Raw genomic sequence first — 144,179 nt, forward strand, 5'->3', positions numbered from 1 at the left:
AAAAAGTGGGGGGGGGGGGGGGGTTGTTTACCCTTTTTTTAAGGGATTCCTTTTTTTTCAAAATTTTTCAAATTTCAAATTTTGAAAAGTTTCATGAAGAAATATTCAATTGCACAGTATTGTGCAATAGATTTGTAAGATCTTTGACCACATTATTTTGTGACAAAAACTCATATTATGTAAAAAAAATTTATCACAATCCAAATTCAGACAGTATCAAGCTTGAATATTATGATCATATTTGCCCCAGCTGTTCAGGATTCGACCACTGGGGTCGTATATAGCTGTGCCCTGCGGAGCACCTGGTTAGAAACTGTTGACATACATCTCCCTAATGATCAAATAAAAAATGGGTGCCTTTCGCCTCATTTTTTCGTAAAAACTAATCACAAAGTTCATGCGATAAAAAGTTTGAAAAAAATATTACAATAATTGCCGGACCAATGTATGGTACGGACATGCAAATACGGACTGTCATACAGAAAACAGCCTATATTACATACATTATATAATCTTGATGTTCATATAAACCCCATACGAAGGCTATTTTGATACTCAGCTATCCAAAAATGAATTTTATTGCACACTAGCTCTCATATTTGAAAAATCCACAGGGGCCAAAATGCGAAACTACACACCTAACTGTCGAGTGCTACCTTAAGGTGAAATTTTTCTCCTCCTGCCTCAATTTGTAGTATATTTTCTGTGTTCCCTTTGGGGTATCTAGTTTAAAAATGTGTCCGGTGACCCGGCCATCCAACCAAAATGGCTGCCACGGCTAATAATAGAACATAGGGGTAAAATGCAAGTTTTGGCTTATAACTCAAAAACCGAAGCATTAAGAGAAAATCTGACAGGGTTTAATTGTTTATCAGGTCAAGATCTATCTGCCCTGATATTTTCACATGGATCGGACAACCCGTTGTTAGGTTACTGTCCTGAATTGGTAATTTTAAGGAAATTTTGCCGTTTTTTGTTATTATCTTGAATATTATTATAGATAGAGATAAACTGTATACAGCAATAACGTTCAGCAAAATAAGATCTACAAATAAGTTTTTACATGACCAAAATAGTCAATTGACCCCTTTAGGAGTTATTGCCCTTTATAGTTAATTTTTTACATTTTTCATAAATTTTTGTAAATTTTTAGAAAATATTTTCCACTGTAATTACTGGGCCAAGTTTGATTGTTTGATTGTTTTAATAGTTTACGCTGGTTAAATGTGGAAAAACGCATTCAATACCAAAAGGCAATACTTGTATTTAAATCATTAAATGGTATGGTTCCTAACTATTTACAAGAAAATTTTCATTTTACTGATAATCAAAATTATAACGTACGTTCAGCTGATGAAAAAGTATTAAATCTTCCAAAACCAAAAACAAATTTTTTAAAGAAAACATTTACATATTCAGGTTCTCAAATATGGAACAGTTTACCAAATGAAATAAAAATGAGTAATACACTTGTATCTTTTAAAACAAAATGTTAGAAATTTTTCATCAATTGTGCAAATTAATATGCTTTTTCATTATTATTTAAATACAATTGTATATTGTGTATAATATAACTTTATAATACTCTATGTACTTATAAATATGTTATTATTTTGAGGACTCTCAGGAAGATTAGTTTTAACTAATGGGATCATCCTCTTGAAATAAAGATTATTTATTTATTTATTTATTTATTTGTTAGGCTTTAAATCTGACCATGACCTCATTTCATGGTTTAGTTTTCATGGTTTGGATGTTAAGAATGTTACATGTAAGTCTATATTTCACAGATGCTATAAATCACTAAATTTTGTGTATGGAATGTCAGTTTGTTGGGTGTTCATGATCTGTCTGGCTTGGTTAATTTGTCTGTGACTTCATTGTCAAAGGTTAAATTGAAAATGGAAAGTTTGTGTGATACTTGTACTTGTAGTAAAACCTTCATACATGTATATAGGCAAAGCAGACATGACATTTCAGCATATGTGCACAGTCACTCTTGTTTACATCTGACACCATTGAACATGTCTACCATATTGATTATACACATGTAGCTGCTTTTTGATAACAAAAGTCTGACAACTATTAACAATTGTTATAATTCATTTGATAATACTAGGTATTATAGTCTTGTATAACATGTATAATGTACGATAACCAGAATAAGGAGATGTGGTATGAATTTCAATAAGACGACCATCAACCGTAGACCAAGTGATGTAATTGTTAGTAACTGCACATCCTTCAACAATGAGCAAAATCAGTACATGTACCGCATAAGTGTGATAATGAAAAACCTATAACGGGCCTAGCCATATTGGATGATGTAACACAATGTAAACAAGTTCATATGAGAAACCCAAGTTTGATTTTTTATACAAAAGCAACATTGATACATAAGTGATGACAAATATATTGTGGTTAACCAAAGACTTATACCTGACCGTGTATCATCGTACAGCGGATATAGGTACTAACCAAGCGGGCATGATCGGTTTTGAACTGACACGGTATAGTAAATCTTTGTTTTGTTTTATCAACATTCAGTGTACATTTCTCAACATTTGAAATTCCTGCTCTAAAATAATTTTCGCATCGATTTTTTCCTATTTATAAGACAACTTTTATATTCTAATAAGAACAATTAACTTGTAAATGTGCAAATAGTTGTGAATGTCAACACCAACTCATCAATTTCGTTACAATTGTCGAGACATTTACATGTTTTACCGGAAGGAAAGCTAATACAGGGCAAAAGTAATAGTTACCAATCAAAAAACCTACCTGTGATTACTCATTCTTTGAAACTTTTTGATAATAAACGAGTATGAACATTTTGTTTTTGTGTACGGTGTACAGCAACTTAACTATACACCGTACAGAAGGATTTATGTGGTCAGCTAAATACCGTACACAACAATTCTTTTCGGAAGAAAATATCGAAAAAAACATATGCATGAAAGATTTCAATGCCAATTATTGATACAGCTATTATATACTTATTACCCACGCACAGTGGCCTTCTATCAGAAAAAGAGTTGCAATGAATATAGATTATATGATTAAATAATTTGAATTTGAAAAATTGAAATGGGAAGAATATTTTAGATAAACGTTAGTACGACATCTGATCAACTGAAACCACATAAGAGAATCCGATGTCAGTCTATAGAAATTAATAAGACCGGAGTCTCAAAACTACAACAAGTTCTAAACCGTGATGTGAATAAATTAAAGAAGATTTGATTTCCGTGTCTGAAACAATGCGAGTTTTCTTGTTTTGAACATTTGAAATTTCACTGGCGCTAGTTATTTTGTCGGGTCTTGTACAGTACGTCCATCTACATTTTGTACTAGTATCTACAAATACTTTTTTTACAAAATATGTATGATAGATTGGTTGAGAAAAATCCGGTGAAAATATGTTTTTTTTTCTCGCGAGTGATAATATTTTTTACCTCAATCATGAATGCTTAAGTGCTATTTACATGTATCATGTGTATCATCGGCAAGTACATTTGAACTTCAAATAGACCACTCGGTACAATATACAGTACAAAGTAGAGTTAATTTTGAACTATTAAAAAATAAAATATACGGTAAAATAAAATAAATTAAATTTAGATAGATTTAATATTTTTTTTCATAGCTGCAAAAGATGTATTAAATGTTCATCATAGCTTTGATATTTTTTTGTATGTATAGAAATCAAAATGGTTAATACGGCAATATTTATAATTTTACAAGAAAAAAAAATGTAGCCCTAAATATAAGCTCAGAATAAGTGTGTGAAATAAGCCCTCAAGAAAATATTAAGCAGTTTAATATGGGGATAAGTTTGACAAGTGTGTATATTAGGAGTTCCCCGCTAGGTTTAGAGTATATCATGTATGTTGACCGTTATTATGAAGTAATGTGCTTCGTAAAACTACGGGTATTGAAAACTACCTTGTATGCATGAATGATTTCACACCTAACTAATTTAAAAAAGAAAATAATTAAATTTGTTATTTAGATAATATTGAAAAATTGTAAACTGTTAATACAGTTAAGGATACATGTACATTTGGTTACGAATATATTGGGTAACCTTTTTCGATTTATATCTGTTAGTAGTTATCTATTATCTAGTGAAATGGCACGTATCTAGTGCTGGTTCCGATTTTATTTGTTCGAAGAGATTAGAGGCGAGGGAGTGTTAAACAATTATATAAATTCAGCACATTCACTAAATAACCGAGGAATACAAAAAATGTGTTCAGCGGCAAATATTTCAAAATACTATTTTTTTTTAAATCAATATCTATCTACAATTAATGTATTAAATGGGAGTGATAGTTGTTTCTCTTTGTCACAACCTTATATTTCACACGGTAAAATTGTTTTACAAATAATTTAACCTATATCGCTGACTGTCAGACATTTTGTATCCGTGACTTTTAAGTCGACATGACTGGCCATGGCGATCAATGTTTGGAAGTTGCTACGCTTATAAATTAGCTATGACTATACAATGGTTGTAACTATCATATTTTTACTGTTACAACCTTTTCAGCGTTTAAACAGTTTGTTTAAAACTGTTTCAACGTTTTCCGTGTTGGGACAGTTACTAAATAACTGTTACAACTTTCAAATGGTTGCATCACTTTTATTACGACTGTAACAACCCTTTAGGCGTTTAATCAGTTTATTCATGACTGTTGCAACGTTTTTCGAGTTGGGACAGTTGTAAATCAACTGTTACAAATTTGATATAGTTGTATCAGTCCTTTATTGACTGTGACAGTTATTCCTTGCGTTGTGGCAGTCGATTTATGTTATAGACAAACAATTTTAAAGTTGGGACAGTTACAAAATAACTGCAGCAGTGAAATTTAACAACTGTTACAACTTTAACAAACATTATTAGTCTTAGAACGACTGTTACTGGTATGTACAGTTGTTTTTTCGTCCAGTAGTGAAAGCATTCTCTAAATCATGGTGTTTACATCGCAAGAACCACAACTATTATACCTCCTTAGAGAGGACAATTATTTTTCGCGTTTATCTAAATGTAAACTACGATTATTCTACTTTAATATATAGAGACTTTCTGTATTCTGTCTACTGTTTTCTTTGAAATGTTTACTATTTAAAGGGTCAAACCAGTTGCATATATATTAAAATAAGTAAAACATGTTGAAACAAGAATGTGTCTATAGTACACGGATGCCACATCGGCATTATATTAATACTAAGTTTCGAGTTGATTGGACTTTAAATTTATCAAAATCTACCTCGACCAAAAACTTGAACCTGAAGCGGGACAGACGGACGGACGGACGAACGAAGGAACGAGTCGAACGTTGCAAAGATAAATAGGAGGGGCATAAACAATTATTGTTGAAAGTGGAAGTAGTGATTTGGCACAAAATGAAAGTAAGGTAAAGATTAGAGAGAGGCAGGACCTTTGTCGGAACGTCGGAATCGGGTGTTTAAAGCTCGGGATTTGGGGATTGATCCGGGAATATATTTTTCGATTTCGGGATTTCGGGTTATGAATTTCTTTAAATTCTGCATCTCGGGATTTCATGTTTTTAAGCCCGGGATTTCGGAATCTGAGGACCCCTCCGACCACCCCTCAAATTAGCCTAAGTTGGTCTTAGTCATTTATACAAGATTCATATCCTACCATTGGCATTTAATAAGAAAGCACTGATGGACTGTTCTAGAAGCATATTTTATTAGACTAATAATGGTCTATATATAAGTAATTACATTTTTTTCATATTTGAAGCGGCGTAAAATTTTAATTTAATTTGACTTTTACCAAAAGATGCATTGTAGCAAAGGAGAAGAATAATTGTAGCCTGAGGCCAGAAACACGAACATAATTGAATTAAACATAAAAGAAACAAATATCGGACTTTGGAAAAAGGGAGAGGGCTTTTGATAACTTTCAAGTAATGAAATTCTCCATACAAAATATCTTTTACAAAAAGTCATCCTAAAACAGTTCACAAGCTGTGAATTCTAGTCAAATCGGCACTTGGTTAAATCGACACCTGGTCAAATCTGCATCCAGTATAGTCAAATCGGCACCTAGACAAATTGGCACCTGGTTAAACATACTAAATCGGCACCTGATGTAGTAATTTTGGCACCCATGTTAAATATTTCTAATATATATTTTATATCAATTAATATATATTTTTTTGCAATATTCTTAAGCAAAACAATTAAAATAAAGAAGGGGTTGTGCCAAAATATTGACGAATTTACATTTTCGGGGGGTTTTTGTATGCCATTTTTTCGGTCTAATTAATGTGAGTGTATAAAAGGAGTAAAATATTTTTTATGCATGTTTCATCCAGTTGAGCATTCTGTATGATTGTTGGTTTAATGCTGTTTAAACTTTCCTGCAAAGCGACCTTAGAATTGCGTATAATTTTTCAATAATTAGTGATACTAATGAAAAGGGCTCATGGTTTTCCCTATCACTACTTCTAACTTTCTCATGATTAAACAACATCTTGCGTAATGGCTTCACATTGGCGGATCCAAAAGGGGGGGGGGGGTCCGGGGGTTGGAACCCCCCTTTTTTTGGCCGATCAATGCATTTGAATGGGAGAATATAGTTGGAACCCCCCCCCCCCTCCTTTTTACTCTGTGTTGGGACCCCCCTTTTTCAAATGGCTGGATCTGCCCTTGCTTCATTGTTTTTTATTTAGTTTTTCATTGAAGAAAAAGAACATCAATAACTACTTGTATATATATATATATATAGAGTTACAGCTCTTTTAATAATATAGCAAGACATTGGTTTGGTTGACTTTTCAATCAACAAAGATTTGTATAGCCTGACTAGTCTAGTGAATTCTTAAAATTTATTAATTGAAAAGAAAACTAATCAAAACAACAGTCTGAATTATCTATAGAATGTTTAGAAAACCCTAAGAATAATTAGAAATAGAAAGATCATTTATACATTTTTGAAGTTTATATAGTTTACATCAAGTATGATTCGGTGCCGAATTGACTCTAAATAGGTGCCGATTTGACTAGATGCCGATTTAACCAGATGCCGATTTGATTTTTTCTATGGGTGCCAAATTATATAATAACCCCAGAACCCCACCCCCCCCATCCAGACCCTCAAAAATCGTGATTAGCATGAGATTTTTTTTTCGATCAAAAGGGGAGAGATTGTACGCTCTAGACGTCTCCTCAGGCCTGGGTCCGCCACTGCAACTACAACCTCTTCTTCTTCCAGGTAAGGGAGAGATTGTACGCTCTAGACGTCTCCTCAGGCCTGGGTCCGCCACTGCAACGACAACCTCTTCTTCTTCCAGGTAAGGGAGAGATTGTACGCTCTAGAAGTCTCCTCAGGCCTGGGTCCGCCACTGCAACGACAACCTCTTCTTCTTCCAGGTAAGGGAGAGATTGTACGCTCTAGACGTCTCCTCAGGCCTGGGTCCGCCACTGCAACTACAACCTCTTCTTCTTCCAGGTAAGGGAGAGATTGTACGCTCTAGACGTCTCCTGAGGTCTGGGTCCGTCACTGCAACGGCAACCTCTTCTTCTTCCAGGTAAGGGAGAGATTGTACGCTCTAGACGTCTCCTCAGGCCTGGGTCCGCCAATGCAACGGCAACCTCTTCTACTTCCAGGTAAGGGAGAAATTGTACGCTCTAGACGTCTCCTCAGGCCTGGGTCCGCCGCTGCAACTACAACCTCTTTTTCTTCCAGGTAAGGGAGAGATTGTACGCTCTAGACGTCTCCTCAGGCCTGGGTCCGCCACTGCAACGGCAACCTCTTCTTTTTCCAGGTAAGGGAGAGATTGTACGCTCTAGACGTCTCCTCAGGCCTGGGTCCGCCACTGCAACGGCAACCTCTTCTTCTTCCAGGTAAGGGAGAGATTGTACGCTCTAGACGTCTCCTCAGGCCTGGGTCCGCCACTGCAACGGCAACCTCTTCTTCTTCCAGGTAAGGGAGAGATTGTACGCTCTAGACGTCTCCTCAGGCCTGGGTCCGCCACTGCAATGGCAACCTCTTCTTCTTCCAGGTAAGGGAGAGATTGTACGCTCTAGACGTCTCCTCAGGCCTGGGTCCGCCACTGCAACGACAACCTCTTCTTCTTCCAGGTAAGGAACCGGATTCAAAACTGAACGTGATTGGTTGGGGGGGGGGGGGGGTCATTGGTTCCGTGCGAAAAAAAACTCATCTGACTTCAGATTGTCCGGAGAAACAACACCTGAAACGAGTTGTATATTGTATTTATTTTATATCACATTATTTGTCATTAAATTGTCTTGAAGAATCAGTTTACAGATTTTGACCGGGTTATATGTTTTTTCGTGAATTTAAATTTTAGTGTTCAAAAATGTGTTGCCAGAGTCACGCTAAGAAAGACTTCCGGTCAACTTTTCGGTAAAAAAGCATATTTAAATATATAATGTTTTAATTTTATATGATAGTCTATTACATTAACTTTCAAAATTAGTTTTATTTATTAATTTAGCTTTAGCGGTTCCAGAGATATTAGTTATAATACACCCACTTTTCACTTCCGCGTTTTCCACTTCCGCGTTTTAGACCTTCCCGTATATTATACGCATCCATTTCGCGCCCCTGACAAAAATATGTTTCCTGTGAAAGAAAAAGTAAAACATACGATTTGGGTAAAAACCTAGTCAAAGATATATCAAGGTATTGTGAGAACACAGAGATTTTAATTAAGATAAAGGACGGACGTACATTATGATAAAGTTGACCCATGTTGTCTTGGTTCCAATCCGGGTCCGTTCGCCCAAATATTCACGTTCGCTCTCATTCGCACCCCACAAAAGGCCACATGTTCGCATCAAAGGTTTTGTATTGAATAAGTTCGGAAGCTTTATTTTAATCGTCCTTTTGATAGTGTATTTTTATGCTCCACCTCACCTACGATAGTAGAGGGGCATTATGCAGTGGCGGATCCAGCCATTTTAAAAAGGGGGGTTCCCTAACACAGAGTAAAAAAGGGGGGTTCAACTATATGCTCTCATTCAAATGCATTGATCGGCCAAAAAAAAAAGGGGGGGTTCCAACCCCCGGAACGCTGCTGGATCCGCCACTGTTATGTTTTCTTGTCTGTGGGTGCGTTCGTTCGTTCATTTGACGTCCCTTCATTTGCCTGCGTCCGTTCAGGTTAAAGTTTTTGGTCAAGGAAGTTTTTGATGAAGCTGAAGTCCAATCAACTTGAAACTTAGTACACTTGTTGCTTTAATCAATATGATATGATCTTTCTAATTTTAAAGCCAAATTAGACTTTTGACCCCAATTTCATGGTCCACTGAACATAGAAATGAAAGTGGGAGTTTCAGATTAAAGTTTTTGGTCAAGGTAGTTTTTGATGAAGCTGAAGTCCAATCAACTTGAAACTTAGTTCACTTGTTGCTTATGATATGAGCTTTCTTATTTTAAAGCCAAATTAGACTTTTGACCCCAATCTCACGGTCCACTGAACATAGAAAATGAAAGGGGGAGTATCAGGTTAAAGTTTTTGGTCAAGGTAGTTTTTGATGAAGCTGAAGTCCAATCAACTTTAAACTAAGTACTGCTTATGATATGATCTTTCTAATTTTAAAGCAAAATTAGACTTTTGATCCCAATTTCACGGTTACTAAACATAGAAAATGAAAGTGGGAGTTTCAGATTAAAGGGGCACTAGCTGTCAAATTCATGGTCACCGATTTGACTCAAATTCTCATATTTGATTTATAACATTGTAAAACATTTATCCAAACTATCAAAAGTCTAAAATTAACAGTTTACAGAGCATGGGGTAGTCAGATAATAAATAGATATGTTTCATGTGTATTTTAGTCCAAACGCCATCTAATTACCTATCGATTTGACCTCAGATGACCAAATAAGAGATGTAAACATTAATAAAGATATGATTAGATTAAACCAACACGTGCAATTGGATTTTTTATAGGTCTGTTTGGTTTTAGTTAATAGATTAAAAATAGATGTTTCTCATTGTTTTTAACCGTATAAGAATGATTTTATGTGCATCGAATTAGTTATCAAATTATTTACCGTAGTTTCACTTTCATTGTTGACATTCTTTTTCTTTAAATAACCCGTACACGTACAATGCATGCGTTGTCAGTCTCTAGCTGTGGTTAAATTGAAGTTCACATGAATACGGATTTAAAGAGGTCGACTCATTCACTTGCAAGTGAATTACTAATTATCCATGTTTCTTAGGCCAACATGGCCAAATAAAAATATATGTGTGGTTCCAGTAACCCTACTGTCCCTACTTTTTCGAGTTAAAAACAGCCTACCCTAAGGCCTAAATTAAAATATTGTTTGTTTGCCCTTTTCCGACCCTATGTTTTGAAACAGGGTAGGTAGGTAGGTAAAATATCTTATTTTTCTTTCCCCAAAAATAACTTAGCTCGGTACAATTTTTGTCATGGGTAGACAGGTAGGTATAATATTTTATTTTATAGATACAAAATCTGCATGATGTCATTTTTGTCTGTATTGCTTTTGTTTAAGTATGCTTTTGCTAATAAGTTTCTAGGACTATTAGTCCCAAGTTTTGAAAAGAAAATATCATGTAGAATGTGAAGTTAATTCATATGCACTACAATTTTTTTCAAATTTCAAAATATAGGGCTGTGCGGCATATTTTAAACCTTTACATACCTGGAATTTTTAAGAATTTTAACTTGCACTAATAGTACCATGTACCTTGAACGCTTACCTAGACCTAAAGTTTTTCTGTAAGCAGGTAAGAGATAACTTTGTTCTGGTAAAATATGTCCGGGCAGAAATACATTGTACATTACTAGTAGAAAAATTCTCTAGAGTGTTTAAATTTTTGTGTGTGCCTGTGTTTCCAATAAAAATGCTACAAGACTTGAAACTCAATTGTCACGTATTTTACACTGCATTTATAAATGATCTGTATGGAAAAACTTGGCGATTTTACTGCTAAATATTCTCCCCTTTTAAATAACAGACCTTTGGTTCATGTCAGATATAAATCAGAATATATCAATGCTGGTCGAAGGCATCATTAACATAATCATCCTAATCTACGGAACACCAAAGGCAAAGGCCATCCCTACATAGGATACAAAGTCTGTTTACAAAATATTTTGTACACAGGTTGATAATTTAGTATTGGACGAACTTTTTTTGAATGAACCCTGCTCTTCATGTATAAACATGATAAAGACACAGAGTAACGTTCGTTAAATCATGATTTCAAAGCCTTCAACATCGATTTCAAACAGATGCTTTGAAACTCCAAATGCAAGTGTTCATTCATGTCAAACGCTCATGTGATACCAAACGGACTAGACCTTATACAGGAAAGATAAAACCTGAGAATTCCGGTAGAAAAGTTTGAGCGGGAAATACAAATATAAGATTTTTGGTAGGAACAAAAAATAAAATAAAATAAAATCTTGCTGGTAAACACAAATAAAAGATTTTCAGGCGGAACGAATATATAGGGTCGGTCGGTAAAGGGCAAACAAACAATATTTTAGTTTAAGCCCAAAGATTTTATTGTCATTTTTCATTAAGCACTGTTAAAGTCAGAATGTTGCTCCCATAGACTCAATGTAAAAAAAAAAAAAAAAAAAAAAAAAAAAATCCCTACCTACCTACCCTAACTTTTTTCAGATATAATCTGACAGTGATCTGGAAGGGTTTTTTCCCTATGGGCCAAGGGCCCCTCAGGGTTGGCTAAAACCTGGGTTTTATGAGTATTGCCTAGCCCAGTGGGAAATACTGGGAAAACCCGGGTTTTATTGGGTTTTACTGGGTAATACTGGGCAATACTGGGTAATATAGAATACTGGCCTGAATTTTAAAGAGGATTCATTTATCAAACACAAATGCAATACATTTAAGATATATATAAACCTATTTTTATTTATAACTACATGTATGTTTACTTGTTTGAGAGTCCTATATATATATATATTTGAGAAAGAATTATTCTAACAACTCTGTGATTTTTTTTTCAACTATATAAAGAATTGACAAATGACATGTAATAAAAATTACTTTGAAATAATTTATATGTACAAATGTACATAACTAATTAATAAGACAAGTAATTATTCAGATTATAACATAGATATGTTTATATAACAATAATCAGCCTTTTCATTTCTATAAGAGTTAATGACAAGACCCTGTAGGGTGTTTATTTAGCAATCTAATTTACAATCCACATTAACAATGCAATAAAATGTTTTGATTATTGAAACAATGCTTGGAAATCAAATTAACAAAGAATCCTAAAATGTGTAAATCTTGTGTTTTGCCTACATGAAATTTAAGTAGAGAAGAGAATGAAATTGATTTTTTAAATGACTCTCAATGGTTATCTGTATAAAATGTATATATTTAGCTATAATACTATGAAACTACAACAAGTCTTTACTATTTATTGTTGAAATAAGCTTAAAAAATCATATTGCCCAGTAATGCCCAGCCCGGGTTTTCCTGCCCAGTAAAACCCGGGCGGGTTATACTTTGTCAACCCTGCCAGGGCCCCTCAAAATTAAATTCAATGGGCCATTTTAAAAACTAATGGGCCATGTTGTCAAATAAGTGGGCCATTTGAATTGACTTCTGTAAAAATAAAAATAAAAAGTATCAGTATATTTTGGCAAAGAGATGTTGGTACTTAGGCCAATTAAAATTAATTGCTAGATTTTCATCCCCGCCCACCCCTCTGAAAATGCTGAAATCGTCCCGCCCCGATTTTTTTTATTTAACAAAAATACGATTTCCGGATTTTATCATGTCCGTTACCGGGAACCATCGATAATTTCGCTTCATTCAACACTTCCTGATTCAAATTTCGTTTTTGTATTTCTCCGAGTAATCTAATGACGATATGATTGAGTCGTCATATTCTGCTGCTCTATGATAACAACATCTACCGAGAATAGAGATTGATAACGAGAAGGGCATGAAATATTCGAGTAACGAGTAAAACGCCTTGTCATTTAACGCAAATTGCGGTAGTCACAAGTGAATCGAAAACTGTGTTTTTTCTTTATTTATATGATGACTTTGTGTCAGGAAATTTGGACTGTAAATGATATCCAAAGCGCAAGAATCGTAGAACAAATTGGTACAAAAGACATGACTGGATTAACATGATTAAAGAAATTGACACAAGCACGAATTTGTTTGATTTATGACCGTATATTGAGAAAAAAAAGTCGACAAACACGCATTTTAATTCGGGAATTTCTTATATTAACCCATGGCTGTTGTTTTTGTTGACAAACAGCAAACACCCTCTGTAACTGTCCCAATACCCTCAATTTAGTCATTAAACAACAACTACTTTTTGGTTAAGTTCATGTTTTACATCACATAATTACTTTCCACACTGAGTTTACATTTTATTTTGTACTCATAATACTTGTGTTGCATACAATTGTACCAATACATTTTATTGATTTTATGTGGACTACAAACCATTGCTTAGAAAGTAAAATAAATTTGGTGTAGGTCTAGTCCAACTGAAGAGAGCATTTCTCTTCCATTTGATGCATACTATAAATAGGTTTCTAAAGCGGCAATTACATGTATAACAGTGGTTGCCAATCAGGGATTTTTATTTAAGAGTTTAAAAAATAGTGTCAGATTCCTTATACAACATGTATATACATTATACAAGCTTGTTCTCCACTAGCATATACCCCGCGGTATTATTATACCATACTTATTCTAGACGTTCCGTATCAGAGGACATTTCAGGCATTTCCTCTGCACTTCTTGTATTATTATAACTTCATCACGGTGACAAGAATAACAGTATATTAGAGTATCATTAATTCATAGAACAAAACAACAAATCCCTGAAGTCATACAAAATGTCAAAATGAGCCAAAGACCAAAAAATGACAAGGACAGTTAAGCGTCTTTTATGGAGACAAAAACTATATTCCTAAAAGTGTTTGGGGTTCTTCAATCGAAATAATAGCAAGCTAAACTAAATGAGATTATTTTTAGAGTTAAGGGCATTCGATACAGTTTCAAGGGAGTTAACTCTTGGTGCGACGTTAAGCGTTTGAATTCCCGCAAAACATCACTTTTTGCAGGACGTAATGCATGTCATTTTCCGTAATACGAAACGTAATGTGGAATTTCCATGCTCCAATTTCTGTTTCTCCCGCATGCTAATTTCTACGCCATTAATATTAGTCAGTGCATTTGATTATACCAGGATAACAGTCTAATAACATAAGGCCAACTAAAATTAATTAGTAGATTTTCATCCAAAGTTTTGAAAAAAATGGGGCGGGTGGGAGGATTTTATATTTTAAATTTTATTTAATATGAAACCTTCTTGTGACGTGAACTTCATATGTATGCAAGTGTTGTAATAAGCTTGTATTATGTACATGTGTAAACATGTAAAGAATTGTACATTATATTTCAAATTCTTAGATAAATATCTCTGATTGGCAACGACTGTTCTACATACAATTGCTACATTAGAAACCTATTTTCAGTAAACAGTAAAATCATGGAGAAATTCTCTATTCTGAGTTAGACTACCAACTGCAAATTGTTTTTGCTTTCTACGCGATGGTTTATAGTCCCCATAACATTATACAAATGCAATGGTATGCAACAGAAGTATAATGAATGAAATGAGAACTCTAACAGTGTTAAGAATAGTAGGGTTGGCACTTTTAAGATTCTCAAGTTATGCAAGACTGAAGCATATATAAACAAAACCAATAGCCATAGGTAAATCTAAGGGCTTTCTATAAGGTATAACACAATGTTTATGTTTGCTGACTTTTTTTATCTCAATATACAGTCATAGATATAACAAGTTCGTGCTTTTGTCAGTTTCTTTAATCCAGTTTATATTTTTTCTAACAATTTGTTCCACAATTCTTCCGCTTTGGAAATCATTCACAGCCCAAATTTGCTGACACAACGTCGATGTATTATTAAAAAAATCAACGGTTTTCTCAGACAGAAATTTCAAGTTTGTGAATTTGCGTTCTTGGACACAGCGTATCCCTCGTAACCCGAATATTTTATGCCCTTCTGGTAATCTATCTCTATTCTCCGTAGATGATATTGTAATCACTGAGTAGCTGAATTTATCAACATAATCATTTTAACGTACCCGAAACAAATAATATGAAAACCGAAATTTGAAACAGGAAGTTAGTATGAAACGAAATTATTGACGGTTACCGGTAACGGAAACGAACAAAATCCGGAAATCATAAATTTTTCAAAATAAAAAAAATCGGGGCGGTACGATTTCAGAGGGGCGGGCGGGGATGAAAATCTATCAATTAATTTTAATTGGCCTAATAAGAAATAAAACAAATTACTGTTTCTTTGAGATCTTCAACAAATATCGTATAGTGAGCAATCTCAAGACGACTGACCCTTTTGGTGTTACTAATATCATGCATGTCAATTAAAATTTTATTATCCACGATTTGGTCCGGATCCGATTTTTTATTACAGCACAGAAAACCAATGATATTTAAAAACTAATACCGAAAATGTATGTACACGAAGAAGTCAATTTCCTTTCTGAAAAATTTATTTAATTTATTTATGTAAACAAAAAATAATGGTATGCCGCTAATACAAACAATGATACAACTTTTATAAAAGAACAAAGTTTCTATTTCCTCCATGTTGCACGTAGTTTATCTAACAAAAGGCAATAGCAAAAAATATGTTTATGCACCCGTAATAAAATGGTATAGAAATGCCCGCGTCCGTCTGTCCGTCGTAAATATGGTACAGCATATTATCATTAAACTGAACATGGTTGTTTTTTCAGTCATGATGGTCAAACGGTCTGTATCATTTTTGGTGAACTTTATAAGTTACAGGACTTTGTAACTAGAACAGTTTTTTTACAGTTCGCACTGCATCTAGAAAACGTTTTATGACTATTGCTCTAAACTTTACGCACTTCTTAGTTATATAATTCTGAAGAACTTGTATATACTTTTGAGAATGATTCAGAATTTGATTTTAGAGTTATTGAGTTTATGACAAAAAGGGGCTGGGGGTTCACATGTCGCGCCGTATCTCAGAAACTATATATAATAATTGCATAGAACTTCACATACTTTTTAGTTAAATTATTCTTAAGATCTGTATACTTTTTCGTGATGATTTTTTAATTCATTTTTGAGTTCTTGACTTTTTATTTAGCTTCAATTTGGGGATCATATAAAACATGTTGTGATATATAAACTTATTATTGAGCAAGAATAATGAATGAGTCAGGATATACCTAGCATGACTTCCGTAGGACCCCCGTGTTATTTTAAAAACATATATTATGTTGGTTTTTTTTTCATGAGACGAAGGGCGTATCATGCGCTCGAAGCGCAGCTGTTTATTTTTTCTTTATTTTTTTTAAGGATATATTAGAGAAATGACGGAATGACAGAAAATACAATGCAATTTTAATATAATTAATATTTCCAAATGGCATAACTCTTTTAAAGAATAGTTGATATGCACTGATTTTCGAACGTGTCCATACGATATCAGTTTTATAGAAAGTTGGCAAGAATTGTACACTTGAAAAATCTAATTAACCAGAAGTCCGGAAGGACAGACAGGGGAATGGACATGCGGTATTTTATGTACGCGCTGTGGTGAAAAAATATATAGTTATTTACCAATAAAATTAGGCTATGAGAGAATGATTTTAATTGCAACTAATCGTAATATATCAAGTCCTCTCGCTATTAATTCAATCATTTTTTTGCCAAATCAAAAATTTCAAAATTATAGTTTCTCTGTCTGGACAAAAGCATCCATTAGCAAATTGAAGATTCTCCTTTGTAACATTTTGCTTCTGTTTTCTGACCACATAAAACAGAAGATGTGATATAATTGCCAATTAGACAACTCTCATCAAGAGACAAACATGACACAGAAATTAACAACTATAGGTCTTCAACAATGAGCAAAGCCCATACCGCATAGTCAGCTATAAAAGGTCCCGAAATGACAAGGTAAAACAACTCAAACGAGAAAAGTAACGGCAAATTTGATTACTGTCCAAAGGACGCTAACTTTTTTAAAATTCGTATCAACAAAAACGGATTTTCTCAGTGATAAAAAACGTGAATTAAAGGATATTAAGGAGTATGTGTAATGAAACAGCAGCCATTCCAACCAAACAAAACAAAACAAAGAACAACATCTAGAGGTCATCATCATACAGTATGAAATAATAAACGAGTGTGTACAGTAAATGTACCTGTATGTCATGTTCTAAATTGCTGAGTCTTAAATTTTTGAAAGCCGTAAAAATTATCAACAGTCCGTAATAACTTTTCTTGAGAAGTTTCTCACTTAGACCACAAACACAGAGAGGAATTTGTTATTCACATGATTTTACTTCCGAAAACAATGTTACCAATTTATAGATAGTACTTTACAAGTAATATTTATACATCTGAAAAATGTCGCCGGTAATTTGAAGCGATAACGTCGAAATTGTCTGCCAGCGACGTCGTGCACTTTAGCGCTAACGTTGAGGTTACAAAGGGGTGACGCAATTTTTTTAGGATAAATCGTGATTAACATTGAATCCAGCACGGTGACCTATATTTTTTATTTGAGATTTGGAGAAAGCATGACAAAATGCTGTTTATGCAGAAAAATGATAAAAATTACATTTTCAGAAACAGTTTTTTTCCATTTTTTTAGGTTTAGAAAAATACCACTTTGAGCATCTGGTCCGCAATGTCAAGCAAGACTTGAATAATTTTATAGTTATTCGTATAGTGATTTATTTTTTTCCTTATTGCCACTTATCACAGCTTCAGATTGAACCCGATCTTAATAATATACGACGAAGAATATCTGCTCCAAAAATTTTATAACATTGCCTAATTTTTTTACAAAATTGCACAAATCCCCAATTTTCAGCCTCAATTTTCTCGAAAACAAGCACGGTGACCTATGTTTTATTTTGTGTTTTATTTTATAACTCGCCAAGGCCTACAACATATTTCAAAATTATAAAAATGACATTATATCGAGAAACTGTATCGGATGCCCTTAAAATTAATCTCATCTGTACTAGCCAAATTTCACAAATTTAAAGGTGTTTATAAAAAAATTATATCATGAATGATGGTTATTTATGTTTTTCGGATTATCAGTTAGATCGCATGGTGCTATTATCATAGGGAAACACCTGAGACGTCCCAAAAATATACAGGTGCTCCTATTATTGGAGGAACATTACACATTTGTGTACACAAACATGGTTGCACGGAGCACGATCGGAAATCCATTTGACGATATCTAAGCGCAGGGATGATTCCAGGTGTTTTCAAATGGGTCCCTTGAACATCAAATTGGGAATTTTTATCCCAATTGGGAATTTTTTATGCATACAATCTAAAACGAAATAATATAATTTTCCTGACCTGTAAAAACGGAAAATGTATATTAAGTTTCACCTGAACACTGCTTGAAGAAGTTATTGGATTCAGACCAGGGAAGTTGTAATACATGAATACCATTGCACATGATGCACTATCATCTTAACTTTGGTAAACAAGGCATATGTACCAGCTAACATAAACCTATGGCACTTAAGCAGTTTAGCTATTTATTCGAATTTCAAATTTTCTCAAATTATCTCATAATATATAAGATATCTTATATAACATATTAGATTTTTATAAGATATCTCATTTAATGTATGAGATATCTTATATAATTTATTTTTTTAAAGCTATCTTATATATTATATGAGATATCTTATATTAGGCCAACTAAAATTAATTAGTAGATTTTCATCCAAATTTTTGAAAAAAATGGGGCGGGTGGGAGGATTTTATTTTTTAAATTTTATTTCATTAGAAACCCTCTAGTGACGAATTCTTTATACCGCAGGGGTATAAACAAGTGTAAAATAAGCTAATATATCATGTATATTGTATATACATGTATATATATATAAGGAATCGTTCATAAATTTTCAAACTCTTTAAAAATAAATATCTCTGATAGGCAACCACAATTGACTGTTTTACATGTAATTGCTACTTTAAAAACCTATCTATAGTAAACATCAAAAACATGGAGAAAATTAATGCTCTCTTCAGTTGGACTATTCCTACACCAAATTTATTTTGCTTTCTAAGCGATGGTTTGAAGTTCCCATAAAATTAAGTAAACTTGTACAAATATATGCAATACAAGTATTATGAGTACAGAATTAAATGAAAACTCCAACAATGTTGAAAGCAATAGGGTTGGTGCTAAAGCAAGATGCAAATACAATTATGATGTAAAACATGAACTGAACTAAAAAGAAGTTGTTGTTTAATGACTATATTGAGGGTATTGGGACAGAGGGTGTTTGCTGTTTGTCAACAAAAAACAACAGCCATGGGTATTAAAGTCTAAGGAATTGCTATAATATTAATGTTTGTCGACCCTTGTTTTAGCTCAATATACGGTCATCAATCTAACAAGTTCGTGCTGGTGTCAATTCCTTATAATTTCTATAATCCTGACATGTTTTTTGTACCAATGTGTTCAACGATTCTTGCGCTTTCGATATCGTTGAATTCATAGTCCAAATTTCCTGACACAAAGTCATTGTATAAATGATCATAAATAAAAACTAGAGGCTCTCAAGAGCCTGTGTCACTCACCTGTTAATGTGTTTACTGATGTCGGCCATCTTTGTTGGTAGGCGGGGTCATTAGACACTCTTTTTAAAAATAGATACCCTAGTATTATGATTGTGGCCAAGTTTGGTTAAATTTGGCCAAGTAGTTTTAGAAAAGATTTTTATACAAGTTACAAAAATGAGGAAAAGTTGTTTAATATTGACTCTAAAGGGCAATAACTCCTTAGGGGGTCCTCTAACAATTTTGATCATGCTGACTTATTTGTAGATCTTACTTTACTGAACATTATTGCTGTTTACAGTTTATCTCTATCTATAATTTTCTTAAAATAACCAATTTAAGGGCAGCAACCCAACAACAGGTTGTCCGATTCAACTGAAAATTTGTGAGGGGATATATCTTATTCTGATGGACATTAAAATCTTGAAAGATTTGCCCTAAATGTCTTGGTTTCAAAGATATAAAGCAAAAACTGCATTTTACCACTATGTTCTAATTTTAGCCATGTCGGCCATTTTGTTTGGTAGGCTGGGTCATCGGACACATTTTTCAAACTATAAACCACAATGATAATTGTCGCCAAGTTTGATTAAATTTGGCAAAGTAGTTTTAGAGAAGAAGATTTTTAGAAAAGTTACAAAAAATGATGAAAAGTTGTTAAAAATTGACTATAAAGGGCAATAACTCCTTAAGGGGTCGACTGGCAATTTTGGTCATGTTGACTTATTTGTAGGTCTTACTCTGCTGAACATTATTGCTGTTTACAGTTTATCTCTATCTATAATAGTATTCAAGATAATAACCAAAAACTGCAAAATTTCCTTAAAATAACCATTTCAGGGGCAGCAACCCAACAACAGGTTATCCGATTCGTCTGAAAATTTCAGGGCAGATAGATCTTCACCTGATAAACAATTTTACTCCTGTCAGATTTGCTCTAAATGCTTTGGTTTTTGAGTTATAAGCCAAAAACTGCATTTTACCCCTATGTTCTATTTTTAGCCATGGTGGCCATCTTGGTTGGTTTGACGGGTCACGCCACACATTTTTTAAACTAGATATCCCAAGGATGATTGTGGCCAAGTTTGGTAGAATTTGGCCCAGTAGTTTCAGAGGAGAAGATTTTTGTAAAAGTTTACGGACGACGGACGCCAAGTGATGAGAAAAGCTCACTTGACCTTTCAGGTCAGGTGAGCTAAAAAATGGTTTTCTAATGTGACATATCACGATTTGCGTTCTTGGACACAGCGTTCAACTCGTATAAACCTGAATATTTCATGCCCTTCTCGTAAACTATATCTATTCTCGGTACATGATGTTGACATCATAGAGCTGCAGAATATGTCGACTTAATCATTTTCGTTAGATAACTCGAAGGAATACAAAACCGAAATATGAAACAGGAAGTTTTGAATGAAACGAACATATCGATGTTTACCGGTAACAGACATGAACAAAATCCGTAAATCGTAATTTTTCCAAAATAAAAAAAATCGGGGCGGGACGATTTCAGAGGGGCGGGCGGGGATGAAAATCTATCAATTAATTTTAATTGGCCTTATATGAGATATCTTATAAAGTTTAAAAACTTTATAAGATATCTTATATACTTTATACTTAGTATATAAGATATCTTATATACTTTATAAGATATCTTCTAAAGTTTATAAGATATCTCATTAAGTATATGAAATATCTTATAAATATTTTTTATACAAGATATCTTATATAGTTTATTGGATATCATCTTAAGAAAATTATATAAGATATATTATATGAATTATCTTATAATTTCTATACCATGTCTCTAATAATATATCTTATATAATATATATAGATTCTACCACTTCATTGAGTGTAATATGATATTTATCCACTCGAGACAATTAAATTTTCAAATTTAAAACGCAAGGCTTGCCGGAGCATTTTAAATATTTAAAATTTAACTGTCGAGAGTGGATAAATATCGTATTACACGAGATTTGGTGGTGGAATCTGTTTCTCTAATGATTTTCTAACATTATGCAGGCACACTTATTCCTTCTTTTCAAATGATCTGCAAAAAGATGTGTTCTTTCTATGTGACGTCATCAGACATGGTCGCCTTTTTTCATGCCGTCACAATCGGAAATTCAGAGGAAAACAAGAACATTCGATGTCATAATCGGATTTTAACCAATGAAGTACTGAGATCAAACGAACCACCATGGATTTTTCTAGCATTCCACAGGGTACGGTATTCGGACCCATTCCCAACGGCAAAAACCCTACATTTTTCCCAATTTTGGCAGCAAAATTCCCAAATGATCACAAAATTCATTTTAATCTTTATTATTCATGACAGAGATGTTTATTTTATTCAACCGCTAGCTTTATGTAAAAAGATCGCCAACAAGTAATGTGTAAATCCAAGTTGAAACATATTGAAAGAAAACAACATTGACAAACAATGGCTGCCATATGCATAAATAAATAAACAGGAAGTGTGGGAATAAACTAAAACCAGGTCAAATCCGGAAACGGACAAGTATATAAATCCGGGTTTGTCAATCAAATACAGTAAATAAAAAATGAAAAGAACCAAACATGTGACAGCTATCATAGCAACACTAAAATTGAAAACTAAAAGATATATAAAAAAGAAAATAGAAACAGGATATATTTTATACAGAACTTAAAATATTTTATTTCACAAATTTTCATGTCAAAATCAAAAAAATGTAACAATCCTTTAAGGAGTTGGAACTCATTATTTTGATACTCAAATAAACTGAAATGCCATGTTGTTATATTCAACAAACAAAGAAGGTGTAGTCCTTACTTTATTTTCACCAACAAAAAATAATTTTATGAACTAATCACACTAAAACTAACATCTGGTATATTGGTTGTTTTTCCCAATTTCATTGAAAACCGCGTTAAAAAATTCCCTAAACTGGCCAGGGTCCTTTTTCCCAAAATACCCAGATAAACCCCTGGAACCACACATTGATTAAATTTTTTTTATACAATGGGTGCAGAAAGGGATAAATTGACGAAGAATTAGAGAAATAAGATATATCTTAAATAATCTTTTTTATAAGAAATCATATATAAATAGATATCTTATATAATAAAGAAGATATCTAATATTGATTATAAGATATCTTATATATAGTATATAAGATATCTTATAAATATACTTTATATATAAGATATCTTTTATATAGTTTATAAGATATCTTATACAATTTATAAGATATCTGATAAAGAAAACTATATGAGATATCTTATAAACTATAAAAGATATCTTATAAACTATAAAAGATATCTTATAAACTATAAAAGATATCTTATAAACTATAAAAGATATCTCATAAATTTTATAACATATGCATGTAAGATATCTTATAAACTTTATAAGATATCTAATGAACTATTATATAAGATATCTTATAAAGTTTATGAGATATCTTGAAGTTAGATTAAATAACAAAACGGCTTGCCATATTAACCACTGAAAAAAATCATCCATTCGGTATTTTTTCAACAGATCATCTTTATAAGCTTACCTTGATTCAAATGGATTTCAAATTGAACTGGCCAATTGTCGAATTCAGAAAAGCAATTACAAAAGGTTATATACTTATATTTAAAGCAATTGCACCCCCATACAGAAAAAATGATTACTTGGCCAACTGCCTTGCTCAACAGGGCTAGCTGGCCATCAGTTGAGCAAATAGTTGAGGGCCAGGTGAGGGCTAGCTGGTTTTTTGCCATGCAAATTAGGTAGCCCTCAACTATCAATGCTCAACTTTATGCAAATTAGTTGAGCAATGTTGAGAAATTATCATAGTTGAGGGCTAGGTGTCCAACAGTTGAGCAATTAGAGTTGAGGGCTAGGTCATTAAATGTTGAGGGCTAGGTGGCCAATAGATGAGGGCCAGGTAATTACAAGTTGAGGGCTAGGTCTTTAAAAGTTGAGCATTATGTGGTAATTGCAAACTGATGATTACACATTGTAGAAAAAATAAATTTAACTTGTGTATTTTTATAGCCAAAATACTGCTGAAAGATCTCATCTCACAACAGACTACATGAATGCTTTATCCTTGCTTTTTAGAAGTTATCTAGTAAATAAGAATAGATCTCTAGTTTTATACCAAATTCATTATATTAGAATATTCTTATTGTATTAGTAATACTTTCTTAAACAAATTGTCTTAATAATAAAAATAAATTGTCTTAATAATAAAATAAATATGTCTTCTGTCTTACACATTTTGACAATATATAAATTAATGCATAAATATATTGTCTCAATTTTTTCCTCACTCTTTAAAGTTTATAAAGAAAACACTTTAAATATCACTATTTTGAACTAAAAGAGCATAATTATACACTTATTCAAAATGGTGGAAATCAAATCTACTCCAATGTACTTACCAAAAGTGTTGTTATTTTGTAGCCGATCCATTATCTAAGATGGCCGCCAGCGGGGGACTTAGTTTAACATAGGACCCTATGGGAAATGCATACAAATGACTTCTTTTAGAGAACCACTAAATGGTATAAAACAAAACATAGCATGAATGTTTCTTATGAGGTGCTGACCAAGTGTTGTTACTTTGTCGCAATTGCAACATCCAAGATGGCTGCCAGTGGGGGGACTTAGTTTAACATAGGACCATATGGGAAATGCATACAAGTCTTCTTCTAAAGAACCACTGAATTGAATGAAATCAAACATAGCATGAATGTTCCTTTCCTTATAAGGTGCTGGCCAAGTGTTGTTACTTTTAGCCAAATTTTATATTTTTTTATATGATTTCAAAAACCCAAGTAGAATCAGGTGAGTGATACAGGCTCTTGAGAGCCCGTAGTTAATTTTGTGTTTTGTGTACTGTTGTTTGTCTTTTTCTTTTTTAGCCATATTTTTATTTTGAACATCTATTATTTGTATTTATTAGATCCGTGTCCAGTCAATGTGATCCTTGTACAGTCAAGTTGTTATTATGGTCAATGTGATCCTTGTACAGTCAAGTTACTATTATAGGTAAGTGTACATTATATGTGAACTATATAGGATCAATTACTATTGAAATTTGTTTCAAATGTAAAATGTTCAAACTCTATAGGGGGAGATAATGTAAAATATTCAAACTCTATAAGCATGGTAAGGGGAGATAATGTAAAATGTTCAAACTCTATAGGGGGAGATAATGTAAAATGTTCAAACTCTATAGGGGGAGATAATGTAAAATGTTTAGGTGGCAGAAACCAGTTATTTTACAATAAATCTTTAGAATTTCATGGATTTATGATTTTATTTTCTTGAAAATTCATTCAAGCTTATATACAAATAAAATGTATGGTTTCAAGGAACTAAGATGTGTGCGTGCTTATGTTAATATATAGAAAACCTATAAATTTGGGTGTCTGTCCAGCATGAAAATTTAAAAATTTATAAATGCATTGCAAATAAGGCAAAAAATGTGATGCTCTGATACCAATCTAATCCTCACCTGCAAAATCCTGCTAAAAGCCGACAAGAATTTTAGCCAAAATTCAAGAGAGAAAGGATATTCAGTGAATTAGAGCCTTGTCCGAACCTATCCTTACCATCAAAATCTCAAGATATTTTTGTTTACATAAAACTGAATTTTTCCCCCACTGTGATTGGATGCCGTCAAGTGAGGAGACCACAATTTTGACATCTGATTGGACCTATATGTGAAGGAAATCCCCAACCTGTGTATGCAACTACTTACTTGTGTAGTACAATAGCCTAGAATTTACATTCATTTATTTTTTCAGTCCACATGATGCAATTATATACCTCAATACTTAACTATAACAAAATTTCTGCGTGGGACACATGTTCTGGTACACCAAAACTGGTACCTGCCACCTTAAACTCTATAAGGGGAGATAATGTTAAATGTTCAAACTCTATAAGGGGAGATAATGTAAAATATTCAAACTCTATAAGCATGGTAAGGGGAGATAATGTAAAATGTTCAAAATCTATAAGCATGGTAAGGGGAGATAATGTAAAATGTTCAAACTCTATAGGGGGAGATAATGTAAAATATTCAAACTCTATAAGCATGGTAAGGGGAGATAATGTAAAATGTTCAAACTCTATAGGGGGAGATAATGTAAAATATTCAAACTCTATAAGGGGAGATAATGTTAAATGTTCAAACTCTATAAGGGGAGATCAGGTAACTGTAAAATGTTTAAACTCTATATGGGGAGATAATGTAAAATGTTCAAACTCTATAAGGGGAGATAATCAACATATAGTTTTTACATTCAAAATACCACCAATGTTTTAAAGTAAACAAGACACAAAGAATGTGATAACATCATTACAATGTTATTTGTCTTCAAATATAAGCATTGAACTTGTGCTGTAGAAAAATAAGTGAGATATATGTCAATGAGCAACCCAACAAAGCAAGAATGGAGATGTGTACAGGTTAGTATATAGTCAACGATTCAAAAATAACCTCATATGATAAGGTCTTCATTTTTATGAAGCGGGCCATTAAATTTAGGATTTAATTGCACATTATACCTTTTTTTTTTTGGTTTGGTTTGGTTTAACGCCGTTTCATGGTGACCCCCTATGGATTTGGTTAGTGAATTTCATATGGGTTCTTGACCTCTGTCTATTGTCAATAGTGACGTCATCTATTGATGTTGTTGTATTTCATTGCTTATTTTTGGAAATATAGCTATAGCTCAGCTGGCTATTGCTACTTCCCTTAGGCGTCGGCCTCAAACTTCCTGTTGACAGATTATCGCAATATATTCTGCTCCGAGATGGTGTAGTACTAGTGTTTGAGTTCTAATTCCTGGAAGATTCTTTTAAAATTTTGAGTAACTACTGTTTTGAATGAAAAGATTACAGCTTGAATAAAAAAGAAATGAATGTTCACAGACGATTCAGATGAATTTAACTTCATTTTAAAAAATGAGTATCACAAACACTACTTCTCGGATCTGCCATGCGCTGAAGAGAAAATCACAAGAAATCTACGCGAGATTACGTTTTCATTCATTCATGAATATTTCATGAATGAACATTTTCCTTCTCTACTTTTACCTGTTTACTATATGTACGTAGTCTACGTAAACGTGGTAAAATCCTGAGTGTATCGAAAGAATCGGGAATGACTGATTAAAATGCGAGAACAAGTTGACATTTTGACCAAGCTGTCGGATAATTGAAAAGTGATAACGGTTTGTTTAAACAGAGACATATATATGTATATATGTCTCTGGTTTAAACAAAACACAGGTGAAAGAATATAAAATACTCGATAATTATAAAAAAATTATATCATATGTCTAACGTCTCACGCCAAGGACGAGTAAAGGTAAATACTCGCTTTGATTAAAAAAATTTTTTAAAATGCATTGTTTTTGTCTAAACATCGATCGAAAAATTTTGATGCCAAAAATCATTTGAAAACTTAATTCCGTTATCTAATTACTAATTGTTTCACATTCCAATGTGGATATAAGGAACTTTACTCGTTCAGCATGCTCAAGTGGATCAAACTTACAGCAGAAAAACTTTGACCCAACGTCAGTTCTTCTTCAGTCTTCTTCCAATAATTTACATTATACCACTTCTGGTGTATTATTGTAAATTTGTATCATATAGCATCTGTATTAAAAGCAACCGAGTCAGCATCTACTTCTTCGAATATTATAGCTCAGGGTATCAAGACAAGTTCTGTAGAAATGATTAAGGTTCATGATGTGTACCCTTTGGCTAAAATGGCTGCATCAATTTCACCTCAAAATTTAGATAGATGACAGACAAACCTGTGCATCTTGAAAAGTTTGAAGGCATACCATGCCCTATATACATAGATTTCAATTGCATTGTCATCCAAACACAGAGGCAATGATTACCTTACTATATCAAATGAATGGCTTAAAACAGAAATTCTCAAATGTAATTTACTCATAAGACCATGCTTAATTTCACAACAGCAACTAAAATGTGTTCCAGGTTATAAGCACCTCTATGAATCTAGTGATTATAAACTTTTTATTCCTGTGGTCATACTGCTGTTGTTATGCTCCCACCGTATTGAGTTTTATCCTTGTTCTGCTGTAAGTATGTACCTCCTTCCCTTACTTGTATGTACATGTACCTCGGTACATCCCAAAATTCGTTTCTGTTTTCGTACTTTAGTTTGCCTGAACCAAATTGTATGAAACTTATACGTAATGATTATAAACACAATTCACAAGTCAAGTTTGAATTTTAGTTGCGTCACTTTTACCATTCTAGCGTTTTATGCTACTTTACAAATAGGAAATATGCTGGAAATTTTAGTTTCTGTTCTCTAACTTTAGTTTGTCTTAACCAAATGCTATGAATCTTATACACAATGCTCATTACCACAAACACTGATCAAGTTTGAATTTTGGTGGCGATAGTTATACCATTTTAGAGTTATGTCCCTTTACATATGTAATAAATTGCTGAATATTTTCGTTTCAGTTATCTAACTTTAGTTCGCTCAACCAAATGTTATGAAACTTATACATTGTAATACTTTTAACAATAAAACAAAGATAAAGTTTGAATTTTGGTGGAGTAATTTAACTGCTCTAGGGTTGTGCCTTGTTACAAATGGAACCAGATGCTCCGCTTGACACATCTTTATACGACCGCAGAGGTCGAGACCCTGAACAGTTGGGGCAAGTATGGACACAACATTCGAGCTTGATATACATGTAGCTCTGAATTTGGATTGCGATCAAATTTTTGACTTAATATATAGGTTTCTGACACAAATCAAATGTCAATATCTTACAAATCTATTGCGCAATACTGTGTAATTAGAATGTATACACAATGCTTATTACCCCATAACTCAGATCAAGTACACATTTTGGTAGCGTCACATTTACAGTTCTTGAGTTGTGACCCTTTATAACATTAATGCTAGCGGGGGCATCATTTGTGTCCCATGGACACGTTCCCTATTTTTGATAAAAGCCTTTAATATAAATTCGCTTTCATTACAGTTGTATTGATTTAAGTTACTGTTACTGTCTTATTTATAAAAAAGGATGCGGTATTTTTTGCAAAGAACCAATGCTATCCAAAAGAGTTCAAAGGAGGAAAATGTTTTGATAACTAAAGGCCACCATATGGTCGTCAATAATGAGAAATATTTGTACCATATACATGTAGAAAGCTATAAAAGGCCCCGATAGGAAATATGTGGAGCAATTCAAACAAAAAAACTTACGTGTTAATTTACCAAAAACAAATATGAAGGATCTAAACCAATAGAAAAATACTAATTCACAGGCCCTTGATGTTGACATGGCATGGGTACTTAAAAAAGAAATTAAGGCCAACTAAAATTAATTAGTAGATTTTCATCCAAATTTTTGAAAAAAATGGGGCGGGTGGGAGGATTTTATTTTTTAAATTTTATTTCATATGAAACCCTCGTCATGAGTTTTTCATACCGCGGGGTATATGCTAGTGGGAAACAAGCTTGTATAATGTATATACATGCTGTATAAGGAATCCTACACTATTTTTCAAACTCTTAAATAAAAATCCCTGATTGGCAACCACTGTTATACATGCAATTGCCGCTGTAGAAACCTATTTATAGTAGACATCAAAAAGAAGAGAAATGCTCTCTTCAGTCTTCAGTTAGACTACTAGTATACCTACACCACATGTATTTTGCTTGATAAGCAATGGTTTGTAGTCGTCATAAAATCGATTAAATGTTTTGGTACAATTGTATGCAACACAAGTATTACGAGTACAGCATAAAATGTAAACTCAGTGTTGAAAGAAATTATGATGTAAAACATGAAGTTAACCAAAAAATTAGTTGTGGCTTAATGACTAAATTGATGGTAGGGACAGTAACAAAGGGTGTTTGCTGTTTATCAACAAAAACAAAAGCCATGGGTGAATAAAAGGGCTTGTTTAATTAAAATGCGTGTTTGTTGACATTTTTTTCCCAATATACGGTCATAATTCAAACAAGTTCGTGCTTGTGTCAATTTCTTTAATCCAGTCATGAATTTGTTCTACGATTCTTGCGCTTTGGATACCATTCACAGTCCAAATTTCCTGACACAAAGTCATTGTATAAATAAAGAAAAAAACATGATTTTCGATTCACTTGTGACTACCGGTGACTACCGCAATTTGCGTTCAAGGACAAGGCGTTTTACTCGTAACTCGAATATTTCATGCCCTTCTCGTTATCAATCTCTATTCTCGGTAGATCATGTTGTCATCATAGAGCAGCAGAATATTTCGACTTAATCATTTTCGAGGGGATTACTCCGGCGAAGAAATACAAAAAAGAAATTTGAAACAGGAAGTTTCGAATGAAACGAAATTATCGATGGTTCCTGGTAACGGACATGACCAAAATCCGGAAATCGTATTTTTGTTAAATAAAAAAAATCGGGGCGGGACGATTTCAGAGGGGCGGGCGGGGATGAAAATCTAGCAATTAATTTTAATTGGCCTAACAGAGCTTTCTGTATATTTCAATATTTTAGATCTAGAGTTTTTAGGTTGCAATAGAAAATATCAAAACTTTTTATGACAAACATGAAAAAAGTTATTTTTGATAATTACTGACGAGACAATGGTTTAATTTAAAACATCCAGGTGTGATGAAATACATTTTTGAAATAATACATGTCTATAACCTTTTTGGAATAATACGCAGCTACAGTTGCAAACTTTCCAGAGGTGCTATCCAGCACTTTGATTATACAAAACGCAGCAGGAGAAGTCCCATGTGCGATAAATTTGTTATATCGTATATATGGTTCACTACTTACCCCCTTCGGCCTCAGCCCCTATGGATTTTACTAACCCTCTATGGATCCGTAGGGGGTCAATAGCGAACCATATAACTTATAACTGTAAGTTTATTTTATTGAAAAAGGGAGATAACACACACACATTGATATGTTTATAAGAAACATTCATAACAAGTACAAATGAAGTATTTTTTAGTCATACTTCAATGTTACTTATATATTGGGCTTAAACAAGTAAATATGATTTATAGTTATTTTTCACAGATGCTTTAGATGACGACACAACGTTACTTATAAATTAGGCTGACCTCAGAAGTACATTCATCAGTATTTATTTATTAGTATGTATTGTATAATATATGTTTTTTTAAGAGAACAAAACAAATCAATCCATAAAGACTGCCTCGATGATCTTCATGGTGTTGTGGTATTGTGTTAACTTTTAGTGGGAGGTGGTGGGTTTGAACCCTGGACAGTTCAACCAAAGATCTTCACGGTGTTGTGGTATTGTGTTAACTTTTAGTGTGGGAGGTGGTGGGTTTGAACCCTGGACAGTTCAACCAAAGATCTTCACGGTGTTGTGGTATTGTGTTAACTTTTAGTGTGGGAGGTGGTGGGTTGGAACCCTGGACAGTTCAATCAAAGATCTTCACGGTGTTGTGGTATTGTGTTAACCTTTAGTGTGGGAGTTGGTGGGTTTAAACCCTGGTCAGTTAAACCAAAGATCTTCATGGTGTTGTAGTATTGTGTTAACTTTTAGTGTGGGAGGTAATGGGTTTAAACCCTGGACAGTTAAACCAAAGATCTTCATTGTGTTGTGGTATTGTGTTAACATGGTTAACTTTTAGTGTGGAAGGTGGTGGGTTTAAACCGTGGACAGTTAAACCAAAGATCTTCATGGTGTTGTGGTATTGTGTTCACCTTTAGTGTGGGAGGTGGTCGGTTTGAACCCTGGACAGTTAAACCAAAGATCTTCACGGTGTTGTAGTATTGTGTTAATTTTTAGTGTGGGAGGTGGTGGGTTTAAACCCTGGACAGTTAAACCAAAGATCTTCATGGTGTTGTGGTATTGTGTTCACCTTTAGTGTGGGAGGTGGTCGGTTTGAACCCTGGACAGTTAAACCAAAGATCTTCATGGTGTTGTAGTATTGTGTTAACTTTTAGTGTGGGAGGTGGTGGGTTTGAACCCTGGACAGTTAAACCAAAGATCTTCACGGTGTTGTAGTATTGTGTTAACTTTTAGTGTGGGAGGTGGTGGGTTTAAACCCTGGACAGTTAAACCAAAGACTTGAAAATTAATATTTGCTGCTTCTCCAAAATGAGGTAAATCAATACAGAGTCAGAGTAGATAGTTTTCACATATGCCATACAGCCACTTCCTTTTTTTCACATCTGCCGTACAGTCACTTCCTGTTTTCACATCTGCCATACAGCCACTTCCTGTTTTCACATCTGTAATACATCCACTTCCTGGTTTCGCATCTGTCATACATCCGCTTCCTGTTTTCATATCTGTCATACATCCGCTTCCTGTTTTCATATCTGTCATACAGCCACTTCATGTTTTCACATCTGTCGTACATCCACTTCCTATTGGTTGATAGTTTGAAATTATACAACACTCATTGTACAATGAAAATTTCTCTTTCTTGGCTTCTATGGAAGGGAATGATTTTATATTTGATGAACAGCTTGAAAATGTTGATTTGTAGAATGTTAGCAATTTTTATGCTCCATTTATGGGCATTATGTTTTTTGATCTGTGGGTCCGTCTGTTCGTCTGATCTTCCGTCCGTTGGTCCGTCTGTCCTACTTCAGGTTAAAGTTTTTGATGAACTTGAAGTCCAATCAACTTGAAACTTAGTATACATGTTCCTTATGATATGATCTTTCTAAATTAAGATTACTCCCAGTTCACGGTCCACTGAACATAGAACATTATAATGCGGAATGGGCATCCGTGTACTTAGGACACATTCTTGTTGTTTATGCTGTGCAACTTCTTTCTGTTGCCCAATAGTTAAAAATTATTCAAATTCATTGTATAAAGAAAATGTTCATGAAAGTTCATGTGATGAATAACAATGATACACGTATCCCTAGACTAAAGAATAATGATATAAACAATTACAGTTTGTCCAACAGCCTTCAACAATGAGCAAAACCCATACCATATAATCATCTATAAATAGCCTTGGTATGATAAAATGTGAAACATTTCAAAAGAAAAAATCAACAGCCTACTACAACAATGAAGGAAAAACAAATATGGTACACAGCTTCTAACTACAGCCACTACGTTATATAGGTCCTGTCTGTGGAAAGAGTCACACCCTGTATGTAGAATACACAGCTTCTAACTACAGCCACTACGTTACATAGGTCCTGTCTGTGGAAAGAGTCACACCCTGGATGTAGAATACACAGCTTCTAAATACAGCCACTACGTTATAGGTCCTGTCTTTCAACAGGCACATACAGAATAAAAAATGATTGAATTTAATGTGACTGATCTAGTTGATTATAGACAGTGTTTCGAGAAGCTGCAATATGATATTTAATATTGTTCTTTATGTGTGTCTTTATGCTGGTAAATAAAACTTTTGACATTCTTAGACCTGGGAACTTAGACCTGGGAAAGTGCAATAGATGTTCTGGTGTTTGATGGAAAAAGTCACACCCTGCTTGCAGAATACATATTTACCTCATTCAGTCACACCCTGCTTGCAGAATACATTTGTACCTCATTCAGTCACACACTGCTTGTAGAATACATTTGTACCTCATTCAGTCACACCCTGCTTGTAGAATACATTTGTACCTCATTCAGTCACAACCTGCTTGTAGAATACATTTGTACCTCATTCAGTCACACCCTGCTTGTAGAATACATTTGTACCTCATTCAGGAATCCAGATCTTCAAGGTTTTGAGTTCAGTTCATTATTAAACTTTAAATAGTGCAGAAAAGTTGAGATAAATTACTGTTTCAATGCTATTATATATTATTTGAATGAAATAAGAAGATGAAAATATTAGGTCAGTATTTTACCATCCATAGTGATCATGTTTTTTTCAATTGGCAATAACACAAATACCTCAATTAAAACTCAACAGTATATATTAAATATAAATTTTCTTTTCTATTTTTAGGCTATAATGGAAAGTTGGAATGAGGTAAGATTTACTTAATAGTCTCCTTGTCATTTGTTATAGGTCCTGGCTGTAGACAGGCACATACAGAATAAACAAAAAAATGATTAAATTTAATGTGACTGGTCTAGTTTATTATTGATAATGTTTTAAGAAACTGTTACTTGATATTTTTTATGTGTTTCTTAAATGCCGACCTTTTTATAAAACCCAAATCTTGAAAAGATCTCAAAATAAGGAGTTGTGGTATGATTAACAATGAAGCAATTAATCCTAGACCATAGGACAAAGATTTAAACAATTACAGGTCGTTCAACAGCCTTCCACAATGAGCAAAACTCATACCATATAATAATTAGATGTGGTATGATTAACAATGATACAATTATTCCTAGACCATAGGACAAAGATATAAACAATTACAGGTCGTCTAAAAGCCTTCAACAATGAGCAAAACCCATACCATATAATAATTAGAAGATGTGGTATGATTAACAATGATACAATTATTCCTAGACCATAGGACAAAGATATAAACAATTACAGGTCGTCTAACAGCCTTCCACAATGAGCAAAACCCATACCATATAATAATTAGGAGATGTGGTATGATTAACAATGATACAATTATTCCTAGACCATAGGACAAAGATATAAACAATTACAGGTCGTCTAACAGCCTTCAACAATGATCAAAATCCATACCATATAATAATTAGGAGATGTGGTATGATTTACAATGATACAATTATTCCTAGACCATAGGACAAAGATATAAACAATTACAGGTCGTCTAATAGCCTTCAACAATGATCAAAATCCATACCATATAATAATTAGGAGATGTGGTATGATTTACAATGATACAATTATTCCTAGACCATAGGACAAAGATATAAACAATTACAGGTCGTCTAACAGCCTTCAACAGTGATCAAAATCCATACCATATAATAATTAGGAGATGTGGTATGATTTACAATGATACAATTATTCCTAGACCATAGGACAAAGATATAAACAATTACAGGTCGTCTAATAGCCTTCAACAATGATCAAAATCCATACCATATAATAATAATTAGGAGATGTGGTATGATTAACAATGATACAATTATTCCTAGACCATAGGACAAAGATATAAACAATTACAGGTCGTCTAACAGCCTTCAACAATGATCAAAATTCATACCATATAATAATTAGGAGATGTGGTATGATTTACAATGATACAATTATTCCTAGACCATAGGACAAAGATATAAACAATTACAGGTCGTCTAATAGCCTTCAACAATGATCAAAATCCATACCATATAATAATTAGGAGATGTGGTATGATTAACAATGATACAATTATTCCTAGACCATAGGACAAAGATATAAACAATGACAGGTCGTCTAACAGCCTTCAACAATGATCAAAATCCATACCATATAATAATTAGGAGATGTGGTATGATTTACAATGATACAATTATTCCTAGACCATAGGACAAAGATATAAACAATTACAGGTCGTCTAATAGCCTTCAACAATGATCAAAATCCATACCATATGATAATTAGGAGATGCGGTATGATTAACAATGATACAATTATTCCTAGACCATAGGACAAAGATATAAACAATTACAGGTCGTCTAATAGCCTTCAACAATGATCAAAACCCATACCACAGGGGTTAAAAAATGTTGTTACAGCTAACTAGCCCAGGACTTATTGGCAGCAGGATTTTACTAGCCCTGTTTGAAGAACTGCTAGCCCATCAAAACCAACCTGCTAGCCCATGTGTGCCTTACAAATCAGAGTTTGCTGCATAATACAGGGTGGGTGTCATGTTTTGAAGGGGACATTATACACTGTATTAAACTAGTTCATTTTTATACGCCCGGGACGGGACGTATTATGGTATACCGTTGTCTGTCCGTCCGTCCGTCCGTCCGTCCGTCGTCCACACTTCGGACAATAACTCAAAAACACCTACACCAATTTCCATGAAACTTTGGTGAATTGTTTATATCTATTGACGTAAGCTCCCTTTTGTTTTTTTTTAATTTCAGATTTTAAGTTTTGGATTTATGGGGCTTTATTCATAAAAAAGGGGGGATTTTCAACACTTCGGACAATAACTCAAAAAGGCTTTCACCAATGTCCATGAAACTTTGGTGAATTGTTTATATCTATTGATGTAAGCTCCCTTTCGTTTTTTTTTAATTTCAGATTTTAAGTTTTGGATTTATGGGGCTTTATTCATAAAAAAGGGGGGATTTTCAACACTTCGGACAATAACTCAAAAAGGCTTTCACCAATGTCCATGAAACTTTGGTGAATTGTTTATATCTATTGATGTAAGCTCCCTTTCAATTTTTATAAATTTCAGATTTTAAGTTTTGGATTTATGGGGCTTTATTCATAAAAAAAGGGTGATTTTTAACACTTCGGACAATAACTCAAAAAGGCTTTCACCAATGTCCATGAAACTTTGGTGAATTGTTTATATCTATTAATGTAAGCTCCCTTTCAATTTTTATAAATTTCAGATTTTAAGTTTTGGATTTATGGGGCTTTATTCATAAAAAAAGGGTGATTTTTAACACTTCGGACAATAACTCAAAAAGGCTTTCACCAATGTCCATGAAACTTTGGTGAATTGTTTATATCTATTGATATAAGCTCCCTTTCAATTTTTATAAATTTCAGATTTTACATTTCCGTGTTATGAATTTTTATGCTTAAAAAAGGGGGGATTTTTCCAGTTTTGGGACAATAACTAACACTTTCACAAAATTTTATGTATGGATGAAAAATTAAAGACAACAAACTTAGTTAAATTTGAGGTAGCCTTAATAGTGCCAATTTTTTTGTGCATTTTTATTTATTATTTGGAGGGGGGGGGGGGTTATTTGACAGGGCTCACACTATTTCTAGTTGATCATATAAATTCATTTAAAGTATAAAAGACAAGTTAAAAGAGCAACGGGCGTATCATGCGCTAAAGCGCAGCCCTTTATTATCCGTTGTAGTACTATGGGTCATTAAATATTTTCTGGCAGAGAAAACATGTTCATTGGTTTTATCGTGTGAAACAAGTGGTTTAATTATTATATTTGTTGTCCACACATACAAGGGAGACCTTTTATTGACGTGCTCGGGGAAACACTGGCAATATTCGCAGAACATGGTCTCGGATTTTCATCCCAGCGCCACAGCCGACCTTACCTAGAGGAAATTCTTTCTGTCCATGTCACTAGATGTGTTCTTTTCCGCTTTTCCCTATCGTTTTTACATTTTTTTTGGATGAATTTTCAGCCTCATTAGTATCCCCTCCATCTACCGATTTTTGCTTTGAAACTGACGAAGTAAATCAGGCGCCCGTTCTAAAATGTTTTGAAATATATATTTTGTTGTATTGTTTCGTGTTCAACAGTTGTCCGACAAGACCAATACATAATAACCAGTACCTTTAATTGAAATCTCGACAGAAGCAATGTACAATACCCCCTGTACTGAGAAAACGATATTGGAAGTATGAGATATTGCGATCAATAGATGATACCTGGCCACCCTGAGTTATTTGTTCTATTTTTAAAACATGTAACTGTACAACAGGGTTGCATTCAATATCGTAGCGGCTACGTAGTGCTACATAGATTTTTGTTTACTGAGCAAGTAGCTAGCCTAGCTGCTATCAATATCTATGTTGCAGCTAGGCTAGCTACACGTTCAATAGTCATAAATCTGCGTATCCCTAAGTAGCCACTACGATATTGAACGCAACCCTGGACCTGTACAAACCCAAATCCGGGATGACGTAATTGAATCTGATTTGCTAAGATAGAATAGGGATGAAGGGATTTTCCACTATCTATTTTGGAAACGCCAAGAATTTTTTGTTACTAGTCTGTCGGGCATATTGGGTTAAAAGTTTAGATTGCCTGAGGCGTAAATGCTCTAGTCCCGGGCGTCGAACTAGTGGATTTTTTAACCCCTGTACCATATAATAATTAGGAGATGTGGTATGATTAACAGTGATACAATTATTCCTAGACCATAGGACAAAGATATAATTAACAATTACAGGTCGTCTAATAGCCTTCACAGGGGTTAAAAAATCCCCTAGCCCGACGCCCGGGACTAGAGCATTTACGCCTCAGGCAATCTAAACTTTCAACCCAATATGCCCGACGGACTAGTAACAAAAAATTCTTGGCATTTCCAAAATAGATAGTGGAAAATCCCTTCATCCCTATTCTATCTTAGCAAATCAGATTCAATTACGTCATCCCGGATTTGGGTTTGTACAGGTCCAGGGTTGCGTTCAATATCGTAGTGGCTACTTAGGGATATGCAGATTTATGACTATTGAACGTGTAGCTAGCCTACAAAAATGTAGCTGCAACATAGATATTGATAGCAGCTAGGCTAGCTACTTGTTCAGTAGACAAAAATCTATGTAGCACTACGTAGCCGCTACGATATTGAATGTTGTACAGTGACATGTTTTAAAAATAGAACAAATAACTCAGGGTGGCCAGGTATCATCTATTGATCGCAATATCTCATACTTCCAATATCGTTTTCTCAGTACAGGGGGTATTGTACATAATTGCCTTTGTCGAGATTTCAATTAAAGGTACTGGTTATTATGTATTGGTCTTGTCAGACAACTGTTGAACACGAAACAATACAACAAAATATATATTTCAAAACATTTTAGAACGGGCGCCTGATTTACTTCGTCAGTTTCAAAGCAAAAATCGGTAGATGAAGGGGATACTTAATGAGGCTGAAAATTCATCCAAAAAAAATGTAAAAACGATAGGGAAAAGCGGAAAAGAACATATCTAGTGACATGGACAGAAAGATTCCTCTAGGTAAGGTCGGCTGTGGCGCTGGGATGAAAATCCGAGACCATGTTCTGCGAATATTGCCAGTGTTTCCCCGAGCACGTCAATAAAAGGTCTCCCTTGTATGTGTGGACTACAAATATAATAATTAAACCACTTGTTTCACACGATAAAACCAATGAACATGTTTTCTCTGCCAGAAAATATTTAATGACCCATAGCACTACAAGAGATAAAAATGAACTAGTTTAATACAGTGTATAATGTCCCCTTCAAAACATGACACCCATCCTGTATTATGCAGCAAACTCTGATTTGTAAGGCACACATGGGCTAGTAGGTCGGTTTTGATGGGCTAGCAGTTCTTCAAACAGGGCTAGTAAAATCCTGCTGCCAATAAGTCCTGGGCTAGTTAGCTGTAACAACATTTTTTAACCCCTGACTTCAACAATGAGCAAAACTCATACCATATAATAATTAGGAGATGTGGTATGATTAACAATGATACAATTATTCCTAGACCATAGGACAAAGATATAAATAATTACAGGTTGTCCAATAGCCTTCAACAATGAGCAAAACCCATACCATATAATAATTAGGAGATGTGGTATGATTAACAATGAAGCAATTAATCCTAGACCATTGGACAAAGAAATAAACAATTACAGGTCGTTCAACAGCCTTCCACAATGAGCAAAACCCATACCATATAATCATCTATAAAAAGCCTTGCTATGATAAAATGTGAAACATTTCAAAAGAAAAACGAACAGCCTACTACAACAATGAAGGAAACACAAATATGGTACACAGCTTCTAACTACAGCCACTACGTTATATAGATCCTGTCTGGAAAGAGTCACACCCTGTATGTAGAATACACAGCTTCTCACTACAGCCACTACGTTATAGGTCCTGTCTGTGGAAAGAGTCACACCCTGTATGCAGAATACACAGCTTCTAAATACAGCCACTACGTTATAGGTCCTGTCTTTCAACAGGCACATACAGAATAAAAAATGATTGAATTTAATGTGACTGATCTAGTTGATTATAGACAGTGTTTCGAGAAGCTGCAATATGATATTTAATATTGTTCTTTATGTGTGTCATAATGCTGGTAAATAAAACTTTTGACATTCTTAGACCTGGGAAAGTGCAATAGATGTTCTGGTGTTTGATGGAAAAAGTCACACCCTGCTTGTAGAATACATTTGTACCTCATTCAGTCACACCCTGCTTGTAAAAAACATTTGTACCTCATTCAGTCACACCCTGCTTGTAGAATACATTTGTACCTCATTCAGTCACACCCTGCTTGTAGAATACATTTGTACCTCATTCAGTCACACCCTGCTTGTAGAATACATTTGTACCTCATTCAGTCACACCCTGCTTGTAGAATACATTTGTATCTCATTCAGGTATGTGATTAGATCTTCAAGGTTTTGAGTTCAGTTCATTATTAAACTTTAAATAGTGCAGAAAAGTTGAGATACATGACTGTTTCAATGCTATTATATATTATTTGAATGAAATAAGAAGATGAAAATATTAGCATGATTAGGTCAGTATTTTACCACCCATAGTGATCATGTTTTTTCAATTGGCAATAACACAAATACCTCAATTAAAACTCAACAGTATACATTAAACATTTTTAAATATAACTTTTCTTTTCTATTTTAAGGCTATAATGGAAAGTTGGAATGAGGTAAGATTTACTTAATAGTCTCCTTGTCATTTGTAGTTTTGTTCCCCATTAGTGTACAATTAGATACAAGTATGTGATAACTTGAGATAAAAACTAGTAGAATTCTAAGTGAACTACCAAACTACTTATTCCAAAAACAAAAAAAATCAAAACTGGGACAAAGCAAGGTGCAAGGTGAATAAAAGATTCTAAAAGTAGGTGGTGGGAGATAGTGTATTATTTATGTAGTACCTTCAGAATCCTTGTTTATTTGTAACTCTAAGTAGGTCTGTACAGTTATTTGAAAAAAATATTGGGACAATTTTTCTACATAAAAAAAAAATACAGAAGTTATCTCCCCTTAATTGCCATTGTTAAGTTCATGTGAGTTGAATAAGACCAATCTATTTTATGGTATAAAGAGCCGACTGATACAACACACTTTTTTTCTTGTTAGGTTACATTCTCATTGCTTTATTAGGCCACGGTTTTTTTATTTGTTGGTTTACGGATCCGCCGACCTGATTTTGCCGATTTTCAGAATAAAAATAAAATTGACTTTTCATGCTTTTTTATTCCCGCCGACCCTTATCAATGCAGTATCCCTGAAAAATAATTAAAATTTTCTTTTTTTATAAAATAAAATGCATTAATCATTAACAAAGTTGATAACACTTTCTGTTGTGAAAAATAAAACTTCCAATTTACGTTTCTAAAAATAGACAAATGAATTATAACTGACCTTGACATGTCTTTTGCGCAAATAATTTTGCGGAACGAAACCTGTGTTGAAAACCTATTACAAAAATAAGTTCGTTTCCCTTATTTGTCATCAGTCCGTAAGATGCATCATCTCGGAGAAATAGACTTGTCCAAATGTTGACAGGTGGAATAACATCAATTAAAGTACTGAATATTAACAAATCATTTGAAATTTTCTTGTTTCATATTATCAATCATTGGGATAAAAACCAGATTGCATGACAACTAATTAACCTGATATTGTCGTTTTTCCAGTGGACGAGTCTATTACGTTTTTCGACACGTGTGTTGAAACTTATTTTTGTACGACGTTTTTACATTTTTTTTTCTTTATCAGTTTTTGTAACTGAAGATCATTATTTACCAAGTTTTCTGGAATTGATTGAGAGCTACGGGAATCTGTTTTTCTTGTTTGTGAAATGACGATTTAATTTCGTCTTTGTCTGTGCAACCCCTCTTTTTTACAGGAAGTTATTAAACGATGTCATGCGATGTTCATGATCACTGATCAATAATATTTCATCGAACGAAATGTTAAGAAATGATTACAAAACAGCAAATAAGACAAACATTTTGTTAAGTAAGGTGAAATATATATTTATTTTGCATATTTTTCTGTTTTGAAAGATATTTTTTTTTCTTTTTTTTTCCGACCGACCGACCCGACTTTTTTATGAGAAAAATCCGTAAACCAACAAATTAAAAAACCGTGGCCTTATATCCCACATCTACATTTATTCAGTCTACATACATTTATATATGTATCTCTTTAAGTTAGTCAATAGAGAGATTTATACTAGCTGATATGAAAAAGGATGAGAAAGTACATAGGGGCAATTAAAGGACTAAGTGAATGAAACACAACTACATGTCTTCAAAAGGCAATTAAAGGACTTAGTGAATGAAAAACACAACTACATGTCTTAAAAAGGACAAAAGTAGGGGCAACTAAAGGACTAAGTGTATAACATATCTTTAAAAGGACAAAGGTCAAAGTCCAGAAAATACTACAAGAAAGAAAATTCAATGATATGCCAAATCTAGTCCATGATTTTATAAAAAAAAAAAAAATTTTGAAGGTTAACAAGAGTAAAGAAAGCTCGACATAGGGGTAGTGATCCGATGGCGGCTAACGTCTTAAAAGCTTTATATTTTAGAAGGTTGAAGAACTGGATGCTTCATACTTTGTTACAGATGCCTCATGTTATGAAGTTTCCGTCAGTCACATGTCCAATGTCCTTGACCTCATTTCCATATGGTTCATTTGGTATGTGTGTACCTTGCAAGGTCTTCATGTCCGTTAGACAGTTTTCACTTGACCTCGACCTCATTTCATGAATCAGTGAACAAGGTTAAGTTTTGGTGGTCAGGTCCATATCTCAGATACTATAAGCAATAGATCTAGTATATTCAGTGTATCGAAGGACCGTCAAGTGTATATGTATAACTGGCAGGTGTCATCTGACCTTGAACTCATTTTCATGGTTCAGTGGTTACAGTAAGGTTTTTGTGTTTTGGTCTGTTTTTCTTATACTGTATGCAATAGGTCTACCATATTTGGTGTATGGAATGATTGTAAGGTGTACATGTCTAGCTGGCAGGTGTCATCTGACCATGACCTCATTTTCATGGTTCAGTGGTCAAAGTTCAGTTTTTGAGTTTTGGTCTTTTTATTTAATACTTTATGCAATATGTCATGTATGTCAACTATATTTGTTGTATGGAAATATTTTATGATGTATATGTCAATCGCACAGGTTTTATTTGACCTTGACCTCATTTTCACAGTTCATTGCTCAGTGTTAAGTTTTTGTGTTTTGGTCTGGTTTTCTTAAACTATAACCAATAGGTCAACTATATCTATTGTTTGGAAGAATTGTTAGCTGTACATGCCTTGACCTCATTTTCATGGTTCATTGGTCAATGTTTAGTTTTCTTGGTTAATGTAAGGCGAGACATTTCAGTGTGTGCACTCTTGGTGTTTTTCTTGATAATATAAAATGCATAAATCCCAACAATTTTATGCTATTAAAAGAATTCCTCTCTGTCTGTTATTTGAAGGAAGGATACTACTGATTTATGTAGTCATTGCTAAACAGAAGAAAACATAATTATTACCTAATTTAACAGTAAGGACATTCATTACAATATATTATACCCCCGCTTTAAAATAGGAGGGGGTATACTGTTTTACCTCTGTCTGTCCGTCCGTCCGTCCGTCGTGCCGTCCGTCCGTCAGTCCGTCCCATGAAACTTTCGTCACATTTTTCTCAGGAACTACACATCCACCCTTTCTGTAATTTGGTATCAACATTTATATATGTCAGCCATACCGTGTGATGCGTTTTCAGATTCATCACTTGACAACTTCCTGTTTACCGAACACTTTTATGATTTTACACATGATAGCCAAGTTGAAAATTTTCGTCACATTTTTCTCAGGAACTACAATACAAGGATTTCTGAAATTTGGTTTCAGGGTTTATCTAAGTCAGCTATACCGTGTGATGCGTTTTCAGATTGATCACTTGACAACTTCCTGTTTACCGAACACTTGTATGATTTTACACATGATAGCCAAGTTGAAAATTTTCGTCACATTTTTCTCAGGAACTACAATACAAGGATTTCTGAAATTTGGTTTCAGGGTTTATCTAAGTCAGCTATACCGTGTGATGCGTTTTCAGATTGATCACTTGACAACTTCCTGTTTACCGAACACTTGTATGATTTTACACATGATAGCCAAGTTGAAAATTTTCGTCACATTTTTCTCAGGAACTACACATCCACCCTTTCTGTAATTTGGTATCAACATTTATATATGTCAGCCATACCGTGTGATGCGTTTTCAGATTCATCACTAGACAACTTCCTGTTTACCGAACACTTGTATGATTTTACACATGACAGCCAAGTTGAAAATTTTCGTCACATTTTTCTCAGGAACTACAATACAAGGATTTCTGAAATTTGGTTTCAGGATTTATATAAGTCAGCTATACCGTGTGATGCGTTTTCAGATTCATCACTCGACAACTTCCTGTTTACCGAACACTTGCATATTTTTACACTATTAATATTATCCACTTGCGGCGGGGGTATCATCAGTGAGCAGTAGCTCGCAGTTTCACTTGTTTTTATTACGGTTTACTTACAGAAACTCACTACAGCTGCTGGGAATAGAGATATAGAAGCCTTAAAATTATGTCTACAGAATGGTGCAGACATTGATTATCAAGATTAATTGTAATTTCTATGTTATACTTACAGAAACGTACTACAGCTGCTTGGAAGGGAGATGTAGAAGCCTTAAAATTATGTCTACAGAATGGTGCAGACATTGATTATCAAGATTAAATGTAATTTCTATGTTATACTTACAGAAACTTACTACAGCTGCTAGGAAAGGAGAAATAGAAGCCTTAGAATTAAGCCTACAGAATGGTGCAGACATTGATTATCAAGATGTAAGTAAAATAGTCACATTCAAAACTACCTTATTTTAATAATTCATAGAAAAATCATTTGAAGATACAGCCTTTTAAGGTACATGAACAAAAAAAAGACACAAAACTACATGTTACTTAAAATTAGAGCACAGTGAAACAGTGAAAACTACAAGTAACTTCAAAATGTTGAATATTGTACATAAACACACGACAACAATTTACTTTAGAACTATAATAACAGAAGTATAAAAAATAAAAAACAAGTTGCTTCAGAACATAACAGATTGTACATAAGCAGTATAAAACAAAGTTCTACAAATTACTTCAGAACAAAACAAATTGTACACCAGCAGTATAAAACACACAACTACAAGTTACTTCAGAACATAACAGATTGTACATAAGCAGTAAAAAAACACACAACTACAAGTTACTTCAGAACAGAACAAATTGTACATCAGAAATATAAAACACACAACTACAAATTACTTCAGAACATAACAAATTGTACACCAACAGCATAAAACACACACCTACAATTTACTTCAGAACATAACAAATTGTACATAAGCAGTGAAAAAAACACAAAACTACAAGTTACTTCAGAACATAACAGATTGTACATTAGCAGTATAAAACACACAACCACAAGTTACTCAGAACATAACAGATTGTACATAAGCAGTATAAACATACAAATACAAGTTACCTCAGAACATAACAGATTGTACATTAGCAGTATAAAATATACAACTACAAATTACTTCTCAGCATAACAGATTGTACATAAGCTGTATAAAACACATAACTACAAGTTACCTCAGAACATAACAAATTGTACACAAGCAGTATAAAATATACAACTACAAGTTACCTCAGAACATAACAGATTGTACATAAGCAGTATAAAACACATAACTACAAGTTACCTCAGAACATAACAGATTGTACATAAGCAGTATAAAACACATAATTACAAGTTACTTCAGAACATAACATTGTACACAAGCAGTATAAACATACAAATAAAAGTAACCTCAGAACATAACAGATTCTACACAAGCAGTATAAAATATACAACAACAAGTTACCTCAGAACAAATCAGATTCTACACAAGCAGTATAAAATATACAACTACAAGTTACCTCAGAACATAATAGATTGTACATTAGCAGTATAAAATATGCAACTGCAAGTAACTTCAGAACATAACAGATTGTACATTAGCAGTATAAAACACACAACCACAAGTTACTTCAGAACATAACAGATTGTACATAAGCAGTATAAACATACAAATACAAGTTACTTCAGAACATAATAGATTGTAAACAAGCAGTATAAAATATACAACTACAAGTTACCTCAGAACATAACAGATTGTACATTAGCAGTATAAAACACATAGCTACATGTTACTTCAGAACATAACAAATTGTACATAAGCAGTATAAAACGCATAACTACAAGTTACCTCAGAACATAACAGATTGTACATAAGCAGTATAAAACACATAACTACAAGTTACCTCAGAACATAACAAATTGTACAAAAGCAGTATAAACATACAAATACAAGTTACTTCAGAACATAACAGATTGTACACCAGCAGTGTAAAACACACAACCACAAGTTACTTCAGAACATAACAGATTGTACATTAGCAGTATAAAACACACAACCACAAGTTACTTCAGAACATAACAGATTGTGCATTAGCAGTATAAAACACACAACCACAAGTTTCTTCAGAACATAACAGATTGTACATTGGCAGTATAAAACACACAACCACAAGTTACTTCAGAACATAACAGATTGTGCATTAGCAGTATAAAACACACAACCACAAGTTACTTCAGAACATAACAGATTGTACATTGGCAGTATAAAACACATAACTACAAGTTACCTCAGAACATAACAGATTGTACATAGCAGTATAAAACACATAATTACAAGTTACTTCAGAACATAACATTGTACAGAAACAGTATAAACATACAAATAAAAGTAACCTCAGTACATAACAGATTGTACACAAGCAGTATAAAATATACAACTACAAGTTACCTCAGAACATAACAGATTGTACACAAGCAGTATAAAATATACAACTACAAGTTACCTCAGAACATAACAGATTGTACACAAGCAGTATAAAATATACAACTACAAGTCACCTCAGAACATAACAGATTGTACACTAGCAGTATAAAACACACAACCACAAGTTACTTCAGAATATAACAGATTGTACATAAGCAGTATAAACATACAAATACAAGTTACTTCAGAACATAATAGATTGTACACCAGCAGTATAAAACACACAACTACAAATTACTCAGAACATAACAGATTGTACATTAGCAGTATAAAACACACAACTACAAATTACTTCAGAACATAACAAATTGTACATACGCAGTATAAAACACATAACTACAAGTTACCTCACAACATAACAGATTGTACATAAGCAGTATAAAACACACAACTACAAGTTACCTCAGAACATAACAAATTGTACACAAGCAGTATAAAATATACAACTACAAGTTACCTCAGAACATAACAGATTGTACATAAGTAGTATAAAACACAAACTACAAGTTACTTCAGAACATAACAGATTGTAAACAAGCAGTATAAAATATACAACTACAAGTTACCTCAGAACATAACAGATTGTATACAAGCAGTATAAAATATACAACTACAAGTTACCTCAGAACATAACAGATTGTACATTAGCAGTATAAAACACATAGCTACATGTTACTTCAGAACATAACAGATTGTACATTAGCAGTATAAAACACACAACCACAAGTTACTTCAGAACATTACAGATTGTACACTAGCAGTATAAAACACACAACTACAAGTTACTTCAAATCATAACAGATTGTACATAAGCAGTATCAATATACAAATACAAGTTACTTCAGAACATAACAGATTGTACACCAGCAGTGTAAAACACACAACCACAAGTTACTTCAGAACATAACAGATTGTACATTAGCAGTATAAAACACACAACCAAAAGTTACTTCAGAACATAACAGATTGTGCATTAGCAGTATAAAACACACAACCACAAGTTACTTCAGAACATAACAGATTGTACATTAGCAGTATAAAACAACCACAAGTTACTTCAGAACATAACAGATTGTGCATTATCAGTATAAAAGACACAACCACAAGTTACTTCAGAACATAACAGATTGTACATTAGCCGTATTAAACACACAACCACAAGTTACTTCAGAACATAACAGATTGTACATTAGCAGTATAAAACACACAACCACAAGTTACTTCAGAACATAACAGATTGTGCATTAGCAGTATAAAACACAACCACAAGTTACTTCAGAACATAACAGATTGTACATTAGCAGTATAAAACACACAACCACAAGTTACTTCTGAACATTACAGATTGTACACTAGCAGAATAAAACACACAACCACAAGTTACTTCAGAACATAACAGATTGTACATTAGCAGTATAAAACACACAACCACAAGTTACTTCAGAATATAACAGATTGTACATTAGCAGTATAAAACACACAACCACAAGTTACTTCTGAACATTACAGATTGTACACTAGCAGAATAAAACACACAACCACAAGTTACTTCAGAACATAACAGATTGTACATTAGCAGTATAAAACACACAACCACAAGTTACTTCAGAACATAACAGATTGTACACCAGCAGTGTAAAACACACAACCACAAATTACTTCAGAACATAACAGATTGTACATTAGCAGTATAAAACACACAACCAAAAGTTACTTCAGAACATAACAGATTGTGCATTAGCAGTATAAAACACACAACCACAAGTTTCTTCAGAATATAACAGATTGTACATTGGCAATATAAAACACACAACCACAAGTTACTTCAGAACATAACAGATTGTACATTAGCAGTATAAAACACAACCACAAGTTACTTCAGAACATAACAGATTGTGCATTAGCAGTATAAAAGACACAACCACAAGTTACTTCAGAACATAACAGATTGTACATTTGCCTTATAAAACACACAACCACAAGTTACTTCATAACATAACAGATTGTACATTAGCAGTATAAAACACACAACCACAAGTTACTTCAGAACATAACAGATTGTGCATTAGCAGTATAAAACACACAACCACAAGTTACTTCAGAACATAACAGATTGTACATTAGCAGTATAAAACACACAACCACAAGTTACTTCAGAACACAACAGATTGTACATTAGCAGTATAAAACACACAACCACAAGTTTCTTCAGAACATAACAGATTGTACATTAGCAGAATAAAACACACAACCACAAGTTACTTCAGAACATAACAGATTGTACACTAGCAGTATAAAACATAAAACTACAAGTTACTTCAGAACATAACAGATTGTACACCAGCAGTATAAACATACAAATACAAGTTACTTCAGAACGTAACAGATTGTACAACTGCGGTATAAAACACACAACTACAAATTACTTCAGAACCTAATATAATAATATATCTGTATGGAAACTGATATTTATATCATTATACTGAATTCGATATTAAATCAAAATCTGTTTTTAATTTAACAGTTTAAAAGAGAGAAAAAAAAGTATGTAAAGATATTTTTTTTCTCTCATTAATTGTTTTTGTTTGTTTTGAATTATAGTTGATAAAGTTCTTAATTTAAATATTTACAAGAACATTTTTTACACCAAGGTTTTACAGCGGGTGTAAAACAAATATCACACATGTATGTTATTGCTTCACTTCGACCACATTCCTTAATATATACAAAATTGTGTTGTTAATTAAACAGGTTGAATGGACAACAAATAATTGTAAGAATCATATAAAGTGGGGTCTCATTTTGTTTGTCTCCTAGTGCTAAATCAGGAAATGTAACTATTTTTCATATTTCTTTGAAAAAGTTACTTTTTAAAAAATTGATCATTATTCTGAATCATGTTAATCAGACAGATTTAATCATTATATTAACAAATACTTGTTAGAATTGTATAAAGTGAGATGTCATTTTACTCAGAGAATTGTAATGAATCCATTGATATAAATATTTTATTCATTTCTTAAAAAAAACCAAAAAAAAAATTAACATGACAGTTCTGATGGAAGTTTTGACATCTCACAAAAAAAAACCAGTTGTTTATTTGTTGTTTATGATCAATATAAATACAGGTGTGACTGGTCATTTTATTCAGTTTTGACCACTGATTCATATGATATATATTTTGTTTATATTTATTACACAACATTGTCCAGTTTATCAGACAAGTTTTGATGTCAGTTGTATTATTCCAGGTTAGAGGATGGACAGCATTAATGTTTGCTGCCTATGGAGGACAACTGGAGATCTGTAGACTCCTCATTGATAGAGGATGTAAGATCGACATCACAAGGGTATGTTATCTACTTAGTCTGATCACGTTACTATTAATCTACACTAAATCATGTTATTAATTAGACAAGTTTAATGAACAAATATTTGTAATAGTTATATCAAGTGGGGTCTCATTTTACTCGTATTATTGTTCTGAATCAGAAAATATTACTCCTTTTCATATTTCTTAAAAAAAATATTTTATTAAAATGAACAATTATACTGAATCTACACTAAATCATGTTGTTAATCAGACAGGTTTAATGAACAAATATTTGTAAGAATCATATAAAGTGGGGTCTCATTTTACTTGTTTTGTTCTACTGAATCCATTGATATAATTATTTTACACATTTCTTGAAAAAAATATTTTTTTAAGTTATCAGGTTTAATGGAAGTTTTGACATTTCACAACAAAACATGTTTATTGTTTGTTTATATACAATATAAATACAAGTGTGACTGGTCATTTTATTCAGTTTTGACCACTGATTCATATGATATATATTTTGTTTATATTTATTACACAACATTGTCCAGTTTATCAGACAAGTTTTGATGTCAGTTGTATTATTCCAGAGAGATGGATATACAGCATTAATGTTTGCTGCCAGTAGAGGACACCTGGAGATCTGTCGTCTCCTCATTGATACAGGATGTAAGATCGACATCACAACAGTATGTTATCTACTTAGTCTGATCACATTACTATTAATCTACACTAAATCATGTTGTTAATTAGACAGGTTTAATGAACAAATATTTGTAAGAATCATATAAAGTGGGGTCTAATTTTACTTGTTTTGTTCTACTGAATCCATTGATATAATTATTTTACACATTTCTTGAAAAAAATATTTTTTTAAGTTATCAGGTTTAATGGAAGTTTTGACATTTCACAACAAAACATGTTTAGTTATTGTTTATATAAAATATAAATACAAGTGTGACTGGTCATTTTATTCAGTTTTGACCACTGATTCATATGATATATATTTTGTTTATATTTATTACACAACATTGTCCAGTTTATCAGACAAGTTTTGATGTCAGTTGTATTATTCCAGGTAGGAGGATGGACAGCATTAGTGAGGGCTGCCAGCAGAGGACACCTGGAGATCTGTCGTCTTCTCATTGATAGAGGATGTAAGATCGACATCACAGATGTATGTTATCTACTTAGTCTGATCACATTACTATTAATCTACACAAAATCATGTTGTTAATTAGACAGGTTTAATGAACAAATATTTGTAATAATTATATAAAGTGGGGTCTCATTTTACTCGTATTATTGTTCTGAATCAGAAAATATTACTCCTTTTCATGTTTCTTAAAAAATTTTTTTTTTTATTAAAATGAATGATTATACTAAATCTACATGAAGCCTGTTGTTAATTAGACAGTTTTAACAAACAAATATGTGTAAGAATCATATAAAGTGGGGTCTCATTTTGCTTGTTTTGTTCTACTGAATCCATTGATATAATTATTTTACACATTTCTTGAAAAAAATATTTTTTTTAAAATATCAGGTTTAATGGAAGTTTTGACATTTCACAACAAAACATGTTCATTGTTTGTTTATATACAATATAAATACAAAGTGTGACTGGTCATTTTATTCAGTTTTGACCTCTGATTCATGTGATATATATTTTGTTTATATTTATTACACAACATTGTCCAGTTTATCAGACAAGTTTTGATGTCAGTTGTATTATTCCAGGAGTTAGGACAGACAGCATTAATGGAGGCTGCCATGAGAGGACACCTGGAGATCTGTCGTCTCCTCATTGATAGAGGATGTAAGATCGACATCACATCAGTATGTTATCTACTTAGTCTGATTACATTACTATTAATCTACACTAAATCATGTTGTTAATAAGACAGTTTTAATGAACAAATATTTGTAATAATTATATCAAGTGGGGTCTCATTTTACTCTATTATTGTTCTGAATTAGAAAATATTACTCTGTTTCATGTTTCTTAAAAAAAATATTTTATTAAAATAAATAATTATACTGAATCTACACTAATTCCTGTTGTTAATCAGACAGATTTAATAAACAAATATGTGTAAGAATCATATAAAGTGGGGTCTCATTTTGTTTGTTTTGTTCTACTGAATCCATTGATATAATTATTTTACTCATTTCTTGAAAAAAAAATTTTTTAAGATATCAGGTTTAATGGAAGTTTTGACATTTCACAACAAAACATGTTTATGTGTTGTTTATGTAGAATATAAATACAAGTGTGACTGGTCATTTTATTCAGTTTTGACCACTGATTCATGTGATATATATTTTGTTTATATTTATTACACAACATTGTCCAGTTTATCAGACAAGTTTTGATGTCAGTTGTATTATTCCAGGGTAATGGAGAGACAGCATTAATGAAGGCTGCCAGGAATGGACACCTGGAGATCTGTCGTCTTCTCATTGATAGAGGATGTAAGATCGACATCACAGAGGTATGTTATCTACTTAGTCTGATCACATTACTATTAATCTACACTAAATCATGTTGTTAATTAGACAGTTTTAATGAACAAATATTTGTAATAATTATATCAAGTGGGGTCTCATTTTACTCGTATTATTGTTCTGAATTAGAAAATATAACTCCTTTTCATGTTTCTTAAAAAAAAATATTTTATTAGAATGAATGATTATACTGAATCTACACTAATTCCTGATGTTAATTAGACAGTTTTAACGAAACAAATATGTGTAAGAATCATATAAAGTGGGGTCTCATTTTACTTGTTTTGTTCTACTGAATCCGTTGATATAATTATTTTACACATTTCTTGAAAAAAAATGTTTTTTTTAAGATATCAGGTTTAATGGAAGTTTTGACATTTCACAACAAAACTAGTTTATTTATTGTTTTTATACAATATAAATACAAAGTGTGACTGGTCATTTTATTTAGTTTTGACCATTGGTTCATGTGATATATATTTTGTTTATATTTATATTACAAAACATTGTCCAGTTTATCAGACAAGTTTTAATGTCAGTTGTAGGATATGTTGTATATTATTGATATTGACAACAAAGTATTGTACATAATATTTACATGTTATTTGGTTATATTATAGAGAGATGGATACACAGCTTTACATTGGGCTGCTAGGGAGGGATATCTACAGATCACAAGATGTCTGATAGAACAAGGAGGTGCAAGTCCCTTGGTTACAACACATAAGGTAATATTTTATAATATTAATAATTCGTATATTTTAACAAATTTGATTCGTTTAGGGATAGTCACATGTTAAACTATATTTTCGAAGGTAGAGAGAAAACGGCGGATAGCAAAAAGCATATTGACGGGCAAAAAGCATATTGCACGGTTATTTTTAGAATATCTAAAAACCGATATACAATGTACTTTGTGACGTCATGTAATGAATTTCAGGATATTGTTTAACGTTTTGAAACAAATGATATCTGTGATCGATTATTTGACGAAACAAAATCTTCAAATACATAAGATGTCCAAAAAATAAGTAAATGAAATAACAACTATATGTAAAAAAAAAAGTAAATGAAATAACAACTAATATGTTGTTATTGTCAAGGAGACAATGTAATATCTATAAAGTTCCAACAAACCTAAATGACGATTTTGATGCAAACATGGTCGGAAATTAATAATATAATAAATATAGCCTTTGTATGAGGTCAATACAGGATATATCGACCCAAAGAAGTATATCGATCCTCGGACTTCGTCCTCAGTCAATATGTAACACTCTCAAACGTGTCCTGTCCCCCAAACGTGTCCGATTCCCCCAAACGTGTCTATTCTCCCTAAACGTGTCCGTAATATCCAATATTCCCCAAACGTGTCTGATTTTATAACCCCTAAACGTGTCCGAAAATTGTTATTCGCCAAAACGTGTCCACTATTTAACGCCAGAACGTCTCAAGTCTTTTAGCGCTAATACATGAATAAAATCAATAACTTTTACGGCAATTCTTTAATGGGGGACACAGTTGATGAAGTGGTCATTTATTAGTATTAGTTGGTTCAATGCCGGTTGTTATTGCAAATTTAATCTGTAACATATAAATCGACTTTTGACTGAAATTGCTTATAGTCCAGTTGCAAGTATTATGCTCGTTTAGAGCGCACAAACATGTACAAACAATTCTAGTTCAGTTGAATTAAGCGTTTACCATAGGATAACACCCAATTAAATTCAAATACAATATATTCAGGTTAAACTATGCCTATATATATTGTTTAAAGATGTCAATCTTATTTACAAAGATTGTATTAACAATTACACAAACAAAGCAAGCAAGCCAAACAAAGTTTTACTTTGCAAGCATTAGGAAATCAGCTGTAATCCGCGAATACTGCACGGTAGGATTTTAAAAGAATTGACTTCCCTTTTTTTCAACAGTTCTGATATTTTAAAAGATATTCAAATCATAAACTGGTTATCAGGTATTTTAATAAATTTTAGATTTCCAGCATCACTACTAAAGTGAAGACATACAAACAAGAGTCATAAGTCCAGTGCCAAATATTTCATGAATTATTTGAAAGATATCATATTAACAATACATACTTTACATAAGTTTTATTATCATACCGGGGATTTAGGAACGGGCCTAAATTTGTTTACGATTATTCGTGATAAACATTCGTTAAACTTAAAAATAAAGACCGATTTTTTTTATAACTTCACTAAGAAACTATTTGATTCTCTCAAAAAATGGAAAAAAAAGCTCTAAAAATTATAAACTGTTAGTAAGGATTTATATTATGAACTTTTAGTTTCGAACATCACTTAAATACACGCAAACAAGAGAAACTACGTCCAGTGGCAAATATTTCATGCATGGACAGGACGACAACATACTTTGGATAAGTTATATAATGAGATGCGGAAGAATATTTGCCGGAACTCTTGGATTTTTTAGTACCTTAATTATTCCGGGAATTTGGGATTAGGCCTAAATGAATTGTGTACAGTTATTAAAAATTTACACTTTACGGTTATTAGGAATCTACACTAATCGTAACTCGAAATTAAAGTATATTTTTTTGGAGCGGAAAAGGACAGTTTTATTTTAACGGAATATCAGTATTTTATCTTTTAGTTCCCTTTATGTTATAGGACAAGTTTGGGGGATTGGGCACGTTTGGGTGTTTATTAAAAAATGGACACGTTAAACAATACAAATGACACGCCGCGTTTGACGCTCTTTGTACAACTAGACATGTTTTGCAGTTCAGTGACGTCGATGTGGACACGTTTAGGAGTATCGGACACGTTTGGGGGGAAGGACACGTTTTTGAGTGTTACATATACTTCTTTCAGGTCAATATATCCTTGTATAGACCTCATACAAAGGCTATATTTGTATAGTATATGACCAGTGTTCAACTATTAGGCCAGACTTTTTATTTTATCTGTTTAACGAGAAAATTTGTAAAAAATTAGGGTCGAGGGGGCGAAATAAAAAAAAAATAAAAGTGCAAAATTGGTCGAGTCGACACTAAAAATAAAAATAAAACCATTATAAGTGACTTTTTTTAGCTCGCCTGGCCCGAAGGTCCAAGTGAGCTTTTCCCATCACTTTGCGTCCGTTGTGCGTCGTCCGTTGTCGTTGTTAACTTTTACAAAAATCTTCTCCTCTAAAACTACTGGGCCAAATTAAACCAAACTTGGCCACAATCATCATTGGGGTATCTAGTTTAAAAAATGTGTCCGGTGACCCGGCCAACCAACCAAGATGGCCGCCATGGCTAAAAATAGAACATAGGGGTAAAATGCAGTTTTTGGCTTATAACTCAAAAACCAAAGCATTTAGAGCAAATCTGATATGGGGTAATATTGTTCAACAGGTCAAGATCTATCTGCCCTGAAATTTTCAGATGAATAGGACATTTCGTTGTTGGGTTGCTGCCCCTGAAATGGTAATTTTAAGGAAATTTTGCTGTTTTGGTTATTATCTTGAATATTATTATAGATAGAGATAAACTGTAAACAGCAATAATGTTCAGCAAAGTAAGATCTACAAATAAGTCAACATGACCAAAATGGTCAGTTGACCACTTTAGGAGTTATTGCCCTTAATAGTCAATTTTTAACCATTTTTCGTAAATCTTAGTAATCTTTTAGAAAAATCTTCTCCTCTGAAACTACTGGGCCAAATTTAACCAAACTTTGCCATAATCATCATTGGGGTATCTAGTTAAAAACATGTGTCCGGTAACTCAGCCAACAAACCATGATGGCCGCCATGGCTAAAAATAGAACATGGGGGTAAAATGCAGTTTTTGGCTTATAACTCAAAAACCAAAGCATTAAGAGCAAATCTGACAAGAAGTAAAATTGTTGATCAGGTCACGATCTATCTGCCCTGGAATTTTCAGATGAATCGGATAATCGGTTGTTAGGTTGCTGCCCCTGAATTGGTAATTTTGAGGAAATTTTGCTGTTTTTTTGTTATTATCTTGAATATTATTATAGATAGAGATAAACTGTAAACAGCAATAATGTACAGCAAAGTAAGAACTAAAAATAAGTCAGTATGACCAAAATAGTCAATTGACCCCCTAAGGAGTTATTGCCCTTCATAGTCAATTTTTAACAATTTTCTTAAAATTTGAAGATTTTCAATAACATTTTCCACAGAAAGTACTGTTATAGATAGAGATAATTGTAAGCAGCAAGAATGTTTAGTAGAGTAAGATCTACAAACACATCACCATCACCAAAACACAATTTTGTCATGAATCCATCTATGTCCATTGTTTAATATTCACATAGACCAAGGTGAGCGACACAGGCTCTTTAGAGCCTCTAGTTGGTTATTGTCTTGAATATTATTATAGATAGAGATATACTGTAAACAGCAATAATGTTCAGCAAAGTAAAATTTACAAATAAGTCAAGATGACCTAAATGGTCAATTGACCCCCTAAGTAGTTATTGTCCTTTATAGTCATTTTTCAACAATTTTTATAAAATTGTAAATTTTTACTAACATTTTCCACTAAAACTACTGGGCCAGGTTCATCATAGATAGAGATAATTGTAAGCAGCAAGGATATTCAGTAAAGTAAGATGTACAAACACATCACCATCACCAAAATACAATTTTGTCATGAATCCATCTGCTTCCTTTGTTTAATAGTCACATAGACCAAGGTGAGCGACACAGGCTCTTTAGAGCCTCTAGTTTTTTTTTATTTAGAATTTATCAAAATACAAGAACAATGAAATGAGAACAGACAAGCATATTAACCCAGAAGGGTTAACCAGAGACATATATAAACTATATGTTTATATATGTCTCTGGTTAACCCTTCTATTAATATAAACTTAAAAACTATGTTTTGATTCTGTATTTCCACTAATATAGATCCATGGCACCACTCAAATATATCAACCTCGCTGCATATACACTATATATGTATATACCAGTCACCCAGTCAGGAACCTCTTAGTGTATGCAGAGACATATATATACACATGGGTATATATGTCTATATACACATGTGTATATGTCTCTGGTGTAATAGTCCCAGAGTTAAGCAACTTTAACCTATAAATTGAAACAATGCTTATACATGGAAATATATATATACATTAATCAAGAAGATCTAACCAAAAGTATGTTAATGCGTGTGGAATGCATAATTTTCCCTTTTGGGATCAATTTTTGTCTGTCAGCAGTGGCATTCATGCGTCTGTAGTCATTATCGCAAGAATCCGGATTTCGGTCATAGCGGGTCCGTTTCCGATGAAATCCCGATTCCGATCCGTAGTTCTACAAATTTAAATGTCGGACGAAGAAAAATTTACAAAAATAAACGATGTTTGATACGCTATTTGGAAAGGAATATGACGTTTCTAATGCAATACATGGATGACAAGTTTACTTGAGGCTAATTTCATCAAGTTCTGATGAAGTAATAACTGATTTTGCCGAAAGTTAGAATGATTTGACGTACCGTCGCTCTCATGTAACTTGGCAAGTATGAAAAGCATGCCACCAGCTTAAAAATCTTTTAGAAGAAAATATATCGTTTATGCCTTGCATTTCTTTACTTTTAAATGAAAATTGCTGTTTCACTGACTTGGTAAAAATTAAATACTACCGATAACGAAATTGACTGAAAGCGAGTATCGTGAACAACACATTTTATTTTTTTCTGAGGATTTCGTAACAGTCGGTGGGAAAAATAATAATAAAAGTAAGAAGTGCTACTTTTATTTTTATTCTGAAATCGGGAAAGGTAGAGTCGGCGGATCTCGTTAAACAGATAATAAAAAAAGTCTGGCCTTAAGTAATGAATCACTAAAATGATGTATAAGATATGGTTGGATTCTATTTAAAGGCTATAGTTAAAAGTCATATGATTATTTAAATTGGACTTAAAATATGAAAAAGTTATATAGATTTGAATGTCTAAGTTTTACTATAAAACACAAGAACATAGACTATCATATGCATACTGGCTGTAATTAAAGTCAGTGTAAACAAATTGTCAAACAAAACTTTAGTTTTTAAAGTAAATAGAAATGTATGAAATTTAAACACAAGGTTTATGACCATGAAAGGAAGGTTGGGATTGATTTTGGAAGTTTTGGTCCCAACAGTTTAGGAATTAGGGGCCAAAAAGGGCCCAAATAAGTATTTTCTAGGTTTTCACACTATAACTTTAGTTTAAATAAATAGAAATCAGTGATGTTTTGACACAAAGTTTATGACCACAAAAGGAAGGTTGGGATTGATTTTTGGAGATGAGATCCCAACAGTTTAGGAATTAGGGACCAAAAAGGGGCCCAAATAAGTATATTTCTTGTTTTTTGCACCATAACTTCAGTATAAGTAAATAGAAATCTATCAAATTAAAACACAAGGTTTATGACCATAAAAGGAAAGTTGGGATTGATTTTGGGAGTTTTGGTCCCAACAGATTAGGAATAAGGGGCCCAAAGGGTCGAAAATTAAACTTTGTTCGATTTCATCGAAAATTAAATAATAGGGGTTCTTTGATATGCCAAATCTAACTGTGTATGTAGATTCTTAATTTTTGGTCCGGTTTTTAAATTGGTCTACATTAAGGTCCAAAGGGTCAAAAATTAAACTTAGTTTGATTTTAACAAGAATTGAATCCTTTGGGTTCTTTGATATGCTGAATCTAAAAATGTACTTACATTTTTAGCTCACCTGGCCCGAAGGGCCAAGTGAGCTTTTCCCATCACTTGGCGTCCGTCGTCCGTCGTCGTCGTCGTCCGTCGTCGTTAACTTTTACAAAAATCTTCTCCTCTGAAACTACTGGACCAAATTAAACCAAACTTGGCCCCAATCATCATTGGGGTATCTAGTTTAAAAAATGTGTGGCGTGACCCCGACAACCAACCAAGATGGCCGCCATGGCTAAAAATAGAACATAGGGGTAAAATGCAGTTTTTGGCTTATAACTCAAAAACCCAAAGCATTTAGAGCAAATCTGACATGGGGTAAAATTGTTTATCAGGTCTAGATCTATCTGCCCTCAAATTTTCAGATGAATCCGACAACCCGTTGTTGGGTTGCTTCCCCTGAATTGGTAATTTTAGGGAATTTTTGCTGTTTTTGGTTATTATCTTGAATATTATTATAGATAGAGATAAACTGTAAACAGCAATAATGTTCAGCAAAGTAAGATTTACAAATAAGTCAACATGACCGAAATGGTCAGTTGACCCCTTTAGGAGTTATTGCCCTTTATAGTCAATTTTTAACCATTTTTCGTAAATCTTAGTAATCTTTTACAAAAATCTTCTCCTCTGAAACTACTGGTCCAAATTAAACCAAACTTGGCCACAATCATCATTGGGATAGATAGTTTAAAAAATGTGTGGCGTGACCCTGCCAACCAACCAAGATGGCCGCCACAGCTAAAAATAGAACATAGGGGTAAAATTCAGTTTTTGGCTTATAACTCAAAAACCAAAGCATTTAGAGCAAATCTGACATGGGGTAAAATTGTTTATCAGGTCAACATCTATCTGCCCTGAAATTTTCAGATGAATCGAACAACCTGTTGTTGGGTTGCTGCCCCTGAATCGGTAATTTTAAGGAAATTTTGCTGTTTTTGGTTATTATATTGAAAATTATTATAGATAGAGATAAACTGTAAACAGCAATAATGTTCAGCAAAGTAAGATTTACAAATAAGTCAACATGACCGAAATGGTCAGTTGACCCCTTTAGGAGTTATTGCCCTTTATAGTCAATTTTTAACCATTTTTCGTAAATCTTAGTAATCTTTTACAAAAATCTTCTCCTCTGAAACTACTGGTCCAAATTAAACCAAACTTGGCCACAATCATCATTGGGATAGATAGTTTAAAAAATGTGTGGCGTGACCCTGCCAACCAACCAAGATGGCCGCCACAGCTAAAAATAGAACATAGGGGTAAAATTCAGTTTTTGGCTTATAACTCAAAAACCAAAGCATTTAGAGCAAATCTGACATGGGGTAAAATTGTTTATCAGGTCAACATCTATCTGCCCTGAAATTTTCAGATGAATCGAACAACCTGTTGTTGGGTTGCTGCCCCTGAATCGGTAATTTTAAGGAAATTTTGCTGTTTTTGGTTATTATCTTGAAAATTATTATAGATAGAGATAAACTGTAAACAGCAATAATGTTCAGCAAAGTAAGATTTACAAATAAGTTAACATGACCGAAATGGTCAGTTGACCCCTTTAGGAGTTATTGCCCTTTATAGTCAATTTTTAACCATTTTTCGTAAATCTTAGTAATCTTTTACAAAAATCTTCTCCTCTGAAACTACTGGGTCAAATTAAACCAAACTTGGCCACAATCATCATTGGGACAGATAGTTTAAAAAATGTGTGGCGTGACCCTGCCAACCAACCAAGATGGCCGCCACAGCTAAAAATAGAACATAGGGGTAAAATGCAGTTTCTGGCTTATAACTCAAAAACCAAAGCATTTAAAGCAAATCTGACATGGGGTAAAATTGTTTATCAGGTCAAGATCTATCTGCCCTGAAATTTTCAGATGAATCGAACAACCTGTTGTTAGGTTGCTGCCCCTGAATCGGTAATTTTAAGGAAATTTTGCTGTTTTTGGTTATTATCTTGAATATTAGTATAGATAGAGATAAACTGTAAACAGCAATAATGTTCAGCAAAGTAAGATTTACAAATAAGTTAACATGACTGAAATGGTCAGTTGACCCCTTTAGGAGTCATTGCCCTTTATAGTCAATTTTTAACCATTTTTCGTAAATCTTAGTAATCTTTTACAAAAATCTTCTCCTCTGAAACTACTGGGCCAAGTTCATTATAGATAGAGATAATTGTAAGCAGCAAGAATGTTCAGTAAAGTAAGATGTACAAACACATCACCATCACCAAAACACAATTTTGTCATGAATCCATCTGCTTCCTTTGTTTAATATTCACATAGACCAAGGTGAGCGACACAGGCTCTTTAGAGCCTCTAGTTTATTTTTGGCCCAGTTTTCAAGTTGGTCCAAAATTATTATATTAAGTATTGTGCAATAGCAAGAAATTTTCAATTGCACAGTATTCAGCAATAGCAAGAAATCTTCAATTGCACAGTATTGCGCAATAGCAAGAAATTTCTAATTGCACAATATTGTGCATAGCAAGAAATTTTCAATTGGAGTTATCTTTCTTTGTCCAGAATGTAGTAGTTTAATCAACTTAAATCATTGTTTAAACAATATAAAATGTATATTCACTTTTACTACCAACTGATAAATTAAAACAATCTTTACCATTCAGTTATAACAAGCACTTTTTTACATTTTAATATTTTATGATGTATTTAATTGAGTAGTTATTGTTGCAAACTCCATTAGAAATTTGAATTAAGATCAGTTTTTGAATAATGGAAAGGAGGATGTGAAAAAAAATGGGGGGGGGGGGGGGGGGTTCAATTTTTCTCATTTCAGATTTCATAAATAAAAAAAAAAATTCTTCAAACATTTTTTTGAGAGGATTAATATTCAACAGCATAGTGAATTGCTCAAAGGCAAAAAAAAATTTAAGTTCATTAGACCACATTCATTCTGTGTCAGAAACCTATGCTGCGTCAACTATTTAATCACAATCCAAATTTAGAGCTGAATCCAGCTTGAATGTTGTGTCCATACTTGCCCAAACTGTTCAGGGTTCAACCTCTGCAGTCGTATAAAGCTGCACCCTGTGGAGCATCTGGTTCATTTATGTCCATTTTTAAATCACAGCATCCACAATTGTATGCGGACTAATATTTTTTTTTTAATTATGTCATCTCAAGGTCCATTAGGGATCCTGACCCAGATATAGAAGGCTCAGGATTGGGTATACAGATATAGGAGGGTGTAAATCGGATATTCAAAGATAGGAGGGTGTGGTGGGGGTATACAGGTATAGGAGGGTGTGGATTTGGTATACAGATATAGGAGGTTGTAGAGGGGTATATAGATATAGGAGGGTCTGGATGGGATATGCAGATTAGAAAATCTTGAATGGAAGAAAAAAACATTGAAAATGGAGAGAAATTGGTGCAAAAATATAAAGATTAGAGAATAATATTTGTGTGTTGAAATATAAAGATTAGATAGAGAATAATATTTCTGTGTTCAAATATAAAGGACTTGAATAATATGTCTAAAAAATTAGAAAAGATAGTTAAAAATGAAGACCCCCTAAAGTCCCACATCCCTTATGTAGACATAAGGATGCATTTACCAATCTTTAAACTGCAGATCGAGCTTTTATTCAAATGCTTTATAAACAAAAGTAAAAAGCCTATTTAAAGTCTTCAAACAATTGTGAAAAATAATCTAAATGTCGTCTCATCAGTTATATTTAATGAAGGAATATAATCTTTGTTAGCATCTTTAAAAAAAACAACACCACTCAGTTGTTACTTATACTAATTGTAAGATTTGTGTTACATAAATCTTCTTTGTAGTTAGGCCACACCAATTTAATTCCTTGTTCGACGGACCCGCCCGCACCTATTTTTTTCAAAACAGATTTTTTTATTTTTATTATATTCCCGCTTCCTGCATCAGGAAATGTAATCATGTCCATTTCCCAAACCGTTTTTAACTGGATTTTTGTGACAAAAATGTCGGTTATTGATTTGGGGATGTACGGCAGTCAAATGTTGTCAGTGCATTAACTCATGAACCAAAGCTTTTAAAATTTTAATATGTTGTTACTGACAACTACATGAAGGTCAAGTTCAATAATGGCAATTTTGACTTTTACCGTTCAGGAGTTATGGTTCTTGAAAGATTGAAAAATGGAGTTTCCAGGCGTGTCCGTGCATTTCCGCATGAACTGTTCTACCAAAGCTTCCCAAATTTTGATATGTTGTTACCGATGACAAAATGGAGGTCAAGTTCGATAATGACGATTTTGACTTTTACCGTTCAGGAGTTATGGTTCTTGAAAGATTGAAAAATTGAGTTTCCAGTCGTGTCCGTGCATTTACGCATGAACTGTTCTACCAAAGCTTCCCAAATTTTAATATGTTGTTACCAATGACAAAATGGAGGTCAAGTTCAATAATGACGATTTTGACTTTTACCGTTCAGGAGTTATGGTTCTTGAAAGATTGAAAAATGGTGTTTCCAGTCGTGTCCGTGCATTTACACATGAACTGTTCTACCAAAGCTCCCCAAATTTTAATATATTGTTACTGATGACAAAATGGAGGTCAAGTTCAATAATGACGATTTTGACTTTTACTGTTCAGGAGTTATGGTTCTTGAAAGATTGAAAAATGGTGTTTCCAGGCGTGTCCGTGCATTTCCGCATGAACTGTTCTACCAAAGCTTTTCAAATTTTAATATGTTGTTACGGATGACAAAATGGAGGTCAAGTTCGATAATGACGATTTTGACTTTTACCGTTCAGCAGTCAGAGCTCAGACATAAATAAGTCTGAATCTGCTTTCGACTCATAGAGGTCTAAATTTGTAAGTTTTAGGATTTGTCTCCCTTTAAAGCAAGACAAAATACGACTTTATTAAGTCAAATATTGTTAAGCAAGAAATAATTGACCAGAATCAAAAAGTTACAAATGTCGACTCCTACAAGTTGATAAGTTACCAAAATTGGTTAACTTCAAGACCCACGCATATTTATAAAAAGGTCATGCATCTAAATCAAATAATGACTACATTGAAAGACAATGCTTTGTCTTCTAAAGAAAAATATGAATGAGAGTCTAAAAAATCGGAGATAATGTTAATTAACCTTACAATGCAACCACCTGGAACCACACTAATAATGAGGTAAAACATCTGTGTTTAGTAAGGATGTTCAATTAGATAATTAAACATAGATAGCTCTTGAAAGTCCTTGTGAACACTCAGACAGTTTTTTGCTGTCATAGGTGGTGTACTTTGGCCACCAATTAAAATTAAGTTTTTTGATCAACAGAAATAGACCTAAACAAGTCTGTCATTTTCTGACTTAGATAAGTCTAAAATTGAAAACAAATTTTTATAATAAATACATATTTTGACGTCTTTAAGTCAAATACAGAAATCGACCTGTTTATGTCTGAGCTCTGACTGTTCAGGAGTTATGGTTCTTGAAAGATTGAAAAATTGAGTTTCCAGTCGTGTTCGTGCATTTACACATGAACTGTTCTACCAAAGCTCCCCAAATTTTAATATATTGTTACTGATGACAAAATGGAGTTCAAGTTCAATAATGACGATTTTGACTTTTACCGTTCAGGAGTTATGGTTCTTGAAAGATTGAAAAATGGTGTTTCCAGTCGTGTCCGTGCATTTACTCATGAACCATTCGACCAAAGCTTTTGAAATTTGTATATGTTGTTACTGATGACAAAATAGAGGTCAAGTTCAATAATGACGATTTTGACTTTTACTGTTCAGGAGTTATGGACACAAATAAATGTTAATAAATCTGGTTTGCTGTCGTTTTGACAGCCTCTTGTTTGTAAATATTATAAAAAGATTTCAACATTTGTTTTTAAAATCACAGTATAACCTTTATATAACGATTTTAACCTATAAGCACCCCACAACACTGTAAATATCTGTGAGAATATTTGTTTCAGCATGAAATCAATTTATTCCAAGTAGGAGTGCTCCGTTATAAATATAACAGCGGAAATACCTGTACAGAACAAAACATTGGTTTCTTTTCCCCTGACTTATATTCCCTATCAAAAATTGTTCGTTGTTGAAATAAAGTATAAAGAACTTTTGAAGGATTTGCCTTCAACTGCAATTATAATGTATGCTGACGGTCATACCCGCTGCAGGTTTGTGCACCTGTCCTGATTGATTCAGGGACCTATCGTTCAGCAGTTATCGTTTGTTGTTGTGGTTCATTGGTATTTTCCCGTTTGGAAATATAAATTAGACCGTTGGGTTTCCTGTTCGAATTGTGTACAATACTAAGTTGTGGTTCCTTATAGCTTGCTGTTTGGTCTGGATCAAAGCTCTGTGTAAAAGGCCGTACTTTGACCTATGTTTGTTAAATTATCAGGTTATCCCTCAGACAAGGGCCTTGAAGGGGTCATTTTACCATGTTTACTGTTGTAGAAAAGAAAACAGAAATACTAAGGATTTGTATAGTGCTACTATACAAAACCTTTGAAAACTTAGAATTCTGTACTCAAAAAGAGGAGAAATACATTATATTTTAAACAACTTTTCTAAAAGAGGGGTCCACTTTTTTTGAATAATATTAAACTGTTAAAGTAAATGTGTTAACATGGTTAAAGTCCAGGAATATTACAAAATTCTTGAACATGTTTTGACCATTTAATACCATATAGATATTATAGTTCTTTGGGAAAATATTAGCTCTTTTGTACTTAAAGTGTTTTTCCAAAAAAAAAGTGTATTATAACTTATATTGACCCCTCATAAAAGGGATATTCATAACATTAAGGTGTTGTTCTGAACCTGATTATGACTTGGATGGAGAATTGTCTCATTGTCAGTCACACATACATAGACTAGATTTAATTATTCAGTTATTTCTTGTTGAACAGGGAAAAAATACTTCATAAATTAAAGAAATGTCAAGGTACAAGTGATAAATCAAGTTTTAATATATTCAAAACCTACTATTTTATGTTTTGTACCAAAAAAAAAATGTAATTGCTCGCCTTTACTTTTTACAGAGCTTCGCCTCAAAATTTTGCAAATTAAATATTTTTTTATTAAAATTTTCAAATCGCTTGCTCGCCCCAATTTTTTTAGTCCAAAAATCTGTAGAACAATAAATTAAATTGGTGTGGCCTTATCAGATGAAAACAATATAAAGATTTATCTGTATTTCAGGGTAATACTCCATATGATGTAGCAGCAGCAAGACGACAGAAAGAAGTGATGGAATACTTACAGGTATATATAGTGGTAGATATGGTGTTGAATTGCAAATGCTTTAACTAAAATATTTTTTGTTAAAAAATGAGCTGTAATGGTGGATACCGACTGTAGTGACAGAACAAATTAATGAATTCTTCAATGATGGCGATAGTTAAGACAATTTTGAGGAATTCGGTCCTGAATGTTTTTACAATATTAATCGTAACATACTTGCAAACCTGCCAATATTTAACTTTTCACCAGAGAATGACAGGGAATTCCCAGACGATCTCCAAAATGGATGGTCATGTCAGGACAGTGATGTAATTATTGCCCCGTTTACCGATGAATCTAAATTAAACAATGGTATGCAAAGTAATGAACCTTTGGATTTTTAAAAATTATTTATAAATGATGATGTAAATAAATGAACTTGTATTTCAAACCAATAAATTTGCCAAGGTAAAAACCAATGATGATGAAGGTCTGAAAGTAAAAAGCCGCATTAAAAAAATGGCAACCGGTCACTCTAGACGAAATGTATTACTGGATTTGACGGCAGATTTCTAAACAAGCTGAGCTTATTCTTAGTGAAAATAAATGCAATACAACCTGTACAAAAGTGGTTATTGGTTTGTTGAGCCAGTATGGACTTTTGGAAAATGGTCATCATGTGTACATGGACAATTATTACGTGTCGCCAGAACTATTTACAGAACTTGGAGTATTAAATACTTATTCCTGTGGCACATGAGAAAAAATTGTTTGGGGGTACCCGATGCCCAGAAAAAAAACCAATCTGAAGCTGAACTTATGTGTTATCAATGCTTTTATTTTGATCAAAAAGTATCCACCAGTAAATAAAACCAGAAAAGAACATTACATTTCAGGACATCTGTAGTAAATGCTCTCATTCAGAACATGCAGAAGGCTGTGAGTACTCCCAGACCGCAAAGTTGCATTGTGTGTACCAAAATGTTTTCAGGTGTACCATACACGCCAGAACTATTGAGTAATCCTCTTGCCTGCTGATAAAAATTCTGCAGGTTCTGGATAAACAGTTGTTATAGTTGCTTGATCAGCAATTTTGATTATTTAAAAAAATTTACCTTTGTATATCTTTATTTTCACCTGTACAGGTAAAAAATGACTGCAGACACCAGTGATCTGGAAGGATTTTTTTCTCAATGGGCCCAGGGCCCCCCAAAAATAAATTCAATGGGCCATTTAAAAAAATGATGGGCCATGTTGTCAAATGAGTGGGCCATTTGAATTGACTACAGTAAAAAAAAAGTGTATATTTCAGCTTTATGATTATAATTAATATTTTGGATATTGTTCCTGTGATTATATTGATTTCAATTTCAATGAATATACAATAACTTCTTCCAAACCGGACAACATTTAAGATAACCTTTGTTTACAATGTTAAAACTGGTACTGTTGCCTTGTCCATGTTCTTGGTTTTTTTTACATTAAATTTGGGTCTTCGTCGATACCATACTTATTCCAGACGCTTTGTATTTAGAGGACGTTTCTGGCATTTCCTCTGCACTTCTTGTATTATTATTACTTCATCACGATGACAAGAATAACAGTAGAGAGTATCATTAATTGATAGAACAAAACAATAATTCGCTGAAGGCATGTTTACAAAATGTCAAAACGAGCCAAAGACCAAAAAATGACAAGAACAGTTAAGCACCTTTTATGGAGACAAAAACTATATTCATGAAAAGGCTTTGGTTTTCAATCGAAATAATAGTAAGCTAAGCTAACTTAAAAGATTATGATTAGAGAAAAAATCTCGTCTTTACTATTCAAATTTCAAATTTAAAGTTGTTTATAAAAAAATATATCATGAATGATGGTTAATTACGTTTTTTGGGTAATCAGTTATACCGAATATTTCTATTATTACCCTAGAAAACACCCGAGACATCCCAAAAATATATAGGTGCTCCTATCATTGGAGGAACATTACACAGTTGTGTACACACACATGGCGGCACGGAACACAATATAGGACGATCGGAAATCCATTTGACGATATCTAAACGTTTCGAAATGAAGTGAAAAATATCGTGCGCCACGTTGGCCCTTACAATGGTCACTCTATGCGACATTTATGGTCGATATGCGCTATAGGCGCAGGGCGCACGTCCTTCCCGATCACTGAGACACAAACAAACACAAGAAATGAAAAATCTGAGTCAATTGCACAAATAATTCATATTTTGTTCAGCATTGCACAATGACACAATAAAATCAATGCAGCAGTCTCAGGGTTAAACACCAAGAAGCAATACATCCAATTTAGTTTTGGCAAAATTACCGAAGTTCATGAGTGATACGTTCTTGTTTGAGTCTCTTGTTTAATTTTCATTTCTGCTTTTCATCTTTAAAACTATAAAACTTGGTTGAGCCAAAATGATCAGCAAGACAGGTTTTGGCACACAGTTTCCATTAAACACAAATATTCTTGTTGCATTGCATAATTTTTTGAAATTTAATAGTTCTACAAGTGACATGAGTCAAGATATATTCACAGTGCATATTCCTCATTTTTCAGACTGTCATGTCAGAGAAATCGTCAGGTTTTAGTGCTAAACTAAGGATAGAAGGTATTTTTTTTTAACTTTATATCATTATTATATACATAGTCGCTGGGCTTCCAAAATGTTGTATATGGCTTTTGTTGTTGTTGCTAAAACCTACATTTTCACACATTCCGGCTTGATGGTAGGAAATCTCTGATGTTCCAAAATATCATACAGTGGAACCAATAAACACATTGGAAATAAGATTAATAACTATAATAGATAATAAACTATTGAGCTATACATTTAGCACCTTTCAAATATATGATATACACAACATAGTAAGTACCACCAAATATATGATATACACGACATAGTAAGTACCACCAAATATATGATATACACGACATAGTAAGTACCACCAAATATATGATATACACGACATAGTAAGTACCACCAAATATATGAACTTCTTTAGAATGCTATAGTCAGATAGTACAAGCAATATTCTACTTTGCTAGAATTATTTCACCAAGAATAAGGTAGCCATTGTGTAGATGACATGCTGACATAATAGCTGTTAGAAATCAATAATTTTGTTTCGCGTGCGACTAAAGTCTAAGAATGTGAGATATAAGGATCACACTCCAATCATGGCATGACTCGGTGATCAAGGTCAAGTGGTCGATGTCAAGTCAGTATCTTAGATGCTATAAACAGTAGGTCAACTATATTTGATGTATACAATGATTGTAAGGTGAACATGTCTGTCTGGCAGTTTTCATCTGACCTTGACCTCATTATCATTGTTTATTAGTCAATGTTGAGTTGTTGTGTTAAGTCTGTTTCTCGAATCATGTACCAAATAGGTCAACTATATATGATTTATAGAATAGTTGTAAAGTGAACATGTTTGTCAGGCAGTTTTCAACTGACCTTGACCTCATTTTCATGGTTCATTGGTCAATGTTAAGTTGTGTTTTGTCTGTTTATTTGATCCTGTAAACAAAAAGTCAACTATATTTTTTATATTGAATGATTGTTAGAGGTACAAGTCTGTCTGGCAGGATTTATCTGACCTTGACCTCATTTATATGGTTCTTTTATCGATGTTTTTTTCATTCTAAGGTATGTTTCCGGGTACTATAAGCATTAAGTCATCTATATTTGATACAATGCATTTAAAATAAGGTATGTTGAGCATGTCTGTCTGGCAGAGTTCATGTAAACTTTTCATGTCAGGGTGTTTTGTGCCCAATTATATATGGTGTGTGCTTTTCTCATCGTTGAATGCCTTGCAGTGACCAATCGTTTCTTTTCTCCCCTTATTTGAACTCTGGCGGATAGTTGTCTCATAGACAATCCTACCACATCTCCTTTATTTTATATTGACCTCAATTTTCATTGTTCATTGGTTCAAGTTTAGTTTTCTTGGTTAGGTCTATTTCACAGATACTTTTAGTAAAAGGTTAACTATATATTTTTATGGAATGATTGTAAGTCTTACATGGCAGATATTTACTACCTGCTTGCAGATACTTGATTTTTCAATATTTTGAATGAACTTAATAAACTCAAATATTTGTGTCACACATTTCTCTCAAATACTGCAAAACAGAATGACTCTTTATTTGGTCAGCTGCTTGTTATTTCTGAGTATTATTGCGAACCCTATCATAGTTTTCCATAGATTCACCTGCAAGTTACCTGTCCATTTAAACTTTTGTGAGTTCTATTGTCCCATTGAACAAATACAACAGGTATTGTTCTCTGTATAGTTTATTCAATGGGACCTTTAAATTTCTTCCAAGAGAAATCTATCACCCATTGATTAATTTACCTGAGTAAAAAAAAAAAATCTTCCAAATAAATGAAAATACACTTGTAATTGTTCAATATACCCTGGTTGTTGTTTTTTTATTCTTCATTCAAAACTGAGGTTTTGTTATGTTTTCATGAAAGGATGTCAATAGTGTATTTATTAGGACAGAAATCAATATAATAGATGCCCAAGGTGTATGAATGTGTGTTTTTTGTATATTTTTCAAATTATGTAAACCAACTTATTTTCACAAATAGTTATTCATCCCAACTAATTCCTTTTATGTTGATTTCTCAGCTATTGTATCTGAATAGATTAATAATTTTGTTCTTGTTGTTTTTATGTAAGGGAAGACCAAAAAGTAACATTTGTACAATGATTTATTTGTACTCTTATTTTATAAAATCACTGTTATTTTACTTTTGACCATACAAGAGCTGCAATATGTGATGCAGTTATACATGGAATAACGCGCTTTAATTTTGCATCTTGAATAATTTTGAAATCTTGAAAATGACTTTGAAATTTATGTTGCAAACTAACTTAACTAAATAATAGCAATGCACACTTGGCTGAGATTAATTTTACTATCATAAATACTGAAGTATGAACAAACTAATCCCCACTTAGACAAGCTTACCCACCTAAAGGTTATAAGGTTAATTATACAAAAGTTTGATCAGAAATCAACTTTTAATTTTTGAATCGGTGTTTATATTGAAACTATTAAAAATGTATTATTGATATTGAATAAATACAATGCCACATGCAGTTTTGCAGGAGTTCTTATTTATTATTTGTACATGTATTTTTATCATTGACAGTTCAATTTTTTGTTCAGGTAAATTAATCAATGAGTGATAGATTTCTCTTGGAAGAAATTTAAAGGTCCCATCAAATAAACTATACAGAGAACAGTATGGGTCATCGAAATGTTTTTCACGCTACAGCATGTACAGGTTGTGCAAAATTGACAGATTTTCTATATATTATGCATGGAAAATCCAATTTTGTGCGATAAAAAGAAAACAACACCATATAATTTTAAGATAAAATGTGAGAAGATAGATCTTATAACATGCTTTTAGATCAGAAGAAAAATGGGGTCGCCAGACTTGTTTTCTTGCTTCATATTAAAATATGTAAATTCACAACACTTTCTATTATAAAAATTACTTAAACGAGGTATTTCCCCTACTATCTGAGTTAAGTCTCTTATGAGGCAAAGTTGAATGAAAATGAATCAAACATTAATAATTTTCTATATCCACATGAAAATTCTAACACATGAATTAAATACTACTCTCAAAATTTGTACATTTCATTAAAGATCTAGACCAATTTTTATTTGCTACTTCAAAATCCAAGATGGAGGAAGACACCCACCATTCTGAAGTTGCCTTATACTGCGGGAAAATGAAATTGGCGGCAATTTAGAAATTTTCTGTTTCTGTTTCTGTTTCTTACTTCCCATTGGAGTCAGAAATTGATGTCTTGAGCATGTGTCTTGTTATAATAGAAAATATAATTAAAATTATGCAAATTGTCTGTTAGTTTTTCTACTATTTTCACCAATAAACTTGCATTAAATAAATTTTACAGAAATATAAAAAATAATACAGAAATTTTGTATCTGAAAGTAAAAAAAAACCTATTTAAAGTCTAAAGATCTGTCACCCCTTATGAAACCCCATTTGAACTAAATTCCAAAAGAAAGACATTTTTTTACATTGTAGTTTTTTTTTTGTCTGAAGCATGGATATCAACATGCATGTGAAACGAATGTACACAACATTTAGTGTGTTTCAATCAATTATTTAAATTATGTTCACTTGTAAATACACTACAAAAGTCAAAAAGTCTGAAAAGACCAGTTTTTGTCTGAATTTGCATGAATTTTTACTCGACATTCTTGATTTGTCTTAATAATTTTTTAAAAATCTTGACATTGTATGAATTTGTCTCATAAGGTTCTTGATTTTTCTTGACAAGTGTCTTGACAGTTTGAACATTGTCTTAAAATTTCTCGACACTTCCTGTATCATCTGATAAGATTCTGGATTAGTCTTGACCAATTCTTGACTGTCTTAAATTTGTCTCGATCTGTCTTGACATATTCTTGCCATTCTTAATAATGTCTCGATCTGTCTTGACACATTCTTGACATTCTTAATAATGTCTGAATATGTCTTGACATATTCTTGACATTCTAAATAATGTCTGAATATATCTCGACACATTATTGACCATGTTGACAGTCTTAAATATGTTTACACTATCTTAACAGTATAAATTTCGCCTAAAAATGTGAACAGACTTATTCTGCACTGTTTGTGACATTCTTTTGCTGTTATATACTTATTATGGCTAAACTAAACTTTGAAGAATCAAGGATTAATTTTGTGTAGTAAGATACCCTTTTGGTGCAACATAGTTGGAATACCCTGAATAATCCCCCATGTACTTTGATTTTGATTAATTTTTATTAAACGTTTGATTAATTGTTTTCACTTTGAATATAAGTTGAAGTTGCTGACAAACAGCATTTAGATTTTTGCCATTCGCAAAACTGCCAGTCAAATTTGTTTTACTAAAATAGGTGTCTATAAGGCAGTTTTAAAATGTGACCATGCGTCTCTTTTGGACCCCAAAATTCATCTTTTGGGTTTGTGTGGCTGAAATAAGAAAGGGGGGGGGGCTTTCGTGAAGGTCAAAGACTTAGTTCCCATCTTGATTCAAAAACCTAGTTCATTTTTTAGGACAACCAAAAAAGCATTTTTTATATTTCAATTTGAGTGTTGAATTTTATAAATTTTTAACCAAAATAAATATTTTTGATAACTGACCTTCCGAAAAAGAAAAAAATGTTAAGATCTATATTATGCATGTCTGTTTGGGATCCATTTCATAAGACCAATGATTTCTATAGAAAATGGTCCCATTATAAATACATTTTTTATTATATCTGGGGTAAATAATACTTTTCTTTTAATCTTTGGGAAATATTCAATTTTCAATTCATTTTTTTTCATCAAAATGATGATTTTTATTTTCGTCTATGAACAAACTTTTTTAAATTGTAGTGGCATGGTCGGTCAATTGATAATTTGTATGGCTTATTACAGGTAAAGCAGTAATTTCTATTTGACAGTTGCGTGTATTCCGGGGGTGTGGAATATCTTAATTTTATGGAGAACATCCTGTCCATGTGTAATACTTAAAATATATTCCAACAGATGACATTACACAATTTTTATTCTGTTAAATGAATGATTTGTATATCATCATAATTTGCTATTAATATATTAACCACATTTTGGTACAATAATTTTTTTACCATATAAACATTTAATATTATGAATGTAGAATGAAATATGTCTACAGTACGGTTTGTTTTAATCATTTAATTTATAAAATTTAGGAATCAAAATTTGTAATTATTTAAAAACTCAATTTTAAATTGTTTTATATCAACACATCCAAATTTAGATTATTTTAAACATTAGATTTAAACTCAGAACTGTCAAGTAAATTTAAGACACAATTTAAAATGTTCAGAATATGTCAAGACATACTGAGAAAAAATAAAAATGTCGAGAACATGTTGAGAAGTTTCAAGACAGTATTTAAATGTCAAGACTTTGTCAAGAAATTTTAAGACCATATTCAGAATGTCAAGAATATGTCAAGTAATTTTCCTACAAACTTTATATAAATGAGAATTTGTTAAGAAAAATTAAGACACAAGTCATACTTTTTGAGAATGTCGAGTAAAAGTTCATGCAAATCAAGACAAAAACTGGTCTTTTCAGACTTTTAGACTTTTGTAGTGATAACAGCATATAGATCTATAATGCAGCAAGAAACTCCCGCACCCGAAAGTGTCCTTCAGCTGACCCCTAAACAAATATCTATACTGGTTCAGTGACAATGATCGTCACACTAAACTCCGAATAATACTTGTAAATAACGGCATATGGTGCTAAGATAAAAAATATTCTTATTTGTTTGAAGTGTCAATAAAGGGATGTAACTCGTAAATTACTATTACAACCGCTTTGTCAGAAATTTTGACTGATTAAAGTGGCACATTTGCCTATTACAGCGTATTAAGTGGCACTTTGACACTGGCCAGTTCAGAAAAAGTCTCACAACATAATTTAAATTCAGCATAGCTCAGAAGTTAAGAAAGAAATTTCAACTTCTTTGTAGAAAAAAAATTGCCTCGACGGGTGACAAACTCGTGTTTAATGGCGTCGTATTCTAATCATTACATTTTATCAAAACAATTTTTATGTTAGAACTAATAAAAATACGCAGTTGTCATTTATAGCATAAATCATGTTTTGGTTTCATTTGATATGACTTTTTTAATGAAACCAACCGGGGTCAGCTTTCCTACTGTGCTTAGCACAACATTGTGTGCTTTCTTGTTGTTTTTTTTAAAACCACGTTTTCTCTTTTTTAAAGTACTCAAGTATTTGGTTTTGTAGAAATGTAAATTGTTATCAGATCAACATTTTTTATTATATCTTTAAATATAAAAACAATCTATTCTGAAGTGAGAAAAGATCATATTTACTTTTTGTTTAAGCCTTGGCAAAGTCAAGGCGTTGAGACTTGGGCCTGCTATTGGTGGTGTCAACAATTTAAAAAAAACGTGATTATTATAACAATACGAAGATGTGGTATTACCTTATAGTTCCAGCATTCCATTCATACTGTTGCTGTTGTATAATAGTTGATATATAGATGTGGTATAATTACCAATAAGACAACTCTCCATAAGAGAGTCATTCAAGTATTACCTTATAGTTCCAGCAGTCCATTCATACTGTTGCATAATAGTTGATATATAGATGTGGTATGATTACCAGAAAAAACAAATGACGTAAAAGTAAAAGAACTATAGCTAGGTCACCTTACAGCCTTCAAAAATAAGCAAAACCATACCACAAATTTTGCTATAAAATGTCCTGAAATGACAAATGTTAAACAATTCAAAGGAGAAACTAATGGCCTGATTTATGGACAGAAAAATCAACCAAAAAAAACCCAAATATGTTATACAGCAATAAAGGAAAACCACTGATATACATCAACAAAGGAAAATCACTGAACTATATGCTCCTGACTTGGTGACAGGCACATGCAGAAAGATTACAAGGACACGAGGGGCACTTTCTATATAAAGGTATACACAGACATAATGCTGGTATGGGTCACTTTTTTGGAATGTCAAATATATCAATGGTGTGTTGTTTAAAAATGTATATTAAATGAGTTGTGATTTTCTGATGATGCATGAATGGGTAGGGATTTTAGCATAAATCTATAAATGAATTGGGTGTGTTAATCAAACCCCAGCCGCACTTCTGTACCCAAATTTTTAGATTGTCGAAAACAGTTGTCCCTTTTAGGTGGTATAGAAAAAAAAATCAACAGGCGAGGAAAAGGATAAATCGTGTAAGAATTAGAGAAATGTGTAAACTTAATTTTAAAAATAGAGAAGTTTAATGTTCTCCTTTATGAAAAAAACTCTTTACGATAAAATATCTTTATAGATGAAATGGTTCCAACTGAAATAAAATTAATGGCTGACAAAAGATCTATTGATTTGTACCTCAAATTACTTGAGTCAGGCTCTGAGAAAAAGAGAGACATACGTTTAGTAGTAGTTGGGAAGAAAGGTGCTGGGAAGACATCATTGATTAGACGATTGTTTGGTGAAGACATTACAGATGTTACCAGTACAAATGGAATCGAAATTCACAAAATAAAATGCAAAGCAATGTCTGATGATGGCATATGGAATAAATTAGATGGTATGATGCATAAGCTTAAATATGTTTCTCTTTTCTTAAGAAAGTAATTTATAACAGTTTTAGTTTCTAGTTTACATAACATATTTTTGAGCAATAATTTGGGTTGGTTTGGGGATGTTCAGTTCTGGAGGCATAGGTCTAACAAGATCTGATTCAAAGTTCCATTTCGATGATTTCAGGTCTTGAATATTCACAATTAGTTCGACGTGTTGGAAAATAGATGAGAGGCATTAATTGGCCAAATGCAAATCTAGTGCATTAATTTGGCAACATTAATTATGTTAGCTTTTACGCAGTATAAGCAAAGGTGAACAACATCAAATAGTTAATTTTCCCCCCTTTTAAGCATAATTAGATGTTATTTGAATAAGATAAGAAAACTGTTATACATACAAAAATGTAGGGATGCAGATTGTCAAAGGACTTCCTATAACTCTTTATCTACCACTGATGGATATATACACGGTTTTCATCATCGTTCTGTCCGCAGTGACTGATAAATCTGCTTGCATAATCTAGCGTGTTTTCGCAGTGACTGATAGATCCGTTGTAACATACACTAGCGCAGTCCCGGTGACGGATATTTCCGGAAAATATACCACTATTAAAACCCTTTAGATTGGACAAAACTGTTGTGGAGTCCCGAAATGAACCAATGAAATTCGGTTTAACAAATGAATAATCTTTCAACTCGTACATTCCTTTTTAACAAATTATGATGAATTTTACACGTGTTCGAAATGCGATTAAAACAATGGTGGACAAATGGGCTATCAAATTGGATAGCGAAAGTGAAGAATTTGAAGGATTTATGCAATTAGAAAGCAAAATTAGAAGTATTGTAAGGGATAGTTTAGTTTGTCAGAACAATATTGGGAGTCTTCCGAGGCTGAAGAAGCCAAACATGGACAAATAATTTGAAAACTTTTTCGTTCTTTAACAGCACCTTTCATGTTTGATAAGGAAAAGAAAGAAATTGATTTGGTATTTGTTTCATTTTTCAATAAATATACAATAAATACTGATTAATTAAACATTTTATTAGAGTACTCATAACACAGCCTTAACAATTTGTGAAAAATTGTCTCACTGCAAATTTTCTCTGGTAGTTAACCTACAATTCAGCTGCAGTAGCTAACTAATCAGCAGTGTGTAGTAGTGAACTGTAAAGGAACCTGTGGTAGATAAGAAAATATTGTCCCTCGTAGAACATATATTGCCCTCGCAAGCTCGTGCAGTATAAAATTTTATTGTATAGCAATATAATATTTCCTACAGAAAGTAACCAAAAGTTAGCGTGCAATAAATCCCATTATTGCACTAGTGCAATAAATCTTCAAAATTCATGACGTCATCAACGACAAAATCTTAGTTTAGCACTTTCGCTCCTGAATTAATATTTTTTGCGGATTTTTCAAGCCGAAATAAATTATCACGAGACAATTGCCTGACCGGAATTAATTTGACAGATGCCCGGTAAAAATGACTATCGTATTTTTGATCGCTCATTTCTCTGGAACGGATTGAAATTTCGGTTAAAAATTTGAGATCTGTAGTCTTTGTCATGACTTATTAATATGAGAAAAATTGTAGCTCCGTACTTTTTGTTATTTTTCTGAAACTCAATGATTTCATCTGTCTCTCAACGAGAGTTTTGAAAGTGAAACTTGTCCATTCGATATCGATCTCGTTTTTGTGGTTATTTACCTATTCTAACTTATGGATGATTACTAGAGTGAAATACGTATCGTCTGATCATATTCGTTCCAAATTTAATTATTTTTCAATTGTTATTCCAACAATATGATTGAAAATTGTCCGACGGTCACGATGGTTAATGACCGCCATTTTGTACACAACAAGACATATTGAAGGGAGACAACACTATTTGTTTTTTTTTAAGACGTACATTTGCAATGCTGGAGTTGTCTTTCTTTTACCAATGTATGATCATACTAACATTCACTTTCAGTGATCAAAAATAATTTTCTAACTTTTCAGACTCGTTAAAAAGAGTTTAATTATAACATTAAACACAGACTTACATAATTTTCAGTTGTTTTTTTTAAAGTTCATTTGATATCTGGTCTGCCTGAGTGTCAGCAGGTACTGTCCTTCATCACAAAGTGCATTTATAGGAAAATTACAATGTATTTAATGTTTTTTCTCATCCATTTTTCTTTAAAAAAAAGTTTTTCAAACAAAACTGTCAACTATAGTCATTAACATGGAACAAACAAACGTCAAAACAGAACAACAAATAAACTGATCTCCATTTTCAATTCTAGCAATTCCTCTCAGTGTGGTATTTAGTGAAACACTCAGGCAGACACAGATGTTTCCCACAATCAAAACACCCAAACTTTGTCTGCTTGATAGGCACATCTCGACTATTTTGGCTTCTCATGTAACAAAGATGGCATCTAGACTTTTTGTCAAACGAGTAAGACATGTGTCGCTGAACTAGGCGGTTCTCCATAGGCATGAGTGATTGTCTGCCTCTACGTGTCTCGGATGTATAGCCATTTACCAAACCCTTGGCCACAGAAATTGAAAAGTCCAGAAATGTCATACTAGTTTGGTTGTTTGTACTCAAACTAAAGAGTTTAAAGGCATTAAATTTTGCCATTTCCATCAACACAAAGAATACCCTTTTGCTCCACTTATATGTTTTATGTTTGTAACAATAGTATTGGATATATTGATCTGCATGATCTACCCCACCCATGTTACATGTATAGTCGGCTACTGCCTTTGGACAATAAAAATTTTGTCTAGTGAATGTCCCATCAATATTGGTACGCCTTTTAACTTGTGAGATACTATGGTCATGGATGGTAGACAGGGTATACACATTTTTTTTATCACGCCAAACACTAGCAACTAGTGGACCCTTCTGTCTAAACTTCATATCTCCACGCTCATTGATACCAGTTGGTTTTTTACACATTATGTCTTTCGGAAGCCCCCTACGATTGCATCTCACTGTGCCACAAGCATATGTACCGAAATTGTCATATAGAGCAGAAAACAACTCAGGACTCGTAAAGAAATTATCAGTGTACAGATGGTACCCTTTGCCAACTAAATCAGATTGCTGCAAACATCTTTTTACCACACTACTACCAAGATGTGTCTGCGGGGGTTGCATTTTTGCCAGGATATATGTCAACGTATTGTATATAACTATTTTGTGAATCTGCCAAAACCCAAGCTTTTACACCCCATTTGTGAGGTTTTTGGGGCATGTATTGCTCAAACTGTACTCTCCCTTTAAAGGGAATCATTGTTTCATCTACCGTTATATTTCTGTTTGGAGTATATTCCTGCTTAAATGCTGTGTTAAAATGAGTTTGGAGAGGTTTTACTTTATACAATGGGTCAAAATTTGGATCTCCAGGCAGAGGTTGTTGTGTTGAATCAGAAAAATGGAGATATCTCATAATTTGAGTAAAACGATCCCGGCTCATGGTTTTTGAATGTAATGGTGACTGAAGAAAACTGTCAGTGGACCAATACATTCTTGTGGATGGTTTCCTGTCTATTCCCATTTCAAAACAAGGACCAAAGAAAGCATTCATCTCCTATATTGTCGGTCTAACCCATGCCATTTTGTTTTCATCGGGTTTGTTCTCTTTTTGCAATTTAGCATATGAATCAGTTTGCTGTATCAACATTTCCAACAAAACATGATCAAAAAACAGTGTGAAGAAGTCCAAAGGTGTTTTATCCTGAGACATGATTCTTGTAGGGCCAGTTCTCCCAATGGGGCTGAAAAGATGAGGCAACCCACGCTCAAAATAAAGAAAGTCATCATGCCAGCCATCAGTGTTTCCTGCATCACCAGCAGGTCCAGGTACATCTGTGTCAGATTCCTCATCACTTTCCAGACCATCGGAATCGTCACCAATTCCCTGAAGTAGCAGTTGTTGCTGAAATCTTGCTTCAGCTTCATCTAATTCTGCCCTGGAGAATCCTTCAAACTCGTCTGATTCAGAATCAGACGACATTTTTTTGGTGGGTGAAATACTACGAGGAGACGAGACTTATACCTTCTATCACTTTATTAAGTAAAAATTATTCCACAAAGACGACTAAAGATACAATATAGTGGAGTGACAAATCACGAAAAAGGTGCTTATTTTACGAGTTTAATGGACCGGCATACCTGCAGGCTGAAAATTATATTTTTGCAAAGCCAATACATTAATCTAACTTTTTTGCCCGGTCGTAGATATTTCGTACGGTGCAATTTTTTTTGAGAGTGAAAAGAAAATGAATTTTCGATTTTTACTTGAAATGCATTCCAAAAACATTTTTTAACATGATTTCATTTTTATAATCCACAAACTCTTAATTTTAGATTTTATTAAGAGAGTAACTACACATGTATATTATAAAATGAACATTTGTTCTATTGAACCTTATTTTTAACTTTTTTATCCCCTTTGAAAAATGCATACTCTTTTTTTTATTTGAACGGAGAGGTTACAAAACTTGTAATTCATAATTTATCGATATATTACAAAGTTTTTTATGTGTAAAGTAATAAAATTTCATTTTCTAAACTTATGAGACCAACTTCAGCTCATTCGGATGAGTATAACTATATTTTTAGCAATTTATAAACATTGCTATGAAATTCATTGAATTTCCGGATTTTTAATTCCTTACCGATACGCAGTATTATTACTTTTGATTGATTTACCTGGATAAATCACATCAACATTTTGTCATAGTATTTTTCGTAGTTGTTCCTTTTCAAAGTCGTTTTATTAATATTTTTGTATTATAGGGTTAGTAAACATTGTTAGTGTTTAATTGTTACTGATTAATTTTGAGTCAAATAGTTATTAAAATGTGTTTTTACTTTGACAAATTAATAGGTCTTTTATAATTTAAAAGTTGAATTGGTGCGGATAAGTTGTTTATCCGGAAAATGTCTACTTTTAGTAGCCCATTGAAGCTTACGGCTTCGCAAGCTAAAATTCGCCGTATGTCAAACCAGTGGAATCTTTGCATTATATGTCAAGTTTCAACAGTGGAAAAACTGTCCTCTTTATCTACGAAAGGACAGCAAACACTTTTAGATGCTGTGAATACAAGAAAAGATGACGTGTTTCGTCGACTTCATGATGAATATAGTTCACTTGTAGATGTAGACATTGAAAGATTGTGTTATCACAAATCTTGTTACAAATCCTACACTAGTAGAGTCAATTTAGAAAAGTTTGTAATGCCTGATGTTAACAATCTTAAAGACACTTCCAATGCGAATCAACCATGTTGTTCCCATCCTGTTCAGACCAGATCAATGTTCACGCCGTTTGATTGGACTACTTGCATTTTCTGTAAGCACAAGTCGTATAAGCGCGACAAAAACCTACGTCACTTAGAAAGTGATGAAAGACTACACAAAATAAGTGAATTAGCAGACCATAAACGTGATTTAGAGTTGAAGTCACTTCTTTTTTCGGAAGAATTTAAATCTAAAGCTCTTTACCACAGAGCTTGCATTGCTAATTATTTACTTAGCATTCCAAAGAAAGAACAATTTAATGATGAGGTGGACATTTCTGTACATGACAAGGCTTTTCAATCCTTCGTTGGTCACATAAATGAAGACTTGCTTATTCACAAAAAGGCATACCTAATGTCTTTTCTTTTAGAAACATACTGTTTCTTCTTACCTCCCGAATTAAAAACGAAATATACTTCAGCCAAACTTCAACGAAGGCTAGAAAAGCATTATGGAAATGCTATCGTCATTCAGAAACAGAAAGGGCAGGGAAGATCCAATATAGTATTCAGCAGTTCTATATCAATTGCCGAAGCCATTCAAGCAGCTAGCCATTTAAAATGTGAGTTAAAACTTTCGGAAATTGAAGCTGAAGTTGAAATAGGACCTATAAATGAAGACCAGACTTTACATGCAGCCGCTTCAATAATCCGTAGACAATTGCAGTCCTTAGATATATCAAATGAGACTTACCCAACACCATCTGAAATATCGTTGTCTTATTCTACACAGCACACTCCTTGCTTATTAACAAAGTTTTTGTTGTGGATTATTGATGATAAGTCATACAATGGAGAGGGTAATGTTTCTGACCTTCCTGCCGATGTGATGCGTAAAGTCCTTGCAATAGCCGAATGTATTGTTTCATTGAATAAAGGCATTTTTACATCATTTCATCTTGGTTTGGCATTACAACTCCACCATGAGTTTGGTTCCAAAAACCTGATTGAAAATCTAAATTCACATGGCTTTTGCTCATCATACTCAGAAGTACGAAGATATCTGACTAGTCTAGCAAATTTTGAAATAGGCAGAATCCAAGACACATCATATTTACCTAATGGGATTGCTTCTTTTGAAGAAGGTGGTCATATCATTCAGGAGGGGGCTGATAATATTGATATTAATGCTGAAACCATAGATGGTAAGAATACCTTTCACTCAATGGCTAGAGCTGTCTTTCAGTTTCAAAATGACACATCCAACGCAAGTATTAGTTCCATTAAGGTTAAACGTGGACCAGAAAGATCTCTGATGTTGGATGATTCTAATACCAAACTTATGGCATGCTTACCTTACAACAAGCCAAAAGAACGTTATGGTCCCCCATGATATGCAGATGCTTATGACAAGATTGTGTCGAGCTTTAATGATTCAAGACTAGATGTTGCTGATATGTCTTGGGTATTCCTTCGAATACTCTCGAGACGCAGCATTGATCCTATTCCTATTTCTGTAGAAAGTAATGAACAAATTGTCCCATTTTGGACCGGTTTCTACAAAAGATTATCTGAATCAAAATATGAATTTACGCTTGTAGCCTATGCTCCGGTCATTGACGCCAAACCTAGCGACATGGCAACAGTATATACCACCATGAAACAATGTTTAGATATGTCAAATCGTGCTGGTCAACAATACGCTGTACAAACTTTTGATCAGCAATTATATGCTGTCGCCCAACAGGTGAAATGGTCTATGCCGGATGTTTTTCACTCCCATATAATAAGACTCGGTGGGTTTCACGGGCTTTCCTGTTTTATAGCAACAGTTGGTAAGTTGTGGGCATCAGCTGGGCTCTCTGACTTACTTGTAGACTCTGGAATTTATGCTTCAAATACAGTTGATCAAATGCTAGTTGGTAAACAGTTTAATCGTGGTGTTCGAGGATTAACATTGGCCTATGAGGCTCTTATGGTTCTTTTGTTTAAGGCATTCTTTAATTGGTGTAGAGATGAAAACCGTATGAAAACGATTCAACCAAATGTGTGGAAGGTGTTCCTTGACTGTCATAGCTCATTTGCTGTCCCCAGCACATCACAAAGCACTGAAGATATTGAGGAGTTCTTCAATGTTTTTGAAGAACATATTGTACCTTTGTTTGAAGAATTCAGAACACATTATTGTAGTATATCACCAACCTTTGCATTTTGGGATATGTTTCTTCGTGCAGTTGAAATATTGTTACAGAAGAGCTGAACGGGATGGTTTGTGGCTTTTACATTTGAAATCAGTGTCTGCAATGTTGCCATACTTCTTCATAACTAACCGGACAAACTATGCTAGGTGGACTCCAGCCTACGTTTTGGATACATATATGTTAAATTTACCAGAAACGGTTAAGTCCGCCTTTTTGTCAGGTGAGTTTGCAGTCAGACAAAAGCCTGGAACCTTTAATGGTATCTGGAGTGACATGGCCACAGAAAAAACTATCATTAAAGATTCCAAAGGTTGTGGCGGCATTGTAGGATCTGAAGCTAAGAAGGTAAGAGCTGAACGGGATGGTTTGTGGCTTTTACATTTGAAATCAGTGTCTGCAATGTTGCCATACTTTGATTCCAAAGGTTGTGGCGGCATTGTAGGATCTGAAGCTAAGAAGGTAAGAGCTGAACGGGATGGTTTGTGGCTTTTACATTTGAAATCAGTGTCTGCAATGTTGCCATACTTCTTCATAACTAACCGGACAAACTATGCTAGGTGGACTCCAGCCTACGTTTTGGATATGTTAAATTTACCAGAAAATGTTAAGTCCTCCTTTTTGTCAGGTGAGTTTGCAGTCAGACAAAAGCCTGGAACCTTTAATGGTATCTGGAGTGACATGGCCACAGAAAAAACTATCATTAAAGATTCCAAAGGTTGTGGCGGCATTGTAGGATCTGAAGCTAAGAAGGTAAGAGCTGAACGGGATGGTTTGTGGCTTTTACATTTGAAATCAGTGTCTGCAATGTTGCCATACTTTGATTCCAAAGGTTGTGGCGGCATTGTAGAATCTGAAGCTAAGAAGGTAAGAGCTGAACGGGATGGTTTGTGGCTTTTACATTTGAAATCAGTGTCTGCAATGTTGCCATACTTTTCCATAACTAACCGGACAAACTAAGCTAGGTGGACTCCAGCCTACGTTTTGGATATGTTAAATTTACCAGAAACGGTTAAGTCCTCCTTTTTGTCAGGTGAGTTTGCAGTCAGACAAAAGCCTGGAACCTTTAATTGTATCTGGAGTGACATGGCCACAGAAAAAACTATCATTAAAGATTCCAAAGGTTGTGGCGGCATTGTAGGATTGACAAGAAAAAAACCAGCATTACTTCGATAGATGCTTACAAGGCATATTCTTGCGCATTTCAGTGCTGAAATGAGAGCAAGATCTGGATTATCGACCGACACAGAAGGTGAGCACGAAGAAAACAAACCAACAGCAATGAATCGCGACGAACAAAATGTGTCTGATTTGGTTAGTTATGTGCATTCAAACATGACTGATCCATTTAACATCACCGATCATCCAAAATACTTGATCAATATTTCTACAGGGATGCAAGCCTCAAAAGACGTTCAAGATTCTCTTCTAAAATCGCTTGAACGTGGCAACCAAATGGTCAAGTCTTTTGTCGAAGGTTGCTTTAATTAAGGTGAAAACCGTGTTTTCTACAGTCCTATTTCGAGGTCTCCACTAAAGACATTTGAGGATATGACTAAGACTTCAAAACTCAAATGTAAAACAGGTGACATTGTGAAAGCCCATATAAAACCAGAGATGATATTTCGTCGCGCTTTAGCCCTGGCTAATGTTCGAGAAGATGTTACAGTAGACAAGATCTTGGCATATCCTATTGGTTCAATACCTTCAGCACTTTTCCACGATGATGGTACCATGCGTAAGTGTTGCAAATCAGATATAATTCACCTACTTGAAGAGGAAATCTGCTCTTCCTTCAACCTTCCAAGTTATGACACAGCAAATACAGTTTTGATACGTGATGGTATGGGAATTATTCAATGTATGGATGTCAAGAAATGCAACACATTTGGTGATCTGCTACGAAACTATGTAACAATGCTTCTGACGTGTTTTTTTAAATGCTGGAACAGTGGTCGATGTTTTTGATCGCTACGATGTAAAACATTCAATCAAAGCAGCGGAAAGATTGCGTCGAACCTTGTCATTTGGAGCTCAAAAGGTTTATCAGGTTATTGAAGGAAGAGCAATTCCGGACTGGAAAAAGTTCCTTTGCAATCCAGAAAATAAACAGTCACTTATCAGATTACTTGGTGAGTATTGCGAACGGTATTTTGGACAGTCTTCTTTAGAGGGAGGTACCGAATTGTTTCTCGCGGGTGTTTTTGAAAACCCAGAAGTTGTCAAGAGATTTTCTTGTGATGGCCTGTCAAATTGTACTGACTTATACAGCACACAAGAAGAAGCAGATACACGAATGATTCTTCATTCGGTGTATGCAGATGCCAATATTTTTTCGAATGATAGAAAAGGTCGTATTATTATAAAGTCATCTGACACTGATGTGTTAGTGCTCTGTGTCCACTATTTTCCTAAACTTGAAAATACAGAGGAGATGTGGTTCCAAACTAGGTCAGTATCAAATTTGAAAGATGGAAGGCGTTTTCTACCTGTTCACGATATATGTCGCTCACTTGAACCCTCAATCTGTAATTTACTGCCAGCTACACATGCCCTCACAGGATGCGATACGACTTCTTCTTTTTTTGGTCTCGGAAAGAAGTCTATGTACAAACTTTTGCAGAAAAGTGCAGACAATTTCCAATCCCTTCAGATAGGTTTTTCAACGGGAGATCAGGAATCCGCCATTCATGATGGACGCAAATTTGTTGCTTTGTTATACGACCCGAAGAGGAAATTCAGTGATTTACATGAAGACCTAAACAAGTTAAGGGTGAAATTTGCCACAACAAAAGATATGAATCTTGTTAGATTACCCCCATGTGAGGCGTCCTTTTTACAACACATCCTCTGTGCAATGTTACAGACGCAAGTTTGGATGCATTCACACATTGCAAAACCAGCAACCAGACAGCCCAAAAAGTCTGGTTGGCAAGAGGGTAAAAATGGTTTACTACCGATTTTGTTTGAAAAACCTATGTCAGCAGATTTCCTTCAAGACCTTATTTGCACATGCAAGGGTAAAAAGGCTTGCGATAAAAATTGTGTCTGCAACCAGCAAAATCTAGGTTGTACAACTATTTGTTCGTGTGAAGGTTCTGAGAGTTGTAGAAACTATCTTACTCACATTCAAATTAGTGAAGAAGATGACGATGAAAATGGCGTCTGAGTGAATCATGACATTATTTTTAACAAAATGATTACAGTTGGTTTCTTTGTGGTTAATATCACTTCGACTATGCGATTATTTGAACCTGTGTATTTTGTTTGGTTCTTTGATTTTGTGTATGTTTTGTTTTGCATTTGCATCTGCACTTTATGACTGACCACTTTTTATTTGTTTTATGGGTTTTATGTATGCATACATGTAGCTGTCCTGCAATAAGGGAAAGTTTGTTTTTCTATCCGTACAATATGTATTTTTATTGGAGTACACATAACAATGACGCATTGGAATTAATTGTTTCGATCTCATTCACATACCTTTGGTGAAATATTTGCCACTGACAAATGGCATATACCATACCAGAAGCATAATTTACTCTCTTTTAATTTGAGAAAACGTATAAATCAGAAATACATCGTAAAATGTATATGTGAAGAAAAAAATGCCAATTTAAGGTCATAAACATGTTTATCTTGTGTGTAAATATTGTTGCTGATCTGAATTTTCTTTAAAATCGCCATTTTTTTATTTTTTTTATTATTTTTTTTTGGATAGTGAATTGTTACAGTTTATTGCTTCATTTAAGAATTAAATTTTGTTTATTAAAGCAAATGTGATATTATTTGTTTGATGGTTCATAACCCCGTGTGAAATAAATGTACTTCGGTGAAAAAATCGACCACTGCACTTTAACCCCAAATTAAAAAAAATGCACCATATTTCGATTCTACGACCAGGCAAACATTAAACTTTAATCATTTCTCTATCCAAAAATGTATAATTTAGCCTGCAGGTAGGGTGGTCCATTAAAGTTGAAAATTCATCGACTTTGTCACTCCACTAATAAATTAACACATTTGTTTATTAAGTATCTACGAAAAATAATTTTAATCTTTATTTAAATCGAAACAAGTGAAAAAATGAACTAATTCTGGATAGTATAAGTTATGTCGCCGAGGTTCCGCCAAGTTGTTATCATATTTTCCATAACAACATCAATTTCCGGCTTTCTATTTTTAGCGTTGGATTTATCACTCTTTAAATATAATTTGCAGATGACGACACCAACAAAAAAAATTAAAATGATCTTAAGAATCACAGGAATTTAATGACATATAACACGACACCGGAATCTTATTTATTCTTTAAATTGCAGTCGATCAAAAACGCTATATAAAATTGTTATTTTGCGAGGACTACGAACACCTGTCAGGACACCACGAGGCTTGATTCCGATTCTAAAACACTACATAAACGATTGGAAATTGACAATACTAACCTTCAATACTCATGATACTTTATGAAGTTCGTTGAGTAATGATTTTTGTTGTTTTTTTATGCTTTCTTAGGTTAATTTACTAAAAAGTTGACTTGATCATTCTCGTCCGCCATGTTTGTTGTGGTCATAATTTTTTCACCTTAGCTTCAAAACTTTACACTTATAATAAATTTTACATTTTAATTATTTTATTTCTTAAATTGGTCTCACGTCGTCATCCGAAGACAATGGGTTTCTGGACAATAACTTTAGTGTAAGTAAATAGAAATCTATGCAATTTAGACACAAGGTTTATAACCACAAAAGGAAGGTTGGGATTGATTTTGGGGGTTATGGTCTTAACAGTTTATGAATTAGGGGTAAAAAAAGGGGTTCATATAAGAATTTTTGTTGTTTTCAGACACTAACTTGTGTTTAAATGTATGAATCTCTCTGAAATTATACCACAAGATTCCATACCACAACGGGATGGTTAGGACTGACTCTTTGGGGGGTATGGAATTATGGAATTCGGGGCAAAACAGGGGAAAACAAGGGTTTCCTGATAAATGGACAATTGAGACAGTTTAAAAGCAGTGTAAGGGAGGTAATCCAATTACATTTAAAGAACAATGTTGAGTATGTTTGATTACCTCCCTTACACTGTTTGTAAATTATTTATGAATAAATGTTGTACTTTCTTTCTTTGTCTAAATAAAATTGAGAATGGATATGGGGTATGTGTCAAAGCAACAACAACCCGACCATAGAGCAGATAACAGCTGAAGTCCACCAATGGGTCATCAATGTAGCGAGAAACTCCCGCACCCAGAGGCGTCCTTCAGCTGGCTCCTAAACAAATATATATATACTAGCTCAGTGATAATGGATGTCATACTAAACTTTGAAATATACACACATGAAACTAAAATTAAAAATCATACAAGACTAACAAAGGCCAGAGGCTCCTGACTTGGGATGGGGTTAAACATAATTTATTGAGATCTCAACCCTCCCCCTATACCTCTAGCCAATGTAGAAAAACAAACGTACAACAATATGCAAAGTAACACCCAGTTTGAGAGACATCCGAGTCTGATTTCAGAATATGAAACAAAAAGAAAATAAACAAAATGACAATAATACATAAATAACAACAGACTACTAGCAGTTACTGACATGCCAGCTCCAGCTCTCAATTAAAACTGATTGAAAGATTTATGTCTTCATCATATGAATATCAGGCACAATCCCTCCTGTAATTAGAAATTAGAATTTGATATTATGACTATATTATCTTGACCGAAAGAATTTTTATTTTTGGAAAAAGGGAAAGGGGGAGGTGAAAAAAAATGTGTGTGTGGGGGGGGGGAGGGGGTAAATAAGAAATTGTGTGGGGGGACAATTTTTTTTTACAGATTTTAGATTTTAGAAATTAAAAAAACAAATTCTTCAAATTTTTATTTTTTTGCAAACAAAAGGGGGGTCAATATGCAACAGCATAGTGCAAAAGCAAACATATTGAATATAAATTCAAATCATATGACCAATTCTTAATTCTTTGACTACAGTTATTCTGAGTTTGAAACCTATTATGTGTCAAATATTTAATTACAATCCAAATTCAGACCTGTATCAAGCGCAAATATTGTGTCCATTTTTGCCCCAACTGTTCAGGGTTGGACCTCTGCGGTCGTATCCAGCTGCACTCAGGAAAGCAATTTATTATTAAAAAAAAAACACAAAAAAACCCAGAAACTTGAGTTTCAGAAGTCATGCTAAACAGATTTCCCCTGGATCTCCAGTGAAGAAACTTAAAAAAATAAATTTATTTTTGCACACTTTGTAGGAAACACCTACATCTTTGCTACCAAAAGTCAAACTGATTTGTTGGCAAATTAATAGATTTAAGGGAAACTTCATGATCTATTATTTAGTGTCCATTTCGTTAATGGTTTCAAAACTTAGTATATATACATTTTTACATGTACCTACTGCCTAGCATTTAAAACTATATATGTCTTTTATTAATCCCCTACCGTCTAAGGGGACTTTAGGTTTGCACTCTGTCTGTCTATCTGTCTGTCTGTCTTTCTGCCTGTCTGTTTTCCGCACTTTCTTCGTCATGCTTGAAGATATTGATTTGAAAGTTAGTATATAGTTTTATCATGACAAGTTAAAGATCAAATTTTAATTTTGTTTCGGTCTGATGATTTTGTGCAGAATTATAAATGGTCCTTGGACTTAGAAAATTCACTTAAATAATCACCCTCATGAAAATATTTTTCTGAATTTTTTCTGAACTTAATGCTGAAATTTTACTGAACACATTTAGTAAACCCTTTTCTTAAAAATGCCTGAATTTGGCACGTTCCAGCAAGTTTTCAGCACATTTTCAGTAAAAATTCAGCAGTACGTTTTCAGTAAATATTCAGCAATATTCAGAAATAATTCAGCATTAATTCTGAATTTTTCTGAACACCTTGCTGAATTTTACAGAATCTATTAAAAACCATTTGCTTAAAAATGTCTGAATTTGGCACATTCCAGCACATTTTCAGCAAATTTTCAGTAACAATTCAGCAAGTCATTTTCAGTAAATATTCAGCAATATTCAGAAATAATTCAGCATTAATTCTGAATTTTTCTGAACACCTTTCTGAAATATTCAGAACCTATAAAAAAACCTTTTGCTTAAAGATGGCTGAATTTGGCACATTCCAGCAAGTTTTCAGCAAACTTTCAGTTACAATTCAGCAAGACATTTTCAGTAAATATTCAGAAATAATTAGTATTATTTCTGAATCTTTCTGAACAACTTGCTGAAATATTCAGAACCTCTTAAACACCATTTTCTAAAAAAAAACCCAGCTATAATTTAACCCGTTCCAGTGGGTTTTCAGCAAATTTTCTGTTAAAGTTCATCTAAGACTCTAAAGGTAAACTTTTCAGCATTTCTTTCTAAAATGTTCAACAAACTAAACAAAATTTAAGCAAATATTCAGTAAAAATTTGAATTAATCTATACTCAGCCAATATTCAGTCTTCAGCTATTGTTCAGGATGGGGTTCAGACCATTTTCAGCTTTAGCTTACATTTTTCAGGAAAGGTTCAGATGATTTTCGGTTATAATTCAGGAATGTTTCCATTGGTATTTAGACAATATGAGCTTTTTAATATTCTGTCTGAAAGACACTATTTATCCAAAACAAATAAACATTATTTAAGAAATACAATGGTATCATATGTGAAGTAGAATAATTAGTTGTGTCTTTGTCTTTTTTATTATTGCTTTTTATTTTGTGTCTTATATAGTTGCAATCAGATCAGTCAAGCCTTTTACAACTGTGACATCAATGACCCAGCATTGTGACATAAGAAATTCATGAGAAAGTGGACACATTTTGAAGTCGGTTATACATAATTCAGTATAGATTTTGCCCATTTTAATCTTTAACTGACCAGTAATGACCGTTTGTTATATCTCTGGGTTTTTTGTTTTTTTTATCTATGAATTGTTTGCTCAGCATCAATCATGCCACATCTAATTATTGTTATATTTTGTATAATAAACTTATAATTGTCCCAAGTGAAAGCTTCCATGCTGCTGTTGATACTTGGGCCAAGTATTGTACACCGTTAGGTTACCACACGAAAGGAGCACTACAGTAAATCTACATGTAATCTCACGTCTTTCACTTGAAACATTTCGTATCTATAACAGTAACATTAACAATATGCGTCTTGTTCTATTTTTCCAATTCTATTTTTCCAACTAAAAAAAAGAAGTCTTTTGGACTCTTTCCTGTCCTTCAACCCTTTGAAATTTTCTTGTGTTAATAGGGAAAATCATCAATCCAATTTCAACGGCCTGATAATTATTTCAAATAATGTGAATCATGAATTATTCATGAAGTTTTAATTCTATTAATTCAGAAATTGAGAATCATTTGTATATTAAATAAAAATCAGATTATAATATATGTAAACTTCTTTTTCTTTCTGTATTAATCAAAATTGAAGTTTCAGAGCTTCAAACTTAGATCAGTTCAATTTCTGCTTGAATTTCAAAAAGTTTCTGTGGAAGATGCAGGACTTTCACCTGCAAGAAAATACAATCCACAAAGAATCCAATGTCTTACTTATTTTCTAATTCAATATAGATTATGATTTTTTCATAATGCCGTTTTTTTAATTGATTGATTTAATATCATGAAAATTTTTTTTTTAGAAGGGAAGCGAAAAAAAGTATAAACATTTCTTAGAGTTTTCTGTATTGAAAGGTGCAGATCCATGATTTTGTTAGAGGAAAGGGCGCCCCTTTTTTTTATGATCAATGCATTTGTCGATTTGAATTGGGACATATAGTTGCCGCACCCCCACTTTTTAAAATGTCTGGATCCGCTCCTGTTGGTGTGAATACTTGTAAAAAGTCTATGCAATTATCATATATATGAAGCTCCATATGTGGGACCCTGGCACCCTGTATCTGCCATTGATTGATACTTTCATAAAGAAAAGCAATGTGTCATATCTAAGTTCAGGTTAGGGGCACAATATGGTTCATTTCCGAAATCCTGCTTTTTTGTATTTTTTTCATTATTCCTCTCACATCTGACATCCTCCCCCTCACTCAATTCCATATCCCCACAATCCCCTATAATTCACATCCCAAAATTTGCAAAAAGCATGCCCCCCCCCTTTTTTGTCCCTCAAATAAAAAAAAACTGCTAGTTCCCAAAATATGGTTCATTTACCAAATCCGGTTATTTTGTAAAAAAAAAATCATGATTTCTCTCACATTCTCCCCCTCCCTTTGTTCCATATTCAACCCCTGTATCTCACATACCAAAACTTGCAAAAGCATGTCCCCCCTTTTTCTTTTTTCCCCATTAAAGTAAAAAAACAGCTGGTTCCTAAAAAAAACAAGGACATTCCCCTTCCTCCTCTGATTTTCTCTAAATACATGTAAGTTGAATGGTCAGTGCATAATGATGTGCACAAGTTCAATACATAATTTCAAGGATTTTCTTCATTTTTATTTATTTTCTGGTGTTGACTTTCTCAAAAATGGTATTTATAGATTGTCTCAATAAACTTTTATCTTTAAATATGATTTAAAATTAGCAATAAACATTTCAGTTCAAACTGTAATATACTTATCTGATAAATATAGCCATCTACGGGTGCGGGAATTCTCGCTACATTGAAGACCCATTGGTTGCCTTCGGCTGTTGTTTGCTCTATGGTCGGGTGGTTGTCGCTTTGACATATTCACCATTTCCTTTCTCAATTTTATCGTTTCACAAATCGTATTTAGGGCGCCTAAATAGTTTTTTGTTGACGTAATTTATAATGCGTTTCCTGTTCAGAAAGGTTTCACTTATTAAACTGGTATCTACTTTCTACGAACATAGTGTAGTAGCCAGCAGGGGACCAGCTTAGATCATGAAAACGTTTTAACTCCCCATATAACTGACTGTACTATCAGTGCTTGTAAATAACACTGTATTAGTTTACAACAACAGAATACAGAATACAATTGACTAATCTGATCTTATTCTTAGTTCTTTTTTATGCCGAAATACAATTAAGTAAGGCATATTTAAGAACTTGGAGAGAGATTCAGAAAACTTCTTCTACAGATAAAATTAACACTGGCAGTGCACCAGCAAAAACGGATAGGTTATCGAACAAATCGCAAATAATTTCAACGTAAGTTCCCTTTTCAAATTTTGAATTTTTATAAATACTTCGACACCGAGACACATTGACACCTGGCAAGACCTCCGGTGTCAATATTTTAATATAACATAGGTCCTTGCTGGTATTATTTTGGTATGCCTCTCAAGTCTTCATATAAATGAATTCTAGACATTCCGGCACCTTGTCAAATTGGCACTGTTATAGACAGTTCGGCACCAAGTCAAATCGGACCTGGTTAAATTGCCCCCAAAATTAACAGATTATGTTTTGCAAGTTGTGAAATCATGACTTTTAAAGAAAGGAAATTTATTATAGAAACAACAAACTTGTTATAAATTGTAATTGATATCAGATCTTCAGTTTTTAATGTGATTACCAATCATAACATTATTAATAGAGTACTAATGACTTTAAACAGAAAGCCAGCTTATTATTGTTTATTGTAGATTTCCTGTGGACATGATTACATTTGGGTGCCCCTGAGTGGGAAAATCTTAAATGACACCCTCCCTCTTTTTTTGGTACATGTAGTTAATGATTTTGAGATATTTTTATTTGTTTATATAAACTATTTTTACTTCGAATATATTTTGATTTTACTGATTGGCTAATATCTCAAAAAGATACTACCCAAATTCTTAAACTTTCCCTTTAAAATCATATATGTCACAATGCTTATGTTATATCAATTACTCTGCTCTAAAAATTAATTGTTTACATTGTTTACGCCAATTGACTTCAGATCAACCCAATAATTAAAAAAACAACTTCAGTTTGGTGGTCTTTGGTGTATGTGTATTCTGCTCTGGTCTGATATAAAAGTTTGAAAAATATTTTTTATGCCCCACCTACGATAGTAGAGGCCGGTGGCATTATGTTTTCTGGTCTGTACGTCTGTTTGTCCGTCCATTCATCTGTCCGTCTGTCTGTCCCACTTCAGGTTAAAGGTTTTGTTCAAGGTAGTTTTTTATGAAGACTTGAAGTCCAAGCAACTTGAAACTTAGTATACATGTCCTAATGATATGATCTATCTAATTCTAATGCCAAATTAGAGTTTAACCTCAATTTCAAGGTCCACTAAATATAGAATATGATAGTGTGAGTGGGGCATCTGTGTACTGTGACACATTCTTGTTTGTATTATTTTCAGAAGATTTTCAGTATTCTGTCTGAACAGTTCAGCATCTGGCAAATCTGTTCATATAAGCTCTTAGAGCTGTTCTGAACAGTTCAGCTTTCTATCATTTCAGAAAGGTTTTTTTTAGCTGTTTTGAACAATTCAACACTGTCTGAATAGTTCAACACATTTTCAGATGTCTCTCTGAAAAATTAAGCAAGTATTTATTCTGTTCAGAATGATTTCAGTATTGTTTCTGAACATTTCAGGATCTTGAAAATCTGTTCAGAAAGTTTTCAGGGCTGTTCTGAAAAATTCAGCACTGTTCAAAGATATCAAAAAATGTTCAGCATAGTTTCAGATGTTTGTCTGAGGAGTTCAGCAATAACTGAACAGTTCAGATTATTTTCAGCTTCAGTTCAGCGATGTCTGAATTTTTCAGCACAGTCTGAATTTTTCAGAAAATGTTACAGCACTTTTTCAGCAAATCTGAACATTCCAGTAATTTTTCAGTATTTGTTCAGAATTTGGAAAAAGTGCTTCAGCAAGTTTTCAGATCCCAAAATTTGGTTCAGCATGCATTCAGCTAGGGTCCAGAACCTATTCAGCAAAACTCAGCAAAAATTCAGACATTCTTTTTCATGAGGGCTGAGTTTTCAACATTTTATTTCGTCATGCTTGAAGATATTGACCTGATATTTGTTATATAGTTTACACCATGACAAGTTATAGATCAAGTTAGAATTTTGTTCCAATACATTCAATGTTTAACCAGTATGGAACTGTGTCATTCGTCAGTCCAACAAATCAGTTTTCCACACTTTTTTTCTTCATGCTTGATATTGGCGTTATGGTCCTTGGACTTAAAAAAAATCACTCAAATAATCAGTTTTTCCGCATTTTTTTCGTCATGCTTGAAGATATTGATTTGAAGGTTAGTATATAATGTTATCATGACAAGTTACATATCAAATTTGAATTTTGTTTCAGTCTGATGATTTTGTGCAGAATTATGGTCCTTGGACTTAGAATATTCACTCAAATAATCAGTTTTCCGTACTTTGTTTTGTCATGCTTGAAGATATTGATTTGAAAATTGGTATATAGTTTTATCATGACAAGTCACAGATCAAGTTTGAATTTTGTTCCGGTCTGGTATTTTGTGCAGAGTTATGATTCTTGGACTTAGAAAATTCACTAAAATAATCAGTTTTCAAGATTTTTATTCGTCATGGTTGAAGATATCGACTTGATATTTGTTATTTGTTATATAGTTTACACCATGACAAGTTATATTATAGATCAAGTTAGAATTTTGTTCCATTACATTGAATTTTTAACGGGTATGGAACTGTGTATTGCCATGCAATACTCACAGAATGCTTGTTTTTTTACTGTTGGATATCTGTCTCATTGATGTTAACACCATAACTTCTTTTATTCATACACATTGACAAACATCACTTACATTGTGATACAAAACAAATTTAAGAATCATACAAGCTTTACAGTAAAATACTTCAATATCTATTGGGAAATTCAGGGCAAGTAACCTTTTTCTGGACAAGTAAAATTTATAGTTTTACTTGCCCGGGGATAAATGCTCACAACAAATATTTCAACACCCCTGAATGACATTATAGCCCAAAACACAAAAGAGTATGTGCCTTTCAATAAATTGTGTTACCTAATTATGTACAGACATGACCAAACTCATTAATCTGCAACGGTAGATGAATTAGCTATGATTTTTGACATTATTATTAAGTTAAAATAAATAAAATGTTGGTTCTAAACATATATCATTGTTTAAAAATTGCATACTAGATAATAGTTTATTATTAGCTGCATTATTAGCTTGGTTAAAAATATGCCCCAAAACTTCGTTGTAATAGTATTGTCTAGATAATAATCTCACTTCATTTGCATCCTTATCAAGCGTTACATGGTTTGATTTTAGGCAAAGAATGTGCTCATCATGTTTAGTTTTTGGAATGAAAGTCAGCAGAAAAGTAGGGACGTCAGCATTAAGACTGGTTATGTTGACTGATTAGACCTCTTATACAAGTTAAAATTAAAAAGATGATGCACATTACTTTTTGTCTCGCCTGTGACGAAAGTCGCAGAATGCGAGACTTAGGGATTGCATTTCATGTGATGTTGACGATGACGACAGTGTCAACAACTGTTAAGTTTTCTGCTTAAGATAGTTTGATTTTAAGGCCCTGCCCCCTAGGTCATGGTCAAGTGAATTTGAATTAATTAGGAAATTTGAATATTTTAAAGTTGTCTGCTTAAGTTAGTTTGATAGAAACTACTTGCGATAGATCAATGATATTTTGTATGAAGTTGCATTATACTATCAGTAATTTATTATTACTTAATTATTAGTTAAAATTTGCAAAATATGGAGAAAACAACCTAAAATATTCAAAAATGACTGAAACCATGCGATGTCATTGCAAGTACTTTATCACCACTCACTCATATTGGAAACCAAAATTTCAAGAATTTTCAAATATTTTAGATCAATAAGAGCTTCCATCTAGAAAACAACTGTTTACTTAAAATTTGAAAACAATGCATTACATGCTGTTTTTATAAAGTTCTAAATTTCCACTTACGTGGAATAACATATTTGTGTTTAACTTTCTTTATTATTTTTTTGTAATTTTGTAGCATGTAATTGAGAGAAATCGAAAAGTAATCATGTACATTTGTGTACATACAAAAATCAGAGTAATCGATTATTTATCGAATACACAAAAATCCTTCAAGTAATCGATTATTAATCGATTACATTTGTCAGTAATCGTGCCCATCCCTGATTATGTACATTAGAGGGTCTGTCCCCCTAGGTCATGATCCAGTGCTCTTTGAATTAATTAGTATGTTAAGTTTTCTGCTTAAGTTAGATTGATAGAAACTACTTTCAATAGAAAATGATACTTGCTATTACGTTACATTACTGTCTGTACATCTCAGTTTGTCAACCATTTTCAGGTCCTGTCCACTAGATCATGGTCCAGCGACTGTATAAATAAGCAATGTTGCTGTCCATCAGATTGTTTTTTATCAGAATTTTATGCCTACGGAAGAGACATATCTCTATGCCAACAGTTTATTTATCTATGATATGATATCTCACAGAATTAAGGAATATTATCATTACACTATTTCGTTTGTTATTTATAATAATCTTTTTAAATTGACATTTTGTCACATGCCTTTCTTTGGATGTTATCTCGATTGCGAATTAGAGGTTTTCCAGCAGCAAAATGTAGATCAATGCTTCATCAAAATTTTGTCTTTTTCGAAATTTTCTATGAATCTTTGTAAAATTTCTGATATACGTTTTAGTATAAATCAAACTAAGAGTTCCGAGTCAAATCTGGTAGCTAATGCTGCTATATCATGTGAAGATATTGATATACAATGTTTAGTGATTTCCCACGAGACAGCTATCCACCACAGACCAAAAGACGAGGGTTTAATTAAACAATTACAACTCACTGTTTGCCTTCAAAATGATACAAAAACCACACTGTCGCATGGTGGTTCAAGTTTATTTTATACTGGGATCTCACATTTTTTTAATATTATTGTAATTTTCTATTGATAGGAACCAATGGAGAAACTGAAATTCATGCAAGACTCTTGAAACCATTCAAAGGAACAATTGAAGCATCAGCAGAAGGAGCCCATAAAGCTGTGAAGGAAAACACACCATCAACAAGTTTTGATGAATCACAGACAGTAACCCAGCAGCCTAAAATAATGTTACCTTCAGTTACCACTGAATCTCAAGTTGAACCTCCAGTAACCACGGAATCTCAAGTTGAACCTCCAGTAACCACTGAATCTCAAGTTGAACCTCCAGTAATCTTGCAGCAACGAAACCAAGCATTAGAACAAGCAAGAATGGAAATTGAAGCCATGCTTAAATCTAATGTTGATTTACATGACAAAGAGGAGTATGCCACATTATTGTTATGGGATTTTGCAGGAGATGAAGAATTTTACCACACACATCAAACTTTTTTATCACAAGATGCGATTTATCTTGTCGTAACAAAACTCAATGAGGCTGACGACAAAAAAGCAAAAGGTAATATATCATATACACTTATATGCGGCCAAGCTTAGCGAAAGGTAGTGCGTGCGAGGTAATCAGTCAAACAAACTTTATTAGATTAACTCGTAAAGGAGTGATCGTTTTCATTGGCCAATTCAAACCTTGGTCCTCACACCTGCGAAAATAGAACATGCGTACTATAAGTTGAATGGACTGATCAGTATTCACGTAGCCGGTCAATGTTGTTATAACCTCCATCGTCGTATGCACGTACATTATTGTGTTCTTGATTATCCCATAGCAATTCTAGCTTTTCAATGATACATGTATGTGCATGTAAAATTATATATTCACTCTGCGGACAAAGTTTTTAAAATTTTAATAACTTTCTTAAACTATCCTTGATTTCTACCAAACTATGACAGAAGCTTGTTAATGATCATAAGATAGTATTCAGAAATAAATTTTGTAAAAGACAAAATTCCTGTTTTTCAGTATTTTATATTATTGATAGATGGACTTGGTTTTTCTGCCAGTTAACATTACATTCACTCTGTGGTTAACGTTTTTGTCAAGTGAGCCTATGACTTTTGTCGCATTATTGTAGGGTGTACATGTCTAGCTGGCAGGTGTCATCTGACTTTGACCTCATTTTCATGGTTTAGTGGTCAAAGTTAAGTTTTTGAGTTTTGGTCTTTTTTTATAATACTATATGCAATATAGGTCAACTATATTTGGTGTTTGGAAATATTTTATGATCAGTCGTGCAGTTTTGTTTGACCTTGACCTAATTTTCACGGTACATTGCTCAGTGTTAAGTGTTTGTGTTTTGGTCTGTTTTTGTTAAACTCTAAGCAATAGGTTATATATAACTATATTTGTTGTATGGAAGAATTGTTAGCTGTACGTGCCTGCCTGGCATGGTTCATCAGACCTTGACCTCATTTTCATGGTTCATTGGTCAATGCTTAGTTTTCTTGGTTAATGTTGGGATATGTGACAGTTGTAATAAAGCTTTATATTTAGGACTATCAACAAAATATCAATGATTAGGAAAGAAGGCGAGACTTTTTAGTGTGTGCACACTTGTTAAAATTTTAATAACTTTTTTAAACTATCCTGGATTTCTACCAAACTTGGACAAAAGCTTGTTATTGATCATAAGATAGTATCCAGAAATAAATTTTGTAAAAAAACAATCCTGTTTTTCAGAATTTTATTTATAAATGGACTTAGTTTTTCTGCCAGTTAACATTACATATTCACTCTGTGGTTAAAGTTTTTAAAATTTTAATAACTTTTTTAAACTATCCTTGATTTCCACCAAACTTGGACAGAAGCTTGTTAATGATCATAAGATAGTATCCAGAAATCAATTTTGTAAAAAAACAATCCTGTTTTTCAGTATTTTATTTATAATTGGACTTAGTTTTTCTGCCAGTTAACATTACATATTCACTCTGTGATTAAAGTTTTTAAAATTTTAATAACTTTTTTAAACTATCCTTGATTTCCACCAAACTTGGACAGAAGCTTGTTAATGATCATAAGATAGTATCCAGAAATCAATTTTGTAAAAAAACAATCCTGTTTTTTTCAGTATTTTATTGATAAATGGACTTGGTTTTTCTGCCAGTTAACATTACATTCACTCTGTGGTTAAAGATTTTGTCGAGCGAGCCTGTGACTTTTGTCGCATGATTGTAGGGTGTACATGTCTAGCTAGCAGGTGTCATCTGACTTTGACCTCATTTTCATGGTTTAGTGGTCAAAGTTAAGTTTTTGAGTTTTGGTCTTTTTTTATAATACTATATGCAATATAGGTCAACTATATTTGGTGTATGAAAATATTTTATGATCTATATGTCAGTCAATGTTTAGTTTTCTTGGTTAATCTTAGGTTTATGTGACAGTTGTAATAAAGCTTTATATTTAGGACTATCAACATAATATCAATGATTAGTAAAGAAGGCGAGACATGTCAGCGTGTTAAGATTTTAATAACTTTCTTAAACTATCCTGGATTTCTACTAAATTTGGGCAGAAGCTTGTATATAATCAAAAGCTAGTCTCTAGAAGAAAATTTTGTAAAAATATATTTCCTGTTTTTTAGTATGTTACTTATATATGGGCTTAGTCTTTCTTCCAGTTAACATTACATACAGTCTGCAGTTAAAGTTCTTAAAACATTTATAAGATTCATAAGGTAGGCGAGACACTAGGTTCCGCGTAACTCTTACAAATTTTTGTTAAACCAATTATCCATTCATTTCTATGCTAGTAAGTAATTTTGTTTACTTCGAAACAGTGACAAATCTGCTGAATCAAATATTATGCTATATGAAAAATAAGGAAATCTGCTTACTGGTATTTTAACATTATATTCTGCATTAATTTAGACATGTTCAAAGCAGATATAATAAACGCATCCAATAAGTTCAATACTTTTGTGCACAAGATAATGCAATGTTCACTGCGCTATGACAGAGTTTCAAATGACGTAATGTTGCTTGTGATTTGCCATGAATTGACTCGATAAAGTAGTTAATTATTTTGTTGTCTCTATTATTTAAGTGATTTTCATATTTTTTAATAATTACAAAATACCTTTGGACTCAACTTATATTTAGACAACTGTCTGTTGTTATATACAACCTGTACGATTAAGAGTCTGACATATTGTATAGACAACTGTATGTTGTTATATACAACCTGTACGATTAAGAGTCTGACATATTGTATAGACAATTGTATGTTGTTATATACAACCTGTACGATTAAGAGTCTGACATATTGTATAGACAATTGTATGTTGTTATATACAACCTGTACGATTAAGAGTCTGACATATTGTATAGACAATTGTATGTTGTTATATACAACCTGTACGATTAAGAGTCTGACATATTGTATAGACAACTGTCTGTTGTTATATACAACCTGTACGATTAAGAGTATGACATATTGTATAGACAATTGTATGTTGTTATATACAACCTGTACGATTAAGAGTCTGACATATTGTATAGACAATTGTCTGTTGTTATATACAACCTGTACGATTAAGAGTCTGACATATTGTATAGACAATTGTATGTTGTTATATACAACCTGTACGATTATGAGTCTGACATATTGTATAGACAATTGTATGTTGTTATATACAACCTGTACGATTAAGAGTCTGACATATTGTATAGACAATTGTATGTTGTTATATACAACCTGTACGATTAAGAGTCTGACATATTGTATAGACAACTGTCTGTTGTTATATACAACCTGTACGATTAAGAGTCTGACATATTGTATAGACAATTGTATGTTGTTATATACAACCTGTACGATTAAGAGTCTGACATATTGTATAGACAATTGTATGTTGTTATATACAACCTGTACGATTAAGAGTCTGACATATTGTATAGACAATTGTATGTTGTTATATACAACCTGTACGATTAAGAGTCTGACATATTGTATAGACAACTGTCTGTTGTTATATACAACCTGTACGATTAAGAGTCTGACATATTGTATAGACAATTGTATGTTGTTATATACAACCTGTACGATTAAGAGTCTGACAAATTGTATAGACAATTGTATGTTGTTATATACAACCTGTACGATTAAGAGTCTGACATATTGTATAGACAATTGTATGTTGTTATATACAACCTGTACGATTAAGAGTCTGACATATTGTATAGACAACTGTCTGTTGTTATATACAACCTGTACGATTAAGAGTCTGACAAACCTGTACGATTAAGAGTCTGACATATTGTATAGACAACTGTATGTTGTTATATACAACCTGTACGATTAAAAGTCTGACATATTGTATAGACAACTGTCTGTTGTTATATACAACCTGTACGATTAAGAGTCTGACATATTGTATAGACAATTGTCTGTTGTTATATACAACCTGTACGATTAAGAGTCTGACATATTGTATAGACAATTGTATGTTGTTATATACAACCTGTACGATTAAGAGTCTGACATATTGTATAGACAACTGTCTGTTGTTATATACAACCTGTACGATTATGAGTCTGACATATTGTATAGACAATTGTATGTTGTTATATACAACCTGTACGATTAAGAGTCTGACATATTGTATAGACAATTGTATGTTGTTAAATACAACCTGTACGATTAAGAGTCTGACATATTGTATAGACAATTGTCTGTTGTTATATACAACCTGTACGATTAAGAGTCTGACATATTGTATAGACAATTGTATGTTGTTATATACAACCTGTACGATTAAGAGTCTGACATATTGTATAGACAATTGTATGTTATTATATACAACCTGTACGATTAAGAGTCTGACATATTGTATAGACAATTGTATGTTATATACAACCTGTACGATTAAGAGTCTGACATATTGTATAGACAATTGTATGTTGTTATATACAACCTGTACGATTAAGAGTCTGACATTTTTTATAGACAATTGCATGTTGTTATATACAACCTGTACGATTAAGAGTCTGACATATTGTATAGACAATTGTATGTTGTTATATACAACCTGTACGATTATGAGTCTGACATATTGTATAGACAATTGTGTGTTGTTATATACAACCTGTACGATTAAGAGTCTGACATATTGTATAGACAACTGTATGTTGTTATATACAACCTGTACGATTAAGAGTCTGACATATTGTATAAACAATTGTATGTTGTTATATACAACCTGTATGATTAAGAGTCTGACATATTGTATAGACAACTGTCTGTTGTTATATACAACCTGTACGATTAAGAGTCTGACATATTGTATAGACAATTGTATGTTGTTATATACAACCTGTCTGATTAAGAGTCGGACATATTTTATAGACAACTGTCTGTTGTTGAAGACTGTACATTGCCCTCTATCATGTCCTTTTATTATACCCCATGCAACCAAGTTGCGGAGGGTATAATGTTATTGACCCGTCCGTCCGTCAGTCCGTCCGTCCGTCAGTCCTGTTTCTTGTCATCGCAACTCCTCTCAAACCACACAACAGAATTTCACGAAACCTTTTCAGATAATAAGGACATACTATGTAGTTGTGCATATCGACGGGAAATTGCGATTCAATTTTTTTTCTAGGAGTTACGCCCCTTTGAACTTATTTACTTTAATGTACTACTGCAACAGTTTGTCATCGCAACTCCTCTTAAACCACACAACAGAATTTCACGAAACCTTTTCAGATAATAAGGACATACTATGTAGTTGTACATATCGATGGGAAATTGCGATTCAATGTTTTTTTTCTAGGAGTTAAGCCCCTTTGAACTTATTTACTTTAATGTACTACTGCAACAGTTTGTCATCGCAACTCCTCTCAAACCACACAACAGAATTTCACGAAACCTTTTCAGATAATAAGGACATACTATGTAGTTGTGCATATCGATGGGAAATTGCAATTCAATTTTTTTTCTAGGAGTTACGCCCCTTTGAACTTATTTACTTTAATGTACTACTGCAACAGTTTGTCATTGCAACTCCTCTCAAACCACACAACAGAATTTCATGAAACTTTTTAGATAATAAGGACATACTATGTAGATGTGCATATGAACAGGAAATTACGGTTCAATATTTTTTCTAGGAGTTATGCCCCTTTGAATTTATTTGCTTCAATGTACTTCTGCAACAGTTTGTCATCTCAACTCCTCTGAAAACACACAACAGAATTTCATGAAATTTTGTAGATAATAAGGACATACTATGTATATTGACAGGAAATTATTATTCAATATTTTTTCTTATACAATTTTTTTTTCTTATTCTTATTTAATTTCTCCAATGACAATGTGGGCACGTTGGGTATGTGAGCGTGCTCACTAAGGTTCTTTAATTATTTTTGGCTTTGAGTTGCTCTCTCATTGATGTGTATTCAAGGGAAACCTCCACAAAAAGTCCAATTTGTTTTTACTCTGACTAATAAGCAAATTGTCTCTACAATTGTACACTGATTGAAGAAATTATTGGATTCAGACCAGGGAAGTTGTAATACATGACTATCATTGCATATGATGCACTATCATCTTAACTTTGGCAAAAGAGGTCTATTACAAAAACATATATACCACAAGTACCAGCTAACATAAACCTATGGCAGGCCCTTTAGCTATTTATTCGAATTTCAAATTATCTCATAAGATATATGATATCTCATATAATATTTAAGATTTATTTAAGATATCTTAAAGTATATGAATTATCTTATAAATATGTTTTGTATAAGAGATATCTTATATAGTTCATTGGATATCATATTAAGAAAATTATATGAGATATCTTATAAACTACATGTATAAGACATCTCATAAATTATTTCAGATATCTCGTGAACTATATAAGATATCTTATAAACTTTATAAGATATCTTATAAACTTTATAAGATATCTTTCAAACTATATCAAATATCTAATGAACTATTATATAAGATATCTTATAAAGTTTATGAGATATCTTGAAGTTAGATTAAATAGCAAAACGGCTGGCCATATTAACCAGTGAAAAAAAATTAAAAATATTTCAAATAGAACTGGCCAATTGTTGAATTAAGAAAAGCAATTACAAAAGTATATATATATATGCTTAATTGATAAGTTATTTAAAGCAATTGAACCAGTGAACTTTAAAATTATTTGGATCATTTTCATATCTTTTGAAACAGTTCCATAATGATGACATCGTATTTCAGGGGGGGGGGGGGTCTCATTTCATGAATGGTCTATCATTAACATTATTTTCAAAAACGCTCAAACTTTTGTCTTTTGCGGAAAAAAGAGCAAAATATAAAATAATTTCTTTTACAAAACAAGTTTTAATCAACATAACCGGCTCTGCTTGGCGATCTGCTTTTACCATTCAAATTCATTCATCAATGTTATATAAAATTTGCTCTTTGCAGAGGTCTGTTTTGACACCCATTTTGACAAAAAGCATATTTTTGATCAACCTGCTGAGCGATCTACTTTTACGAGACCACATACTCTCTTAACATTTTAACTTCAATTGAATCCGGCCGCTAAAATTGTTAACCTCATGTTGACATAATTAAATCGTTGTTAATAAAATGCGATCATAGTCAGCATTTTTATCCGGATTTTACTATCTTTTGACGACAAACTTTGAAAAATTATAGTTGCCGTAATTGGTGACGGAAACTTTTCCGGAAATACCGATTTTTGTTTTATTTTCCTGAATTGGGAATTTATATTTACAAATTTTTTTTTGGGGCCAATGGCCGATTTAAGGGCCGTTAAGCGACCCTAAACTATATAGTGGAATCATCCCTGCAATTAGTGCAAAGAATCCAATAACCATGGCCAGTCCACTTCATAAAACAAAATAGGAATATATAAAGTAGGGAAAATATGGTAGATTTTTAATAATCACATCTTCCCTAGAAAAAAAAAGAAAAAAAGACAGACATCAGTCAAACTTTAACAATTTTATTTTCAAACCTATTTGTTTTTAAGGGCAATGTTTTCTGATCTTTCCATTGGTATGATTAAGGCAACAGAAATTATGGGCTTCATGGTCGATAAAAGTATTGAATCCATTCAGAAAACAATTTGATGAAATAAAAATCTGCATAATATCAAAGAAAAATTGGTTCTTAAAACATTAATAAAACTTCAACCTGACAACCTCAGTAGCAATGTCATAAGGTCTTTTCAAATGAACTTTGGTAAAACAAACATCTAAATTACCCACAAAATATATATAAGTCACAATAATGAATGTGACCAGTCCATTATAAAGGACCATGAAACTGTCCACAAATAAGTCTTGGTTTCTTGTCATTCTATCGTCCACCGCCACTATGGTAGAACAAGCATCTAAATTACTCACAAAATATTTTACTCACTATAATAAATGTGACCTGTCAATTAGAAGAAAAAATATCTCTCTTATTTACCTAGCAGTCTGCTGATTGTAAATTCAACTTTTCATCATACTATCAAATGAGGTGAATGTACCAAAGAGATCTGACAATTACATGGCAAAAAAAAACAAAAAAAACCAACAACATAGAGCTAAAGACAAAGCAACAAGATCCCCACTAAAACCGGGGGTGATATAGTTATCAAAAGTACCAGGATTATAATTTTATACGCGCGTTTCGTCTACATAAGACTCATCAGTGACGCTCAGATCAAAACAGATAAAAAGCCAAACAAATACAAAGTTGGAAGAGCATTGAGGACCCAAAATTCCAAAAAGTTGTGCCAAATACAGCTAAGGTAATCTACTCCTGGGGTAAGAAAATCCTTAGTTTTTCGAAAAATTCAAAGTGATATCTGGTGCCTTTGAAGGGTAGGTAGTTCCTGCTTCACATATTGCACCCGTCGTGTTGTTCACGGGAGTATACATTGTGTGTAAAATCTTATTAAGTGATGTCATAATCAGGGAAAAGAGGACAGGATTGTAGTTACGACTATTGGAACATATTTATCATCATTGGTAAAACAAACATTCCATAATAGTCGACCAACTTGTGATGGAGTCCATAAAATGTTCCATGGGATAACTTTAACCTGAACACTTGGACCCCATGTTTCAAAGGTTATCATGATGGGAAATGCAAGCTCTGGCAAATCTTCATGACTAAGATACATTTACCCCATATGGAGACCCTCTAGACACAATATAATTAATCAAAGTACTGAAGTACTGACATCGGATGACCACAAGTTCTTGTGGATGGTCACAAGCACTTGTCTCAGAAAAAAAAATCACATCTTTATACTTGAAAGTGAGATAAATGTACAGAGATATATTTTTTTCTGAGACAAGTTTGTGCGTGGATGATGCATAAATGACAGGGAATTCAACCTCACCGTAATCATATTGTAGTGATACAAATCAGTATACTCTGTTTGTTGTTATATATTATATAAATATTTGCACATAACAGTTACATATATATATAATTTTCATCCATTGTATATCTTTTTGTTCTACTAGTGCAGTGCAAGTGCATGATGGACACTCTTCTGTAATAATTCGATCTTATAGATAGGATTTGAGTAGGCATTCATATTTTCTTGCAAAACGTTCTTTTCTCGAGATATTCTTCCGCATGCGTTAACACAATTTTTATGTATGTCAGTGCATATATATTAATGATTTTTGTCGAGCCTGCAACTTTTGTTGCAGAAAGCTCGACATAGGGATAGTGATCCGGCGGCGGCGGCTACGGCGGCGGCTACGGCGACGGTGTTAGCTCACTTCTTAAAAGCTTTATATTTTAGAAGGTGGAAGACCTGGATGCTTCATACTTTGTATATAGATGCTTCATGTTACGAAGTTTCCGTTAGTCACATGTCCAATGTCCTTGACCTCATTTTCATGGTTCAGTGACCACTTGAAAAAAAAGTTCATTTTCATGGTTCAGTGGTCAAAAGTTAAGTTTTTGAGTTTTGGTCTTTTGATCTAATACTATATGCCATAGGTCAACTATATTTGGTGTATGGAAATATTTTATAATCTTTGTGTCAGTCGCGCAGGTTTTATTTGACCATGACCTCATTTTCACGGTTCATTGCATAGTGTTAAGTTTATGTGCTTTGGTCTATTTTTCTTAACCTATAAGTAATGTGTCAACTATATATGTTGTATAGAATCATTGTTAGCTGTACATGTCTGCCTGGCATGGTTCATCTGACCTTGACCTCATTTTCAAGGTTCATTGGTCTTTGTTTAGTTATCTTGGTTAATGTTAAGTTTATGTGACAGTTGTAATAAAGCTTAGCTTTATACTTAGGACTATCAACATAATATCAATGATTAGTATAGAAGGCGAGACATTTCAGTGTGTGCACTCTTGTTTACTTATATATATATTTAAAACGACTAAACATTTTCATATTATTAATTTGTGTTCTAAAAAATATTTTTATGAGTGTTCATTGAAGAAATGAATTTATAACAAGCGATAAGGAATGTTATTTTGCACTCGATAATGTTCTCGTATTTATACTATGGGTTACCAGTCAAAAACGAAAGTCAAATCTCTGTGGCAACAATACATCGGAATGCCCTTACCGCCATCGTGATGTAAAAACCGGTAAATATGACTTGAAGTGTAAGATAGATGTGCTGATAAAAAGTCTTTGCTTTGTAGAGATGTTTCAGTTGTGGATGAACTCAATACATTGCTACTGTAGTACCACTGAAGTGCTTGGAAGTATTGAAGAGAAGAATAAGTGTCTTTATCCACCAGTGGTTCTTGTTGGTACACATAAAGACAAAGTTGAGGCTTCTGAGGAAGTAAAGGTATATATTAGTATACATATTATGCACAGTTTGTCATCGCAACTCCTCTGAAACCACACAACAGAATTTCATAAAACTTTGTAGATAATAAGGATATATACTTTGTAGATGTGCATATCGACAGGAATTATGATTAAACTTTTTTTTCTAGTAGTTATGCTCCTTCGCTTTGAACTTAAACTTTTTGCCATACAGTACTAAACAGTCCGTCTGTCAGTCCTGTTCTTGTCATCTAACCTCCTTTGAATTTTTATACCCCAAGCAACAAAGTTGCGGAGGGTATAATGTTTTTAACCCGTCCGTCAGTCTGTTTGTCTGTCCGTTTGTCAGTCCTGTTCTTGTCATCGCAACTCCTCTGAAACCACACAACATAATTTCATGAAACTTTGTAGATAATAAGAACATACTATGTAGATGTGCATATCGACAGGAAATTATGGTTGAATTTTTTTTCTAGGAGTAATGCCCCTTTAACTTAAATATTTTACTGCAACAGTCTGTCATCGCAACTCCTTTGAAACCACACAACAGCATTTTATGAATCTTTGTAGATAATAAGGACATACTATGTAGATGTGCATATCGACAGGAAATTACCATTCAATTTTTTTTTCTAGGAGTTATGCTCCTTCGCTTTGATCTTAAACTTTTTGCCATAAAGTACTAAACAGTCCGTCTGTCAGTCCTGTTCTTGTCATCGCAACTCCTTTGAATTTGTATACCCTAAGTAACAAAGTTGAAAGGGTATACTGTTTTTGACCTGTCCGTCTGTCTGTCCGTTTGTCCATTTGTCTGTCTGTCTGTCCATTCGTCAGTCCTGTTCTTGTCATCGCAACTCATCTGAAACAACACAACAGAATTTCATGAAACTTTGTAGATAATTAGGACATACTATGTAGATGTGCATATCGACAGGAAATTACGATTGAATTTTTTTCTAGGAGTTATGCCCTTTAACTTAGAACTTTGGCCTAAATATTCTACTGCAACAGTTTGTCATCACAACTCCTCTGAAACCACACAACAGAATTTCATGAACCTTTGTAGTTAATGAGGACATAATGTGTAAATGTGCATATCCACAAGAAAATTTTTATCAGTTGACTTTTGTAGAGTTATGAGTCTTTGAACTTAGGAATCTAGTGAGATTTTGTTGGTCCAGTGACAATGTGGGGGCGTGGGGTATGTGAGCGTGCTCACAAAGGTTCTTTAATTTAATTCCTTGTTTGATTCACTTCAAACTTTATAGAATGACAAATCATGATATGCAAACATTGCCATTGAAGAAATTTCGTTTTGTTTAGATAATCAGAATCATGACCATGTCACCTTACAAATGTTAACTTTTTTTAAAACCATCCTTGTCGTCGCAACTCCTCCTACTTGATTTTTCTGGATCTACGTGAAAATTTGTGTATTAATTTGTTAGATCCTAATATATAGATGTGCAGGCAGGTATGGTTTTCTGATCCATTCAGGTGTTTTTTTTTAACTATACACCTTTCAACTTAAATTTTTTTTACAAAACCGAACTTGTCATTGCAACTCCTCCTACATGGTTTATTGCGTCCGCTTTAAACTTACAACAATGACAGGTTTTTTTATACGCCCGTCAAAATTTTGAAGGGACGTATTATGGTATACAAATGTCTGTCTGTCCGGCGTAAACATGTCGCACCCTAACTTGAGAACGACTTATCCAAATTTTATGAAACTTAACATAGTTGTTTCTTATGATGGTCAAATGATCTGTATACTTTTTGGTGAAAATAAGATTAAAGCATTTTGAGTTATGGCACTTTGTAACTAAAACAGGGGTGAGTTTTTTTCACATGTCGCACCGTATCTCAAAAACGATTCTTGATTATGGCGTAAAACTTTAAACACTTCTTAGTTATATTAATCTTAATATCTGTATACTTTTTGGTAATGATTCAAAATTTTATTTTTAAGTTATTGAGTATTTTGTAAAAAAGGGGGAGGGTTTTTTTTACATGTCGCACCATATCTCGAAAACGATTTATGATTATTGCTTAAAACTTTACACATGTCTTTGTTATATTAATCTAAAGCTCTGTATACTTTTTGGTGAAGATTCAAAATTTCATTTTTGAGTTATTGAGTATTTTGTAAAAAAGGGGGAGGTTTTTTTTACATGTTGTGCCGTATCTCAAAAACAATTTGATTATTGCTTAAAACTTTACACACTTTTTTGTTATATTAATATAAAGATCTGATTACTTTTTGGTGATGATTCAAAACTTTATTTTGGAGTTATTGAGTATTTTGTTAAACAGGGGAGGTTTTTTTTACATATCGCCCGGTATCTCAAAAATAATTTATGATTATTGCTTAAAACTTTACACACTTCTTTGTTATATTAATCTAAAGATCTGTATACTTTTTTGTTTTGATTCAAAATTTTATTTTAGTGATATTTAGTTTTTTGTAAAAAAAAAAACAGGGTTGGGGGTTTCACATGTCCGGCCGTGTCTCAAAAACAATATATGGTTATTGCTTAAAACTTTCTCAGAATCTAATTTATGATTATTGCATAAAACTTCCAGACAAGACGTCGGGCGTATCATGCGCTCATGGCATATGGTTATTGCTTAAAACTTTCTCAGAATCTAATTTATGATTATTGCATAATACTTCCACACAAGACGTCGGGCGTATCATGCGCTCATGGCACAGCTGTTTATTTCACTTCTTCCATTGGTTGATAACATTTGATTGTGTCAGGTTTTATGTACTTTCAATATGAAGCTTTCTTTCAGACTTATTTAGTTTATTCACAAAATATACTTTTTACGTAGTTACATCAAGAGTCCAAAATCCTCTTGTTTTATCATGTACGGTTTCACTGATAACCAAGGTTCATAAATAGTTGTTCATATATATATACATTTCTTGAAATACAAAAAAATTATGCATTATGTATTTATCTATTCAATTTTGGATACTTGTCACTGACTGCAGTAACGGATTTTATTTTATTATTTTGTTTTCGTTACATCTTTTGATACATTCTTGAACCAAAATTTGGAAGACATTAACATTTTTCAATTTCTGATTAGATATATAATACGAATTGTATATAGAAAAACCTAAAATTGTTTCTAAATAATTCCGACCAAAATATTTTTTTCAAAAATTTTACATTCGAACACTAATTTTTTTAACGATATGCTAAAATCTACATTTGCTTTCTCATTAACTCATAAATACTCTTCCAGAAATTTTCTAAACATTCACAAGTAATAAAACAAGTGGTTATAATCATCTTTTTTCATTACATACATCACATATAGACTGTCGTTTGTTTGTTTCCATTTATATAATAAGTGTTTCGTTTGAAATATGAAATTTAAATTCTCTTCTGAAAAATGAAAAATAAGGAAATACAATTTCAGTAATTTTTAAGATACATATACATTTGCTTACACCAATTGAGTGTTCAGTTTAAGCTTTACAAATAAATTAATATCATAGAATATTTACAATACTCCTAAATGAAATTTCGGACATTTTAAGATGGCTTTTATTTTATGTCAAAATATTAATGTCTGGTTACCAGAAGAATTATTCTTCTGTAAATATCGGCAATGCGATTTCCAAGAGGAACTCATTTTACTGCTAAAACTGTACCACTTTTACTATGAGGTTTGGTAAAGGAGGGGTGAAAGATACCAGAGGAGCATTCAAACTTGTATGTCGAAAATAAGTAAAAACTGATATCCTAGAATGGAAAGCTCATATGCACTACTATCTTTTTCAAAGGTCAAAATATAGGACTGTGCGGCATTTTTTCAATATGTATATGACCCAAACTTCTAAGAGTTTAAACTTATACTAAATATCTGTACTACCTGTCCCTTCACTTTGGGTCTTCCTCAGAATTCAATTTCACCACTATCCATGTGTATTCATACTGGTAAAATTCCCAAGTTCTGTTTCTACGAAATGAAACATATATAGATCATAGCCGTGAACCAGTAGGTAAACAAAACAAAATATCTATGAATATTATAAACTCCCCAAAAGAGCGTGGTTTGTGAAACAGCTGTAATTACAAAATGCAACCTATAAAAGCATTTATTCAAAAAATCTTGAAAACACTTTTTCTCACAACAAAAGTTTTTTTATTATGATCATAGCCTAAAATTAAACACTGGATATGCTATTACAGTATATTTTATACCCCCACCCCTGATTCAATTTTTAAACAATTCAAAAACAATTTAATACTTTAATTAATGTCAGCTTACCCTACATGTATGTGCATGTTTTCTGACATAAAATGTATAGAACCTGTATGAAACTATTCTGATAACAAATTAAAAGCATTTCAGAATTCAATAAATGGAAAGCTTAGTAGTTAATCATTACAACATTCAAAGTTACATAAAGTATCCAATCCACCTTTAGTCTCCAGTTCACATCTAACTGTATCTATAAAAGTTCATAATATCTGCCTCAAATGGTCTGTTTAGGAATATGACAGTTTTTGTCCATTCATTTGATGTGTTTTATCATTTGATTTTGCCATCTCATTAGGGACTTTCCGGTTTGAATTTTCCTCGGAGTTCAGTATTTTTGTGATTTATTTTGTAGGGCCCCTAATGCTTAAATTACCTGTTTTATGACCCAGGGGTTAGAGCTTTTCCCCTAAGGCCTCATATTTGTTTAATAATTCTGCCGTTTCTGTGATTATGGAATATTTATTAGAATCTAAGGATAGAGTACACTATTGTTAGTTTAATTGAGGTATTTTTTATCCTGAATATTTTAAACTCCTAAAAAGAGGCTTGGTTTGTGAAACAGCTGTATTTACAATGTCAACCTGTAGGCTAATTTCTACAAAAAAAGTATGCTGAAATAAAGCACTTGTGTCATCTTTAATATCATTGACAAAAAAAATATCAAGTTACTAGAACTCTTTCCAATTTTCAAAAATAATGGTTCTATTTTCAAAATTAATCCATTTGTTTTCCCCTAAATTATCTGTTTTCTTAAATCTGTCAAGGCGATAGTTTTTTTTTGTGGGTCTCACCACCTGATATTACCCAACGGATTTTTATGAAAGTTGATATTAACTGACGTATCCTTATATTGTTCCTTGTGTCCAAATTTTCGACAATTGATACGTTGTAGATGATTGAAATTCACACTGTCTAATCGATCAACCTCATGCATTGCAAATTATCCGACATACCTTGATGTAATTCTGAAAGTCTCAATTTTCCAGCGAGATCAATGGCAAATCCTTTAATAAGGTCAGAGCTAAACATTATAATTGAAACATTTTAGCCATGCTGCGTCTGAATTGTGATTAGAAGCAATAAGGACTTATTAATTTGCTCTGAAGTTTTGCAGGTGGAAAGGTATCGGAGTCACACGAGTCATTCCTGAGCAAAAGTGATCAGTATGTGTTGAGTATGTGCGATATAAAAAAAAACTTCTTATGCAAGAATAGGGCGTCATTAACAGTCGTTATTAAAAATTTAAAAGCAAGTTCATGGCCTGATCATCTGATTATTTGGTATTGCTTTATTTATTGCCTGATTGTGTTTACTTTAATTAATTCTTGGTCATGGATGCTAAATGGTAAACTGGTTTTCTGTTGAATCTAAATCTGTGCAATTATCTTTACCATTGATGCATCATTTCTTTCACGTACGCACCTCAATATTTGCAGTTTTTCTGTCTTTTTTTAATGTTTACTCCAATCCTCTGTGATTTTCGATAACACTTTTTTGTACTGACTGCTCGCATCCATTTTCCATTTATTTATTTTTCTGGTGACAAACATTGACGCAAAATACATTTTTCCTACACAATAACAATCTTTCTTATTCCCGTGTTCGTAGGAGTAGACTTTATACGACTTTCAAAAACTAGCCATTATCCGGAAATTTTTTTTTCCAAAGGATCTGTTTAACTATATAGTTAATTAAAACTCAAGCAACTCATATACAACGGGTTTACCATGTTTATTTCACCATTTTCTACATATAAGAAAATGCCTGTACCAAGTCAGGAAAATGAAAGTTGTTATCTATTCGTTTGATGTGTTTGAGCTTTTGATTTTGCCATTTGATTACGGACTTTCCGTTTTCAATTTTCCCCAGAGTTCGGTATTTTTTTTATTTTACTTTTTGCAGCACAAAACTATTCCAAGTTGAAGTTCAACATCCCTGCTTGTGGACTAGATATATTCGTGCTTACTGCAGGGGGCATCATCATTGTCTTGTGATGTATATCCAAACTCATTGTGAAACGGTACTCTAATTTATAATAACCATTGACATATCTTTTATGTTTTTTTCGTCATAGACTTATTGAAGAAAACAACTTTATTTTTTAGATTGAGGATGCATGTAGAGATTGCCTTGATAAATATGCTGAAGATGTTTCAGCTGTTGCACGAAGACACATTAGTGATAAGTACGAGTACTTTATTTCAAACACAGAAGATAATCCAAGTGTATTCCAGCTAATACGACAAAATCTCTTAAACTTAGCCACAACAATGAGAACATGGAATAAAGACTATCCTATTAAATTTATTCAGTTGGAAAAATGTCTACGAGAGAAAAAGAAGGAGTTACCAATTATTTCCTTTAATGAAATTAAGCAAATATCTACTGAAATACCAAAACCATTAAATCATGAAGAACTTATGTTATATTTAAAATTTCATCATGAACTCAGAGCTTTGGTTTATTTTGAGGATCTGTCAGATTATATCATTTTAGATACTCAATGGTTGTCTGATGCTTTTAAATGTATAATAACAGCAGAGAAATTTCAATCAGGTGCCAGACGGCATCTTTTAACGGATGAATGGAATGATTTAAATATTAGAGGAATATTACATAGTGTGGTTTTGGAACATATATTAGAAACAAATAAGAAAATCTTTAAATTTGAGGAAGAGCAAAACTTGTTTCAACATAAAGATCATATATTGAAAGTCATGGAGAAATTTGATATTATAATACGTCCACCTGTATCAGACAGAGATGCCGCTGATACAAAACCTTGCTATTACATACCGTGCATGGTTAAAGATGTACCTGACTGTCCTATACACGAACAATTTAATGTGACAGAAAAAAACTGTACAAAATCCACTTGGTTATGTTTCAAATTTAAATTTCTACCAGGACATTTAATGAATCATTTAATTGCTTCACTGAGCCGGAAGTACGAAATTGCAGAAGTACCTGTCCGTGGACAAACAAAACGGCCAATAGCTCTTTTCAGAGGAGCTGTCGTCTTTAAGTTTCAGAAGACTTCAAAATTAATTGTGATGACATATCCCAATGTGATTCAGATTCAGGTTTGGGATTTTGGGAAACATTGTAACATTGAAAGATGTCTTTTCAAGGACATTGATGATTTTGTTACAAGAGAAATAAACACTATAATATGTAAAAGATTCAAAATGACGACTGTAAAATTTGACAAAATGTTGGGATGTAGCCTTGCAGAACCAGAATGTGTGACAGGATTTTATGAGCAAGATGCAGATTATTTTTGTGAGATGTGTACAGAAACACATATCAATGAATGGTCTGATCATGCACCGATACAGGTAATATATTATTTTAATTGTTTGATAGGAAAGATTTCTTCTCATTCATATTATTGCATCATTTTTAATATATTAGTCTAGAAGTCATTCTTGCATTTATAAAACATGTTTTGACCACTTGTTCTCAAGCTTTTCCTTTGATTCATAAATATTATCCACAGGCACCCGTTTAGCAATTATAAAAAAAATCACTGTCATTTTATTTGGGTTTTTTTTGTATTATCTGTCTTTTTGTATTAAATTGGCACAAATATCTGAATGTCTACTATGTTTTTAAGAGTATATATATGGATATGTCCCCTCAGTCAGGCTTCGGTTGATTTTAGGTAATCCCGTACGAAATTATAAGGCGTATTACGCCTGGAAATAAGGCGTAAACCAGGCGTAAGTGGTAGTTACGTGTCTAGATCCAAGCGTAAGGGAGCAGGAAACGTAAATTTGTAGTCCTTACGGGCGTAGAAAAAAGCAGTTAACCTGGCGTAAATTGAAATAAGCAAGGCGTAAGTTTTCTTGCGGGCGTAAATTGAAATAGGCAAGACGTAAATTTTCTTACGGGCGTAAAACTGTTGGTATGGCGTAAATAGAAATACCCATAATGCTTTGTTTAAAGGATCATGGGATTTTTTTTTCAAAATTTGGCTCTTTGGTTTTAGTTTGTAAAGGTTGGACACATGGCAGCTTCATATATTCAGGGATAATTTGCTTGTTTTGTGCTTTTTGGAAGAATCTGAAATTGGAAATACTGAATCTAATAAATAAATGAAAATTGTGAAATAAAAGGAAAGTAGTTATACATGGTAAATAATAATAATGTGAGTATAACTAAGTTATTTAAAAGTATTATGTTCTATCAGAATTTTTGAAATCCCAAAACCTTTATCCTTGGATAATAACATTAAAATCTTTTACTTTAAGTTAAATTGCAGTATTATCATTTATAAATTAGTTCAAAAGACAATAATTTTCAAAAACAACTTAGTTAAAATGCTATTTCAAGAAAAAATAGTTGTTATAATTCTGATTTAAACTTAAACTTATTTGAGCCATTGTCTGCATAAAATGTATTTATTTCTATATTAGCTTCTTCAATGGTTAATATTTCAAGTTTTTTGTCAAACAATAAGAAATAAAAGCAACAGTACAGAAGTTTGTATCAATACACAAAAGTACACAGCTTAGGGTTAATACACTGAACTAAAATAAGTGTAGTATTATGTAAGGATATTACGCCTGGTTTATTTATTGACCAGGCGTACTCATTTGCATATTACGCCTATTTTTTTGTGAACCAGGCGTACTCATTTAAATATTACGCCTAATTTTACGCCTGGTTTACGCCTTAGTTACGCCTAATTTACGCCTGGTTTACGCCTGGTTGACGCCTGGACATGCATTCAGTAAACACTGCAATGCCGCCAGGATAAAGTATGATTTTTACGCCTGGTTTCCGTGTCATATACGGGCGTCACAGTTCGTACAGGTTTACTCTTATATTGATTTGGTATAATTTTGAAGACTAACATACACTAGATAATTGATATTTAGTTTAAGGATGTTATAAAGTTTTCTTCATTTCCAATTTAACCGCAATATTGGGATGTACCTTTAGTCATGCTTGAATGACTTTTAAATTTTGTTTGTTTACTTATTGAAGTCATTTGTGTGATAACAGTTCACACAGGATCGACATACATATAGTCTATGAAGTCAAAAAAGAAAAGTACAAAGGGATATTAAATTTCTTAAGGCATTTTTTACACAGGGAAATCACAATTTATCAAATTCCTGTAGTTATAGATTATTGCTGCAACTAGATAACATTGTACATTGTTATGTATGTTTCATTAATTATTTATAAATTTAAGTAAAGTAATGATCATTCAATAGTGGTAACTATTTTTTAAATTTTTTTAGCTGACCAAGATTTCTGAAAAAACTCAACATGCTCCAGGATCTCATCTTTCGGTTGAAAACACCAGTCCAATGCAAAGTACATCCACAAAGGTAACACTCTACTGTTGAAAACATACAACATGTATATAAACTAGTATTATGTAAATATATGTAGTTTTGTATAACTCCTAAGTCCAAACAAATAGAGTGAGCAGAAAGGATAAGTATCATCCACAATGCTTAGTTTTCTGTCAAAATTGAATAATTTCTCAAGGTTTACTAATTATTATATTATGTTTTGTATAATTGAACATGATTTATTAATTGCAGGTGCGTGTACGTGTCAAACGTGGTAAGAGAGATTATTCAAATATTTCTGAAGAGCCACCAAGTAAATGCAATTTGAGAGAGGTATATGATATCACAATAATGTATCCGAAACTATGTATAATAAACATTCTGACCGATATAACATTTAGAAGATTGGTATGATTGCCATTAAGGCAACTCTCGAAAACACACCAACGACACAGAAATTAACAACTATAGTTTACTGTACGGCATTCAGTAGTGAGGAAAACCCATACCACATAGTCAACTATAAAAGGCCCAGAAACGCCAAATGTAAAACAATTCAAACGAGAAAACTTACAGCCTGATTTATGTTCAAAATGATATTAAAACAAAAAACAAAATAATATAATATACAACAACAAACGACAGCAACTGGATTACAGGCTCCTGACTTGGGAGAGGCAAACACAGAATGTGGCGGGGATAAACTAGTTCAAGGCACCAATCCTTCCCTTACCTTATGGACAAAGGTTTAACATTACAACATAAGAACAAAATATAAAAATCAGTTGAAATGGGCTTAACTCATCAGATGGATACAAAGCAGAAAAAAACCATCTAGCTAAATCACAGAGTGGACGTGGCAGGGTGCTTTTACATCCCCAAAACAAAAAGAAACAAAGGACGGATATTGGAGTAGCCTTATTCACGATTACGCTGACCTTTTACATACTTTATATAACAATTATTTACTTTTATTATTTGTTTTCAGTTCACCGCAGAGCAGATCAATTTTACAAAGATGGGAATAATTGTGCTTAATATTCTTGCTGATGCTTCTTATGACCTGTTAAAACAAGATATACCAAATCTACGTCCAAGGAGCGATTGTGATATCACATACTTGTACCATGAGCATAGAAAATTAAAAAAGCATGTTCCATCTAAAGGATGGGGAGGGGAATGGCAAAAAATTCAGGTTACAAACATAGCTGTTGGAGATGATATTGAACGTATAAGACTTACAAGGAATGAACTACAACACTCACGGGCAGCTGAACTTGGGGATACACGTTTTAATGAGTTGTGTAACATATTAACTGGTCTCTTACAACGTTTTGATCAACTTAACAAACCAACAAGGCTTTATACTGATCACCTACATGAAATTTTGGCTAAAACTATTTCTGCTGAGGACGTTCAATCAATTGAATATGAAATATTAGGTAAGTTAGAAATCTTAGCCTTTTTAAAAACAGAATTTGTGCACAAAGTTCGTTATGATTGTATCCGTTTATTTTTTTACAACAGTATGAAGGTATGCGAACATAAAACATAAGTATTTAGAGAACATTTTCCATTGCATGATAATCAATATAGCTTCCTTTTCTCCTGGTATAAAAATTGGGTTTCTTTGAAAACTGTTAAAGTAGAACTTAAAACAGAAACTAAAGTTATCTGAGCAGTTGTGATTTATTTTGTTTTCATTTCAGATATTGAAGTTGAAATTGTTCCAACACAATAGAGAAATAAGCTCATGCGTATTTTTTTATTACAAATAGTAATTTCAAAACTTTTAAAGAAATTTACATACTACCTACCATACCAACTTAATGGCATTAGACTGATCATTTTTGACTAGATCCGTGTATTGAGAAAAAAATGCTACCAATTACAGTCTGTCTTAAACCGTCTCTACATAGAGTTATACAAATGAATGAACCAGATGAAAAAGTCAACCAAACTGATTATTCATAGAGTTATGGAATGTGATTGCCAAGATGGAATAGAGAAGAAAACTGTCTATTCATAGAGTTATGGAATGTGATTGCAAACATGGAATAGAGAAGAAAACTGTCTATTCATAGAGTTATGGAATGTGATTGCAAAAATGGAATAGAGAACAAAACTGTCTATTCATAGAGTTATGGAATGTGATTGCCAAGATGGAATAGAGAAGAAAACTGTCTATTCATAGAGTTATGGAATGTGATTGCAAACATGGAATAGAGAAGAAAACTGTCTATTCATAGAGTTATGGAATGTGATTGCAAAAATGGAATAGAGAACAAAACTGTCTATTCATAGAGTTATGGAATGTGATTGCCAAGATGGAATAGAGAACAAAACTGTCTATTCATAGAGTTATGGAATGTGATTGCCAAAATGGAATAGAGAACAAAACTGTCTATTCATAGAGTTATGGAATGTGATTGCCAAGATGGAATAGAGAACAAAGCTGTCTATTCATATAATTATGGAATGTGATTGCCAAGAAAGATTAGAGAAGAAAACTGTCTATTCATAGAGTTATGGAATGTGATTGCAAAAATGGAATAGAGAACAAAACTGTCTATTCATAGAGTTATGGAATGTAGACTTGTTTTTTTCACTATAACTTTAGTATAGGTCAATAGAAATCTAGGAAATTTAAACACAAGGTTTATGACCAGAAAAGGAAGATTGTGAGTGATTTTAAGAGTTTTGGTCCCAACAGTTTAGGGATTAGGGGCCAAAAAAGGGCCCAATCTTGCATTATTCTTGGTTTTCGCACAATAACTTTTGTATAAGCATTTTCTTGGTTTTTTTGCTCTATAACTTTTATAGTTTAATTTAATAGAAATCTATGAAATTTTGACACAAGGTTTATGACCACAAAAGCAAGGTTAGGATTGATTTTGGAAGTTTTGTTCCTAACAGTTTAGGAATAAGGGGCCAAAAAAGGGCCCAATCTTGCATTATTCTTGGTTTTCGCACAATAACTTTAGTATAAGTAGATAGAAATCAATGCAATTTTAACATAAGGTCTATGATCACAAAAGGAAGGTTGGGATTGATTTTTGGAGTTGAGGTCCCAACAGTTTAGGAGCCAAAAGGGGCCAAAATTAAACTTTGTTTGATTTCATCAAAAATTGAACTATTGGGGTTCTCTGATATACTGAATCTAATCGTGTATTTCGATTCTTAATTTTTGGTCTGGTTTTCAAATTGGTCTACATTTAGGTCCAAAGCGTCCAAAAATAAAGTTTGATTTTTAAAAACAAAAAAATGAATTCTTGGGGTTCTTTGATATGCTGAATCTAAACATGTACTTATTTTTTTTTATTATGGGCCCAGTTTTCAAGTTGGTCCAAATCAGGGTCCAAAATTAAACTTTGTTTGATTTCAACGAAAATTCAATATATAGGGTTCTTCAATATGCTGAATCTAACCATGCATTTAGATTTTTAATATTTAGGACCGGTTATCAAATTGGTTCACATTGAGGTCTAAAGGGTCCAAAATTGAACTTTATTTGATTTCATCAAAAATTGAATTCTTGGGGTTCTTTGATATGATGAATCTAACCATGTATTCAGATTTTGGATATTGGAATACCACAAAGGGATGGTTAGAATTATCTTTGGGAGTTATGGCTCAAACCGTTAAGGAATAAGGTGCAAAAAAGGGGGAAGGGGTTTCCAGGTTATTGGACAATTACTTAAGTACAAAACATAATTTAAAAGCAGTGTAAGGTTGGTAATTGAAACTCATTTTAATATCTCACCTAAACTGCTCTTAAATTATGTATATTGGAAATTTGCCAAAAACTTTATAATTAATAAATTTCATTGGAAATTTGTCAAAAACTTTAGTTTAATGAACTTCATTGGAAATTTGCCAATATAAAATGTTGCATTGGAGTTATCTTTCTTTGTCCAGAATAATAGTTTTAAAAAATCAACTTAAATCATGACTGTATGACATTTCATATTTTATGTAGTATTTAAATGAGTAGTTATTGTTGAAAACTCCATCAGAAATTTGAATTGAGATCATTTTTGGAATAAGGGAAAGGGGGAGGTTAAAACAATTAGTGGGGTTCAATTTTTCTTATTTCAGATTTCAAAAATTGAAAAAGAAAATTTCTTCAAATATCAAAGGATTAATATTCAACAGCATACTGAATTGCTCAAAAGCAAAAAAAAAGCAGTTTAAGTTCATAAGACCACATTCATTCTGTGTCAGAAACCTATGCTGTGTCAACTTTTTAATCACAATCCAAATTCAGAGCTGTATCCAGTTTGAATGTTTGTGTCCATACTAGCCCCAACCGTTCAGGGTTTGACCTCTGCGGTCGTATAAAGCTGCACCCTGCAGAGCATCTGGTTTAGTTTTGAAATATGTTGTAGGCCTTGTCGAGTTATGAAATAAAACATAAATAAAACATAGGTCACCGTGCTTGTTTTCGAGAAAATTGAGGCTGAAAATTGGGGATTTGTGCAATTTTGCAAAAGAGTTCGGCAATATTATAAAAATTTTGGGCAAATATTCTTCGTCCTAAATTATTAAAATCGGGTTCAATTTGAAGCTGGGATAAGTGACAATAAGGAAAAAAATAAATCCCTACACGAATAACTATACATTTTTTCAAGCTTTGCTTGAAATTGCAGACCAGATGCTCAAATTGGTATTTTTGTAATCCAAAAAATATGGAAATAAAGTGTTTCTGATAATGTAATTTTTATCATTTTTCTGCATAAACTGCATTTTGTCATGCTTTCTCCAAATATCAAATAAAAAATATATATGTCACCGTGCTGGATTTTATAATAAAATCGAATTATCCAAAAAATTGCGTTCCCCCTTTTGTAACATCAACGTTAACGCTAAAGTGCACGACGTCCCTGGCAGACTTTTCAACGTAATCGCTGCAAAATACCGGCGACATTTTTGAGATGTATGAAAATTGCTTGTAAAGAGCTAACTAAAAATTGGTAATATTGTTTTCGGAAATAACATCATGTGAATCATAAATACATATCTTTGTTTGTGGTCTAAGTTTGAAACATCTAAAAACAATTAGTGATTACGGACTGTTGATAATTTTCACGGCAATTAAAATTAAAGACTCAGCAAATCAGAACGTGACATACAGTTACATGTACTGTACACACTTGTGTATTAATTTATACCATATGTTTACCTCTAGATGTTGTTTTTTGTTTTGATTTGTTTTGTTTGATGGGCTGCTTTCCATTATAAAACTCCTTTAATTCCCTTTATTCACGGTAAAACACGTTTTAGAATTTCACATTTATTTATTTAATTAAACTTTTTTTTCGGGTGAATGATTACAATTGAAAAGAATTGGAAGGCTCCTAAACAGTTTCAATGTTCACAGTTTTTATAGTTGACAATGCGGTAAGGCCTTTGCTCATTGTTTAAGACCGTACAGTGACCTATAGTTGTTAAATTCTGTGTCATGTGTGTCTCTTGTGGAGAGTCGTCTCATTGGCAATTATACCACATCTTCTTTTTTATGTTGTTGGAAAAAAAAAAAACATCATGAAAAAACAACCATGTTAAGTTTAATGACTTCAGGATACTATATTGTACCACGTTTACGACGGACAGTGGGACGCCAGACATTTGTATACCATAATACGTACCGTCAAAATTTTTACAGGCTCATAAAAACATTGTTGGCTATTGTCTTTTGAATTTTCCGCAGAGTTCAGTATTTTTTTTGCGATTTTACATTTTGCAACCTGGAGGTAATAGGAATTTTGTTCTTTTATCAAAGTTGTTTTATTGTTGATTTTAGCGGAATACCATTATTTATCTAACATAAATAAATTGTTCAGTTAGGAATTTTCCTTCTCCGTGTACCTAAATTTTCGTAATTAGTTTTAAAATATCATTGTTGGATTTCTGTGCTGTAAAAAGATTACAGAAAATCAGACAAAATCATGGATGACGAATGACAATGTCCTCTGCTTGAACAGAATATTTTGTTTTCATCAATTTGGGAATCAGAATTTGTTTTTAAGACACATGTAAACTACTAGAAGTCCACATAATTATGACAGTGAGGAAGGGTATATTAATTTTTTGCTTTGTTGGCCCGCCTTCCTGGGACGTGTGAAAGAAAAGAAATATGATAGCCTTTCAAGACGTTTTGGACTATAAATTTATTATACTCCCTCCAGCCTTTTAAAGTAGAATGATCGTTCCATAAACATTTTTCATCTGAATTTATTTTATTTTAGACAAAAACTATATCATATGTAGGACATACGTCCTGAACATGCATGAAATATTTGCCACTGGACATTAACCACCAACAATCAATCAATATATTGGACATAGTAAAATTTAACGTGGTATTCACAAAAGTTTCCGTTAATATTGTGATAACGGGTGCGTTTGTATGCACATAAGACGTAATTGATATGTCGGGTGTTTTCATTGGTTTATAAATCGACTCGACACTACAATGGTCAAAGAGTTTGTTTACATTTTTACAATAATAGTGTTAACTTTTTCCAGCGGTTGTGCATTCTAGACAATATGATACAATACATCGAAAACCTCAGTCGAAAACAAACAATCCGATCAAGACTACATACATCTTGTTTAGGTTTAATTTGTTCATTTAACTATTTTTACATGTTTTATTTCATTTAATAGGCTTGTGATATAAGTAGTGTACACAGGTACGTACTGAAACCCGGACCGGACGCCGGACCCGGACTGAGTAAAAATTATGAATTTTCTTAGAATTATCTTTTCTTTTTTTATTCAGGAGAAGGAAGATAATTTTTGGAGAACTGTAACACAATACATTATTTTGAATCTGTTCAAAGTTTTGATTTTCCTACCCTGTATACCACATTGCCTAACATTCTCATTAAGAAAAAATTCACACACCTAATTAAATGGGCATTTAAAAAATCAGAATGTAAATACAGTACAGCCTGTGACTTTCTCTTAGTAATGTCCACCCTCTTGTATGGTCACCTTTAAATGGTCACCTTTTATTGGGGTATTCAATCTTGAGATGTTGGCCATTTATTGGGGTCATAAAACATAGGCTGATGTTTTATCTAATTATGTTACCTGTTGAAATCAATCAGGGTTGAAGTTTTCTGCTTGTGTGTCATTAAAATTTACCTGAGCATACATATGTGTAACTAATGACTCTATTGAAATTGACATTTTAACCTTTTCTTGAAATTATATAATAAAATTTTGTTTTAATTTTCGTTCATTTAAATTACTTGTTTATTTGTTTTGTATGTTTTGATTCTGCTTTTTTTTCTTTTGTTTGAATTTTTCTTTGTTTCATTCACTTTTGTATCTGTTTCTTTTAATTTGTTTTTTTCAAAGTTTTTATTTTGTTTCTTTTCTTTATTTAAGTATTTTTTATTTGTTTTTATTTTTTTAATTCAGGTTTGTATGTTTTGATTTTGTTTCTTTTTCTATTTAAGTATTTTTTATTTGTTTTTATTTTTTTAATTCAGGTTTGTATGTTTTGATTTTGTTTCTTTTTTTTCTATTTAAGTATTTTTTATTTGTTTTTATTTATTACATTCAGGTTTGTATGTTTGATTTTGCTTTTTTCTATTCAAGTATTTTTTATTTGTTTTTATTCACTTTTGTATCTGTCACTTTTTAATTTTTTTTTTCAATGTTTTGATTTTGTTTCTTTTTGTTCTTTTTTTTTTATTTTATTCAGGTTCAAGTATGTTTTTTCTTTTTAAAACTTTTTTCTTGTAAGAATTTCATATGTTGTTGCAGTGTTGGAGAAAGCTGAGTACACATATTTTGAAATAAATAATATTCTTTTTAAACCTTTTTTTTTGTCTCTTTCAGGATTGGATTATCCAGTCATGATAAAATTATTGATGTGTCATCAGATAATAAAGTTCTTATCACATTTATTACACTTGCCATCAAAGTTTTTTCTAAACATAGCATGAATAATAAATGTAATATTTAAAATTATTTTCTGAAGCAACAGCAATTTGTGAATCAGTTTCATAAGAAAAGAAAATGATATGTGTTATAATTTAATAATACTAGTAGATAATATTCATTAAACTACAAAAGTACAATGTATATAATTTTAATCTGATGGTAAATTAGATATTAATTATAACAGTTAAAACATTAATTCACTAATCATTGTCATAATTAACAATACAATTTTCTTTCAACATCAAGTGTTAGCACAAATATACAATTGTCAAATCAAGTCTATAACACACTTTTCTTTTGCTGTTTGACTGGACGTCTCAGGGCTTGGTTGATTTTAGTCACTACCATAAGTTTCCAAGCTTGTGGCTGCTTTACCTCAGGGTAGAAGTGGCAAACATACTGCATGAGGAACTGTATGCGAACCTGGTCTAATGGATTTTTGTTGTTTTTGAAGTCACCATGGTAGGAATAGTGGCGTCTCAGACAATCTTGCGTATACAGTTCTGGGAAAATAAATTCCAACAAATGTTTAGCAAAGTTACCAGGTCCTGAAGATGAATTAAATTCACGAACTAGATCACACGCTGCAATTTGGTACTGTGGTGGTATGTGCTGAAACTTACTGTCTATGACATTAAACATGTTACTGGATGGAACTAATCTAGTAGTGGAAGGTGGCATTCTTATGGTAGGTGATGGTACTGGAGTTACAGGTGTGTTGGTAGGTGAAGGCGAGAAAAGTGAAGTTGGCATAAGTTGTCTTGGCTCTCGTGTTGGGGTTGCTGTAGTGTTGCCCCATGGTCTGTGTGGAGTGAAGTTCTGAGCTGCTGCAGCTGGCTTATCAACTAAACTCTGAACAAGGTGAATAAGCCTTTCATTCTGTTGCTGGAGCTTGGCCATGGCCACATCTTGAGCTAGGGACCGCTCATTCAGGACTTGCACCTGGGACTTCAAGTCTGATATGGCTAACAGTACGCTATTGCCGGGTAGCTGTTTGTCTCCAGATGCTGCAATTGGTGACTGGGGAGTTGATGGTGTTGGTGAAGGTGGCGTAGGGGGTTGAAGTTCAATGGGTAGAACTGGTGATGGTGTTACTGATCTAAACTGATAAGGGTCTTCTACAGGGGCAGTATCTCTTATTCCCTCACACCAACGGATTACTTTGGCATCTGGCTTCAATTTTGGCAGTGTAACCCTTTTTCTTTTAGGAGGGGGTGGTACATCTGGTGATGAATCAGTAGATTTGGCTATTGAAGATGGTGAAGACTCTGGGGAAGCATCTGTTGGCAAAGCATCTTTGTACAACTTCAGTTGCTTCCTCATTTCTAGCCACTCACCAGTGGCAATCATTTCTGTTTCATCTGCTTCTGCTGATGAGTCACCCCAAATTGTGTTGTATGTTTCTCCAATTTTAATTCTGCCTTCTGCAAGGATCTTGGATCTTGGAACTACAAGTAGTTCAGTCTGGTCTTGGCTACCCCATTTGACTAAGTAATGGCTATATTCTTTGGTGATCGTTCTGGCAGTCATTTTTTGTAATAGTACTTAATTATGATATAAAAGTGAATTACAGTGATTTATATTAGGGTGTCGGCTTGGCAAGGTTGGCTTGTAGTTTTGCTGGATAGTTTTGATTGGGTCAAAATGGATACTTCTAAAATTGTATTTAAGAAATTAGCTAAGTCCTTCAAAATATGAACCCGTCTTAAGATTAATTGGTCCATTTAATGTTTGAGACAATTGGCTTCATTATGTGTGCATGCCCACCAAGCTTGATAATTGATCCGTGAAATAACATACTGGTTAAAACAACATCCTTGAGAAAATTCAACTTTATTTATAATGGCAATAAATTTATTTGAGAAAGTGTTTGAATACAATCATTAATTATAAATAAAGAATATTAAAGAAAATTCCTTTGAAGAAAGTTATTAAAATTAAGTTACTTCTTAATATATTAAATATTTTAGGTTATTTCCAATTGTTCTTTTTTCCTGATACATGTTAAAGGAGATTCCGATTTTGTATGCATTTAAACCAATGCAGAAACGATCTTGATAAAACGATCTATAATTTATTAAAATAAATCAACAAGATGCAGAAATAAATCCACCTTATGAAACCTCAATAATTCAATATAAAAAATGAGGGTCTGGATGGTTTTTTCAGATTATAGACGAATGGGCCAATACTTAGTGCAAAATTAAATAATTGAAGAATAGAAATAGAAAAAAGACAAGTGATTATGAGAGTGCTAATTCTTACTAAAAATAATGAGAATATTTGTCAAATTTAAAAAGAAAAATAAGATACGATTTAAAACTATATATACAGAATTGTAGAGTACCCCAATCAGACCCTCTGCATTTCATGAAACCAGAAAATTAAAAGTCGATTGTTATAAAAACAATGTATACTGAGAAAATGCACAACTAATGAGAAATATTATATGGCTATCTAAACACAGAACGTAATTTATGACTTTGATGTACAAATGGGTAACTGTTAACGAACTATCTATCAATTTACAAGCCTTTATTATCTTTTATATTCACTAAATTTATATACATGTATAGAAAGATTAAATGAGAATTAAAGATTAAAAGAATTTGAGAATATGAAGGAAAATGAAAAAAAATCATAATAAAAGATGTCCGCAATAATCATGATAATGTGTAAGAATATTTTAACTTGAATTTGAATTTTGACCAACTTCAGTTTTTTTTCTGTTCAATTATTTTGTTCGTGTATTCATTTGACAGTTTGAGATATGACATGTGAATCAGAATTATAACCCCTGGTTCTATAGAATATACATACTGGCGCCAAAAAACCAATGTGAAAAATCCCTCACGTCCAAGTTTATTGTATGTGGCACGTTTATTGCTATCCATTTCACATGTTTCAGAGATATAAAATAAGGAGTTGAAAAAGTAAAGTTATAGTTTAAAAAACTTCTTACGACTAGCGTGAATTTCTATCACAAAATGCCGAAAGTTAAATTAAGTCACTCGCATAGACTTGAAATAGCGTCCCTCTACCGCCAAAATTGGAAAATAAGCGCCATAGTCCGCTATTTGTCAAATCAACATGGAATAGATGTAAACTGGAGTACAGTACGCAATATCATCTTGAAGTACAAGTCAGGGGATCTTTTCGCTGATCCTAACTCCGATTTCATCAAGTTCCGTAAAGTTACTGACGGTGACATTTCAACAGTTAGATCAGCATTAGCCGAAAAATGTACAATGACTGCAACTGATGTTCGGCGTGAACTTGTTAGTAAAGGGTCAGATTTGTCAAAAACAACTGTTCAAAGAATAATTCACGAAGCCGGGTACACCGCCAGTGCACCGCGTTATTGTCAGATGATTCGTGAGGCAAATAAAGTAAAACGGCTCACTTTCTGTCAACAGTTGATAACAGACAATGACAATTTTGCAGACATCATATTTACTGATGAATGCACCGTCCAGCTACATGATAATAAAGTAGTAATTTATCGCCTGAGAGACCAAGTCGCACAACCAATTCCACAACCAAAGCATCCGTTTAAACTTCATGTTTGGGGAGGTATAAGTCGTAGAGGAACAACTCGTCTTTTAATTTTTGACGGCATACTACGATCAGATTTTTTTGTAGATAAAATTCTTCGACAAACACTTTTACCGTTTATTCAAGACGTGTACCCTGACAAACACCGTTTCCAACAAGACAATGATCCGAAACATCGTTCTATATTGTCAAAAAACTTTATGAAAAGCAACAACATAAATTGGTGGGAATGTTGGCCGTCAGAGTCTCCAGATTTAAACCCGATTGAAATGGTTTGGAACATGCTAAAACGAAGACTAGCCAAAAAAGACCTAAAGACAAAAGAAGACCTAGAAACTGCGCTAGAGGATTTTTGGACCACAGACCTAACCGTAGAATGCTGCAACCGTTTTATTGATCACCTTTATAAAGTTGTTCCAACAGTTATGATTGTCCAAGGACGAGCTACGGCAGACCTTCCACGAAAGATATTCCCAGAGAGATCACTTGGGAAATCCATTAACTACTTCAACTCTAAGCTGAAAGAACCACTACTTCGGCAAAAGATCGCCAACCTCCTACCGAATTAAGATGACAGATAACCAGACACTTATATCATATTCAACAGCCTTTTTAAAGGCTACACAAATTTCAAGAAAAGAGTTTTTAATTGTTGTTCATCATTCAAGTTTTAATTTATGCTTTGTCCATCTCCCACTATTTGAACCCATTTGAAACGCATTCTTACATAAATCATATTTACAACAAGCATAGCACACTGTAAATGCACAAGTACATTTGCAAAATATTGAATAAACCTCGAATTTTGATATTAATTACATGTGTAGCAATTTTTTTTAAATACTGTTTAAAAAAAAACAAATAATTACTTTATATATTTATTAATTAATGAAATGAACATTTATTTATAAGAAATAGTTAAAAATTGTAACTATCGTTTTAGCATAATTTAATTTTCTTTTTATTGTCCTTAATCAATAAAATGTTTGATCCAGTAGTCAACAGGTGTTTAATTGGTCTATCAGTCATTAGTTTTTTGTTTACTCGGCAATTAAGTTCTCAGCGACTTATAAATTTTAATTATAACAGGATATTGAAGCCATATTTAAAGCTTGCTAGCAGGCATGTAACGACTATATTTGATCATATTTATGCCCTTTGAGGCCCATTATTGGAATTAATATCTTCTTCTAGATATTGACAAGTAATTTGAAGTGAATTATAAAGAAAAAGAAAATAAAATACAAAATCGAAATATTACGCTATCGAAAATGTATCAATGGACAGACAGTAAATAAAAAGTATTTCATGCTTTAAATTATTTTTTAAATACTCGGGTTATTTTAAATGAACAGTACTCAATGTAATCATTTATCAAAAGGAATATAGCCTTTTACATGACATGCGTGATAAAAGTGAACAAGTTCTAAAAATAAATACTGCCCCTTCCGTACCTCATCACCACGCTTTATAATTTACATAAGTGAAAAATCTTTAGATAAAATGAAGAACAAGGCAAATATTAAAGAACAATTATTTGGGAGATATAGTTGTTGGAAATTATACACATAAGTAAGAGAAAAGATAAGAAATTGTTTATAAAAGTTTTGTTTTTCATATGCCGACCGCGGCTATTTAAGGTCTAGGTCATAACCGTTCAAACACATTCCTGCATAAGAAATGAGCTGCATCTAATAAAAACGAATAACGGCACTGTTTGCTGCTCAAAATGACATAATTTTATTTAATCATATATATTTATACCCATATTTAAAATTAATAGTTTTCTTTATCATTGCAATTATTTTTTTGTCTTTACATTGTTTTCATATATTTAGAGTATACCTTCCGAAAAACAACATTTTAACTTAAATATAAACTCATTAATCGTTTTTGCCAGTCAGACCTGAAAAGTAAAAAAAAGAAAAGAATTATAGTTTTAAACGGACGTCCTGATATAGAATTTTATTATTTAATATGATAACAGCTCATGCAAAATTCTATCAAAACACACTAACTGTGACACCTTGAACATACATTTAATTAAGATTTACCTGTGATGGCTCACCTATTATTACAACATGTATTTAAATAATCACCTACCTGGTACAATTGGCACGCTTCAGTACGCTTGACTGGGGACATTTAATCCGATAATTACCTAGTGTATTAATCAAACAGAAGGTGAACATATAAGTCGACCATGGCCACCATAAATTTTATGGTCGACATCCTTAAGACAAAGTCACGGGTAGTACTGTATATATGTTCAAACTCTTTAAGGTCAATTTTTAGTAGCAATAAACAAAAAAACTAAGTCAATTGGACATGCTTTGATACTATATATGCCCTTGAATTTTTACTAGATAACATTTTTGTTCGCTTTGGGGATTCTGTATATTGTCAGATTATCGGAATTCCAATGGGAACTAACTGTGCACCACTTATTGCGGACCTGTTTTTGTATTGCTATGAGTTACAATTTATGACAAAAATAAGCAAAGACCCATCGAAACAACATCTGATAAACAAATTTAATAATACTTTTAAATATTTGGATGATATTTTGGCTCTCAATAATGACGAATTCAGTATGTATAGTAAAGAAATTTATCCTGTTGAACTTACTTTAAATAAAGCTAATACTAACAATGACCACTGCCCTTTCCTCGATCTTGATATCTATATCACTAACGGAAAGCTGAATACTAAAATTTATGATAAAAGAGATGATTTTTCATTTCCTATCATTAATTATCAATTTTTAGATGGTGACGTTCCCTTGTCACCATCTTACGGTGTTTATATGTCTCAACTTGTACGATTCGCTCGTGTATGTAACAATGTTTTAGATTTTAACGAGAGAAATTTATGTATTACTGAAAAATTATTACACCAGGGTTTTCGATATCACAAACTAGTCAAAACATTTACTAAATTTTATCATCGGTATAAGGACATCATTCGTAAATATAGCTCAACATGCAGACTTCTTATACGTTCAGGTATTTCACATCCACTTTTTTATGGAAATATTCTTTATAAAGCACAAACTGAAAGGTGTCAGTATTCACCTCAAAAACTAAAACAACCTTTGAATAGACTTATTAAGAAGGGATATAGTTACGATACTGTTGTCAGGTCATTAAAGATTGCATATTTTGGCGTTAATATTGATTCACTTATAGGGTCTTTGCATCGGAACTAAACACATTTATTCAAAAACCAGTTGTTGGCATGACACGGGTTATGTTCTTCTCATATATATGTTATGATTGTATGATACTAAACCCCTAACGGGAAGGATTGTGCCTGATGTTCATATGATGAAATCATAATCTTTCCGTCAGTTTAATTGAAGTCGGAGCTGGCATGTCAGTTAGCTGCTAGTAGTCTGTTGTTATTTATGTATTATTGTCATTTTGTTTATTTTCTTTGGTTACATCTTCTGACATCAGACTCGGACTTCTCTTGAACTGAATTTTAATGTGCGTATTGTTATGCGTTTACTTTTCTACATTGGCTAGAGGTATGGTGGGAGGGTTGAGATCGTACAAACATGTTTAACCCCGCCGCATTTTTGCGCCTTTCCCAAGTCAGGAGCCTCTGGCCTTTGTTAGTCTTGTATTAATTTAATTTTAGTTTCTTGTGTACAATTTGGAAATTAGTATGGCGTTCATTATCACTGAACTAGTATATATTTGTTTAGGGGCCAGCTGATGGACGCCTCCGGGTGCAGGAATTATTCGCTACATTGAAGACCTGTTGGTGACCTTCTGCTGTTGTTTTTTTCTATGGTCAGGTTGTTGTCTCTTTGGCACATTCCCCATTTCCATTCTCAATTTTATTATAATACATGTAATAATGATGAGATAATCAAATTTTGCTCTTACTCTTGTATAGTCTAGAGGAGAAGACAAGCATGTTAGCCTTGCAGATAATTTGTAGGTCAACTTTCGCGGTAAACAATGTCAATGGGGATACATGAGATTGGGGAGAGAAACGACAGTTTTCATTGTTTCTGTAAAGTTCTGTTTTTAGAATCTTCCCCCAATTCAGGAGCACCTCCATTGATGAGTAATTATACACTAAAATCAAAGTAAATGTTTCTGAACACTTAGAATGTGACATTTAGTATATGATAAGTAGTCTTCTATATAAAAAAAAATTTGTGTACCAACATAATTATTGAAATGGTTAAAAAAAAAAAATAAAAAAAAATTTTGCTTTTTGTAGTTTATACCTATTGAGATTGGGGAGAGCAACTGTAGTTTTCATTCTTTTTGTAAAGTTATGTTTTTAGAATCTTTCTCCAATTAAGGAGCACCTCAATTGATGAGTAATTACCCACTAAAATGAAAGTTAATGTATATGAACACTAAAAATGTCACATTAAGTATATATATGATAAGTAGTCATCAATTTAAAAATAATTTTGCGTACCAACATAATTATTCTAGTGGTCATTTTTTTTTTTCATTTTTTTTTTTTAAATATTGCTTTTTGTAGTTTAAAGCTATTTATTCATGAATTTTACAGATATATCAAAATGTGGGATCTGGAAGCAAACTTCACACAGCTTATATCAATCATATTTGATTTTATAAGTACATGTATCCCTGTGATGAGAGTTGTAACTGGGAACTTTATCAATGGAAAATTAAAACTGAATAGATTTTTCAGTCCTCACTTTCTTGAGAATACTGTCACAAAAATTGAGAATGGTCTTAGCCTGCCGTTCAGTTGTACATAATTAAAATTCTAAAATATATTGTAGTAGTTGTTAAATTCAATTGAATTTTAGATAATTAACTCCCAACTTTAATCAAATGTTTTGATTTAGAAAGTGCAGATCTCATTGCTCCAAATTGTCTCTATGATGAATTATTAACTAAGGAAATGAAATAACAATAAACAACAATTAGTTTCATTATTGTTAGCCTTTCTATATGTTCTAGCTGTTCTTTTGCTCATTCTTTGTATGTAGACTATCAGAAGATACCCCCCTAAAAATTGAAACAATGGCCGTCTTTTCCCTCAGAGCTCTTCAGCTCTTTGATTTTTAGCTATGATCATAAAAACATGAATTTTATGATTGTTTTATTTAATTCACCTGTGCACTTTATTGTGGAACATCGTGTTATCATGAATGATAAGTTTTATTGAGTGATACAATTGCTGAAGGAATAACACATGATGTGCAGTTAGCCAATCAGAATAAAGTATTATAATGAAACATACATCTAATGTAATTATACTGATATATACCGTGACAGTAGTTTATATGGGCAGCAGTGACGCGATGCATGAACCTGCATTACGTAATTATATAATATATTAGTGTTTTTTAAAGTCCGACAGGAAATCGACAGAATACCTGGCCTTGTGATTGTCACCTTACAATAACTCTGGCAATAAACATGCTAAATGATATTTTGAAAACTGTTTTTACATGGATCACCGCTAGTTTGACTTTGAACTATCAAATGTTTTTTTAAGTTTAAAAAAGACTGACTATAGTTGGCAGGAGTCCTTTTGTGCTAGTTAATGTTTTTCATGGGTATCATTTGCGCCACTTTTTCTTTCAAATATATCAACTTTTTCCCGCCAGTTTACTTGTGACACAGTTGTATCATACATACGATTAACAAATATTTGATACCATCCATAAGTGCTGAAATCCCATTTACCACAATTAAGACGTACAACTAATGGAGCAGAGGCATTCTACAAATATTACAATGAACATTTTATGGATCCCTATCCTTCAATATTTTTGTTTTTTTGACAAAATAGGCAAGTGACAAGCTACTACATATATTAAATTGCGAAATACTCATGCAGCAGCAGTTAGAAGAAAACGGGAAAGAAAAGATCGGAACTGTGTGGTTTTCTAACATTTTTGTCATTCGGGAGATTGTCAAGCATGGCTCCGACATTTGAAAAATAACAAGTTGATTGATGGAAACTTTGATTAACTCTAATATTACTTTATGACATTTCTGCTTCCAATTTTGGTAGGTAAATCATTCTGTATGTAAATATGAACCAATTAAATAATAAAAAAACGATTTTCTTAGAATGGTAAAGCTCCGAGTCAAACAGAAAAAATTGAGTCCAGAAAAAAAATCAGGAAAAAATGGACTATTTTGTTTCCCTCCATGTTGTGACATGCACCGGAACCTGGAGTTGTAATACAAGACTGGTACCTTAAGGTCACGGACTTGTCTACTGGAGCATGGTCAACAGCTGATAAAAATTGGCAAGTGCTTTTTTTTTTTGCTCTTAGGGAGGTAACTCTTTCTCTTTCTTGCGATCAGCGATCGTCGATTCGAACCGAACCTAATTTGACGTTTGCGTATCCAATAACCGATATACTAGAAATTTTAACATAACATAGAGGAATTTAGACTCTTTTATAGATTTTAAATTGAACCCATCATTTTTAGATTCCAGAAAGTTGTTGTGGTTTTTTTTAAAATGAACTGTTTGGCAGAAAAAGTCAACACCCCAAGTTTCGCCTTGTATTTCAACACGTTTGTACATTTAGATAAGCTTTTTAATAAAATTTCAAATCTTAAATATACTCATAAAACTATTTAAATATGTTTTTGGTACTGACATGCAAGATTAAACCTACATGACGCGATATTCTGTCGTGATTTTTTTTGAAAAAATACACATTTTTTGGCAGGTCACGTGACTCCATTGTTGTATGTGAGCTTATTTAAAGGTGATGGATACTGTCGACATCAGCATAACAAGGCAGCAACAAATGACCAAAACGGTCTGAATCATTAGGTAATATAGCGTGGAGTACTCTAAAACTAAATCATTGGCAATAATCTTGCACCAATCAAACTTTACAGACTCCAATTTCACAGCAAAGTGACGAGGAAAACTGATAGTCATAGGAAGCAAAAAAAAACGCAACACAACAAACGAAGGATTTTCTATTTGTCAGTTGGTTTTTCGTCCAAATTGGAAACATAATTACAACAACCTTCTGTATTCCAAGACATGTACGATATGGTATGGAATGTGACGGATAATATTGACAGATGTGTATCAACTATTCAGTACGGGTATGTTAAACCACAGATGTGAAGCAACTGTACAGTACGGGTATGTTAAACCACAGATGTGTAGCAACTGTACAGTACGGGTATGTTAAACCACAGATGTGTAGCAACTGTACAGTACGGGTATGTTAAACCACAGATGTGTAGCAACTGTACAGTACGGGTATGTTAAACCACAGATGTGAAGCAACTGTACAGTACGGGTATGTTAAACCACAGATGTGTAGCAACTGTACAGTACGGGTATGTTAAACCACAGATGTGTAGCAACTGTACAGTACGGGTATGTTAAACCACAGATGTGAAGCAACTGTACAGTACGGGTATGTTAAACCACAGATGTGTAGCAACTGTACAGTACGGGTATGTTAAACCACAGATGTGTAGCAACTGTACAGTACGGGTATGTTAAACCACAGATGTGAAGCAACTGTACAGTACGGGTATGTTAAACCACATATGTGTATCAACTGTACAGTACGGGTATGTTAAACCACAGATGTGTAGCAACTGTACAGTACGGGTATGTTAAACCACAGATGTGTAGCAACTGTACAGTACGGGTATGTTAAACCACAGATGTGTAGCACCTGTACAGTACGGGTATGTTAAACCACAGATGTGTATCACCTGTACAGTACGGGTATGTTAAACCACAGATGTGTAGCAACTGTACAGTACGGGTATGTTAAACCACAGATGTGTAGCACCTGTACAGTACGGGTATGTTAAACCACAGATGTGTAGCAACTGTACAGTACGGGTATGTTAAACCACAGATGTGTAGCAACTGTACAGTACGGGTATGTTAAATCACAGATGTGTAGCAACTGTTCAGTACGGGTATGTTAAACCACAGATGTGTAGCAACTGTACAGTACGGGTATGTTAAACCACAGATGTGTAGCAACTGTACAGTACGGGTATGTTAAACCACAGATGTGTAGCAACTGTACAGTACGGGTATGTTAAATCACAGATGTGTAGCAACTGTTCAGTACGGGTATGTTAAACCACAGATGTGTAGCAACTGTACAGTACGGGTATGTTAAATCACAGATGTGTAGCAACTGTTCAGTACGGGTATGTTAAATCACAGATGTGTAGCAACTGTACAGTACGGGTATGTTAAACCACAGATGTGTAGCAACTGTACAGTACGGGTATGTTAAATCACAGATGTGTATCAACTGTTCAGTACGGGTATGTTAAACCACAGATGTGTACGAATTGTGTTATATTCTCAAAATAATGTCCTGTACAATCCATTTGTGCCTGAAAAACTGGTTCTAGACCATACGATGAAAATGCTGTCAGAAAATCAGCCACTGATAGGCATTGCATAATTATCGAAGCGGACGAGAATAGAGATTTACGCCACAATATAACAAACACGAACAAGTTAAATATCATCGAGACATAGCACGTAATCGTTCCGACGGTGGTAAGGTCTTGTAAATATTTATCTTTTCCAAAGTTGAAATATCTATAAAAATGAGGAAGATACATTTCCCTTTTTCCTTTATAAGATGAAAATTCACTTAATCCAATATTCAGCGACAAGTTTTTTTAATTCCTTTTGTTATCATAATGTTTTTATTGCTACAGCTTCATTGTTTCGAATAAGAGCTATTTGTTCCAAATGTTATAACAAAACAACAGAACTCAAAGGCAAATTCATATCATGATAAATGTACATTAAAATCGTATTAGATGGATTTTCACAAGGGATGAGTACACACATTTAACAGATTAAAGTGAACCTTCAGAGAAAACTTTTAATTGCATGTTGCTACCTACACAATATCATTGGTTTTCGATTGAAATTAAGATAAGCATTTCATAATTTAGTAAAACATAGGGATTTTTCTCAATCGATTTATGACTTTAGAACCGGTATAATACTGTTGCCTTTATTTTTTTGTACTATTACATTAATACTAGAGAAGCTATATAACGAAAAGGGACCTAAAAATCATCTAAGGTCAACTTTATCAGATTAAATTTGTTTTACAAAGAAATATAGTATGTTATGTAGGTATGAAGTACATTACATTACAGTACAAATTCTGCATCCTGTTGAAATTCCGAAAGGACGACTAAAAAAGGGCCATGCCAAGGGTTTTAGTTTTCGTAAAATGTCAGTAAAAAAGATGTTAATATGCAAACAAAAACTATATGGTTTTGGGTTTTGTCTGCGATGGCAACATCATATGTGTCACGAATGAAGATGATCAACTGATTTTTTAAGACAAAAAGACCAAACAGATTGAAAAAAAGCGTTGGCCTGAAGTGTATAAAACAATTCCGCTACGCACATATACACTTTAATTCAAAGTAATTAATTGATTTGAATTTAAGTACAAAAACTAGAGATATCACATACCATATATATAAACTCTTCCAATTGTAGCTGGGAAAATCACCTTTAAAATATGGGATGGGTACATAATATAAGAATTATAATTGCAAGTATTTAATTACCAATTAACTGAGTTCAGATGTTTTGAATAACTTTTCATTTTTATTTATTGTGATGTAAAGATGGTAAATGAAAAAAAATCATGGCATCATTTGGAGACGTTTCCATGACTTGTGTTCCTCAAAATGAAATGTAGAAAAAAAAATATTGTTTTCGCCTTTTTATGTTATCTTATCATTTTTGATCGAAAATGAACATAGACAAAAAACAAATGTGATCTAAAATATTGATGCATTTTAACGCAGTTTTTGTTCATTTGATGTTAAAAAAAACATTTCTTCATATAATAGGAATTCTTGTATCCCGAAAAAGTATAGATAAACGATTAGTCGATCGTGATTTCATAATTGCACATTATAAAATCATAAAACAATTTAGTGTTTTTGACATATAACCCCGATGTTATCTCGAAGTGACCTTGCACAGAGCAGAGCTAGTCATTTATACCCTTATATCCTTGATTTAACCTGATGAAATTACAATATGACATCGGAAGGGTCTGTCGACAAATCAGAAGTTACTTTTTTTCTCCTCTATTTAAAAGTACTGCAAACCATAAGCTTTTTAGATGATTAAAGTGAGTAATAAATTGTAACATGTAGTGCCTGAAGTGACTCTGATGAACAAAAATTTGTTTGTGTGTCAGCAATAAGTAGGACCGATGGTCAATTAAAACATAAACTGCCTTTTAAACAGTTGCAGTTGAATCCTTTGTCCTATGATATAATTTTTATGATTTAGCCTGAAATGTTTTATTTGGAATATATACTTCTTTCTAGCCTGGTGACGGATAGACAGATTCAGCTTTTTTACAAAAACTTTCAAAGATTAAAAAAAAAGTTATGGGTCATTAATTTTCAGAGATGTGATGTAGCATTAATAAAACTGATTTCAAAATGAAAATATGTTTTGTAGACAAAAGCAGATAATGAATAATGACTTGGGGTAAACAGACGACTATTATCCTGAATCATTCTTTTATTCGTTAAAAACAAATCGATACTGGATTATCTTGTAAAATTGTGGATCAAGAAAGACACTTTGTTTAGATATCCATTGTTTTTGATAGCAGGTCTTTTAACTTTAAAATCCATTATTCGTTTTTGCAATAAATGCAGATACGCCCAGTTATTGTCAGACACGTTTTTACTCCTTGTAATAAGAGCAACTGTTTATAATTTAAATATATGAAATGTCAAAGGGAAATACATAAACAATATTCCACAACCTGTCTAAAATAGAAGACATGTCATATAATAAACAAAGTGATATGATTTCAATGGGCTTATCACACAATGTATAAGTCGAAGAAAACCAGATTATTGATATGGCAGAAAAAACGACTAAAAGACGACACAACGTAGATTTTATTTATTGTATTAATGCAACGGATTGGAAATAATATATCTCCTCTCGTTATATTTTGAAATGTAACTGTAGCGAGTTGATAAATATTGTATTACATGTGATATGCAGTTGAAATGATGACATGATGAAATCAACGATCTGGCGTTCTCCTACTTCACAAAAACAACATTGGAAAACGGCACAACCTAACATTTAAATTGAACTTGGCCAATGATGAAGAAAACGTAGATTATCAAAAAATTATTAACCAACCATAAGTTGAATAAAACGGCTCATAACTTGATCGCACATGTAAAGATAAAAACATAAGACTTCAGTTTGATACTAGTAAACACATAATTATTCATTTGTATGACAAAGCTCTTCGGATGCGCCATATAAATAAAGTGTTATTTTAAATTTGATGCGTCCGATGCGTTTTTGTGGATATATTTTTATCATTCACTCATAATACGAAAAACCCGAGAGTCTGGAATGTATAAATTCTTAAAAAGCTATATGAGTATTCGGGATGGTAATAGAAAAGAAACATCCAAAGAAGTGTATGAAATATTTCCAACAATCAACTGCCAATTTGGAACATACAAACATTTATAACAAGGAACTAATGATTGTCAAGAGAACGTTTAAAGGACTGTAAACATTTACTGTTATCTATGATGAGTTTATTTACTATTCACCACTGGTTATATTTAGGATTTAAAGGAACGATTTTGTTGGTTCCAAATGGGAAAGGTTTGATTAAAAACATTATTTGGCTTCAATGACAGGGGAAAAGTTTGGTCAAGTAACTTTAAACCATTTCATGATAACGTCAGAAGTATACAGTTGTATACAAACGAAATAGGTCTGTTTATTTTTAGTTGATACTTTTGGTCAGGTAACTTAAAACCATTTCATGACGTCAGGAGTATATAGTTGTATACAAACGAAATAGGTCTGTTCAGTGTTAATTGATATTTTCTGTCAAGTAACTTTAAACTAGTTTTGAACAGCGGTATACTACTGGTGCATTTATTTATTCATGACGGCAGGAGTATGAAGTTGTATACAAACGAAAAAGATCTGTTCAGTGTTAATTGATATTTTCGATCAGATAACTTTAAGCCATTTCATGAAGTCAGAAGCATGGAATAATATACAAACGAAATAGGTCTGTTCAGTGTTAATTGATATTTTTTGTCAAGTATCTTTAAACCATTTCATGACGTCAGGAGTATGAAGTTGGATACAAACGAAATAGGTCTGTTCAGTGTTAATTGATATTTTTGGTCAAGTATCTTTAAACCATTTCATGACGTCAGAAGTATAAAGTTGTATACAAACGAAATAGGTCTGTTCAGTGTTAATTGATATTTATGGTCAAGTATCTTTAAACCATTTCAAGACGTCAGAAGGATGAAGTTGTATACAAACGAAATAGGTCTGTTCAGTGTTAATTGATATTTTTGGTCAAGTATATTTAAATCATTTAATGACGTCAGGAGTATGAAGTTGTATACAAACGAAATAGGTCTGTTCAGTGTTAATTGATATTTTTGGTCAAGTATCTTTAAACCATTTCATGACGTCAGGAGTATGAAGTTGTATACAAACGAAATAGGTCTGTTCAGTGTTAATTGATATTTTTGGTCAGGTTATTTAAAACCATTTCATGACGTCAGAAGTATAAAGTTTTATACAAACGAAATAGGTCTGTTCAGTGTTAATTGATATTTTTGGTCAAGTAACTTTAAACCATTTCATGATAACGTCAGAAGTATAAAGTTGTATACAAACAAAATAGGTCTGTTTATTTTTAGTTGATATTGTTGGTCAGGTAACTTTAAACCATTTCATGACGCCAGGAGTATATAGTTGTATACAAACGAAATAGGTCTGTTCAGTGTTCATTGATATTTTCTGTCAAGTAACTTTAAACAAGTTTTGAACAGCGGTATACTACTGTTGCCTTTATTTATTCATGACGTCAGGAGTATGAAGTTGTATACAAACGAAAAAGATCTGTTCAGTGTTAATTGATATTTTCGATCAGATAACTTTAAACCATTTCATAAAGTCAGAAGTATGGAGTTATATACAAACGAAATAGGTCTGTTCAGTGTTAATTGATATTTTTGGTCAAGTATCTTTAAACCATTTCAAGACGTCAGGAGTATGAAGTTGTATACAAACGAAATAGGTCTGTTCAGTGTTAATTGATATTTTTGGTCAAGTATCTTTAAACCATTTCATGACGTCAGGAGTATAAAGTTTTATACAAACAAAAAAGGTCTGTTCAGTGTTAATTGATATTTTTAGTCAGGTTACTTAAAACCATTTCATGACGTCAGAAGTATAAAGTTTTATACAAACGAAATAGGTCTGTTCAGTGTTAATTGATATTTTTGGTCAAGTAACTTTAAACCATTTCATGATAACGTCAAAAGTATAAAGTTGTATGCAAACAAAATAGGTCTGTTTATTTTTAGTTGATATTTTTGGTCAGGTAACTTTAAACCATTTCATGACGTCAGGAGTATACAGTTGTATACAAACGAAATAGGTCTGTTCAGTGTTATTTGATATTTTTGGTCAGGTAACTTTAAACCATTTCATGGCGTCAGAAGTATAAAGTTTTATACAAACGAAAAAGGTCTGT

The 144,179-nt window shown here is 32.9% G+C and overlaps 1 protein-coding gene across 1 annotated transcript; it reads left to right on the top strand.

Annotated features, from left to right (window-relative positions):
* The first annotated feature begins 8,580 nt into the window (after positions 1-8,580).
* LOC139497798 (uncharacterized) lies at positions 8,581-120,833 on the top strand. Its single transcript, XM_071286032.1, has 17 exons — positions 8,581-8,686; positions 33,660-33,683; positions 44,354-44,437; positions 49,787-49,880; positions 50,440-50,538; positions 51,551-51,688; positions 52,978-53,085; positions 66,222-66,284; positions 68,821-68,872; positions 76,175-76,435; positions 98,741-99,226; positions 109,367-109,518; positions 115,889-117,121; positions 119,036-119,125; positions 119,345-119,425; positions 120,081-120,534; positions 120,802-120,833. The coding sequence occupies exons 3-17, from the start codon at positions 44,412-44,414 to the stop codon at positions 120,831-120,833; spliced, it is 3,369 nt and encodes a 1,122-aa protein (XP_071142133.1). The 5' UTR covers positions 8,581-8,686; positions 33,660-33,683; positions 44,354-44,411.
* The last annotated feature ends 23,346 nt before the right edge of the window (positions 120,834-144,179 follow it).

This window comes from Mytilus edulis, chromosome 12 (genome assembly GCF_963676685.1).
Source record: "Mytilus edulis chromosome 12, xbMytEdul2.2, whole genome shotgun sequence".
In the NCBI taxonomy this organism is placed as follows: domain Eukaryota; kingdom Metazoa; phylum Mollusca; class Bivalvia; order Mytilida; family Mytilidae; genus Mytilus; species Mytilus edulis.

Coding starts and splice junctions, on each gene's coding strand:
- LOC139497798 (XM_071286032.1), top strand. CDS start 44,412: ATGGTGCAGACATTGATTATCAAGAT. Junction 49,881..50,439: donor GTAAGATCGACATCACAAGG/GTATGTTATCTA, acceptor GTATTATTCCAG/AGAGATGGATATACAGCATT. Junction 117,122..119,035: donor CTGATCATGCACCGATACAG/GTAATATATTAT, acceptor AAATTTTTTTAG/CTGACCAAGATTTCTGAAAA.